Source organism: Somniosus microcephalus, unplaced genomic scaffold, assembly GCF_052327205.1.
Source record: "Somniosus microcephalus isolate GS21.2 unplaced genomic scaffold, FLI_Smic_1.0 unresolved_chr2, whole genome shotgun sequence".
Taxonomy (NCBI): domain Eukaryota; kingdom Metazoa; phylum Chordata; class Chondrichthyes; order Squaliformes; family Somniosidae; genus Somniosus; species Somniosus microcephalus.
Genome location: NW_028225180.1, coordinates 56,242,159 through 56,386,337, shown reverse-complemented (window position 1 = coordinate 56,386,337; position 144,179 = coordinate 56,242,159). Strand labels below are relative to the sequence as shown.

General features: G+C 47.3%; 2 protein-coding genes and 1 pseudogene across 3 annotated transcripts; 2 read left to right on the top strand and 1 right to left on the bottom strand.

Annotated features, from left to right (window-relative positions):
- The first annotated feature begins 58,277 nt into the window (after positions 1–58,277).
- LOC147092674 (up-regulator of cell proliferation-like) lies at positions 58,278–68,060 on the top strand. The gene has a single exon (XM_085975662.1). The coding sequence runs from the start codon at positions 58,278–58,280 to the stop codon at positions 63,246–63,248; it is 4,971 nt and encodes a 1,656-aa protein (XP_085831788.1). The 3' UTR covers positions 63,249–68,060.
- Positions 68,061–75,361: 7,301 nt separating this feature from the next.
- LOC147092673 (NACHT, LRR and PYD domains-containing protein 3-like) lies at positions 75,362–96,890 on the bottom strand. Its single transcript, XM_085975661.1, has 5 exons — positions 96,831–96,890; positions 95,163–95,351; positions 86,441–86,612; positions 86,271–86,336; positions 75,362–77,231 (listed from the first exon to the last, which is right to left on the bottom strand). Exons 1-5 carry the CDS (start codon positions 96,888–96,890, stop codon positions 75,808–75,810), a joined length of 1,911 nt encoding a protein of 636 aa, XP_085831787.1. The 3' UTR covers positions 75,362–75,807.
- A 921-nt stretch (positions 96,891–97,811) lies between these two features.
- LOC147092672 (ribonuclease inhibitor-like) lies at positions 97,812–135,185 on the top strand (annotated as a pseudogene). Its single transcript, XR_015075005.1, has 4 exons — positions 97,812–97,898; positions 133,033–133,193; positions 133,319–133,486; positions 133,656–135,185. The product of XR_015075005.1 is annotated as a ribonuclease inhibitor-like (transcript).
- Positions 135,186–144,179: the final 8,994 nt, after the last annotated feature.

Here is a 144,179-nt window from a genome sequence, read left to right as displayed (position 1 = left end):
AGGGAGCGGCACTGAACACCATCCAGTCACATGAGAGAAGTGACCATGGAGAAATCATTTCCTCCCCATTCAAGGACACCTTCATTCAGCAGTTAAATGGTTAATGTGTTGGCCCTTCGAGCGGCTCGCCCTCCCCGCACTGAAACACCAGACACTGGCTCTGAGGCGTTGGTCTGAAAGTTCAAACATCAGGGAATCCGTGGAAGGGTTCATAAAGTCCCAGATAGAGGCGTTACAATTAATTCCCAGAGCTGGGTCTCTTTTATTGGGATATAATAATACTTCATAAAGAATTGTTTCTAACTAACTTTGTTCATAGTTAAACAAGTTGTCAAACCGCTGCGATTAGTATTTTGAAACAGCAGCTTCCAGTCAGAGGGCGGAGATTGGCTCAAATCTCAAATAACAAGGATCAGCTCCAATTACCAAACTCTGATTGGCAGGAAGAAAACCAGGAACAGCCGCCTGATTGGTGGCAATGTGTTTACGAAGACAGAACTGGCAGGCTGCACAGGGAAAGGGAGAATCTGCGGGTCCAGGTAAGGTTCATGTAGTTTGCAGCCTGTGTCTAGCTTTAATCTCCCTGTTTAAAGCCGGTGTCTCCCGGTGAGATGATGTTCCACGGGCCCTCTCCCCACGGCTCTAGCCATTCTCTCAGTGTGAGCTCGGACAGTGACCCAGGGCAGAGGCTCTGTTTAACAGCGAGGGTCCCGAGGACCAGCCCACTCCTGTTCTGCACCGCCCTTCTCAATCTTCAGAGGGATGGAGTGAGATGAATCAGAGTTACCCCATCCTCGGCAGCTGAGACTGCGGCGGGCCCTGGACCCCTCTTCCTCTCTGAGGATCTTCACCACCACACACACTGTTCACACACTGTCTTTTTTGGGGACGCTCTCAGGTTTGAAGGTGAAGGGGACCAGGTTGAGTAATTCTGGCGCTCGCCACTCACACAGTGGAGCCGCGCCCATCCCCTCACTCGGTCCTCAGCACCTCAGCTCATGAAAGTGCTTGATGTGCCTCAATTATTCCGAGACTCGAAGTTAGCAGAACAAAAGTAAGTCTTTTATTAACTCAGAACATAACACGTAAAATAGAGAGATGTCTACCTTCAGGAGGCTGATGCCCGACTGAAGTTAGATTACAAAGGAGCCAGGTATGGGCGGAGCCCTGCACACAACCAGTTCCAGCACATTCCAATACATAATACATGAGGACTGGGGGAAGGGAAAAGACACAGGAAGCAGGCAGTTACAAGACACAGAAAACAGGCAGTGATGAACGGAATATATTTCATCACATTCACCCCTTCTATAGATTTAGTCTGTTCGGGGGTTTGATAGTCCTCTGCGACCGACGTGGCTGTTGTGGTGCCTAACACCCCTTATCCTTAGACTGGGACCAGTGGTTCTGGACTCCCCGACCATCGGGCACATCCTTCCTGCATCTAGTCTGTCTAGTGCTGTTAGAATTTTATAAGTTTCAATGAGATCCCCTCTCATTCTTCTAAACTCCAGCGAGTACAAGCTCAATCGACCCAATCTCTCCTCATACGTCATTCCTGCCACCCCAGGTATCAGCCTGGTGAAGCTTCGCTGCACTCCTTCCATGGCAAGAACATCCTTCCTCAGATAAGGCGACCAAAATTGCACACAATACTCAAGATGTGGTCTTACCAAGGCCCTGTACAACTGCAGCAAGACATGCTTGTTCCTGTGCTCAAACCCTCTTGCTATGAAGGCCAACATACGATTTGCCTTCTTAACCGCCTGCTGCACCTGCATGCTTACATTCAGCGACTGGTGCACAAGGACGCCCAGGTCTTGTTGCACTTCCCCTTCTCCCAATCTATTGCCATTCATATAATAATCTGCCTTCTTGTTTTTGACACCAAAGTGGATAACCTCGCATTTATCCACGTTATATTGCATCTGCTATGCTTCTGCCCAATCACCCAACCTGTCCAAATCATACTGGAGTTTCTCGGCATGCTCCTCACAGCACACATGCCCACCCAGCTTTGTGTCATCTGCAAACTTGAAGATATTACATCTAGTTCCCTCGTCCAGATCATTAATATACATTGTGAATAGCTGGGGTCCAAGGACCGATCCCTGCGGTGCCCCACTAGTCACTGCCTGCCACTCAGAAAAAGAGCCGTTTATTCCAACTCTTTGCTTTCTGTCTGCCAGACAGTTCTCTATCCAAGTCAATACCTTGCCCCCAATCCCATGTGCCTTTATTTTACACGCTAATCTCTTATGCGGGACCTTATCGAAAGCCTTTTGAAAGTCCAAATACACCACATCCACTGGTTCTTCATTATCTATTTTACCAGTTACATTCTCAAAAAATTCCAGTAGATTAGTCAAGCACGATTTGCCTTTTGTAAATCCATGTTGACTTTGTCCGATCCGGTCACTGTTTTCCAAGTACTCTGCTATTACATCGTTTATAATGGAGTCTAGCATTTTCCCCACTACCAGTCTGTAATTCCCCGTTTTCTCTCTACCACCTTTTTTGAACAGTGGGGTAACATTAGCTACCCGCTAATCCATGGGTACTGTTCCAGAATCTATCTAATTTTGGAAGATGACCAGCAATGCATCTACTATTTCCAGGGCCACTTCCTTAAGTACCCTAGGATGTAGATTATCAGGCCCTGGGGATTTATCGGCCTTCAATCCCATCAATTTCTCTAACACCATTTCCCTACAAATACTGATTTCTATCAGTTCCTCCCTTTCATTAGACCCTATATTCCCCGACATCTCTGGGAGGTTATTTGTTTCCTCCTTTGTGAAGACAGAACCAAAGTATGTATTTAATTGGTCTTCCATTTCTTTGTTCCCCATTATAAGTTCCCCTGATTCTGACTGCAATGGACCTACGCATGACTTCAACAATCTTTTTCTTTTCACATATCTATAAAAGCTTTTACAGTCAGTTTTTATGCTCCCTTCAAGCTTACTCGCATACTCTATTTTCCCCCTCTTAATTTATCCCTTTGTCCTCCTTTGTTGAATCCTAAACTGCTTCCAATCCACAGTTTTACTGCTTTGTCTTGCCAATTTATATGTCCTCTCCTTGGACCTTACGCTATCTCTAATTTCCCTTGTTAACCACGGTTGAGTCACCTTTTTTGTTTTATTTTTATGCCAAACTGGGATGAACAAATTCTGTAGCTCATCTATGCGATCTTTGAATGTTTGCCATTGCCTATCCATCGTCAACCCTTTGAGTGACATTCCCCAATCAATCCTACCCAACTCGCACCTCAAACCATCATAGTTTCCTTTATTTAAATTCAGGACCCTAATCTCAGAGTCAACTACTTCAATCTCCATCTTAATGAAGAATTCGATCATATTATGATCGCTCCGACCCAAGGGACCTCGCACAACAAGATTGCTAATTAATCCTTTCTCATTACATAATACCAATGTCTAAGATGGCCTGATCTCAAGTTGGTTCTTCGACATATTGGTCCAGGAAACCATCCCGTATACACTCCAGGAATTCCTCCTCCACAGTATTGTTGCTAATTTGGTTAACCCAATCTATATGTAGATTAAAGTCACCCATGATAACTGCTGTGCCCTTATTGCAAGCTTCTCTAATTTACCTTTAAATGCCATCCCCGACCTCCGCTTTACTGTTTGGAGGTCTATATACCACTCCTACGAACGTTTTCTGCCCCCTTTTATTTCTCAGTTCTACCCATACAGATTCCACTTCATCAGAGCTAATATCCTTCCTTACAATTGTGTTAATCCCCTCTTACCAGCAATGCTACTGTAAGGGGTTTTCCTTGAGAGGTTTCCCGAGGTTTCTCTCTCTAGAGGCCTCTCTCTCTTGCACAGTAAAACTTTGAGTGGTTCGACCCACTCACCCCTTAGATTCTATAATCTGGACTTAGTTGCAGGAACTGCAATGCAGAGAAGACTCTTGTACACCAAGTTTGATGAATAAAAATGAAATTTTATTGCAAATGGAAAAATATCAAATCAAATGCAACAAAGACAAGAGTACGGTACATGGGAGGGAAAAACAAATACAAACAAATCATAACGACATTATACTAACTAAGGCAAATATAGGCATCTTATACTCTACAAAGATCATCATGAAATAAAGAAACACATGGAACATCGAGGGACAATAACTCATGTTAATTGTACCCTTAAATCCACCCCCTTATTAAACCCAACTATATCTGATTGTGAAGGGCCAGAAACATGCTCACCAATCCCACTAGGAAGTGCAAGGTTTTGAAAACGAGGCTGCTGGGGCTGCAACGACTGTCCGATTTTAAACGGTCCTTTTTCTCCGCTCTCTTTGTGACTGTCCGAGCTTGTTGATTCAAGCTTCCTCCAACGTCTTCTCCCAAGCTGTGTCTTCCTCCTCAAGCTGCGTTCCGGGGTGCTGCGTCCTGGTCCTGTGTCTCAACTCGTCCAAGCTGTCCCTGGGGTCGTTGCCCCTGTCGAGTCGTGTCCCACTGCCGGTCCTCCAAGCTGCTTGTTCAGCTTGCCTCGAGTGTCGCTTCCAACCCGGTGCTTCTGCTTGTCTCAACTGCTGAAAAGTCTCTTCAGTTATACCTTTCTTCCTGAGGCTTCACTTCCCCCCCAAAATCAGGTGAGTCTTTGTTTTAACTTTTGGTGGGCTTTGAGCACAGCGGGGCAGTTATTATATTTTAAATCATTTTAAGCGGCTGGTAACAGGCCCATCTCTGGTTTGAAATGGCTCTCATTGTTTTTAATTTCGTGCTAATCCTGTTACCGAGCCCTTGGTGTTGTCCTCATGAATAAGTTATTGTCTCTTTCATCTGGGTCAACATTTAGATGGCCTCTGTCTCCAGCCAGATCTTGAGTGGATCTGCATCTAATCCATATGCATGCCTGTGGGTCTGGCTTTGTCCTCTCAGAAACAGCTTCCAGAACTTGCTATGGGTTCAATCCACATAGTTGTCGGAGGTTGTGCAGGAACCATTTTAAAGTGTCCCAATAAGCTGGTCACATGATACGGCGGCCATTTTGTATGCCCCTTTTTCAACAGTCTTTAAAATCATGGCCTCTTCTGCCCATTGATCCTTATTAATATGAAATCCAATTTTGCGAATCCTACACTACCCCACCTCCTTTTCCCCTATCTTTCCTGAATTTTGAATACCCCTGGATGTTGATTTCCCAGCCTTGACCAACCTGGAGCCATGTTTCCGTAATACCAATCATATCACATTCATTTACCTCTATTTACGCAGCTAATTCATCCACCTTATTATGAATGCTCCTTGCATTAAGACACAAGGGTCTAGAAATTCAGTAAGGCCCCGCCAGCTCGCTTGCGCCCAAAAGTTAGCGCTGCGCTCGGAGCCAGTTGCGACCGTCAGAAATTCAGTTTTTGCGCCCCAAGTCGGAACCGGGCGCTATTCCAGGGTGTGCCCGCCCCCGCTTGGGGCGCTGAAACTGAATTTCAGCACTGTAGGTGCCGCTGCGCCACCCGCTGCGGAGCGGCAGGCTGCGGTACTGCAGGCCTCCTCCTTCTCAAGGGGGAGGTGCCTGCAACGGGGAGATCGCCGCTTGATAGTGCCGGCAAATGAGCCCGGCACCACGGAGAAGTGCCGGGCTCGCGGAAAGCAGCCGGCAATGCCGCGGGGGGGGGGTGGAGGAGGCCGGGGAAGGAGGTGCGGGCAGGCGGCCGCCGCCAAAAAAGTGGCCGGCCGCACCTCCGCCTTAACTAGTGCCACTAAGGCTGCAGGACGGCCACGGTTGCAGAACGTTGTTTGCGGCCGCTGCGGAAGAGGCGGCCGCAACTAATTATGGGGGTCGGGCCGGTATCGGGGCGGAACCGGGGCACTGCGCACACCGATGACGTCATCGCTGCCGGCGCAGCGCTACCGGCTACCGCCGCCATTACCGCTGCGCTGAATATCAGCGCAAACTCCTCTATTGGCGCAGAAGTCCTCTTTGGGCAGTAACTGGGCGCAAAGCTGGCGGGGCCTTACTGAATTTCTAGCCCAAGGCCTTCAGGCTTGTTTTTTTAACGCAATTAGATCTTTTAGAATTATTATTTACTGTGGCCATATTTGATTAAAATCCTTGATTTCTCTGACTGCCACTTTTGTTTTTCTCCTTCCTGTCTTTTGCTTTTATCCTCGTTTCCCTTTCCTCTGTCTCCCCGCTCAGGTTCCCAATCCCCTGCCATTTTAGTTTAAACCCTCCCCCACAGCACTAGCAAACACTCCCCCTAGGACATCAGTCCTGGCCCTGCCCAGGTGCAAACCGTCCGTTTTGTACTGGTCCCACCTCCCCCAGAACCGGTTCCAATGTCTTAGGAATTTGAATCCTCCCCCTTGCACCATTCCTCTAGCCACGTATTCATCTGAAATATCCTTCTATTTCTACTCTGACTAGCACGTGGCACTGGTAGCAATCCTGAGATTACTACCTTTGAGGTCCTATTTTTTAATTTACCTCCTAACTCCCTATATTCAGCCTTTAGGGCCTCATCCCAGTTTTTACCTATATCGTTGGTACCTATATGCACCACGACAACTGGCTGTGCACCCTCCCCTTCCAAAATGTTCTGCAGCCGCTCTGAGACATCCTTGACCCTTGCACCAGGGAGGCAACACACCATCCTGGAGTCTCGTTTGTGGCCGCAGAAATGCCTATCTCTTCACCTTACAATAGAATCCCCTATCACTATAGCTCTCCCACTCTTTTTCCTCCCGTCCTGTGCAGCAGAACCACCCCTGGTGCCAGGAAGTTGGCTGCTGCTGCCTTCACCTGGTAAGCCATCCCCCATCAGTATCCAAAGTGGTATATCTGTTTGAGAGGGGTTTGGCCACAGGGGACTCCTGCACTACCTGCCTGCACCTACTACTCTGCCTGTTGGTCACCCCTTCCCTTTCTGCCTGTGCAACCTTTGCCTGCGGTGTGACCAACTTCTTAAAACGTAATATCCACGACGTCCTCAGCATCGCGAATGGTCCAGTATGTATCCAATCGCAGCTCCAGCGCCGCAATGCGATCTGCCAGTAGCTGCAGCTGGATACACTTCATGCACACATGGTTGTCAGGGACACAGGAAGCGTCCCTGAGTTCCCACATAGCGCAGGAGGAGCATGCCATGGGGCCGAGCTCTCCTGTCATGACTTACCCTTTAATTCATTCAAAGTAAATTAAATCAAATCAATCCCACCAATTACACTACAGTTAAATGATATATTTAAGGGCCCTGGTTTACAAACAGTCCCTGCTACACCACAGAGAGCTTAGAAACTATAAACCACAGAGTTTAAGTTTAAAAAAAGAGAGAAATACTCACCAACCATTCACTTACCTGCTTTCTGGTGACGTCACACTTCAATTACTTTTTACTTCTCTCCCTCTCTCTGAGTTCTGAGATTGGAGATTGGTAAACCTACCTGAGCCTTGGGGCTCTGAGGCCTACCTGAGCCTCACCGCTGCTTTTAAACCTTGCCGCCTCGTTTCCTTCAGGTCCGCCGCCGCCGCCACTCAGACCTACCTGGTCCTCACTGCCTCTTTTAAACCTCGCTGGCGCTGCTTCATTTCCCGCAGGTCCGCTGCCGCCGCTGCTCTGAGGCCTACCTGGTCCTCGCCGCCTCTTTTAAACATTGCCGCCGCCGCCTTGCTTCCCACAGGTCCACCGCCGCCACCGCTCCCTCTCTCACACTGAAGCAGCACCTTTCTCAGATTGATCCGCACCCTCTTAGACTGAAACGACCCCTCTTTCTCAGGCTGAACCGCACCCCCCCCACCTCAGGCTGAACCGCGCCCCCCCCTCAGGCTGAACCGCGCCCCCCTCCTCAGGCTGAACCGCGCCCCCCCCCTCAGGCTGAACCGCGCCCCCCCCCCTCAGGCTGAACCGCGCCCCCCCCCCCTCAGGCTGAACCGCGCCCCCCCCCCCCTCAGGCTGAACCGCGCCCCCCCCCTCAGGCTGAACCGTGCCCCCCCTCAGGCTGAACCGCGCCCCCCCTCAGGCTGAACCGCGCCCCCCCTCAGGCTGAACCGCGCCCCCCCACCTCAGGCTGAACCGCGCCCCCCCCTCTCAGGCTGAAGTGCCCCCCCCTCTCAGGCTGAAGCGCCCCCCCCCTCTCAGGCTGAAGCGCCCCCCCTCTCAGGCTGAAGCCCCCCTCTCAGAAACAGAACCGCCCCCTCGCAGACTGAGCCGCCCGCTCTCTCAGACTGAATCGCCCCGATCTCAGACTGAACCGCCCCCTCTCTCAGACCGAAACCCCATCTCTCAGACCGAAACCCCATCTCTCAGACCGAACACCTCCATCTCTCAGACTGAACAACCCCGTCTCTCAGACTGAACTCCTCCACTCTCAGGCAGAACCCCCTCTCAGACTGAAATGCCCCTCTCTCAGACTGAACTGTCCCCTCTCGCAGACTGAATCCCTCCATCTCTCAGACTGAACCGCCCCCTCTCTCAGACTGAACCGCCCCCTCTCTCAGACTGAACCGTCCCCTCTCTCAGACTGAACCGTCCCCTCTCTCAGACTGAACCGTCCCCTCTCTCAGACTGAACCGTCCCCTCTCTCAGACTGAACCGTCCCCTCTCTCAGACTGAACCGTCCCCTCTCTCAGACTGAACCCCTCCATCTCAGACTGAACGGCACTGTCATTCAGACTGAACCCGCCTTCTCTCAGGCTGAACCTCCCTCACAGAATGAACCGCCCCCCTCTCAGACTGTATCGCCGCTCTCTCAGGCTGAACTTCCCCCTCTCTCAGACTGAACTCCCCTCTTAGACTGAACCCTCCTCTCTCAGATTGAACCGCCCCCTCTCTCAGACTGAACCGCCCTGTCTCTGACTAAACACCCCACTCTCAGATTGAACCGTCCCTCTCTCAGACTGAACCGCCCCTCTCTCAGACTGAAGCGCCCCCTCTCTCAGACTGAACCGCCCTGTCTCTGACTAAACACCCCACTCTCAGACTGAACCGTCCCTCTCTCAGACTGAACTGCCCCGGTTTTGGACTGATCTGTCCCCAGTCTAGGACTGAAACACCCTCTGTCTCTTCACTGTCTCAGAACAATACGAATTTATAGAACTCCTCTAATGTAGTAAAACTTCCCGAGCACCTTTACAGGTGCGTAATCTGAAAAAACTTAGACACCGAGTCACCTAAGGAGATATTAGGACAGGTAACCAAAAGCTTGTTGACGGAGGGAGGTTTTAAAGAGTGTCTTAAATGAGGAGAGAGAGGTGGAGAGGGAACTCCAGAGCTTAGGGCCTAGGCAGCTGAAGGCCAATGGAGGGATGAAGGAAATCGGGGATGTACAAGCGGCCAGAGTTGGAGGAGAGCAGAGATCTCGGAGGGTTGCAGGGCTGGAGGAGGTTACAGAGATAGGGAGGAGCGAGGCCATGGATGTGAACTTTAAAATCGAGGTGTTGCTGGACCGGGAGCCAATGTAGGTCAGTGAGCACAGGGGTGATGGGTGAACAGGGAGCGGCACTGAACACCATCCAGTCACATGAGAGAAGTGACCATGGAGAAATCATTTCCTCCCCATTCAAGGACACCTTCATTCAGCAGTTAAATGGTTAATGTGTTGGCCCTTCGAGCGGCTCGCCCTCCCCGCACTGAAACACCAGACACTGGCTCTGAGGCGTTGGTCTGAAAGTTCAAACATCAGGGAATCCGTGGAAGGGTTCATAAAGTCCCAGATAGAGGCGTTACAATTAATTCCCAGAGCTGGGTCTCTTTTATTGGGATATAATAATACTTCATAAAGAATTGTTTCTAACTAACTTTGTTCATAGTTAAACAAGTTGTCAAACCGCTGCGATTAGTATTTTGAAACAGCAGCTTCCAGTCAGAGGGCGGAGATTGGCTCAAATCTCAAATAACAAGGATCAGCTCCAATTACCAAACTGTGATTGGCAGGAAGAAAACCAGGAACAGCCGCCTGATTGGTGGCAATGTGTTTACGAAGACAGAACTGGCAGGCTGCACAGGGAAAGGGAGAATCTGCGGGTCCAGGTAAGGTTCATGTAGTTTGCAGCCTGTGTCTAGCTTTAATCTCCCTGTTTAAAGCCGGTGTCTCCCGGTGAGATGATGTTCCACGGGCCCTCTCCCCACGGCTCTAGCCATTCTCTCAGTGTGAGCTCGGACAGTGACCCAGGGCAGAGGCTCTGTTTAACAGCGAGGGTCCCGAGGACCAGCCCACTCCTGTTCTGCACCGCCCTTCTCAATCTTCAGAGGGATGGAGTGAGATGAATCAGAGTTACCCCATCCTCGGCAGCTGAGACTGCGGCGGGCCCTGGACCCCTCTTCCTCTCTGAGGATCTTCACCACCACACACACTGTTCACACACTGTCTTTTTTGGGGACGCTCTCAGGTTTGAAGGTGAAGGGGACCAGGTTGAGTAATTCTGGCGCTCGCCACTCACACAGTGGAGCCGCGCCCATCCCCTCACTCGGTCCTCAGCACCTCAGCTCATGAAAGTGCTTGATGTGCCTCAATTATTCCGAGACTCGAAGTTAGCAGAACAAAAGTAAGTCTTTTATTAACTCAGAACATAACACGTAAAATAGAGAGATGTCTACCTTCAGGAGGCTGATGCCCGACTGAAGTTAGATTACAAAGGAGCCAGGTATGGGCGGAGCCCTGCACACAACCAGTTCCAGCACATTCCAATACATAATACATGAGGACTGGGGGAAGGGAAAAGACACAGGAAGCAGGCAGTTACAAGACACAGAAAACAGGCAGTGATGAACGGAATATATTTCATCACATTCACCCCTTCTATAGATTTAGTCTGTTCGGGGGTTTGATAGTCCTCTGCGACCGACGTGGCTGTTGTGGTGCCTAACACCCCTTATCCTTAGACTGGGACCAGTGGTTCTGGACTCCCCGACCATCGGGCACATCCTTCCTGCATCTAGTCTGTCTAGTGCTGTTAGAATTTTATAAGTTTCAATGAGATCCCCTCTCATTCTTCTAAACTCCAGCGAGTACAAGCTCAATCGACCCAATCTCTCCTCATACGTCATTCCTGCCACCCCAGGTATCAGCCTGGTGAAGCTTCGCTGCACTCCTTCCATGGCAAGAACATCCTTCCTCAGATAAGGCGACCAAAATTGCACACAATACTCAAGATGTGGTCTTACCAAGGCCCTGTACAACTGCAGCAAGACATGCTTGTTCCTGTGCTCAAACCCTCTTGCTATGAAGGCCAACATACGATTTGCCTTCTTAACCGCCTGCTGCACCTGCATGCTTACATTCAGCGACTGGTGCACAAGGACGCCCAGGTCTTGTTGCACTTCCCCTTCTCCCAATCTATTGCCATTCATATAATAATCTGCCTTCTTGTTTTTGACACCAAAGTGGATAACCTCGCATTTATCCACGTTATATTGCATCTGCTATGCTTCTGCCCAATCACCCAACCTGTCCAAATCATACTGGAGTTTCTCGGCATGCTCCTCACAGCACACATGCCCACCCAGCTTTGTGTCATCTGCAAACTTGAAGATATTACATCTAGTTCCCTCGTCCAGATCATTAATATACATTGTGAATAGCTGGGGTCCAAGGACCGATCCCTGCGGTGCCCCACTAGTCACTGCCTGCCACTCAGAAAAAGAGCCGTTTATTCCAACTCTTTGCTTTCTGTCTGCCAGACAGTTCTCTATCCAAGTCAATACCTTGCCCCCAATCCCATGTGCCTTTATTTTACACGCTAATCTCTTATGCGGGACCTTATCGAAAGCCTTTTGAAAGTCCAAATACACCACATCCACTGGTTCTTCATTATCTATTTTACCAGTTACATTCTCAAAAAATTCCAGTAGATTAGTCAAGCACGATTTGCCTTTTGTAAATCCATGTTGACTTTGTCCGATCCGGTCACTGTTTTCCAAGTACTCTGCTATTACATCGTTTATAATGGAGTCTAGCATTTTCCCCACTACCAGTCTGTAATTCCCCGTTTTCTCTCTACCACCTTTTTTGAACAGTGGGGTAACATTAGCTACCCGCTAATCCATGGGTACTGTTCCAGAATCTATCTAATTTTGGAAGATGACCAGCAATGCATCTACTATTTCCAGGGCCACTTCCTTAAGTACCCTAGGATGTAGATTATCAGGCCCTGGGGATTTATCGGCCTTCAATCCCATCAATTTCTCTAACACCATTTCCCTACAAATACTGATTTCTATCAGTTCCTCCCTTTCATTAGACCCTATATTCCCCGACATCTCTGGGAGGTTATTTGTTTCCTCCTTTGTGAAGACAGAACCAAAGTATGTATTTAATTGGTCTTCCATTTCTTTGTTCCCCATTATAAGTTCCCCTGATTCTGACTGCAATGGACCTACGCATGACTTCAACAATCTTTTTCTTTTCACATATCTATAAAAGCTTTTACAGTCAGTTTTTATGCTCCCTTCAAGCTTACTCGCATACTCTATTTTCCCCCTCTTAATTTATCCCTTTGTCCTCCTTTGTTGAATCCTAAACTGCTTCCAATCCACAGTTTTACTGCTTTGTCTTGCCAATTTATATGTCCTCTCCTTGGACCTTACGCTATCTCTAATTTCCCTTGTTAACCACGGTTGAGTCACCTTTTTTGTTTTATTTTTATGCCAAACTGGGATGAACAAATTCTGTAGCTCATCTATGCGATCTTTGAATGTTTGCCATTGCCTATCCATCGTCAACCCTTTGAGTGACATTCCCCAATCAATCCTACCCAACTCGCACCTCAAACCATCATAGTTTCCTTTATTTAAATTCAGGACCCTAATCTCAGAGTCAACTACTTCAATCTCCATCTTAATGAAGAATTCGATCATATTATGATCGCTCCGACCCAAGGGACCTCGCACAACAAGATTGCTAATTAATCCTTTCTCATTACATAATACCAATGTCTAAGATGGCCTGATCTCAAGTTGGTTCTTCGACATATTGGTCCAGGAAACCATCCCGTATACACTCCAGGAATTCCTCCTCCACAGTATTGTTGCTAATTTGGTTAACCCAATCTATATGTAGATTAAAGTCACCCATGATAACTGCTGTGCCCTTATTGCAAGCTTCTCTAATTTACCTTTAAATGCCATCCCCGACCTCCGCTTTACTGTTTGGAGGTCTATATACCACTCCTACGAACGTTTTCTGCCCCCTTTTATTTCTCAGTTCTACCCATACAGATTCCACTTCATCAGAGCTAATATCCTTCCTTACAATTGTGTTAATCCCCTCTTACCAGCAATGCTACTGTAAGGGGTTTTCCTTGAGAGGTTTCCCGAGGTTTCTCTCTCTAGAGGCCTCTCTCTCTTGCACAGTAAAACTTTGAGTGGTTCGACCCACTCACCCCTTAGATTCTATAATCTGGACTTAGTTGCAGGAACTGCAATGCAGAGAAGACTCTTGTACACCAAGTTTGATGAATAAAAATGAAATTTTATTGCAAATGGAAAAATATCAAATCAAATGCAACAAAGACAAGAGTACGGTACATGGGAGGGAAAAACAAATACAAACAAATCATAACGACATTATACTAACTAAGGCAAATATAGGCATCTTATACTCTACAAAGATCATCATGAAATAAAGAAACACATGGAACATCGAGGGACAATAACTCATGTTAATTGTACCCTTAAATCCACCCCCTTATTAAACCCAACTATATCTGATTGTGAAGGGCCAGAAACATGCTCACCAATCCCACTAGGAAGTGCAAGGTTTTGAAAACGAGGCTGCTGGGGCTGCAACGACTGTCCGATTTTAAACGGTCCTTTTTCTCCGCTCTCTTTGTGACTGTCCGAGCTTGTTGATTCAAGCTTCCTCCAACGTCTTCTCCCAAGCTGTGTCTTCCTCCTCAAGCTGCGTTCCGGGGTGCTGCGTCCTGGTCCTGTGTCTCAACTCGTCCAAGCTGTCCCTGGGGTCGTTGCCCCTGTCGAGTCGTGTCCCACTGCCGGTCCTCCAAGCTGCTTGTTCAGCTTGCCTCGAGTGTCGCTTCCAACCCGGTGCTTCTGCTTGCCTCAACAGGCTGCACAGGGAAAGGGAGAATCTGCGGGTCCAGGTAAGGTTCATGTAGTTTGCAGCCTGTGTCTAGCTTTAATCTCCCTGTTTAAAGCCGGTGTCTCCCGGTGAGATGATGTTCCACGGGCCCTCTCCCCGCGGCTCTAGCCATTCTCTCAGTGTGAGCTCGGACAGTGACCCAGGGCAGAGGCTCTGTTTAACAGCGAGGGTCCCGAGGACCAGCCCACTCCTGTTCTGCACCGCCCTTCTCAATCTTCAGAGGGATGGAGTGAGATGAATCAGAGTTACCCCATCCTCGGCAGCTGAGACTGCGGCGGGCCCTGGACCCCTCTTCCTCTCTGAGGATCTTCACCACCACACACACTGTTCACACACTGTCTTTTTTGGGGACGCTCTCAGGTTTGAAGGTGAAGGGGACCAGGTTGAATAATTCTGGCGCTCGCCACCCACACAGTGGAGCCGCGCCCATCCCCTCACTCGGTCCTCAGCACCTCAGCTCATGAAAGTGCTTGATGTGCCTCAATTATTCCGAGACTCGAAGTTAGCAGAACAAAAGTAAGGCTTTTATTAACTCAGAACATAACACGTAAAATAGAGAGATGTCTACCTTCAGGAGGCTGATGCCCGACTGAAGTTAGATTACAAAGGAGCCAGGTATGGGCGGAGCCCTGCACACAACCAGTTCCAGCACATTCCAATACATAATACATGAGGACTGGGGGAAGGGAAAAGACACAGGAAGCAGGCAGTTACAAGACACAGAAAACAGGCAGTGATGAACGGAATATATTTCATCACATTCACCCCTTCTATAGATTTAGTCTGTTCGGGGGTTTGATAGTCCTCTGCGACCGACGTGGCTGTTGTGGTGCCGCGGGTGTCGGCTGGGTGTCCCCGGTAGCCTCCTGGGTCTCTGCCGGGGGTGCCGCCGGGGTTGTTGAAGGGGTAGTTGGTGGGGGTGCCGTTGGTCGATGTTCTTCCGGGGGTGATGAAAGAATAGTGGGTGGGTAAGGGTTGCTGTGATCGTCGTCGCTGCTATTGCCGTGGTTGTCGTCGATGCCGGCTGGGGCGACGTCTTTTATGGACACGGTGTCCTCCCTTCTGTCGGCGTGCCGGACATATGCGTATTGGGGGTTGGCGTGGAGTAGGTGTACTGGCTCCACGAGAGGGTCCATCTTGTGGCCCCTCACATGCCTTCGCACGAGTACCGGACCTGGGGTGGAGAGCCATGACGGCATGGATACGCCTGAGGTGGATTTCCGAGGAAAGACAAACATTCGTTCATGAGGCGTGGCATTAGTGGCCGTACACAATAGCGACCGTATCGAATGGAGCACATCCGAGAGGACTTCCTGCCAGCGGGAGATAGGGAGGCCCTTGGTCCTTAGAGCTAGAGTGACTGCTTTTGACACTGTCCCGTTCTCTCGCTCCACCTGGCCGTTACCCCGGGGGTTGTAGCTGGTGGTACAGCTCGTGGCGATCCCCTTGGACAGCATGTACTGGCGTAGCTCTTCACTCATGAAGGACGCCCCCCTATCCGTGTGGATATAGCTCGGCATACCGAACAGGCAGAACAGGCTGTTGAGGCATTTAATGACCGTGGCGCTGGTCATGTCTGGGCAGGGGAAGGCGAATGGGAAACGGGAGTATTCGTCCACAATGTTCAGGAAGTAAACATTGCGGTCGACGGACGGGAGGGGGCCCTTGAAATCTAAGCTGAGCCACTCGAAGGGCCATGCAGCTTTGATTACGTGGGCTCTATCTGGGCGGTAGAACCAAGGCTTGCACTCAGCGCAAGTGCGGCAGTTCCTGGTCAGAGACCGAACTTCCTCAATCGAGTAGGGTAAGTTACGGGACTTTATGAAGTGGAACAGCCGCGTGACCCCTGGGTGGCAGAGGTCGTTGTGGAGGGTCTGTAGCCGATCCTCGGTGGCGCTGGCACACATCCCTCGTGAGAGGGCGTCAGGGGATTCGTTAAGGGCCCCTGGCCGGTAAATGATGTCGTACTCGAAAGTGGAGAGCTCGATCCGCCACCTAAGAATCTTATCATTTTTAATCTTCCCCCTCTGTTTATTGTTGAACATAAACGCTACCGATCGCTGGTCGGTAAGTAGGGTGAAGCGTTTGCCGGCTAGGTAGTGGCGCCAGTGGCGCACTGCCTCCACGATGGCTTGGGCCTCCTTTTCCACGGAGGAGTGTCTGATCTCGGGGCCTTGGAGGGTCCTCGAGAAGAAAGCTACGGGCCGCCCTGCCTGGTTGAGGGTGGCCGCCAAGGCGAAGTCGGACGCATCACTTTCCACTTGAAATGGAGTGTTCTCGTCCACTGCCTGTAGCGTGGCCCGCTCAATATCCTGCTTAATGCCTTTGAAGGCGGCGTGGGCCTCAGCAGAGAGCGGAAAAGAGGATGCTTTCAAGAGGGGGCGGGCTTTGTCGGAGTAGTTGGGGACCCATTGGGAATAGTAAGAAAATAACCCCAGGCACCTTTTCAGGGCTTTGGGAGTGTTGGGCAGGGGCAGCTCCCGTAGGGGGCGCAATCGGTCGGGGTCTGGTCCGATTTCCCCATTCTCCACCACGCTGCCCAGTATGCAGAGGCGCGTGGTGTTGAAAACGCACTTGTCCTCGTTATAGGTGAGGTTGAGTTTTTGTGCGGTTTTCAAGAAACTCTCGAGGTTCGAGTCGTGATCCTGCTGGTTGTGACCGCAGATGGTGACGTTGTCGAGGTAGGGGAAGGTTGCCTGCAAGTGGTGGTCATCGACCATGCGATCCATCTCCCTCTGAAAGACCGAGACCCCGTTCGTCACCCCAAAGGGGACTCTGAGGAATTGGTAGAGGCGTCCGTTCGCCTCGAAGGCGGTGTACGGGCGGTCCTCTGGTCTGATAGGGAGCTGGTGGTACGCTGACTTGAGGTCGATGGTGGAGAACACCCGGTATTGGGCGATTTGGTTCACCATTTCTGATATGCGGGGTAGCGGGTAGGCGTCTAGTAGGGTGTACCTGTTGATCGTTTGACTATAGTCGATCACCATCCGTTTCTTCTCGCTACCCCTTACCACTACCACTTGGGCGCGCCACGGGCTGTTGCTGTGTTCAATAATGCGCTCTTTCAGGAGCCTGTCTATCTCGGTCGCGATAAACCGCCTGTCCTCCCAGCTGTACCTCCTGCTTTTGGTCGCTATTGGCCGGCAGTTAGGGGTAAGGTTCGCGAATAGCGAAGGCGGCTTTACCTTCAGGGTAGCCAGACCGCACACTGTGAGGGGCGGCTGGGACCCACCGTACTTGAGCGTGATGCTTTGGTGGTTGCACTGGAAATCCAAACCCAAGATCACGTTCGCACATAGATTCTTCATGATTAATACTTTAAAATTATCATACACAGTTCCGTTAATGCACAATTGTACCGTGCAGTAACCCAGAATGGTCGATGTCTGGGTTTTATCGGCCATAGAGATGGTACCCTGAGCAGGGACCACCTTTAGGGAGAGTTGTTGTGCCAGTTCAGGGTGGATAAAACTCTCCGTGCTTCCACTGTCAATTAAGCATTTAACCCGGCACCCATTTACCTCGATGTCCACAATTGATTTGGATAGCGGATGCGGCCTGGTCTGGTCCACTGTGACCGATGCCACTGTAGGGCCCTGATCGAGACAAGATGGCGTCCACGCTGTCTGCTCATAAGATGGCGGACCCCACAAGGTCGGGCAAGATGGCGTCCAAGATGGCCGCTCCCACGGCCCACACGCGGCGGTGGCGGGTTTTCCGGCGGTTGGTTTTCCGGCGGGGTTCCCTCTGCACACCTTCCCGAAGTGCCCCTTCTTACCGCACTTAAAGCAGGTGGTGCCTTTCGCCGGGCACAGGTTTCTGGTGTGCTTTGGCTGCCCGCAGAAGTAGCAGTTGGGTCCTTGACGCGTCGCGGCTGTCGTAGGGCTTCTGGGGGGAGAGCTGGGCCCCGCCGGTGTCGGGCTGCCGGGCGGGGAAGATGCCTTCCAAGATGGCGGCGCCCTCGGCGCACACGTGGCGGCGTGGGCGGCGCGGGCTGAAGAGTAGGCGTCTGAGTTTCTCTGGGCCATCTCCAGGGACCGCGCGGTGTCCGCAGCCTGTTTCAGGTCCAACTCCGTTTTTTCCAGCAGTCTTTGCCGGATGTGAGTGGAGCTGAGGCCTGTGATAAAGGCATCGCGAACAAGCTCGTCGGTGTACACTGCGGCTTTTACATCTCGGCACTTACAGTCCTTGCCAAGCTTTTTCAGGATGCTTAGGAACTCCTCCACCGATTCCCCAGGTCGCTGTGCGCGAGTAGCGAGTAGATGCCTAGCATACACCTCATTCGTAGGCTGCTGGTAATGCGCCTTTAAGGTGTTGCAGGCGGCCAGGTACGTATCGGCGTCTTGGATGAGGGGGTAAACCCGGTGGCTTACCCAATTCCGTAGCATTCCGAGTCTCATCTTCGCAGTGTCTGTAGCGTCTTTGACGGCTGCGGAATTGTCCAGGAAGAATTCCATACAGTCAAACCAGTGTCCGAAGCGTGCTGATGCGTCCGGAGCATGTTGATCCAAATCCAAACGTTCGGGTTTCAGGAGTTGATCCATAGTGTTGAAAATTGAGTTAATAAAATTGATGTGCCTCAATTATTCCGAGACTCGAAGTTAGCAGAACAAAAGTAAGGCTTTTATTAACTCAGAACATAACACGTAAAATACAGAGATGTCTACCTTCAGGAGGCTGATGCCCGACTGAAGTTAGATTACAAAGGAGCCAGGTATGGGCGGAGCCCTGCACACAACCAGTTCCAGCACATTCCAATACATAATACATGAGGACTGGGGGAAGGGAAAAGACACAGGAAGCAGGCAGTTACAAGACACAGAAAACAGGCAGTGATGAATGGAATATATTTCATCACAGTGCTCTCGGGTGTTTGGCTCAATCTCCAAACATCAGGCGGTCGGTGGGACTTACCACAATGTCCCAGATGGAAATGGATTAATTGGTCTAACGCTGGGTCTGTTTTGCTGCACTGACTGAACAGAAGTGATAAAGAAATGTTTCTAACTCACTTTATCCACAGTTAACGGGGCGAGGACTTGTCAAACCGGCTCGATTTGTTTTTACCAGAAACTCCGTTCCTCTTTCTTAAAAATAGAAATTCTTCAGATGCGAAACAATCTCGGAGCAGAATCCACCTTTTCACCGGGCACAAATCTCAACAACAAGGATCAGCTCAAATGATCAAACTGTGACTCGCTCCATGAAAACCAGCCATTGGCTGCAGTGAATTACCACAGACGGAGTTTGCAGAGACGGAGAATCCCGGGGACCAAGGCAATGTGAATGGAGCTCTGAACCTGTATTCTGTCTCGCTCTGCATTGATTCTTTACTCATAGAGTCATAGAGTTTTACAGCACAGAAAGAGGCCCTTCGGCCCATCGTGTCTGCGCCGCCCATCCATCCCTGTCCAGTCTAATCCCATTTTCCAGCATTTGGTCTATAGCCTTGTATGCAATGGCATTTCAAGTGCTCATCCAAATGCTTCTTGAATGTTGTGAGGGTTCCTGCCTCTACCAGCCTTTCAGGCAGTGAGTTCCACATTCCAACCACCCTCTGGGTGAAAAAGTTCCTCCTCAAATCCCCTCTAAATCTCCTGCCCCTTACCCTGAATCTATGCCCCCTTGTTATTGACCCCGCTACTAAGGGGAAAAGTTCCTCTTTGTCTACCCTATCTATGCCCCTCATCATTTTGTACACCTCAATCAGGTCCCCCCTCAGCCTTCTTTGCTCCAAGGAAAACAACCCCAGCCTGTCCAGCCTCTCTTCATAGCTGAGGCGCTCCATCCCAGGTAACATCCTGGTGAATTTTCTCTGCACCCTCTCCAAAGCAATCACATCCTTCCTATAGTGAGGCGACCAGAACTGCACACAGTACTCCAGCTGTGGCCTCACCAGCGTTTTGTACAGTTCCATCATAACCTCCCTGCTCTTATATTCTATGCCTCGGCTAATGAAGGCAAGTATCCCATATGCCTTTTTAATCACCTTATCTACCTGTTCCGCTGCCTTCAGAGATCTATGTACATGTACACCAAGGTCCCTCTGACCCTCTGTACTTCCTAGGGTCCTACCACTCATTGTGTATTCCCTTGCCTTATTTGTCCGTCCAAAATGCATCACCTCGCACTTTTCAGGGTTAAATTCCATTTGCCACTTTTCCGCCCATCTGACCAACCCGTTTATATCGTCCTGTAGCCTGAGGCTTTCCTCCTCACAATTTACCACCCCACCAATTTTCGTGTCATCTGCGAAATTACTGATCATACCTTTTACATTCTCATCCAAATCATTTATGTAGATCACAAACAACAAGGGACCCAGCATCGATCCCTGAGGTACCCCACTGGACACAGGCTTCCAGTCACAAAAGCAACCTTCGACCATCACCCTCTGCCTCCTGCCACTCAGCCAGTTTAGGATCCAACGCGCCAAGGCACCCTGGATCCCATGGGCTCTTACCTTCTTGACCAGTCTCCTATGCGGGACTTTGTCAAAAGCTTTACTGAAGTCCATGTAAACCACATCCACAGCATTTCCCTCATCCACCCCCCTAGTCACCCCCTCGAAAAATTCAATCAGATTTGTCAGACATGATTTACCCTTGACAAAGCCATGCTGACTATCCCCGATTAATCCTTGCCTCTCCAAGTGGAGACTAATTTTGTCCCTCAGAATTTTTTCCAATAATTTCCCTACCACAGATGTTAGGCTCACTGGCCTGTAATTCCCTGGTTTATCCCTGCTACCCTTCTTGAATAATGGTACTACGTTAGCTGTTCTCCAGTCCTCTGGTACATCCCCTGTGGCCAGAGAGGTTCTGAAAATTTGTGTCAGAACCCCTGCAATCTCCTCCTTTGCCTCCCACAGCAGCCTGGGATACATCTCGTCTGGGCCTGGGGATTTATCCACTTTCTGGCCTGCTAAAACCGCGAGCACCTCCTCCCTCTCGATGCTAATATGTTCAAGTATGTCACAGCCCCCTTGCCCGATTTCTATGTCTGCATCGTCTTTCTCCATAGTGAACACAGATGCAAAAAATTCATTTAAAACCCCGCCTACATCATCTGGCTCTACACACAGATTGCCACTTTGGTCCCTAATGGGCCCTACCCTTTCCCTGGTTATCCTCTTGCCCTTAATATACTTATAAAACATCTTAGGATTTTCCTTTATTTTGCTCGCCAGTGTTATTTCATGGCCCCTCCTCGCCCTCCTAATTTCTTTTTTAAGTATGCCCCTGCATTTTTTATACTCCTCTAGGGCTTCTTCCGTCTTTAGTCTTTTGTAACTGCCAAAAGCCCCCCTTTTATTTCTAATGCATTTTTGTATATCCCTTGTCATCCAAGGTTCCCTTTGCTTGTTGGTCCCACCCTTGACCTTTACAGGAACATGTTAGCGTTGTACTCTCTCTATTTCCCTTCTGAAAGTCTCCCACTGTTTTGATGCGGATTTTCCTATAAGTAGCTGCTCCCAGTCCAATTTGGCCAGATCCTGCCTTATCATATTAAAATCGGCCTTCCCCCAATTTAGAACCCTTATTTCCGGGCCGTCTTTGTCTTTTTCCATGACCACCTTAAATCTCACCGAATTGTGGTCACTGTCGCCAAAATGCTCTCCTACTGACACTTCCACCACTTGCCCGGCTACATTCCCCAGAATTAGGTCCAGTACCGCCCCCTCTCTTGTAGGACTTTCTACATGTTGGCTCAAAAAGCTCTCCTGGATGCACTTTAAGAATTCTGCACCCACTAAGCCTTTCACACTCTGACTATCCGAATTTATATTGGGGAAGTTGAAATCCCCCACTATTATTACCCTATTATTTTCGCACTTTTCTGAGATTTGCCTACATATCTGTTCCTCTATCTCCCCCTGACTGTTTGGGGGCCTATAGTACACTCCCAGCAAAGTGCTTGCCCCCTTTTTGTTTTTAAGTTCTACCCATATGGCCTCATTAGAGGAACCCGCTAATATATCATCCCTCCTTACAGCAGTAATTGACTCCTTAATTAATATTGCAACACCCCCTCCCCTTTTACACCCCCCTCTGTCTCGCCTGAAGATTCTATACCCCGGAATATTGAGCTGCCAGTCCTGACCCTCCTTCAACCATGTCTCCGTGATAGCAACAATATCGTACTCCCATGTGTTCAACAACAACTTCAGTTCATCCACCTTATTTGCAAGACTCCTTGCATTAAAATAAATGCCTTCCAGCCCTGCCATATTCTCTTTTGCCTTCACATATTTGCTTTGCCTTCCCAGCTGACTTGTTTTTCCCTCTGTATTTGGCTGTAAATCACCCCCTACTATAGCTCCACTCTGTACCCCATCCCCCTGCCAAGTTAGTTTAAACCCCCCCCAGCAGTGCTAGCAAACCTCCCCGCAAGGATATTGGTTCCCCTCTGGTTCAGGTGTAAACCGTCCGACTTGTACAAGTCCCACCTTTCCCAGAAGCAGACCCAGTGATCCAGGAAACTAAAGCCCTCCCCCCTGCACCATCCCTTTAGCCACGCATTCATCTGTTCTATCTTCCTATTTCTATACTTACTAGCACGTGGCACTGGGAGTAATCCAGAGATTACAACCCTTGAGGTCCTGCTCTTTAATCCTTCACCTTTACTCTTCCCGTTTAAAGCCGGGCTCTCCCGGGAAGATTCTGTTCCACGGGCCGCTGTGGCTAATCCATTCCCGGGTGGTTATCGCCATTCTCAGTGTCCGCTCGCAGTGACCGAGAACGGTCTGTTCAACACTGGGGCCCTCGGCTCCACCTGCTCCCGTTCCCCACCATCCCCCTCATTAAGAGGTGTCGAGCGAGACTAACCAGGAACACGGACTCCACAGAGGTTGATGGTCGAAGGTTGTTTTTGTGACTGGAAGCCTGTGGCCAGTGGGGTACCACAGGGATCGGTGCTGGGTCCCTTGCTGTTTGTGGTCTACATTAATGACTTGGATATGAATGTAAAAGGTATGATCAGTAAGTTCGCGGATGATACAAAAATTGGTAGGGTGGTAAATAGCGAGGAGGGTAGCCTCAGTCTGCAGGGCGATATAGATGGGTTGGTCAGATGGGCGGAACAGTGGCAAATGGAATTTAACCCGGAAAAGTGCGAGGTGATGCACTTTGGGGGGACTAACAAGGCAAAGGAATATACAATGAATGGAAAGACCCTAGGCAAGACGGATGGTCAGAGGGATCTGGGTGTGCAAGTACACAGATCCCTGAAGGCAGCGGAACAGGTGGATAAGGTGGTAAAAAAGGCATATGGGATACTTGCCTTCATTAGCCGAGGCATTGAATATAAGAGCAAGGAGGTTATGATGGAGCTGTATAAAACACTGGTTAGGCCACAGCTGGAATATTGTGTGCAGTTCTGGTCGCCACACTACAGGAAGGATGTGATCGCGTTAGAGAGGGTGCAGAGGAGGTTCACCAGGATGTTACCAGGGCTGGAGCGCTTCAGCTATGAAGAGAGACTGGGCAGGTTGGGTTTGTTTTCCTTGGAGCTGAGGAGGCTGAGGGGGGACATGATTGAGGTGTACAAAATTATGAGGGGCATAGATAGGATGGATGCGGAGGAGCTTTTTCCCTTAGTAGAGGGGTCGATAACTAGGGGGCATAGATTCAAGGTAAAGGGCGGGAGGTTTAGAGGGGATTTGAGAAAGAACTTTTTCACCCAGAGGGTGGTTGGAGTCTGGAACTCACTGCCTGAAAGGGTTGTGGAGGCAGAAACCCTCACAACATTTAAGAAGCATTTGGATGTGCACTTGAAATGCCATAGCATACAAGGCTACGGGCCAAATGCTGGAATATGGGATTAGATTAGACAGGGCTTGATGGCCGGTGCGGACACGATGGGCCGAAGGGCCTCTATCCGTGCTGTATTACTCTATGACTCTATGACTCTATGACATTGTCCGCCAATCCTAGGCTGGTCAGGCAGACAGCGGTGGGATTGTGGAAGTAGTTTATTGTAACAATGTGGGACAATACACGCTGGATTGAAGAGTTACAGACTGGAATACCGCGTGAATAGGGAATAACTGGGAGAGGGCCACACAGCGTTCACTCTAGATGCAGAAATCACTAAACCTTGGATTCCAGCTCTAAACAATACTCGAGGTCACTGCAGTTGTTGAGTGAGCTGGAACTCCGGTGTGTTGAGCTTGGGATGGCTGTCCCAGGAAGGACAGATTGGTTCTGGAGGGAGTCCGGCTGGAATTGTTCAGGGTGAGAGCTGAGATGAAGGGACTGAGCTGTGATGAGACTAGGTTAACTTTAGTGATATTTCCAGGGATAAGTCGATGGTCTAATTTTAATACTCTTCCCCCTTGTTCTGATTTAGCCAGAGTGACAATTCTTCCTCCGTTATATCCTGTCAATTCCCTTCATCATTGTGATAAACTCGGGCTGGTAAAGAACCTTCACTCTGTTTGGGCAACCCAGGAAAAGGGGCCAGAATACTAAAATGAAAACAAATCCGTTTAAATGCCGATGATGAGACGTTGTTCCAGTTGTAAGGGATTGTGGAACTACAGCCCGCCCGGTGATAAATGATGGATTAATTGTGGTGTTACAACAGGGGAATTGTTGGTCCAGGAGTACAAGGCGAGGGAGAGACCAGTTCAGCAAAGACCATTGTAACTGTAACTTTAAATGGAATTGGATAAACAGTTGAAGATACAGATCGATGGGGGAAGTGTGTGACGGTGAGATTAGTTTAGCTTTGTTCTGGTAAAGAGCCGGTGCTGACACAGTCGGCTGATGCTTGCATTCTGTGCTGAAAACATCCATGTCAGTAAAAGGGGAATTTATATCTCGGGCGCTGCAGGAATGGGCCGACAACGGCAGGGGCGCTATTGCCCACTGGCAGCCTGTGATTTTTCCCCAGTGAAATGAGTGAAGAGAACATTGTGGGCTGACATAGCGCAGTTCCCGACAGGAGATCCCGGCCATCGTCAGGAGGAGCCAACTCAAGGTTCCTAGAATGAGTTATTATTGTGGATGATTACCGACATCATGGCCTTGACTGAGGCCCGGCTGAGGGGTGATTACACCTTTCCCCTCAATGAAGCTTCCCTGCCTGATGATACCTTCCACCATTCGCTCCGCTCAATCCGCCACAGTGGTGGTGTAACCCTTATCTCTAAATCCCACCTTGGGTGCGTTCTCTGCTCCTCTGGCAACCTGTCCTCCATTGAGCATCTGGCCCTATTCCAGCCCTCTTGCCTCTCATTCCTGCCCTGCACCAGTATCCCCATGGATCTATCCTGGGCTCCCTCCAATTTCTCAGCTGCATGCTTTAATACGTCAGGTTCCACATGTACACTGATGACATCCAGCTCTACCGAACCACTACCCTCTCCCTCGAACCAGTGCATCCGCGTTACCAGACTTCCTCCGCGTTACCAGACTTCCTCCGCGTTACCAGACTGCTTGTCAAGCATTTAATCTTGGATGAGACACAATTTCCTCCAATTAATCATTGGGGAAAACCAAACCATTGTCTTCACCCCCTCTGCCACTCACTCCATACCCTCGTCGTAGATTCCAGCCCCACCCTAGCCTCTGTCTCAGGCTGAACATCCTCCATGACTGAGCTGAGATTTCCACCCCACATCCTCTCCATCACCAAGATAGCCTAGTTCCACCTCCATAATATCGCCCGTCTCTGCCTCAGCTATTTTGCTGCTGAAACCATCACCAGTCTTTTGTTACCTCCAGTCTTGACGGTTCCAATATTCTCCTGGCCAGATTCCCATCTTCCACTCTCCATAAACAGAAGCTCATCCAAGACTCTGCTGGCTGTATCATAACCCACACCTGTCAGGGCGAGGCTAGTTCTGGACCCAAGTGCAGACAGACGAGGCGAGAAGTGGGTATGCAGTCTTAAATAAAAGTACTTTAGAATCACACAGGTAAACAGTTACAAACATAGGAGCTCAAGACAAGCTACCACTAGGCGAATGGCTTGTCAAACTGAGCACAGAGGGAAGAAACCACAGAACTTAAATACAAGCAAAAACAGGTGGAACCAATAAACCTGATGAAAGGCAGTTAAGTAGTAAACACAGGAGTAACTAGTAACAATTAGCAAAGGGGAAAAAAATAAGTGAAGGTGCCATCTAGGGGTTACTGAGGGAACTAACCGGCACCCTCACAGGACCCCCTCCCCTAGGAATGGCTCCTGACATTCCTCCTGGACGACCAGGGTGGTGACGGCGAAAATCCTTGATGAGTTCAGGATCCAAAATGTCCCGGGCCGGAACCCAGGAACGCTCTTCAGGACCATAACCCTCCCAGCCGACCAGGTATTGAATGCTCCTCCTAACCCGGTGACTATCAAGGAGGCGACGGACAGTGTAGGCTTGCTGACCGTCAATCATGCGGGGCGGGGGTGGGGGGATGTTTGGAAGCAGGAACTAAGGGACTGGTAAGCACCGGCTTGAGGTGAGAGATGTGGGATGTATCTTCATCGACCGAGGAAGGGGGAGCCGGTAGGCCACAGAGTTTACTTTTTCCAAAATCCTAAAAGGTCTGATGAACCGGGGAGCCAACTTGCGGGACTCCATATGGAGCAGAAGATTCCGGGTAGACAGCCAGACCTTCTGTCCAGTCCGGAACCGAGGAGCTGGGCGACGGTGTCGGTCAGCCTGCACTTTCTGCTGAGAAGAAGCGAGCTGCAAGGCGGATCGGACCCTCATCCAGGTACGGCGGCAGCATTGGACGAACCCCTGGGCAGCCGGGACTCCTACTTCCCTCTCCTGTTCAGGGAAGAGTGGCGGTTGGAAGCCATATTGACATTTGAAAGGTGAGAGGCCAGTGGAGGAGCTCTGAAGGGTATTGTGCATGTACTCTGCCCAGACCAGATACTTGCTCCAGGTGGAAGGATTGGAGGACACAAAGCTTCTTAGCACCCTCTCCAAATCTTGGTTGGTTCTTTCAGTCTGGCTGTTAGACTGTGGGTGGAACCCAGTGGAGAGACTGATGGAAGCGCCCAGGAGGGAACTAAAAGCCTTCCAGAACCTGGATGAGAACTGGGGACCACGGTCAGAAATGACATCCAGGGGCAAGCCATGGAGGCGGAAGACATGCTGGACAGCCAGCTGGCCAGTCTCTCTGGCAGAGGGAAGCTTGACAAGAGGGACGAAGTGAGCAGCCTTGGAAAAGCGATCGACCACAGCTAGGATGGTAGAGAATCCCTCAGATGGAGGTAGCCCGGTGATAAAATCCAGGGTGATATGAGACCAGGGACGGCTGGGGATGGGCAAGGGATGCAGGAGACCAAGTGGAGGTTGTTGGGATGTCTTGTTCTGGGCACACATGGGACAAGCGGAGACAAAGGCCTGGGTGTCAGCTTCAAGAGAGGGCCACCAGAACCTCCTCTTAAGGAACTCGAGAGTCCGACGGATCCCAGGATGACCAGTCAATCGAGAAGAGTGCCCCCATTGAAGGACCTGGGCACGCACCTGACTGGGAACATAAAGGCTATTAGGAGGGCCTCCTTACATTGGGCCCCTCGCACCACAGTCTCTGAAATAAAGAATAGATTTGCCTTTCTAATCTAGGCTTTATTAACTTAAAAATCCTGTAGCACATCGTCAACACCCAGTCCCAACTAAAGGCTGGAAAGAACTGAATTTAAGATGGCCACCACAAATCACATAACATCAACTACCAATGAGATTACAGCATATATCCCATGGCCGGAAACAAACAACCAATCACAATACTTCTTACTAAACATAGAGAATAATCACCACAGTCTCAATCTCCCATGCGACGGGAGCAATGATGCAGGAACTGGGGATGATAGCTTCCGGGGTCCGGTCCTTTTCCGAGGGGTCAAACTGGCGAGAAACGGCATCCGGTTTGAGGTTCTTAGACCCTGGGCGGTAAGACAGGAGAAAGTTGAACCGGTTAAAGAAGAGAGACCACCTGGCCGGCCGAGGATTGAGGTGCTTGGCGTCCTGGATATATGTCAGATTTTTATGGTCAGTCCAGACGACAAAAGGATGCTCTGCTCCCTCCAACCAGTGTCTCCACTCCTCCAAGGCCAACTTAACTGCCAAGAGCTCCCGGTTGCCGACATCGTAGTTACACTCTGCTGGCTTCAGGTGACGGGAAAAGAAGGCACAGGGATGTAGCTTTTGGTCCTTAGGGGAGCACTGGGCAGGACAGCCCTGACTCCAATATCCGAGGCAATCACCTCTATGATAAAGGGCAGTGTGGGGTCAGGGTGTACCAGAATGGTAGCAAAGGTGAAGCGTTGTTTGAGCTCCTGGAAGGCCAATTCCGCTTCAGAAGACCAACTGAACCGTAAAGACGAGCCCTTGCTCAATGCGGAGAGGGAGGCGGCAAGGAAGCTGAAGTTGCGGATGAAGCATCTGTAAAAGTTGGCGAATCCCAAGAACCGCTTAACCGACGTGGGATGCGGCCAGTTCAAAACGGCTTGAACCTTGCTAGGATCCATCTGGACGCTTCCACAGGAGATGACGTAGCCCAGGAAGGTGACCTTAGAGACGTGGAATTCACATTTCTCGGATTTGACAGACTGTTCTCCCAAGAGCCTCTGCAGAACCCATCTGACGTGTTGGACATGCTGCTGGGGGGACTTTGAGAAGATGAGACTGTCATCCAAATAAACAAACATGAACTGGTTCAGCAGGTCCCGGAGCACGTCATTGACCAGAGCTTGGAAGACAGCAGGAGCGTTAGTGAGACCAAAGGGCATGACGAGGTATTCCCAGTGACTGCTAGGGGTGATAAAGGCAGTCTTCCATTCATCCCCCTCCCTAATGCGGACCAGGTTGTACGCATTGCGGAGGTCAAGTTTGGAGAAGATGGTGGCTCCCTGCAGCTGCTCAAACACTGAAGACATCAAAGGGAGAGGATAGAGGCTCTTGATGGTAATTTTGTTAAGCCCCCGAAAGTCTATGCAAGGCCTGAGACCACCATCCTTCTTTAAAAAAAAAGAAGCCAGCACCCGCTGGGGAGGTGGAAGGGCGAATGAAACCTGTAGCGAGGGCTTCCTTGATGTATTCTTCCATGGAAACATTCTCAGGGCCAGAGAGAGAGTAGAGCTGACCCCGAGGGGGGCTAGTGCCAGGCAGGAGATCAATGACACAGTCGTAGGATCGGTGTGGGGGGAGTGTAGTGGACTGACTCTTACTAAACACAGCATGGAGGTCCGAATATTCAAGGGGCACCGGAGCAAGGTCCAGCTGATCAGCTGGCTCTGAAGGACTGGGCAGACTAGGGAAGACCTTAAGACAGTTGGCTAGACATAAAGGACCCCACTCCAGCACAGTCCCGGTAGACCAGTCAATGTGAGGGTTGTGAAGAGAGCCACGGACGTCCAAGAACGAGAGGGAGCTCGGGTGAATCGATAAAGTGAAACTGCAGCAACTCTTGATGTCTTTCCCCTACTTGGACATGTAATACTCCGGTGATATGATGAATACGCCCAGAACCAAGGGGCCTGCCGTTGAGGGCGGTGACTTGTCAAGGCGGGAGAAAGGAATTTTCAGGCTGCGCACAAGGGTGGTATTGATAAAACAGCCAGCGGCCCCGGAGTCAACAAATGCCTGGAGGTTGTACTGTTGTCCCTCCAAGAGAGACGAGCGGGAAGCAGGGTTTGGAAGACAGAAGGGGTAGGAGAAGGGATTTGGTCTATCAGTATTTTCCCAATCCTCCTGGCTTTTTCCTGACGCTCAGGGCATATGGCTCTGAGATGGCCAGACAGACCACAATAAAGACAACGCCCCTCTCTCAATCTCCTCTGTCTCTCAAACTGGGAGAGCAGAGTTCTGCCGAGTTGCATAGGTTCCTCTTCGGCGCTAACAGGTGGACTCGGGGGTACTTGGAAACTTTTGGTCAGATTCGAAACACCGGAAGATCTCGCCTCTCTCTACCATGCTCCCGGAGGCGGTTATCCACTCTGATGGCAAGGGAGATGAGCGTGTCAAGGTCCTCCGGAACCTCTCTGGATGCCAGTTCATCTTTGACAGATTCGGAGAGGCAATGAAGAAATGTAGAGAGAAGGGCCTCCGTGTTCCAGCGGCTTTCCGCAGCTAGTGTGCGGAACTCAATGGCGAAGTCGGCTACGCTGCAGTTGCCCTGGCGGAGATTCAAAAGTCTCTTAGCTGCCTCCTGTCCACTCACAGGATGGTCAAAGACTTTGCTCATCTCTTCGGCGAAAAGGAGAATGTCTGAGCAGACGAAAGATTGCTGCTCCCAGATAGCGGTAGCCCAGGTGAGAGCTTTTCCCAAGAGTAGTGATATGATGAACGCTACCTTAGAGTGGGGTGATAGGAACATGGAGGTTTGGAGTTCAAAAACTAGGAAGCACTGGGTCAAGAAGCCGCGACATTTGCCCGGATGCCCGTCATAGCCCTCTGGCGTGGGTAGGCGAGGCTCTCGGTGAGTCTGGAGATCGGCCACCGGTGGGGTAGCACCCAAAGGAACTGACTGAGGAGGAACATCTTGAGCAGAAGCCACAGTGGCTGGGTGTTGAATGGTCGGAGTCCACGTATCTACCTTGTCCGAAATGCTTTGGAGAAGTTGCTCAAGGCGGCTGAGGAAAGCACCTTGATGGGCGAGAATAGAACGAAATTCCTCCATCGCTGCTGGGTCCATACTGGCTCAGTCTTGCTGTCAGGGCGAGGCTGGTTCTGGACCCAAGTGCAGACAGATGAGGTGAGAAGCGGGTATGAAGTCTTAAATAAAAGTACTTTACTGGAATCTCGCAGGTAAACAGTTACAAACATAGGAGCTCAAGACAAGCTACCACTAGGCAAACGGCTTGTGAAGACTGAGCACAGAGGGAAGAAACCACAACTTGAATACAAGCAAAAACAGGTGGAACCAATAAACCTGATGAAAGGCAGTTAAGTAGTAAACACAGGAGAAACTAGTAACAATTAGCAAAGGGAAAAAAACAAGTGAAGGTGCCATCTCTAGGCGTTACTGACGGAACTAACCGACACCCTCACAGCACCAAGATTGGGCCACCTGCCCCACTGAGATAAATACTCATTAGCCTTTTTAATTGTTTTTTGTATCTGTGTATTGGCTTTTAATCACTAATGTATTTGGACTCTCGCATCTCTTTGCTCCTCCAACAGTTCCTACTTTCACACCATTTAGAAAATACTCTGATTTATCTTTGGGTCCAAAGTGGGTGACCTAAGCCTTGTCCACGTTTCACTCCATTTGCCGCAGTGTTTCCACTCAATGTCCCTTTACCGCCGTGTGCTGCAGTCCGCACTACTTACTTTCCCCTGCACAGAGGGTCATCCATGAGTTTGGATATAAAACTCTTTATTCCTTCATCCCAGACATTAATAAATATGGTGAAAATTTGAGTCCCCAGAACTGAGCCCAGGGAACATCACTTGTCACTTCAATGGTAATACACATTGGGAGTGATGTAAAACGGGCCGCCGACTCGCTATCACCTGTTTTACACAATCGCATAAAGTCAAGATCTACCCCCTTAAATAAAAGTAAATGAGCAACAAAAACATCGCCCAGGGTGTAAAATCGGTGCCAATTCACTACCTCCTGTTTTTCACCAGGTAAAGTTTTCCTACAGTACAACAGTGACTACACTTCAAAAGTACTTCATCGGCTGTAAAGCGCTTTGCAACGCCATGGGGTCCTGAAAGGCGTTATAGAAATGCAATTATTTCTTTCTAAAATTACCCCCATGTCTAACATTGATGTAAAAAAAGTCTGCTGATGACATTAACAATGTTTCGCATTTCACCAACACCATGTTCTGAATGTACTGAGCCGATTTTTGCTGAAACCTCTCAAAATCAGAGACCCTTCAGTATCAATTCATCAACTGAAATGTCCACGACTATTTAAAACTTCTATTCACAGCTCCAATCATTGAGATGCTTCAAATGTGGGATGATAACCAGCTCTACAAAATGGGGAAATTCTCCCGGGACAAACTGGCACAAGTGATGAAGGGTTGGACGGTGTCATGGTTGGGTTAATCTAAGAGGAAGAAGTTAGTGGATTACAACATCGGCTAAGTGGCAAAAATACTGATTGAGTTTGTTTGGTTTCAGTATCACAAAAGCAGCAGGAAGCTGCAGCCCAGAAATTGCTGATGATGTTGGAGGATAAACAAATCACACTTTACTGTGAGATTCCTCTAGGAGCTATTTTAGCTCAAGATTTATTCATTTCAAATAAGAAAATTCCAGAGCAAGGTGATCTGAATGTGCCAAATGTTCATCCGCAAATATCGCCAGTGGCAATTGCTGCCTTGTGGTTTAACCCATCACCTGCCCTGAAATACTTTAAATCTGATCAACTGTTAAACATGTTGGGGTTCACGTTCGAGGGATGATTTCCAAATTGTGAATCGGGTGAGGGGCTGGGCCAGAGATATATGGGGGTAGGGCTGGGTCAGTGGGGTGTGGGGCTGGGTTAAGGTGGAAGGGCTGAGTCAGTGGCTTGTTGAAGGTCTAGGTCATTGGGTTTGGGATTGGGTGTGCGGGGCTCAGTGCGGTGTGTGGAGCTCAGTCTGGTGTGTGGGGCTCAGTGCGGGGTGGGGCCTCGGCGCGGCTGAGTGCGGGGTGCATGGGGTGGGCTGAGTGTGGGGGGGGGAGGGCGGGGTGCGTGAGGCTCAGTTCGGTGTGTGGGGCAGGCTCAGTGCGGCATGTGGAGCCCCCTGTGGTGTGTGGGGCTGGCTCCCTGTGGCGTGTGGGGCTGGCTCAGTGTGGCATGTGGGGCTCAGTGCGGCATGGGGCGGGCTCCCTGTGGCGAGTGGGGCGGGCGCCCTGTGGCGTGTGGGGCGGGCTCAGTGCGGCGTGTGGGGCTGTGGCGGGCTCAGTGCGGTGTGTGGAGCGGGTTCAGTGTGGTGGTGTGGGGCTCCCTGCGGCGTGTGGGGCTCCCTGCGGCGTGTGGGGCTCTGTGTGGGGCGGGCTCAGTGCGGTATGTGGGGCATCTCTGTGGTGTGTGGGGCTGGCTCAGTGCGGTGGGCGGGGCTCAGCGCGGGGCTGGCTCAGTGTGGTCTGTGGGGCTGGCTCAATGTGGAGCTGGCTCAGTGTGGCGTGTGGGGCTCAGTGTGCTGTGTGGGGCTGGCTCAGTGTGGTGCGGTGGTTAGTCACTGGGATGTGGGGTTGGGTGAGTGGGGTGCCGGTGCGGGCCTGTCAGTCACATTCAGTGGATTATCCTTCAACATTTCCACCGCCTCCATTGTGATGTCACCACCAAAATATCTTTCCCCTCCCCTTTCAGCATTATGAAGTGACCATTCCCTCCGTGGCACCCTGGTGCACTCTTCAATTACCCCCACCAACCCCTCCCCTTCCCATGGCTCCTTCCCTGCATGTGCAGGAGCTGCAACACCTGCCGTTTTATCTCCTCCCTTCCCACCGTCCAGGGCCCCAAACACTCCTACCAGGTGCAACAGCGATTTACCTTTACATCTTTAAATTTATTATACAGTATTCGCTGCTCACGATGCGGCCTCCTCTACGTTGGGAAGACCAAACGCAGAGTGTGTGATCGCTTTGCAGAATGCCCCCCGTTCAGTCCGCAAGCTTGACCCTAAGCATCTAGTCGCATGTCTTTTTAATTCTCTGCCCCACTCCCGCGCTGACCTCTCTGTCCTCGACCTCCTACAGTGTTCTAATGAATCTCAATGGAAGCTCGAGGAACAGCACCTCATCTTTCGATTGGGTACTTTACAGCCTGCCGGACTCAACATTGTGTTCAACAATTTCAGATCATGACCACCGCTCCCATTTTTCGGACAGCAGCTGTTGGTAATGAATCTGATTTTGTCATTTACATTTGCTCAGGCACATCTTTTGGTTTTTTTCATGGCCCATTACCACCCCCTTTTTGCTTTACACCATCATCTGCTTAGTCGTTATTTCACTCCTACCTTCCACACTATCACATTCTTCTCTTTTGTTCCTTCCTCCCTGCCCCTTCCCCAGCCTCTGTGCTTGCTTTCACTGTTACATTGCTAACTTTTGCCTGCTCTGACGAAAGGTCATCGACCTGCAACGTTAACTCTGTTTCTCTCTCCAGAGAGGCTGCCTGACCTGCTGAGTACCTCCAGCATTTTCTGTTTTTATTTCAGATTTCCATTATGATCATTGTATTGTGTTTGGATTGATGCTCAGGGATAGCTTAATTCGGCGGTTAACTGGTTAATGGACTCATGTGCACTCCCTCAGCTTACTGACAAGACACTGGCCAGCGGAACCAGGGCTCAAAGCGCAAACACCAGGAAATATGATCGGAATTTCAGTGAGCAATGCCCCAGATGGACAATTTATTTCTCACCATTTCGCCTTTTACTGAACGTCCCTAGAACAAGTAGAGCTAAAATAAAATGCTTGTATTACTAAATTTGTTGCATTTAACTTTACAGCGAATTGCCAAACCAGTTCGATTTGATTTCACCAGAAAGGCAGCGTCCTGTTCTGAGCAACTGAGAAATGTTTGCGGTGAATATCCTGAGGGCGGACGGCAGCTTTACACAGAGGGCAGAGCTGTGACTCTCACACAACCAGGAATAGTTTAAAATTCCCAATTTGTGACTTGCTAAACTGAAACAAGGAACTTCTACCTGATTGGATGTAATGAAATAACAAGTTTATAACTTGCATAATCAACACGGAAATAAAGAGACAGAAAATCCTTGAGGGATCAAGGTAAGGTTAGTGTAGCTATAGGATTCATTTATGTGTTTTATTCTTTCATTTTCCCTTTATTCTTCCTCTCTAAAGCCTATTACCTGCAGTTTGATATGTTTCCCAGTGCAGGGGTTGCAGCTATTCTGTGAGTGTGAGTGGGGGAGGTCCATTTTACACTGGGGATTTCAGGGTTAAACACACTCCTGGTCTCCACGAGTCTCCCCACAGACACAGTTTAAAGCAGTTGTGGGACTGAAAGCAGGAACACGAACTCTGGGAATTTACCCCCTTGTGGTCCAGCGACGCCTCCTCCCAATTGTAGAATTTGCAGTTCAGACAGACAGATCTGGAAACCTGCGGTGCTCTAACTGTGTAGGAATGTTTTATTGGATCTCTCACTGCAGCTTTATTGGCCAGTACATTTCTCTTGAACTGGTCAAAGGCGGGATTAGAAGTTAAGATGGAACGCACATAGTTCAACTCAGTAATGGGTTAACAAATTGGCACTGCCCGATTATCGTTCACGGTCCAGCACCGGGAAAATCAGCCTCTGGTTATCTGAGGCTGGACTGAACTCGATCCAGTCCCAGGAACGGAGGACTTTCAGAGATAAAACTTGACCCCGGATTAATTATAATAATGCAATGCTGTATAACCAAGAAATGTCAGTTTAACTCAGTCAGGAGTGGATGTGAATTAGGGGGAGAATAGAGCAGGGACTTCTGCATTTGCTGGAAAAAAAAATTCCTGTTAATGAGGCGATTATTATCAGACTGGCTGATTAGAACATCCGAGAGACCCGCTCCCTTTAGAAACAGGTTAGGCGGAAAGCACTTTCAGGGATGAAACCACCTGTCTCACAAATAGGTGGAAACGTATTACAAATCCTTTTATAATCAACTCAAATTACCGACAGGCAGCAGGGCCCCGGGACTTTAAATAAATTCGCCTGTTTTACTGCACTTACTGGGAATAAGAGATGGAGAAAATTTATAAACTACTTTGTTCACTGTTGAAGTGGCAGCGAATTGTTAAACCGCTTCTATTCAAGTTCACCGGAAAGGCCTCCCCATGTTCTGAAGAAACTGAGGAATATTTTATTTGAAATCAATCCTGAGGCCAGGCAGCAGCTTCCGCACAATGGGCTGGGTCAGTGGGATATGGGGCTGGGTCAGTGGGTTGTTGTTGTGGGGCTGGGCCAGTGAGGTGTCAATGCGGGGCTGGGTCAGTGGGGTGTCAATGTGGGGCTGGGTCAGTGCGGTGTCGGTGTGGGGCTGGGTCAGTGAGGTGCGGGGCTGGGTCAGTGGGGTACCAGGGCTGGGTCAGTGGGTTGTTGATGTGGGGCTGGGTCAGTGGGGTACCAGGGCTGGGTCAGTGGGTTGTTGATGTGGGACCGGGTCAGTGGGGTGCGGGGCTGGGTCAGTGGGGTGTTGTTGTGGGACCGGGTCAGTGGGGTGCGGGACTGGGTCAATGAGGTGTCATTCTGGGGCTGGGTCAGTGGGGTGCGGGGCTGGGTCAGTGGGTTGCGGGGCGTATCGGGCTGGGTACGTAGGGTGTGCTGCTGTGTCGGTAGTGTGCGGGGCTTGGTCAGTGGGGTGTTGCCGTGGGGCTGGGTCAGTGGGGTGCGCGGTTGGGTCAATGAGGTGGGTTGCAGGGCTTGGTCAGTGGGGTATTGGGCTGGGTAAGTGGGTTGTGTTGCTGTGTCAATGGGGTGTGGGGCTGGCTCAGTGGAGTATTGGTGTAGGGCTGGGTCAGGGGGGAAGGGCTGGGTCAGTGGCTTGTTGGTGAAGGTCAGAGTCATTGGGTGTGGGGCCAGGTCAGTGAAGTAATGGAGTGGTGCTGGTTCAGTCGGAATGGCTGGTTGCGGTTGATGTGTAAGCCTGGGTCAGTGGAATGTCTGTGCAGGGCTGGGTCATTGGGGTATGGGCCTGCGTCATTTGGGTGTCGGTTTGTGTCTTTGTCGGTGGAGTGTGTGGCTGGGTCAGTGCAGTTTTGGTGTAGGGTTGGGTCATTGGGTTGTGGGGCTGGATCAGTTGGGTGTTGGTGTAGGGCTGGATCAGTGAGGTGTGGGGCTGGATCACTGGGATGTTGGCGTAGGGCTCAGAGTTGAGATTTTTTGTAGGACTGGCTGGTTGCGGTTTCTGTGTAGGACTGACTGAGTGGATTGTCCGTGTAGGAGTATGTCACTGGGGATTCAATGTAGGGTGGGCCAGTGGGTTGTTTGGACTGTGTCAGTGGGGTGTCTCTCTAGTGATGGATCAGTGGGATATCGTTGTTTGCCAGGTTCAGTGGGATATCGTTGTTGGTCTGGGTCAGTGGGATATCGTTGTTGGTTTGAGTCAGTGGGATATCGTTAGTCTGAGTCAGTGGGTTTTCGGTGCACTACGGGATAAGCAGTGTGTCATTATGGTGCTGGTTCAGCGGGATGTCAGAGTTGTACTACTAGTGCTGGATCAGTGTGGTGTTGTTTTGGCACTGGGTCAGTTTTTTTTGGCTGTGATAGTGTGGAATAGGGCTGGGTCAGTGGGGTGTTTGGTATGTGGCTTGGGTAGAGCACCGGTTCAGTGGTGTCAGCGGGATATCAGTTTGGGGATAAGGTCAGTGTGGGGCTGGCGACCTGTTTTTTAATTTAATGGATGTCGACGTCGATGGCATAGCCAGCATTTATTGCCATCCCTAATTGCCCTCCAGAAGTTGATGGTTAGCAGCCTTCTTAAATACAACCGAGTGGCTTGCTGGTCGTTTGAGGGCAGTTAAGCATCAACAAAATTGCTGTGCGTCTGGAGTCACATCGGCCAGAGCAGGTAAGGGCAGCAGATTTCCTTCTCTAAAGGACATTAGTGAACCAGATGGTCTTTTAAGACAACCCGGTAATTTTATAGTCACAATTACTGATACTAGCTTTTAATTCCAGATTTATTTAATCATCTAGAAATGTCAATTCCCCAGCTGCAGTGGTGGGATTTAAACGACTGGAAAATTAATCCAGGCCTCTGGGTTACTAGTCCAGTAACATAACCACTATGCTGCCGTTCCCATAACCACAATGCTACCATCAGTGGGGTGTGCGGTTAGGTCAGTGGGGTTTCAGTTGTGGACTGGCTCTGTGGGGTGTGGGGTGTCGGTGGTGGACTGGGTCAGTGTGGGGCTGTCTGGGTGTCGGTGGTGGACTGGGTCAGTGTGGTGTCAGTGTGGGGCTGTCAATGGGGTGTCGGTGGTGGACTGGGTCAGTGTGGGGCTGTCGGTGTCGGGGTGGGGCTGGGTCTGTGTGGTGACAGTGTGGGGCTGTCGGGGTGTCGGTGTGGGGCTGGCTCAGTGTGCTGTCAGTGTCTGGGTGTCGGTGTGGGGCTGGCTAAGTGTGGGGCTGTCGGAGTGTGGGTGTTGGGCTGGGTCTGTGTGGTGTCAGTGTGGGGCTATCAGTGGGGTGTGGGGCTGTCAAGTGGAGTGTCGGTGTATGGCTGGGTCAGTGGGGTGTGGGTGCGGGGCTGGGTCAGTGGGGTGTGGTTGTGGGGCTGGGTCTGTGGTGTCCGTATCGGGCTGGATCAGTGGGTTGTCGGAGGTGGACTGTGTCTGTGGGGTGTCGGTGTGGGACTGTCAGTGGGGTGTGGGGCTGGCAGTGTGGTGTGGGGCTGGGAGTGTGGGGCTGGGTCAGGTGGGTGTGGGGCTGGGTCAGTGGGGTGTCGGTGTGTGGCTGGGTCGGTGTGGGGCTGAGTCTGTGGGGTGTGGATGTGGGGCTGGGTCAGGTGGGTGTGGGGCTGGGTCAGTGGGGTGGCGGTGTGGAGCTGGGTCAGTGGGGTGGCTCAGTGGGGTGTGGGTGTGGGGCTGGGTCTGTGTGGTTTCAGTGTGGGGTTGGTCTGTGGTGTCTGAGGTGGACTGGGTCTGTGGGGTGTCAATGTGGGGCTGTCAGTGGGGTGTGGGGCTGTCCGTGTGGTGTGGGGCTGTCAGTGCAGTGTTGGTGTGGGGCTGGATCAGTGGGGTGTCGGTGCGGGGCTGGGTCTCTGTGGTTTCAGTGGGGTGTCGGTGCGGGGTAGGTCTGAGTGGTGTCGGTGGTGGACTGGGTCTGTGGCGTGTCAGTGTAGGACTGGCTAAGTTGTGTTTTTGGCTGCGTCACTGCACGTCGGTTTATTAATGGGTCATGGCTACATCGATCTGCAGTTGCTTAGTGTAAGTCAAGGGCAGAACGTGTCGATGTAGGTTTGAGCCAGGGTCCTGTTGTTGAAGGGCTGGGTTTGTGGCGAGTTGGACTAGGTCTGGGTTGGTGGGGTGTGGGAGTGGGGCTGTGTCAGTGGGGTGTGGGGCTGGGTCAGTGGGCTGTGGGCTGGGTCAGTGGGCTGTGGGCTGGGTCAGTGGGGTGTGGGGCTGGGTCAGTGGGCTGTGGGCTGGGTCAGTGGGGTGGGGGGCCAGTGACCCAGCCGTACACTACACTGACGCAGCCCCACTACCCAGTGACCCAACACCACACCCACCTGACTCATTCTCACAAGCCACAGACCCAGCCCCACTACCTAACTGACCCAGCCCGACACCCAACTGACCCTGCACTATCCCCACTGGCCCAGCCCCAAACCAACAGCCCACTGAAACAGCCCCAGAACCCAATTAGCCAGCCACATACCGAAACACCACCGACACAAATTGACACCCCTTTAATCCAGCCCCACAGAGACCCCAGTAACGCAACCCCACACCGATACCCCACTGTCCCAGCCCCAAACACAACTGAAAAATGCCCTGCACCGACTCCCCACTGAGCCACACCTACATCCAACTGACACAGCCCATACTGACACCCCAGTGTCGCAGCCCCACACATCACTGACCCAGCCCCAACCATCACTGACACAGCAGCACACTCCACCGACCCAGTCACCAAACCAACACCACACAGACCCAGCCCCACACCGAAACCCCACTGAACCAGCCCCCACCCCACTGACCCGGTCCCCAAACCGACACCACCCACTGGCCCAGCCCCGCACCCCACTGGCCCAGCCCCGCACCTCACTGACCCAGCTCCGCACCAATTTTCCAGCCAAAATCCAAGTAAAAAGCCCTGCACCAACTCACCACTGGCCCCGCCCCACACCCCGTTGACCTATCCCCACAACCCAATACCCAGCCCCACACTGACACAGGCCCATACCCCAATGACTCAGCCCCACGACAACTCCGACACCCCTATGGCCCAGCCCCAGAACCCACTAACCCAGCCCAGCACTCCGCTAACTCTGCCCCAAAACGACGCTGCACTTACCCAGCCCCACATGGACACCCCACTTACCCGAGTCCCACACCCACTGAACCAGCCCCGTACCCCACTGACCAATCCCCACACCCCACTAACGAAGCCCCACAATGGCACCCCACTTAACCAGACCCACACCCACTCCCCATTGACCAGGCCCCAAACTCAAATCCCACTGACTCAGGCCAACAAATCAGTGACCCAATCCAACACCGACACCCCACTAATCCAGCCACACACCAAACTGAACAAGCACAAAATCCCACTGACCCAGCCCCACGATGACCTCCCCCTGACCCAGACCTACACCCCACTGACCCAGCCCCACTGACATAGCCCAACACACACCCACCACTGCCCCAGCCTTACATTCACAGCCCTACACTGACCCACCACTGACACACACACACACACACACACCCACAGCCAACCGACATAGTCCCACACCCACACCCTTGACCCAGGTCCCCACTCATATATATCCCACTGACCCAGTCCCATGGTGAAATCCCACTGAAAAAGCAATACCCCTACTGACACAGCCCGACACCGATACCCCACTGACCCAGCCGTACACGACACACCCATGATCCATCCCCAAACCGACACCCCAGTGACAGCCCCGCACCCCACTGGCCCTGCACCACACTCATTGACCCAGCCCGACGACCCACTGACCCAGCCCCACTCCCCACTGTCCCAGCCCCACTCCCCACTGTCCCAAATTCACATACCACTTTCCCAGCCCCACACCCCACTCACCCAGCCCGACAATGACAACCCACTGAACCAGGTCAACACAAACATCACACTGATCCAGCCACAAGTTGATACCCCACTGAACCAGCACCACACCCAGCCACAGACCCCACTGACGCAGCCCCACACTGAAACTCCCCTGAACCAGCCCATCAATGATTCAGACCCATACCCAAATCCCACTGACCCAGGCCAACAACTCAGTGGCCTAACTCAACACAGACACCCCAGTGACCCAGCCCCAGATTGAAACTCAATTGATCCAGCCTCACTCTCCACTGACTCAGCCACAAGCTGACATTCCCCTGAATCAGCACCACACCCCACTGACCCGGCCCCAGCACCACACCCCACTGACCCGGCCCCAGCACCACACCCCACTGACCCGGCCCCAGCACCACACCCCACTGACCCGGCCCCAGCACCACACCCCACTGACCCGGCCCCAGCCACTGACCCCACTGACCCATCCCAGCCCCACACCCCACTGACCCGGCCCCAGCACCACACCTCACTGACCCGGCCCCAGCACCACACCCCACTGACCCGGCCCCAGCCACTGACCCGGCCCCACAATTATTGTTGACCCAACACTTTTCCTGTCATAGTCACTTCCTGTTACATATCTGACATCAACGTTCTAGAGCAACGTTCCACTCGCCGGTTCTAGTTTTTGCTGGGACCAATGTCCTGATGAATAGAATAACTAATGCATTAGATAGGGCTTTAATGAAGGAAGTGGGGTGGGAGAATTCAGGAAAAGGTCAATTCAAAAACAGTAAGAGACATATCAAGGCTGTACAGAAGAGTTGCGATTTGGTTAAAAATAAGCAGAGCGGGTCAGGAAGGGACCGGGAGCTTAACAAAGATATTGAGCATTAATGACAAAGGTGACCTCGGGAAAATAGAAAAAAGTTAAAGCAAAAGGCATACCTGAATGAGGGAAGGATTCACAACAAACTAGAACAATTAAAAGCACAGATTGAAATAAATTGGTTTGATCGAATAGTATTGTGGAGACCTGGATGCAGAATGACGGAGGTTGGGAATTACATATACCAGGTACTTGAATTTTAGAAGAGGCAGGCAAAACAGAAATGTGCGCAGCCCCAGTAATGGGTGGGATAACAACAGTAGAGATAAAGGATTATTGCTTGGAAAAGTAAGGTGTAGAATCACTTTTGGTGGAGCTAAGAAACAGCAAGGGTTAAACAACACTGGTGGGTTTAACTAATAGGCCACCTAACAGTAGTTGTAATGTCAGGCACAGTATAAATCAGTAACTTAGAGGTGCGTGTAACAAGGGTAATGATTGGGGACTTTAATTTTCATATAAACTGGAAAAAACACATTTGCAGTAATAGTGCGGAAAACAGATTCATGAAATGCTTTCAAGGTAGTTTTCCAGATCAGTATGTGGATGAACCAACTAGGGAACAGGCTATTTTAGAAATGGTGTTGTGCAATAAGACAGGGTTAATTAATAACCATGTATTTAAGGAAACTCAGGGAATAGTGATCACAATATGATAGCATTTTAAATTGAGTTTCAGAGTGATTTAGTTAAGGCCAAAACTAGATTCTTAAACCTGATTAAGGCAAACTACGTAGGGCTGAGGGATGTGTTAGCTAAGGTAGATTAGGAAACAGGATTGAAATATATAATATTACATCACCAATGGTAAACATGTGAAGAAATAATTCATAACGAATATACTTTACCTTAAGATAAAAAAAAACCACGAGTGCATTGCTCCAACCATTGATAAAAGTGGAGTTAAAATAGTATTAATTAAAGGAAGAGGTTTACAATGTTGCCAAAAATTGGAGTAAGCCTGAGGATTGGGAAGATTTAGAATTCGGCAAAGGTGGACCAAGCAATTAAAATCGAGGGTAAAGACAGTGGCCTAGAAATTCGCTATCGCCGCGCCAGGTCTTTAGCGCCCGAAATTTGGCGCTCGCCCGGATTCCCGGAGCGCCCGCCTGAAATTCAGTTGCGGCGCCCCAAGACGGAGGCGGGCACTATTGCAGGGTTTGGCCGCCTTGCTTGGGGCGATGAAAGTCAATTTCAGGCGTCCAGCTGCCGCTGCGGCACCCGATGCGGTGCGGCAGGCTGGGGTACTGCAGGCCTCCTCCTTCTCTTAAGGAGGAGCTGCCTGCAGCCGTGAGATCGCCGCTGGATTCCCCCGGCAAATGAGCCCGGCACCACGGAGAAGTGCCGGGCTCGCGGGAGTCAGACACCAATGCCGCGGGGGGGTGGTGCAGGAGTCCGGGGAGGGAGGTGCGGCCAGGCGGCCGCCGGGAAAGCGGCCGGCCGCCCCTCCACCTTTATGCGCCGGCCTCTCGGAGCTGCAAGGCCCCGTTTTTCAAACGCTGTTTGCGGCCGCTACGGGCGAGGTGGTCGCAACTGAATTTGGCCGTCGGCACGGAATCGCGTTGGAACCGGGGCGCTGCGCACACCGATGACTTCATCGGTGCCGGCGCAGCGCTACCGGCTAACGCCGATTTTAGGGACCAACTGAATTTCGGGCACTAAAAAACCTCCGGCGCAAACCACTCTTTAGCCAATAAGTGGGCGCAAACGCGACTGAATTTCTAGGCCTATGAGTGTAAACTAGGAAATGACTTAAAACAGATTGTAAAAATTTCTATTGAAATGTAAAAAGGAAGAGATTAGCGAAAGTAAAGGTGGTCCCTCAGTCACAGACAGGATAAATGATCATGGGGAATACGGAAATGGAAGAGACATTAAACAAATACTTTGAATCTGTCTTTAAGTAAAAAGACAAATAAAACATACTGGAATTATCCAACGGTCAATAAAAATGAGGAGCTTAAAGGACTTGGTATAATTTAAAGAAATAGTACTGAATAAATTAATGAGACTAAAAGGGTTTTAAAAAAAAGTCGCTACAGTGAGTTTTGATATTTCTGAATCCTCTAGATTCTGGAATGGTCCTCGTGGAGAGGAAGGTAGCACATGTAACCCACTATTAAAGAAAGGAGGGAGAGAGAATATAGGGAACTATAGACCAGTTAGCCTGACATTGACAGTAGGGAAATGCTAAAATATATTAATGGGGATGCTGTAACAGGTCACTTAGAAAATCAGAATATGATTGAGAAGAGCCAACAAGAAATTATGAAAGGGAAGTCTTGTTTGATAAATCTTAGATTTTTTGAGGTTTTAACTAACAGGGTAGATAAGGGAAACCAGTGGATGTAGTGTATTTGGATTTTCAAAAAGCATTCGATCAGGTGACACACAAGAGGTTGTTACACAACAGTAGGGTTCATGCGATTGGGGGTAATATATTAGCATGGATAGAGGTTTGGTTGACGGACAGAAAACAGAGAGTAGGAATAAACGGCTCATTTTCGGCTTGGCAGGCTGTAACTAGTGGGGTGCCACAAGGATCAGTGGTTGGTCCTCAGCTATTCTAAATCTATATTAATCAACTCGATTAGGGGACCGAGTACAATTTATCCAAGTTTAACGTTACAAAGCTAGGTGGGGAAAGTAAGTCGTGAGGAGAACGCAAAGAGGCTGCAAAGGGATATATACAGGTTAAGTGAGAGGGCAGGATGATGACAAATTGAATGTGAAAAACGTGATGTTTTCCACTTTGGTAGGAGAAACAGAAAAGCAGATTAATTTATGAATAGTCAGATTGAAAAATGTTGATATTCAGAGGGGCCTGGGTGCAAGAATGAGAATGTTATCATGCAGGTACAGCAAGCAACCAGGAAAGCAATTGGTATGTTAATCATTATTACAATGGGATTAGCCTATAAGAGTAAAAGAGTCTTACTGCAATTATACAGGGCCTTGGTGAAACCACACCTGGATTACTGTGTACAGTTTTGATCTCCTTATGTGAGGAAGGATACATTTGCCTTGGAGGGAGTGCAACGCAGGTTCACGAGAGGGATTCCTGGAATTAGGTGATTGTCCTATGAGGAGAGATCGAGTAGACTAGGCTTATATTCATAAGAATTTAGAAGAATGAAATGTGATCTCATTCAAAAGTGTCTAATTCCTAAGGGACTTGACAAGGTAAATGCTGCGGGGACATTTCCACTGCCTGGGGAGTCTAGAACTAGGAGACCAGCCTCAGAATAAATGGTCGGCCATTTAGATTTGAGCTGAGAAGAAATTTCTTCATTCAAAGGATTGTGAATTTTTGGAATTCACTACCCCAGAGGGTTGAGGATATTTTTTTTATTTGTTAATGGGATGTGGGCGCCGCTGGCAAGGCCAACATTTATTGCCCATCCATAAAAGCCCTTGAGAAGGTAGTGGTGAGCCGCCACCTTGAACCACTGCAGTTTATATGGTGATGGTAATCTCACAGTGCTGTTAGGTAGGGAGGTCAAGGACTTTGACCCCAGCGACAATGAAGGATCGGCGATGTACTTCTAAGTCAGGATGGTGTGTGACTTGGAGGGGAACTTGGAGGTGGTGGTGTTCCCATGCGCCTGCTGCCCTTCTCCTTCGACATGGAAGAGGTCACGGGATTGGGAGGTGCTGCCGAAGAAGCCTTGGCGAGTTGATGCAGTGCATCTTGTGGATGGTACAAACTGCAGCCACGGTATGCTGGTGGTGGAGGGAGTGAATCTTTAAGATGGCTCATGTAATGCGAAACATAGAAACATAGAAGATAGGAGCAGGAGTAGGCCATTCGGCCCCTCGAGCCTGCTCCGCCATTCAATGAGATCATGGCTGATCATCCAAATTCAGTACCCTGTTCCTGCCTTCTCCCCATATTCCTTGATCCCCTTAGCCTTAAGAAATATATCCAACTCCTTCTTGAATATATTTAATGAATTGGCCTCTACTGCCTTCTTTGGCAGAGAATTCCACTGGTTCACCACTCTCTGGGTGAAGAAATTCCTCCTCATCTCAGTCCTAAATGGCTTACCCCTTATCCTTAGACTGTGACCCCTGGTTCTGAACTCCACGACCATCGGGGACATCCTTCCTGCATCTAGTCTGTCCAGTCCTGTCAGAATTTTATAACCTTCGATGAGATCCCCTCTCATTCTTCTAAACTCCAGCGAGTACAAGCCCAATCGACCCAATCGCTCCTCATACGTCATTCCTGCCATCCCAGGTATCAGCCTGGTGAATCTTCGCTGCACTCCTTCCATGGCAAGTACATCCTTCCTCGGATAAGGCGACCAAAACTGCACACAATACTCAAGATGTGGCCTCAACAAGGCCCTGTACAACTGCAGCAAGACATCCTTGTTCCTGTACTCGAACCCCCTCGCTACGAAGGCCAACATACCATTTGCCTTCTTAACCACCTGCTGCACCTGCCTGCTTACTTTCAGTGACTGGTGCACAAGGATGCCCAGGTCTCATTGCACTTCCCTTCTCCCAATCTATTGCCATTCAGATAATAATCTGCCGCCTTGTTTTTGACACCAAAGTGGATAACCTCGCACTTATCCACGTTATATTGCATCTGCCATGCTTCTGCCCAATCACTCAACCTGTCCAAATCATACTGGAGTTTCTCAGCATCCTCCTCACAGCACACACGCCCACCCAGTTTTGTGTCGTCTGCAAACTTGGAGATATTACATCTAGTTCCCTCGTCCAGGTCATTAATATATACTGTGAATAGCTGGGGTACAAGGACCGATCCCTGCGGTACCCCACTAGTCACTGCCTGCCACTTGGAAAAAGAGTTGTTTATTCCAACTCTGCTTTCTGTCTGCCAACCAGTTCTCTATCCAAGTCAATACCTTGCCCCCAATCCCATGTGCCTTAATTTTACATGAAATAGCGGGCTGCTTTGTCTTGAATGGTGTTGAGCTTGTTGAGTGTTGTTGGAGTTGCACTCATCTAGGCAAGTGGAGAGTATTCCAACACACTCCAGCTATGTTCACAATAGTCAGTGGAAAGGTATTTGGGAGTCAGGAGGTTGGTCACTCGCCTCAGCATCTCATCTACTCCTGTAGATACATTATTAAATGTGGCTGTTCCAATTAAGTTTCTGGTCAAAGGTGAACCGCAGGATATTGGTGAGGCCAATTACCGCCCCATCAGTCTACTCTCAATCATCAGCAAACTGATGGAAGGTGTCATTGATAGTGCTATCAAGCGGCACTTACTCACCAATAACCTGCTCACTGTTGCCCAGTTTGTGTTCATCAAAAAGGATGATGATTATGGTGGTTGGAGGCCAATTATCTCACTCCCACGAAATCGCTGCTGGAGTTCCTCAGTGCAGTTTCCTAGACCTTCCCTCCAATATAAGGTCAGAAATGTGGATGTTCGCTGATGACTTAACAGTGTTCAGTGCCATTCACAACTCCTCAGATAATGGAAGCAGTCCATGCGTGCATGCAACAAGACCTGGACAACTTTCATTCTTGGGCCAATAAGTGTCAGGTAACATTCACGCCACAGAAGGTAATGACTATTTCCAACAAGCGAGAGTTTAACCACCACCCCTTGACATTCAATGGCATTACCATGGCCAAATCCCACACCATCAAAATTCTGGGGGTCACCATTGACCAGACACTTAACTGGACCAGCCACATAAATACTGTGGCAACAAGAGCAGTCCAGAGGCTAGGTATTCTGTGGCGAATGTCTCACCTCCTGACTCCCCAAAGCCTTTCTACCATCCACATGGCACAAGTAAGGAGTGTGATGGAATACTCGCCACTTGCCTGGATGAGTGCAGCTACAACATCACTCAAGAAGCTTGACACCATATAGGACAAAGCAGCCCGCTTGATTGGCACCCCATCCACCACCTTAGATATTCACTCCCTCCACCACCCACGTACCGTGGCTGCAGTGTGTACCATCTACAGGATGCACTGCAGCAACTCGCCAAGGCATCTTCGGCACCACCTCCCAAACCCGCGACCTCTTCCACCTAGAAGGACAAAAGCAGCAGGCACATGGGAACAGCACCACCTCCAAGTTACCCTCCAAGCCACACACCATCCTGAATTAGAAATATCAAGAAGGCGGCTCGCCACCACCTTAGGGCAATTAGGGATGTGCAATAATTGCTGGTCTTGCCACCGACGCCCACATCCCACAAGCAAATAAAATAACTGGCGATGGTAATGCTGTTGAATGTCAAGGGGCAGTCATTAAACTCTAACTTGTTGGAGATAGTCATTGTGTGGACCTTGTGTGCCGCAAATGTTACTTGCCACTTATCAGCCCAAACGTGAATATTGTTCAGGTCTTTCTGCATGCGGGCATGGACTGCTTTGCTAACTGAGGGGTTGCTAATGGAACCGAACACTGTGCAATCATCAGCGAATGTCCCCACTTCTGACCATATGATGCTGGGATGGTCATTGATGAAGCAGCTGAAAATGGTTGGGCCTGGGACACTTTTCTGAGGAACTCCGGCAGCGATTTTGTGGGAGTGAGATAATTGGCCTCCAACCACCATAATCATCTTCCATTTTGATGGTTATGACACCAGCCGATTCCATTGACTTCAACTTTACCAGGGCTCCTTGAAGCCACACTCTGTCAAATATTGCATAACTGCAAGGACAATTACTTTCACCTCTGGAATTCTGCACTTTTGACCATGTTTGGACAAAGGCTTGACTGAGTTCTGGTGCTGTGAGGTCCGGCCGAATCCCAAACTGAGTAACTTCTCTGGACTAGTAGTATTCAGGTCTCTGGATTACTAGTCCAGTAACATAATCACTATGTTAACATGCCCATACGTATCTGTTTTCATTCCATCCATTTCCTCTGTCCTTCAGGGTGGCAGGTCATGTATGGTTTGACATTAGGAACTATCATATGCTTCCCCAGTGGTAGGATTTCAGGGGGAAATGTCCAATACATAGAAAAGAAAAACATAGAAGTTATTACATCACATAGGGTTTAGTTGGGCCAAATGGCCTGTCATCTTTTGATCTCCATATGTGCAAATACTACTAATCGCATTTACCCGCCCTGTGGCCAGGCCATTTTTTTTCATCCAATCTAATTTTGGCATAAAAACAGAAAATGTTGGAAATACTCAGCAGGTCAGGCAGCATCTGTGGACAGAACTGGAAAAATGCTGGAGATTGAATAGGTTTTTAAGCAAGTGCAGGGGCAGGGAAAGGGGGGAGGGGAGGAAAGAACAAAAGGGAAAATCTGTGTTAGGATGGAAGGCAGGAAATACTAAGGGGCAGAAAACATTAGTACAGACCTCCAAACAGTAATGCTGAGGCAGGGGATGGCATTAAATGGGAAATTAGAGATGCGAGCAATAAAGGCACCACAGTTATCATGGGCGACTTTAATCTACATAGAGATTGGGCTAACCAAATTATTAATAATACTGTGGAGGAGGAATTCCTACAGTGTATACGGGATGGTTTCCTGGACCAATATGTCGAGGAATCAACTAGAGATCAGGCCATCTTAGACTGGATATTATGTAATGAGAAATGATTAATTAGCAAACTTGTTGTGTGAGGCCCCTTGGGGAGGAGCGATCATAATATGATAGAATTCTTCACTAAGATGGAGAGTGAAGTAGTTGACTCAGAGACTAGGGTCCGGAATTTAAATAAAGCAAACTACGATGGTATGAGGTCCGAGTTGGCTAGGATGGATTGGAGATTGTTTCTTAAAGGGTTGACGGTGGATAGGCAATGGCAAACATTTAAAGATTGCATGGATGATCTACAGAATTTGTTCATCCCTGTTTGGCATAACCATAAAACAAAAAAGTGACTGAACCGTGGCTAACAAGGGAAATTAGGATAGCTTAAGATCCAAGGAGAGGACATAAAATTGGCTAGAAAAAGCAGCAAAGCTGAGGATTGTGAGCAGATTAGGATTCTGCAAAGGAGGACACAGGGATTAATTAAGAGGGGGGAAATAGAATAATGGAGTAAGCTTGCTGGGAACATAAAAACTGACTGTAAATGCTTCTATAGATATGAAGAGAAAAGGATTGGTGAAGTCAAGTGTAGAATCAGTGAGAATCGGGGGAAATTATAATGGGGAACAAAGAAATGGCAAATCAATTAAATACACACTTTGGTTCTGTCTTCATAAGGGTGGACAGAAATAACCTCCCAGAGATGTCGGGTAACATAGGGTTTAAAGAGAGGGAGGAATTGAATGAAATTAGTATTTGTAGGGAAATGGTGTTAGCGAAATTGATGGGATTGATGCCCGATAAATCCCCAGGGCCTGAAAATCTACATGCTAGGGTACTTAAGGAAGTGGCCCTAGAAATAGTAGATGCATTGTTGGTCATCTTCCAAAATTCTATAGACTCTGAAACAGTTCCCATGGATTGGAGGGTAGCTAATGTTACCCCACTATTTACAGAAGGTGGTAGAGAGAAAATGGGGAATGATATAGCCTGACATTGGTAGTAGGGAAAATGCTAGAGTTTGTTATAAAAGACATAATAGCAGAGCACTTGGAAAACAGCGACAGGATCGGACAAAGTCAACATGGATTTACAAAAGGTAAATCATGCCTGAATATTCTACTGGAATTTTTTGAGGATGTAACTGATAGGATATCAGTGGATGTGGTGTATTTGGACTTTCAGAAGGCTTTCAATAAGGTCCCGCATAAGAGGATAGTGTGCAAAGATAAAGCACATGAGATTCGGGCTAAAGTACTGACTTGGATAGAGAACTGGTTGGCAGACAGGAAGCAAAGAGTTTGAATAAGCGGGCCTTTTTCCGAGTGGCAGGCAGTAAGTACTGGGTACCACAGGGATCGGTGCTAGGACCCCAGCTATTCACAATATATATTAATGATCTAGACGACGGATCTAGATGTAATATCTCCAAGTTTGCAGATGACACAAAGCTGGGTGGGCGTGTGTGCTGTGAGGAGGATGCTGAAAAACTCCAGTATGATTTGGACAGGTTGGGTGATTGGGCAGATGCATGTATACTGTGGATCAATGCGAGGTTATCCACTTTGATGGCAAAAACAGGAAGACGGATTATTATCTGAATGGCAATAGATTAGGAAAAGGTGAAGAGCAACGATACCTGGGTGTCCTTGTGCACCAGTTGCTGAAGGTAAGCATGCAGGTGCAGCAGGCAGTTAAGAAGGCTAATGGTATTTTGGCCTTCATAGTGAGAGGATTTGAGTACAGGATCAAGGATATCTTGCTGCAGTTGTACAGAGCCTTGGTAAGACCACACCTTGAGTAGTGTGTGCTGTTTTGGTCGCCTTATCTGAGGAAGGATGTACTTGCCATGGAGGGAGTGCAGCGACGATTCACCAGACTGATGCCTAGGATGGCAGGAATGACGTATGAAGAGAGATTGGGTCGATTAGGCTTCTATTCACTAGTCTTCAGAAGAATGAGAGGGAATCTCATTGAAACTTATAAAATTCTAACAGGACTAGACAGACTAGATGCAGGAAGGATGTTCCCGATGGTGGGGGAGTCCAGAACCAGGGGTCACAGTCTAAGGATAAGGAGTAAGCCATTTAGGACTGAGATGAGGAGGAATTTCTTCACCCAGAGAGTGGTGAACCATGGAATTCGCTACCACAGAAGGCAGTTGAGGCCAATTCATTAAATATATTCAAGAAGGAGTTAGATATATTTCTTAAGGCTAAAAGGATCAAGGGATATGGGGAGAAAGCAGGGACAGGGTACTGAATTTGGATGATCAGCCATGATCTCATTAAATGGTGGAACAGGCTCGAGGGGCCGAATGGCCTATTCCTGCTCCTATCTCCTATGAGAGAATAAGAGAGATTAAGAGATGGTTCAAGTCAAAAGGAGATGGTAATGGGACAAGTTAAGGAACAAAGATGGCTCGAGATGAAGTGTAAATAGCACTGACAAAAGGAAAGACAGCTGCCATGTGAAAGAGACAAAAAAATTTAATGGAAAATAATGATGGGGCAGAGGGTATCGTCTAAAATTGTTGAACTCGATGTTGAGTCCAGAAGGCTGTAAAGTGCCTAATCGAAAGATGAGGTGCTGTTCCTCGAGCTTACGTTGAGCTTCAATGTTAGCATAGTTTCTGCCTCAACCACCATCACTGGGAGGCTGTGAATGAATTCCAGTCGCTGTGTGAAGAGGTTTCACCTGCCCTGTATTTTAAACCTCTTATATTTAATCGTTTATCTGTGGCCCCTCATTCTGATTCTTTCACTAACTGGAGATAGTTGCTTCTATCAACCATGTCCGACCCTTTCATACTTTTAAACTCCTCTATCATATCGTCCTTTAAATTGCGTTATTCTAATGAAGATGTGTGCATTCTTTAATGCTTTTTCGTATTTGTATTTCCTGATGGTATCCGAGTGATCAGTATTGTAACCTCTCTGAAGCCTCAATATCCTTCCTATAGTGTGCAGCCCAATACTGCACGCAGTACTCTGACTGAGGTGTTATTATGGTTTTATTTAAGATCATCCATTAGCTCTTGGCTTTGATATTATATATCACTTGTGATAAAGCTATTCACATTCCTTCGTCCAATTATATTTTTCCTTGCCCTGCCACTTTTCTACCATTTCCAGCACTACCCCTCACCGTACCACATCTTCAAGCCTTCTTACAAGTCGCTGTCTCCCATCGTTATGACTACTCCTTCCCCTTTGAACTGGCTGTTTAACCCCTGTATTACCACCATGCCCCTGCTCTGGAGTTACTCTCCTAACCCGTAACTCTCAATACAATCCCCCATTCCAAATCATTTTCCCCATGAGCAAGTGGGAAGAGGCCTGTCGTCCATTCAATCTCAACCGGTTTTCCTCATTCAGTTCCTCTCCTACAATCCATTCTGATCTGCTTGTCCCCATCACAGATGGATTTTTGGATTTCAATATTAAAATTATTGTTGAAAAAAATCAAAGAATGAGGAAATAACTGACTACCTGCCTCTGTCGATCACCTCTCTGATCCAAGTCATTGTCCCTTTCTCTCTCTTTCTCTTTGTCTCCCTCCTCATCAATTATGTAACCAAATTTATAGAAACATAGTACAGTTTTAGGCAATTCAGCCCTCAAGCCTGCTCTACTATTCAGTTAGATCATGGATGATCTGTACTGCAAATCCCTTTACCGACTTTTGCTGCATATCCCTTGATTCCTTTACCTAAATAAAATATATCGATCTCGATCTTGAAAGCTCTAATTTACCCCCAGAATGTCGACCCTTTTGAAGGAGAGAGTTCCAGAGCACCAGTTAAATTTTGAGATAAATATCGCCTGATTTCACACCTGAACATCCTAACTCTAATTTTAACGTTATGTTAACTTGTTCTGGATTCTCCCATCACAGGAATTACTTTCTATCTGTCTACAATATTTACTTTCGTGAACATTTTAAACACTTCGATCAGATCACCGCTCAACCTGCCAAATTCAAGGGATACAATCCTAGTCTACAACAACTTGCATTTATATAGCGGCTTTAACGTAGTAAAACATCCCAATGCGCTTCACAGGAACGTTATAAGACAACAAATTTGACGCCGAGCTGCATTTGGAGAAATGAGGGCAATGACCAAAAGTTTGGTCCCTGAGTTACGTTTTAAGGAGCATCTTAAAGGAGGAGAGAGGCAGAGAGGTTTAGGCAGGGAATTCCAGAGATTAGGAACTAGGCAACAGAAGGCATGGCCACCAATGGTTGAGTGATTCTAATCAGGGATGCTCACGAGGGCAGAATTAGTGGAGCACAGATATCTCGGGGCTCTGTGGGGCTGGAGGAGATTACAGAAATTGGGAGGGTGAGACCATAGAGGGATTTGAAAACAAGAATGAGAAATTTTGAAATCGAGGTGTTGCTTAACCGGGAGCCAATGTAGGTCAGCGAGCACAGGGCTGATGGGTGAACAGGACTTGTTGCGAGTTAGGAAACAGGCAGCCGAGTTTTGGATGACCACAAGTTTACGTAGGGTAGAATGTGGTAAGCCAGACAGGAGTGCGTTGGAATAGTCAAGTCTAGAGGTAACAAATGCATGGATGAGCCAATGCAACCTTCCCATATAATTTAACCCATTCAGCCTTGGTATAGCTCTGATGAATTTGAAACAGACGCTACAACCGTTGTGTAACCTATGACAACTGTATAATTTGAATATTTCAGTTTTCATCTCACACAGCGGGGCACAAACATCCTCACAGATATTCTGTGGTTTACCAATTAATGTACTAGAAGCTTTTGTGAATTTTAATCTGGTATTGTTTCAAATTATTTTGGGAAGAAATAGCACTGCAGCAATTGACACAGCTACCGAAACATCCTTCAATGCAGCTGATTCAATTGTAGTGGTGCATTCTGGGAAATGAGGACCACGATTGTGCACAGCCAGCACATTTCAAATTATGTCACACGTCTAGGAAATAAATATCAGCTGCTTAGAATCATGAGAAATTCGGTTGGTAGCGCCACCGATTAGCACCTAAAGAGGCCGAGAAGTGGGGTGCTAGCCAACTTCTGGGCGGGCGCAGGGCGCGTAACGCCTCACCCCATATTGAGCATGCATTTAGAGCCGGCGCTAAATTGCACCCGCTCATGGGCGCAGGCAGATTATGACGTCATTTGAGTGTGCAACGCATTTTGGGTGCCCCGGACTGGAAATTCAGTGGCGCCCCCCTCCATAGTGCCTGGTGCTAATAGTGACAGCTTACCTGGAACCTTACCAAGTTGCTCTCGGTCTGGAGGAGCGTTATTTAAAGGGGATGGTGTGGTTTAAAAGGGGCAGCCATTTTTGGAGCACATCTTCCTCAAGAGCTACAAAGAGTTGCTGAGCTGCACACTGAGAGCCATTTGAACACTGAGCCAGCGCAGGCAGATGAACTTCAGCCTTCTGACCATCACCTTGCTGTTGGTGAGCCTTAACAACGGGGACCCTTCCTGTGGGCACTTATTTTGGGGGCTGCATTGGAGGGGAACGTCCTGCTGCTGAATCATCTGGAAAGGGCACTGAGACGCTGAGAGAGGGGGGCGGGCATGGCCAGACGGAGGAGGGCCAACAGACGTCGCCACAGCAGACCTTACACTGGCAGGGTTTTCCGACAGCAGTTTTCCTACATTAACATGTCGGAGGAGCAGTGTGTCAGAAGGCTGCGATGTAGAAAGGAGGTGGTGACTGAGCTGTGCCAGCTGCTTCAGCCAGATCTGCAGCCTCAGATAAGGTGCAGGACATCTCTGTCGGTGGCTGAGAAGATGCCTGCTGGCCTGAATTTCTACGCGAGCGGCTCTTCTCAGGCTGTGCGTCAGAGGCTGATCAGAAGTAGCTTCAAGGCCCCTCTCACGGAATGCTTGCTGCCATTCCAAGAACAGGAATGGAACCGGTCTGATACCCACAAGCCTGTGAAGGGCAAGATGCATGTAAATAGCAGGCATGGCCATTGTAAATGAAGAAAGTGTTTCAATACACAAAATGTGGTTCCTTCGAACATGAGAAAGCTATGGCAACAGAAAGCAAAACTAATACATTGACACATAACTGCCTCTCACACCCGGGAGACTGTCCAAAACATAAATCACATTCCGAACATCTTCCTTGGCCTTGATTCCACTGCGCCAACCAAAGCATCCAATGCCCCATCAGTGAGGCGTTCCGCCCTCTGCCTCACCCTTTCCATGTCTTGCTAGGCTGGTGCGCCACAGTTAGGCTCCCACCGCTTTGAAGGCCTACAAGGCAGTGAGTGTGTCTGGTGATGCCAATTGACCTGCCCCTTTAAGAGCTGGCCGGCGCCAGTGTCTCAGGGAAAGTGATTATTGACAGCACCTGCGCTGCGCCCCGCCACGGCGAAATTGTGTTGCGTCGCCGGGTTAGCGCCTTAAGAATAGCGTGCAGCACCTGATTTAGTGCTGCAATCACCTTCAGGGGCGCTGCAACCCAATACCGCGCTAGGTGGCGCTAACTTGCGCCTGGCGCTAAACTTTGCGCTTCGCCAGCACTAGCGCCCCAAACGGGACGATACCGAATTTCTAGATGGAATCTTACAGCACAGAAAGGAGGCCATTTAGCTTGTCAGGCCTGTGCCTGCTCTTTGAATGAGCTGTCCAATTTAGTCACACGCAACAGCTTTTCCCCCATAAGCCTGCAAGTTAGTCCTCTGCAAGTCCATTTACAGTTGCCATTTGAATGTTCCTTTCAGGTAGTGCATTTCTGATCTTAAAAAACCCTGTTTGGAAAAAAAAGGTCTCCTCATTCCCCCTCTAGTTCTTTTGCCAATTATATTCAATCTGTTTTCCGACTCACTTACCAGAGGAAAGTTTATTCCCTATTTGATCTGTCAAATCACATTTATTTTGAATACCTCTAAGTTCTTTCCTTAACCTTCTCAGCTCTAAGGGGAACAATCCCAGCTTCTCCAATCTCTCCATATGATTGAAGCCCCTCATCCCTGATATAATCCTGAAAAATCGTGTCTATACCTTCTCCACGGCCTTCACATTCTTACCAAAATGTGGTTCTCAGATGGTACACAATATTCCAGCTGAGGCCTAACCATTGATTTGTAAAGATTTCGCATGACTTCCTTGTTTTTGAATTCAGTGCCCATATTTACAAAGCTAAGAATCTCATACGCTTTCTTAAACACCTTACCAACTTGTTCTGCTACTTTCAAATATATTTGAATAAGCACCCCCAGGTCCCTCTGCGCTTGCCACCTCCCCAAACTCAAAATAGTACCATTTAGATTATGCAGCCTCTCCATGTTGTTCTTCCCAAAGTGCATCACTTCACATTTATCAGCATTAAATTGTATTTGCTATGTGTCTGCCCAGTTCATCAGTCTGTCTATGTCATTTTGAAGTCTGCTATTAACCTCCTCACACAGTACAACGTTGCTAAGTTTTGTGTCAATCCACAAACTTGGAAAATGTACTCCCTATACCCAAGTGCATGTAATGTATATAAAGCAAGAAAAGCAATGGTCCTATACCGACTCTTGGGGGACCTCACTGCATAATTCTCTCCAGTAAGAAAAACATCACCACTACTCTTTTTCCTAGCCCTTAGCCAATCTCATACCAAAGTTACTAGCATCCCTCTAATACTATGCACTTCTGTTGTCCGACTAAGTCTGCTATATGGTACTTTAACAAAATACCATTTGAAAGTTCATATATACAACTTCAACTGCCTGACCTTCATCATCCATCTCTGTTACTTTTATCTAAGAACTCACGCAGGTTACTCAGACATGATTTGTCCTTAACACATTCATGCTGTCTGTCATTATTAACCCATGCTTCTCCAAGTCAGAATTAATTTTGTCCTTGACAGTGCTCTCCAGTTGTTTTTACACCACAGATGTTAGACTGATTGGCCTGTTTTTATCAGGTTCATCCCTCCTTTCTTGAACAGGGGTGTAGGATTTGCAATCCTCCAGTCCTTAGGAACTACTCCCACATTGAAGGAGGATTGAAAGATTGTGCTCAGGGCTTCTGATATCTCCGCCCTATTTCCCTCACCAACCTGGAATGCACGACATCTGGACGATGTAATTCGTTAACTTTGACTGATTCCAACATATTTAGTGCCTCCTTTGTATCTATTTTTATCCTATCCAATATCTGAAGACCCTCCTCCTCTACTGCAACATTAACTTCTCCCCCTTTTGCGAACACACTTGCAAAGTCCTCATTCAGTACCTCGGTCATGTCTCCTGCCTTCACAAGAAGATTTCCTTCTTTGTCCCTGTTTGGTCCCACCATTCCTTTAACTGTCCTTTTCATTTGTATGTGAAGATGCAAGATTTTTGTGTTCCTTTTTATGTTACCCAGTAATCTAGGTCATCACCTCACGCTCCATTCTTATATCATTTTTCAATTCCCCCCTGCACTCTCTGTATCCTGCCTGGTTTTCTACTGTATTCTGTACCTGACATTTCTCAAAAAATTCCATTTTCATTCTCTTTGAATTTCTATTTCCTTTGTCCTCCAGGGAGCTCTATGGATGCCCCATCTTTCCTTCTTATGGGATTATGGTACGAGGCTAGGATTTTGGGTGGTACAGAGGCCTTCAAGTAAAAATTTTAATGATAAAGTTAAAATCACAAACATTAATTGAAAAATATAATCATGTTACTGAGAAATATTTAAATTTCAGATTTTTAAAAAATGTTGTTTATATCCTTAATTTGGACATTAGAATTTTGTTACTGATGGATTTTCAGGAAGCATTTTGAGGTTATTGCGGGAGCTCGGTGGCCAGACTGCACGATTTAGGAACCACGTCATCAAATCAGAGTGGTAGTTTTACCTGGCGAAGCATATTATAAATCCGAAGATAGCAATGTATAATAGGAAAATGTTGACACAAAAATGACCACCAAAATTTGACAGCAGGAAGTAAGTTGCTATTATATAAGACTTTCATATAATATAGATATTTAAATTCATATATTTGTTGCATGTACTGTAATAGACTTTTATTTGTGTTCTACATTACAGCAGTGCCTAAACATCCGGAGTACTTAATTGATTGTAAAGTGTATCTTGATGACAAAATGTGATGAAAGGCGGTATGTAAATGAAAGGTTTTTCTTAATATTTCAGGAAATGGAAGAATCAATTCACAGTGAAATGATTTGCTCCATTCATTGTCGGAATTCGGATCAACGTGCGTGCAGCTCTGTGGAAAACACAGATGACGAAACATGTACCTGTCGTCGGTGTAAATTTTCACAGCTACTGACAGACCTGGGGCTGCAGGAATTTTATCCCAACAGACTGTCCCTTAACAAAGTTTTGGAGATTAATACGGATAAACTGGAAGATAAAGTACCAGCTGGTCCTACAGATATTCCCTGGCATTTCCTCAGGATGTTGATGGGGGTGAATTCCACCGCGAGGACCATCGATCTTCTGCCAACAGTGGAACTAACAGAAGATACCATGGATGAAAATGCTATTAACTTTTTCTCACAAAGTACAAAGACCACGGCAGCATCTTTCAACCCGTTAGACATTATTTCTGCTGTCTACGTTTGTGCAGATACCTTCCTGCAACAGGAGCTGGTTTTGAAAATGTCCTTGTGTCAGTTTGCGGTGCCAGTATTATTGCCCCATCTTGAATGGAGGCCAACTTTCTTGCTGCGGCCGATGCGTTCCATTGTGAGGAGCTACCGGCCTCAGTCAATGAGAAAGAAGCATGGATTCCTAGAGGAATGCATGGCAACGTCAGATATTCCAACCTTTGCTTTCGTTCGACTTGGTTGCTGCTCGTTGTCAAAATCAAAAATGTTAAATTACATTTTTAGCAACTCCCAACAGCAGCAGAATTATTTTGTCCATTCAGATATGACATCTGGTGATACACCTAGAATGGTTTCAGACGGACTGATCGAAATGTGCTGGTACTTGCCTTATGGCAGTGAAGATGTTGATGTCATTCAAGAAGCGCTGGGCATAATGAATCTCCGGGGTGATGCCAAATTGTTCCCTGAACAAATCCAGTTCCTGACAAAAGTTGCTACAGCTGTGTTCATTTTTACTGATCATTTAAACAAAGATACAGAAACATTTCTATCATCCTATTTCCAGGTTCCACAAAAACTGTTTCTTTTAGTCAATCCCAATTCTCGTCAAATGGAAATAACAAACCTCCATTTAAATAAGTTATGCAAATCAAAATTTATAGAAGTAGATCATATTTTATCAGCATGCCAAAAGAATGAAGCAGCTTTGGCAAAACTGTTTAGAACTAAAGTAGTAGATATCCTAAGAGTGAGGTCAGGATTACAGGAGAAAGCAGCGAGCTTGCAAGTGATGGCTTCAGTGGCCAGAGAACTAAACTTTCTGGTGGATGAAGACGAGATTGAGTTTTCGGAAGCTAGGAAAATATCAGAAGAAATTCTTCATTCGATTCTGAGTGAAAATATTGAACAGTTTAAAGAAACACATTTGTATTTCCAGGGGGTTGTTTGGAAAGAGATTTCGGATATAGAGAAGGAGCTATGTCGGCTGAGGCGCCTCAGAGGGCAAATTGTGGCAGATTATGTCGTTGATCTGAAAAAGCAGAGGCATGACCTTTGTAAACAGCTGGTAAATAGGGGAATGTCAGATGTGATGACGAAAATGATCGGAGTACTCCAGATCACGAGCAACAAAAGGAAACATTTCCTAAACTGTCTGAAATATGAATTGGATTCCAGGTCACGCACAGTACTCCATGATCTACATGAACAGTACAGGGAATTAAATCAAGAGTCTCAGAATCAAATCAAAAATCCAGATGTTCAGGATCAAAAAATCGAGCTCAATAAGAAGCTTATCAACAGCTCATTGGGTTTGGAGCATTTCCTCCGTGAAATGGGGCTCATTTATGAAGTGTTCCAGACATCGGTGACAATTACCCCAGATATCAAAACGTTTCCTTCCATAGCGGCTGATCTGATGTTGGACGGTTTCCCACTGGAGCTCATGGATGGAGATGTTTCAAACATACCCGTGGAGTGGGTCACCGCCGTGTTCAACGAACTTGAAAAGAAAGTTGGACCTTGCCGTATTTTTGTTCTATCGGTGCTGGGAGTACAGAGTTCAGGTAAGTCCACTCTTCTGAACACAATGTTTGGCTTGCAGTTTGCAGTAGGATGCGGACGGTGCACTCGCGGGGTCTACATGCAGCTCATTAAAACAACCGGAGCGATACAGAAGTGTGGCTGCGATTTCATCCTGATCCTCGACACAGAGGGTTTAGAAGCACAGGAACTAGCCCGTGTTGGTGGCGCACACGAACATGACAATGAATTGGCGACACTGGTGACTGGCTTAAGCGACTTAACATTGATAAACATGTCAACAGAGGGTGCTTCAGAAATGAAGGAGGTGCTACAAATTGTGGTCCATGCCTTTATTCGCATGAGTACAGTCGGGAAAAGACCCAATTGTCAATTTATCCACCACAATATCGGAGATGTGTCTGCACATCAGCAAAACGCGATAAATCGGAAACTCATGCAAGAGGAGCTAGACCAGATTGCCAGGATCGCGGCTGAAGCTGAGAAAGAAGATTGTCATTTTTCAAAGTTCTCAGATGTATTAGATTATGATCCTGAGAGAAACAACTGGTACATCCCTGGGCTGTGGTGTGGGACCCCACCGATGGCGGCAATTAATACTGGGTATAGCCAGAAGGTGAGAGAACTGAAGCAGAGCATTGTAAAGTGTTTTCTCAGCAGGAGACCTTCAACCATCACCGAGTTCATCAGTTGGATGAAAAGCACGTGGAATGCTGTGAAACATGAAAATTTCATTTTCAGTTTCAGGAACTCTCTAATTGCCAACGCGTATAACCAACTCTCCATGATGTACTCGGACTTGGAATGGAAAATGCGGAGTGAGGTAATTTCCTGGTTGGAGACAGCGCAAAACCGAATCACAAACTATAAAGGAAACCTTCAAGAACTAAGAGAAACTTTGAACAACGAACTTTTAAAAGTGATCAATGAAAAGAAAAGCCAAATGCTCAAAGAAATGGAAGAATACTTCAACAGTGACACTGACCAGGCGCATCTGATTGAGAATTTTACGGGGGAGATGAAGGTGAGTTTTGCATCAGTTTGTCTGAATCTTGAAGCACACACAAAGAGGAAATGTGGGGAAGCAGTGACCAGACAAGAAGGTCTAAATCAATTAAACCATATATTATGTGGCTACATGAATAAGATACAAGAGCAAGTCGATCAACTTTTACATGTCTTGAAACTGAAATCAATGGAACAAACTGACAGCGAACTGAGCGAAGCGTTTGGAAAGATGTGGACAGAAACAATGTCCTCAGTAGGTTACGAGCCCGTGGTAATCAATATCGACAGAGATATGGAAATTAGCTTGAGAGAAAATATGAGAACACATGGAAGCATACTTACCGAGAAACTCGCGTCTGGGAAAAGCCTCCTTGAGATGAGCAAAATGGAATGGAAAATTATTAAGCAGCATATTTATGTAAGCAAAACATCTTTGCTGAGAAGAATTGCAGAAAAAACATGTACAGTTTCTAGTCATGTTAAGGATGGGGTAAGTCATATGTTGTGGCAAAAGAATGGACACGTGGATAAATATGAAACTGAAGCATGGGCGGAAACCGAATGTTTAGCGGAAGCAGAGAGGAACGCTGGGACATTGATATCACAATGCAAGGAATATGTGCAAGAGATGGTGTGGAAAGCGAAAGAGTATAATCCGCTCCTTTGCACAGAACTTCTGAGAGAACTGGATGAAAAATTACAGAAACTCGATGGCGAAATATTCAAGGTCAATGAGCTGTTCAGGACAGATGTGAAAATCCACATCTGTGGCTTTGCTGTTCAGAGATTTCAGGAGATGCACGAACGCTTCTGTAATGAACATAATCCACGGAAGAAGCTCGAAGATGAAAGACGATATTACTTTGCGATGTTTAAATGTCTATACTCTGAAAAGGACCAGAGTGAGGCCTGTGCCAAACTCTTCTGTGAATCCTGCCTAACACCCGCCTTGATGGGTGATCTTGACCAGCGACTGGGTTGGGCGATTGTAGATCACATCAGGAGAGAAAGCAAAGCAGAACTTAAATCGCGCAGAAACCTTCAAGTGGGAATTATGCTAGATCTGAAAAAGCAGAACAGCTTCGCTGAGTATACTCGATACATTGAACTGACCGGAACCTTCGAACAAGATTGGGTGAAAAAACAAGTATTGAATCATTGCAAAATCTTAAAAAGCAAACAGCCTGTCCTTTACTGGATAGCTGTGGAAATTCTGCGAGGAAAAATCAAACGACTGCAACAAACTATTGAGGACATTATAAAGGGTTCTGCTGATGATGTTGAAACCTTTTTGGATGAATTCAAACGGAGAATTGGAGATCACATTGCATTTCCAAAGAACAAGCTGGAAAAAAGCGCTTTCAAAAATGCCCCGAGCTTCGTGACTAAATTGACCAATTCCATCCCCAATTTGGAAAAGCTTCTCCTGCAAAGAATTGGGCAATGGGATGTTGAACAGAAAGTGTTAGGTCTTCCTACAGATCCTTCCAAGGAGCTCTACCAGATGCTGTCTGGGTGCGGAAAGCATTGCCCATTCTGCCGAGTACCCTGTGACCTCACAAGCAATAAGCATGAGAAGCACTCAGCTACATATCACTGGCCGCAGGGGATTGGAGGCTGTCACTGGAGACGGAGTAAGGCACTAGTGACGGAAAGCTGCACAGCTACAGCTACCGAATTGTATTGGTATCGGACAGAAGGTGAAAATTTCTGGCAAAGAATTGTGCATAACTTTTGGGAACTAATTAGTCGCATGGCCTATATAGAAACCCAGAACAAACGATGTTATTCCTGGAAAATCCCCACAGTTCCGGAGGCTGAGATACCATCTTATTGGAAATGGGTGTTCTACACCTACAACACGGAGTTCGCAAAGAAATACAACCTGGAACCTGCAGCAAATATATTCGATTGGAACATCCCATGGAAGGAGATAAAGAGCGATCTAGAAACGGAATATGATGTGAAGATTGATGAATTCACTTTGTCTCCTCAACCTTAGACTAAAGTTATTTTGGTGTATATAATCCTCTCTGATAAACTGCTGATGAAAGTACAATTATTCACACAATTCCACTTAGGCCACATCAGTACAGATTGGCTGAGACTTGTTGCTCCTCCTCGGCCCTCTGTTTCCCATCAGACAACTACGAGCAGCCCACGATACTCTACCCCTCAAAGTTCCTGGACTCATTCCCTCTCCCCAGAGTCTGGTCATTGTTTCCAATGATTCCCGAAGCTGACTTCATCCTACCACAAAGGTTGAGACCTTAACATTCGAACTGCTCATATCAACTCCTCCCTGTCCTTAATGGGGAGTCTAGAACCAGGGGTTACAGTATCAGAATATGGGCTCGGCCATTTAGGACTGAGATGAGGAGAAATTTCTTCACTGAGGGTGGTGAATCTTTGGAATTCTCTGCCCCAGAGGACTGTGGAGGCTCAGTCGTTGAGCATATTCAAGACCGAGATCGATAGATTTGTGAATATTAAGGCAATCAAGGGATATGGGGACAGTGGAGGAAAGTGCAGATGAGGTAGAAAATCAGACATGATCTTATTGAATGGCAGAGCAGGCTCGAAGGGCGAAATAGCCTATTCCTTCTCCTATTTCTTATGTTCTTGTGTCCTCTGTTTATAACCAGAACATATCTCCCTTTAGTCTGCCACGCCGGTGTAACCCAAATTCCCACTGTGTCCACTGACGTGCATCTTTTCGCTGCTGCTCCCGACCTTAGCCCAATAGTTTAATCACAATTGTTTGCTCTCAGTCTCTCTCTCGTGTCCTTTCTTCCTGTGTGCCAGTCATCCCACTTTCATTTCTTCCTCTCGGGTACATTGCCCCATCCATCCATACCCAACCCATCACTGGTCCCCTGCCAATCCTAATACCCTGCCACTGTTCATGGCTTGAATCTCCCTTGGATAAGCCCACAGCTTCCCTCTGGGCCTCTCAGCATTTTCCGAGGGCTCCATCGAAGCGCTTGTCGCTCCTTAATTGTGAGCTGTAGAATAGAGCTTATCTGTATGATTTTATAATATTTTAAATGTAAGGCTTTTCTTAAGATTACAATGCAAGCTGGAAGCGTAAAACCTTTGTTGCAATATGTATAAACTTAGTTAAAAAGTCACAAGGCTGAGAAGCAAAGCATGATGGTAAAATTAAGTCAAAATTATGTTAACTGCGAGAATAATGCTAAAGTAGATAGAAGTTCTGTTATATTAAAAACAACAAACCAGTGAAGGGTAAAACATTAATTAAGTCTCAAAATAAGATAGAGGGTGTTCAACACCTAACCTCCCTTATCGCTGAAGTTTCAGGCCAGTATAGATAATAGGCTATGTGATAGGCAAAATACATCTTTTGAGATTATTGGGACGTCTGTTTATCTAAAAGTTCTCATAAAAATCTCATAGCAAAAAAAGGGAGGAAATCATCGGCTATACTAGTGAAGAGCAGAATGGTGAGATAGCCCAAGCAGCTGCAAGTTGTCAAGTATTTTGAGGGAAGAAATAAATATAAATGAACACTGGAGGCAGCGCGGAGCCAGAGAAAGAGAAACTTCAGTCAACAGAACGCAGCAAGACTGAGAAAAGAGACGATGCAGTAGTTACCCGGTGGGCACACTACTGGGGTTTCAAGGAACAGATTGTGACTATCATCTTGTTAAATATTACTTCTTTGTACTGGATGTAAGTGCTTAATAAATCTGTTGTACTTATACACAATATACCTGTGTTATAGTCATGGCCAATTCAAATATATATTATGGATTTTGTACTTATCACTAAACTTTCAATTGGGACTTGGCGACCACGAAAGAATGTTGACTATTAACTAAAACCAGGTATTATTGTGGTTAAGGAAGCAAACACTTAGGTTATCGTCTGGCCAACGGTGAATTCAGGTGGATTGTTAGTATTCTCAGACAGAGTCGCAATGGATTCTCTTCTTTTATTGTTATATGGAAGTTATCTTGTAAATTAATTGTAGCACCTCTGTCTCTAATGTTAAAACACCGTGGAAACCACCTAGCCTGGGAATCACTTGTTTCTGACATTGTAATTGATAAGGTAAATTGATAGAAATGAAATTGAACATTGACAAGACCTCTCAGTTGAACAATACTGCTGGTTGGATTTGGGATAGTTTTGAAATGACAAAAGGGACTCAGGCACCATATATTGGGTTACATTTGGGGAAATAAAAGATCCTCTAAAATAATAAATAAAATGTGTTAATAACTTGGACCAAGTGAGAACATTTGATATATGTTTTCAATCTTAATTATTGTACTGGACAGTAAAGTTCCTCCAGGGCTCATGAATGAGATATGACTGGTAATTCATAGGATGTGTAAAATGGAGAGAGGAAGTAACTGAGGGTGTGAGATGGAAACAGGAAAATTACACCACCAAATGGGAATTTTCCAAACTTTCTAGTGAAAGTCAGGAAAGTGTAGCTACAAATATTAAATTGATAGCTTTCTCTGGGGGACATTTGTGTCCCTGCCTATAACGGACCTTTTTAAGGAAACTGAATTTGACAGTCGGGCCACTACCTAAGACATAATTTTCCTGCAGAGGTAGATGAGGAAAGTTCACTGGATGACTAAAATCTTTTGACAGGATCACCTGAAAGCTCAAGAATGGCCTGTATCGGATGTCATGTGTGGCATGATATGGAGATACCCGTATGAGTGTGCAAATGTGTTTTGTTACGTATGAAGCAATTACCATCTGGAAATGCATGGAGAATTTTTACTGAAGAATGGGTCTCAGACATGCTCAGTTACTTGACAACAGCAAGTCATGAAATGGTTATTGTGGCTCAGGAGATTGAAACAACATTTACTGCATTGACACATAGTCCATCGCGAAACTATCTAATTAATGAAACAATCAGAATAGATTTAAACACACTGGTACTTGTTAGAGGAATTGAAATTGAAGTTGACGTGGAGAATTACACGGAATTTGGATTGGGACAATTGAGGCTAAGGAGAAATCATGTTTAGTAAGAATTATCCACAAGATGGATACGAGTAAGAGAAATCTGGAGAATCTTTTAAGTCCATGATTTGCTGATTCGATGTTAAACTGGAATGTCATGTGAAATGATTGTAAGACTGAATTATAACTTGTAGCTGTAATAATTGTGTTTTGTAGATAAAAGAGCATGGGAAAAACCAGTACAAATCCAGTATGAGGTGATTTTGGGGTGCCTCCTGTGTCACTACTACTGCAACTACCATGAATTATGGGTCTAACAGGACCTGTCCCATCATCCAGCACGTTTTACTCAGTATCACAACCTATGCTCCAGTAAAACTGACAGTAAATGAGATACTTAAGTATGAGCTGCGGAATTATGTGGCAAAATTCAGATACTACATTCCCATGTTGCCTGAGGGCCTCAGTGAGCTCGTGAAGCAACTGAACTTCTCCCTAAAGCATTTATGTTTTGGTGTAAGACAACTCAAGAATAGATATTGAAATTGACAGCATAGGGGAAAACTCACACTGGTGGGAAATTGGGCTTAATACATCAGCACACCCTTAGGTTTGTATTACTTCACACGCTCTGGTAGTTCACCAACTTGTAATGGCTGTGTATTTGATATATGTAACCCATGTAGTAAGACTTTGGTCTATGTAAGATCAGAAGTTTGATTATGATCTACACAGTCAAACATGAATGCCACAAGGTAGGGTGTCATAAATTGTTAGTAATAATACAAATTCCAAGTCTAAAGAATCGAACCAGATCTAACCCTCTGTTTAGAGTAGAACATATAGGATTGGCGAAAAGAAATTCCCCCTTGGATTAGAATAATTTCACACGTACTTTTCATCACCCAACTTATGTATTGTTGTGCTAACTATTCCACACCTGCTATTTAAGGCAAGTAATGCACAAGACAAGATCACAATTGGACATAATCACACCACAGGTCCTGTTGGAACTAAGCAAACGTGGAAGAGCAAACCCATATAATAGAGCTTATAAAATTGACGGGTCGGCAAAAATGCCTCGCCCTCAAGTTAGGGTAATTGTAGAATAGAGCTTATCTGTAAGATTTGATAATGTTTTTACTGTAATGCTTTTCTTAATATTACAATGATATATAATAATGCATGTTAGAAGCAAAAATCTTTGTTACAATATGTATAACATTAGTTAAAAAGACACAAGGCTGAGTGGCAAAGTATGATGGAAAAATTAAGCCAAAATTATGTTAACTGCGAGGATAGTGCTAAAATAGTTAGAAGTTCTGTTATATTGAAAACCAGAAGCCAGTGAGGGACAATACATTAATTAAGTCTCAAAGTATGATAGAGGGTTTCCAATACCCAACATCCTTTATCGCTGAAGTTTCAAACCAGTCTAGAAAATGGGCTATGTGAAAGGCAAAAGGCATCTGTCGTAATTTGTGGGAAGTTTGTTTATGCAAAAGTTCTCATAAAAAGCTCATAGCAGAAAAAGGCAGAAAATCATAGACCGTACTATTGAAGGTCAGAGTGGTGAGATATCCCAAGCAGCTGCAAGTTGCCATGTATTCTGAGGGGAGAAAACGGTATAAATGAACAGTTATTGAACACTGGGGGCAGCGCAAAACCGGAGGAAGAGAAACTTCAGTCAACAGAACACAGCAAGACTGAGAAAAGAGAGACCGCACCACAATCACTCAGTGCGAACGCTATTGGGGTTTCAAGGAACAGATTGCAACTATCATCTTGTTAATTATTACTTATTTGTACGGGATGTAATGTGCTTAATAAATCTGTTATACTTATACACAATATACCTGTACCAGGAGTAGGCTGTTATAGTCATGGACAATTGAAATATACATTACGGATTTTCTAAACATCACAAAACTTACAATTGGGACTTTGTAAATATTTGCATATATTATAGAGCAGATAAGTCAGCTTTCCCATTTTCCTGTCTTGCTGAACTTCCCACCCACCGCATGCTCTGGGGACTAAGCTCCCAACTTCCTTCCCCTCTTGCTCACCCAGTTTACCACTGACCCCTGCCACTCTGCCAGCAGATCAATGGTCACATAGAAACATAGAAGAAGATAGGAGCAGGAGTAGGCCATTCCGCCCCTTGAGCCTGCTCTGCCATTCAATGCAATCATGGCTGATCATCCAAATTCAGTACCCGGTCCCTGCTTTCTCCCCATACACCTTGATCCCTTTAGCCTTAAGAAATATATCCAACTCCTTCTTGAATATATTTAATGTATTGGCCTCTACTGCCTTCTGTGGTGGAGAATTCCACTGGTTCACCACTCTCTGGGTGAAGAAATTCCTCCTCATTTCTGTCCTAAATGGCCTACCCCTTATCATTAGACTGTGACCCCTGGTTCTGGAATCACCGACCATCGGGAACATCCTTCCTGCATCTAGACTGTCCAGTCCTGTCAGAATGTTATAAGTTTCAATGAGATCCCCTCTCATTCTTCTAAACTCCAGCGAGTACAAACCCAATCGACCCAATCTCTCCTCATACGTCATTCCTGCCATCCCAGGTATCAGCCTGGTGAATCTGCGCTGAACTCCTTCCATGGCAAGGACATCCTTTCTCAGATAAGGCGACCAAAACTGCACAGATTACTCAAGATGTGGTCTCACCAAGGCACTGTATAACTGCAGCAATACATCCTTGTTCCTGTACTCAAACCCTTTCGCTACTGTCAAAGTCTCGACTCCCGAGTAAGACTCTTTAAACACAAAGTATCGTCAAAGGAAAACTTTATTAGTTCTTGTATACAAGGGAAACAGACATGTAGACAATGGCTACGCTGACCACTTCTAAGATCATAGGCAAAAGGTAACATATTTATAGTTAAAGCAAGGCTTCAGAATCACATGATCGAAGTCTGAGATCATAATTAGTTACAAGAAAAATAAAGTGTTGGTAAAAATGTAATCCAGGACAAAAAGGGCTGGAACAAAAAGGAATGCCTATAGATAGGGTTATCTAATCTATAAGTCCTGTTCTTCTTTGACTCCCATTCCTGGTTTATTCATGACTCAAGGACTCTCTTCATCTAGCTATGTGAAAGAGATAGGGAGGCTTACAGTATGTAGCTCTGAAGGTCTTTGTTCTAATCAACAGATGAGGTCATCTGTTAATTTGGAGAGTTCTACTTTTTCAGCAGAACTGGTAATTACTAATCTATGGAAGCCATTTTGTGTTTTCTATTCTGTACCTTGTGAAGCCATTTTATAATATATTGTAATAAAGTACACTTCCTCATGAAGTGTGCTTTTATATTACAAAATGGCTTCACAAGGTACAGAATAGAAAACACAAAATGGCTTCCATAGATTAGTAATTACCAGTTCTGCTGAAAAAGCAGAACTCTCCAAATTAACAGATGACCTCATCTGTTAATTAGAACAAAGACCTTTAGATGTACATACTGTAAGCCTCCCTATCTCTTTCACATAGCTAGATGAAGAGAGTCCTTGAGTCATGAATAAACCAGGATAGGGAGTCAAAGAAGAACAGGACTTATAGATTAGATAACCCTATCTATAGGCATTCCTTTTTGTTCCAGCCCTTTTTGTCCTTGATTACATTTTTGCTAACACTATATTTTTCTTGTAACTAATTATGATCTCAGACTTCGATCATGTGATTCTGAAGGCTTGCTTTAACTATAAATATGTTACCCTTTGCCTATGATCTTAGAAGTGGTCAGCGTAGCCATTGTCTACATGTCCGCTTGCCTTGTATACAAGGACTAATAAAGTCGTCCTTTGACGATACTTTGTGTTTAAAGAGTCTTACTTGGGAGTCGACCCAATTTCTCCTCATATGTCATTCCTGCCATCCCAGGTATCAGCCTGGTGAATCTGCGCTGAACTCCTTCCATGGCAAGGACATACTTTCTCAGATAAGGCGACCAAAACTGCACACAATACTCAAGATGTGGTCTCAACAAGGCACTGTATAACTGCAGCAAGACATCCTTGTTCCTGTACTAAAACCCTCTCGCTATGAAGTCCAACATGCCATTTGCCTTCTTAACCACCTGCTGCACCTGCATGCTTAGCTTCAGTGACTGGTGCACAAGGACACCCGGATCTCGTTGCACTTCTCCTTCTCCCAATCTATTGCAATTCAGATAATAATCTGCCTTCCTGTTTGTGCCACCAAAGTGGATAACCTCACATTTATTCAAGTAATATTGCATCTGCCATGCTTCTGCCCAATCACCCAACCTGTCCAAATCATCCTGGAGTTTCTCAGCATCCTCCTCAGAGCACACACGCCCACCCAGCTTTGTGTCATCTGCAAATTTGGTGATATTACACATTGGTACACATTACCTTCACATGGGCAACTTTAACCCAGGGATTTATAACAATGATAATACAGTGTCTAAGTTAAAGATTGATAACCATACTTAGCGTACATAACATTTCCAGTGGGTATTACACTCCCCCCCCTACCAAATATAGGCATGTCCCCATGACTAATGAACTTTACACATAAGGGGTTGCATGCTTCCCAACCATGTATAAAGGGAGGTAACATATCAAACCGTAGGGGCTATCATTACACTTGGCACTCCTAGTGTACTGTATGTCAATCTTTCAGGAACCTTCTTAACTCGCTGTGAGCTCCTTATTTCGGATACCCGGTCTTCAGTTCCTTCAGCTACGTTGGAGGCGTTGGTTCCTTTGTTATCATGCCTTTCAGTCTCTTTTATCTCCTTCTCGGAAGCATCTGCTTCTTCCCAGACCATGTCCAAGTCTGAGCTAAATGGTTCAGACAATTCATCCAGATTCTGTCTTATGCGTCTTTCTGGGAGATCATACCATAGATCCCATTCTTCATCTTCCGACTCATCAGGTTCCTCATGATCCACACACTGTGTCATGGGTTTTCTGTCTTCTGGAACAAAGTTTTCCTGGTTTCTCGTTTTTTTCCTTCTTCTTCTCTGCAGGGTTCTCCTACTAGGTGTCGGCTCATTATCCGCTGGCGGATCCAGATGCACTTGCTGTCCCAATGGCAAGATATGATATTTTTTGCAGTATTTTTATGGGTCCATTCCCACCTGCAGGTTTTAGACGAAACACAGGTAGTTGTGACATTTGACTTTCAACAATGTAAGGTGTAGAAGCCCAGCGGTCTGCTAACTTATGTTTCCCTTGAAGTCCTAGGTTCCGTATGAGAACTCGGTCACCAGGCATGAGTTGGGAAAAACGGATCTTCTGGTCATACCTCTGCTTATTTCCTTTATTCTGTTTGGCAGAAACAGACTCGGCAAGTTCATAAGCAGCTTACAATTCCTTTCTCATGTCAGATACATACTTGAGGTAAGTTCTCTGTGATGTGCCATCACTGGATACTCCGAAACACAAATCCACCGGCATCCTCGCTTCACGTCCAAACATGAGGTAGTACGGTGAAAAACCAGTAGCGTCATTTCGGGTACAATTATAAGAATGAACAAGATGTCCAATGTGCCGACTCCACTTGTTCTTTCGCTTTGAATCCAGCGTTCCAAGCATGTCTAACAAAGTACGGTTAAACCGCTCAGGTTGAGGATCTCCCTGAGGATGGTATGGAGTTGTTCTTGACTTCTCAATCCCGAGCATGGACAACAACTCATGTATAATTCTACTTTCAAAGTCTCTACCTTGATCACTGTGTATTCGCTTTGGCAGTCCATAGTGGATGAAGCATTTCTCCCACAACACTTTGGCAACGGTGGATGCTTTCTGATCCTTTGTGGGAAAAGCTGGGGCATAGCGAGTATAATGATCTGTAATGACCAAGACATTTGCGGTATTGCTGGAATCGGGTTCGATGGACAGAAAATCCATACAGAAAAGGTCTAGAGGTCTATCACTTTGCATGTGAAACAGAGGAGCTATTCTTTTAGGTAAAGTCTTTCTCTGGCAACAACGTGCACAGGACTTGCAGAACTCCTCAACCGCAGACTTCATACGCGGCCAATAGAATCTGTCCTTGACCAACCCATAGGTCTTATCTACTCCCAGATGACCTGCATCATCATGCAAAGACTTCATCACTATTTCCCTGTACTTTTCAGGCAGGACCAACTGTGAGTGACATGGTTTAGTGGGTGGGTGAGTGATTCTACACAACACTCCCTCTTTAATTTCCAAGTGGTCCCATTCTCTTAGGAGCAGACGACAGTCAGGATGTTTTGATTTGTCGATCTGTGTAATATCACCCAGACGGAGAGCTGAAAACACCTCATGAATACAGGGATCCTCCTGTTGTGCTTTGGATATTTCAGATGAACACAACATGGGTAAGTTTTGTACATCCAAACTGGAAAGGTTGCAAAATGCCTGGGGAACAGCATGCATTGACGCTCACAAGTGGTCAATCTCTCGGGCATGAAATGAATTCTTTGGTCCAGATACCACGGACCTCTGACACATTACTTTCACATCTGCTGAAGCAACATCTTTCCACTCTGGTTTCTGGTAGTGTGGGCGACGAGACAGAGCATCTGCGTCAATGTTCTGGTTCCCAGGTCTGTACCAGAGACTAAAGTCATAAGCAGATAGTGCAGCAAGCCAGCGGTGGCCGGTGGCATCAAGTTTTGCCGAAGTCAACACATAGGTTAATGGATTATTGTCTGTCCTCACTTCAAACTTCGCTCCATACAGATAATCCTGCAGCTTATCCACCACCCCCCACTTCAACGCCAAGAATTCTAGCTTATGAGCTGGGTAGTTACGCTCTGATGGTGTAAGACTGCGACTGATGAATGCTACAGGTCTCAGTCCTGCTCCTTGGTCCTGATACAACACACCACCCAACCCTTCTTGACTGGCAGCCACGTGTAGCACATATGGCAGCTGTGGGTTTGCAAAAGCCAACACGGGGGCTTGAGTAAGACTTTGCTTTAAGGTGTGGAAGGCCTCTTCGCATTTCTCATCCCATCTAACACCAAAAGGCTCAGAGGGTTTGAAGTAGTCCTTGTTCTCTTTACCTTTAGCCTTTTTCTTCCTCTCGGCTGGTGGGAGGTAACCAGCCAGCATCTGATTCAGAGGATGGGCCACTTTGGAGTAATCATGCACAAAGCGCCTGTAATATCCGCAGAACCCAAGAAATGACCGCAAGGCAGTCACTGTGTTTGGTTTGGGCCATGTGGTAACAGCTTCGACCTTGGATGGATCTGTGGCTACTCCATCCTGTGATACAATATGCCCCACATAGGACACGGATGTTTGGCAAAACTGACACTTGTCCAATGATAGCTTGAGACCTTCACCCTCCAGGCGACCAAGCACTTTCAGCAACCGAGCTTCGTGTTCCTCAAGGGTTGCACCAAACACAATGATATCACCCAAGTATACCAATACTTCGAGCAAGTTCATGTCCCCAACTGTTTGTTCCATTATTCTTTGAAAAGTTGCTGGAGCGCCTGAAACTCCCTGTGGCATCCTTTCAAATTGGTAGAACCCAACTGGACATATAAAGGCTGTCTTTTCTTTGTCCGATTCACTCATCGGTATTTGGTAGTATCCACTTCTGAGATCCAACACACTGAAGTGCATCCTCAATTCTTGGAACGGTGTATTGGTCGGGAATAGTACGTCTGTTAAGCGTCCTAAAGTCCACACACATCCGAATCTTTCCGTTCTTTTTCCTCACCACCACTATAGGAGATGCATAAGGACTCATGGACTCGGTAATGATCTCAGCTTCTTTTAACTGCGGCAGGTGCTGTCTCACTGCTTCGATGTCAGCTGGTGCCAGCCGTCGAGACCTCTCCCGAAAGGGTTTATCCTCGGTAATTCTGATAGAATGGCGAGTACTCTTACTACAACCAACATCAAACTCATGAGTAGAGAAAACACCTCTCCGCTCCATCATCTTCCTGACTAATCGGTCCTTCCATTCTTTAGGAACGAATGAATCTCCAAAGTTGAAGGAGGAGGGTGTCAGATCTCCGGTTGAGTTAACTTTGGACTCTTCCTTCACAGGCTGGACATGGCGGAGGATGATCCGATGAACGTGGAGGCTGGTGGGCTGTAAGGTGAGGACAAGGGGAACCCTATCGTGGTTCGGGGAGGGAGGTGAAGGGGCGAGAGCAGAAGTGCGGGAAATAGAACGGACATGGTCAAGAGCCGTGTCAACCACGATAGAGGGGAATCCTCGGTTGAGGAACAAAGAAGACATGTCGGAAGCACTAGTATGGAAGGTTGCATCGTCAGAGCAGATGCAGCAGAGATGGAAAAACTGGGAGAATGGACCAGCGTCCTTACAGGAAGCGAGGTGGGAGGAATTGTATTCCAGGTAGCTGTGGGAGTCAGAGAGTTGTAGTGATTGTGTCAATAGCAACAATAGAGTTTATTCTGTCCCGTTACAAGTTTTAAGTGTCCCTGTGCTCCTAGTTTATAGGGGAGGGGAGTCTCTCTCTTTATTCCCCATTAAACTGGCACTACATTTATATCAGGTGTAACTGGCCCGACAGTTTTGGGGGAATTTTCGGAAGTTCCCTCCTCGAGCGGGGCCTCACACACAGGGGGCAGATTATGGGAAATTCCCAGGTTCACTACCCCCAGTTTACCCAGGAGCCGCCCGCTGTGTGCGAGGCCCCACCGCTGGCCGGTGTGTGTCTGTACTCCAGGGCTAATACCCCACAGCAGGTTAGATTGGAACCTTTTTACCGGCAGATTTAAGATCCTGAATAACAATCTTTACACAATGTTCAGGACTGTGAATAATTGTAAACATTTACAGCTGAAAGAATTCCCGATTCCGCAATATTCCCAATCCAGGAAACTTTCTCCTCGACAAGACACACCCTGCACGGTATTGGAGTAAATATCGAACTGTTAGTGATTTAAACTCGGGTTTCTCTCCTGTTTCTAGTTGAAATGGTGGATGTGGAAAACATTTTAAATTAATTTTATCTTTATTGCTGGATTATATTTTATGTTTACATTCTGCTGTCCAGCCTTATTAAATATGATTTATTGTAATTAAATTATCAGACTCTGTGACCTGTATTTGCTGATCTGTAAAATCCCCACTTGTTCACAAGGATCCATTTTAGATTCTCAAGTCCTTAGGGAATTACTGACCGATCCTCTTATTATTGGTCATATTTGTGTTGAATCTGCTTCTCTCTGGTTTAACTGAACTGTTTGTTTCTCTTCATTACGGAGCAAGAACACAATCCGTGACTGTTCTACAATTCGCCCAACAGTTAGAGACAAATAAACAGTTACCTCAGACTCTGGCATTTGTGCAGTATGGGTCCCAGCCACTGGAGTCATTCACACTGAATGGAACAGTACTCCAGATTGAGTTATTTTATTGTATCGCAGAATCCAATGACATGAGACAGGACCGCACAGTCAATCGGGGTCAATGTCAATCCACAAAATGTAAGTGTTTTCACGGATCCCACTGTTTTCTGAGCCAGTGCTTTATTCTGAGACTCAAACAGGTAGTGTAATGTTTTCAGGAGGTCCCTTTTACCAGTTTCACTCTCTGCGTTTCCAATCTGTCCTTCAACCTTCTCCTTCACCCAGTCAATCACTCAGCAGGTGGTTTGATGAAGAAATGGACCCAGAAACTCCTCCAGGGGCCAAGCTGCCTGTGGAGAGGAGAGACCAGCAACAAAACAGAGAAATCTCTCAAATCGCCCATCTTCCTTGCTGTGGGCTTCATTGAGGAGTTTCAGGATGTCCCCGGGATCTGGAGTCAGGAATTGTGCGAGTGCGGCTACAAACTCTTGGATGGTGAGGTGCGGGAATGTGTGCACCACGCTCTGGGCAGAATTATCTCTCTCCAAAAGTTCCATCATGAACCCAGACAGGAACTGGGAAGGTTGTAGATTGTACTTGATCAAATCTCCATTTCCAAACACAATCTTCTTCTCGGAGACTCCTGTGAAGGCCATCTCACCAAGCTTCAGTAACACATCACGGGGGCTTTCAATCTCTCGGCCATGGATTTTCAGAATGTTGTAAATATAGTAGGAATATAGTTGGGTGATGGTCTTGGGAACTCGCTGCTGAATCCTGTCTCTTTGTGTAAAGAAGGGACCCAGTGACAGACCGAGGATCCAGCAGTAGGAAGGGTTGTAGCACATGGTGTACAGGATCTCGTTCTCCTCCACATGTTTGAAAACAGCTGCTGCCACCGTCTGATCTTCAAAAAACTTGTTGAAATATTCCTTCTGTTCTTCACCAACAAATCCCAGGATTTCAGCCCAGACACTGATCTCAGCCTTTTCCAATAAATGTAATGCAGTGTGGCGGCTGGTCACTAGCACTGAACATCCTGGGAGCAGCTTGTGCTGTATTAAACTGTACACAATGTCAGACACTTCACACCAGTCTTCGGGATCTGTGCACATGTGCTGAGGTTCTGTATTTTTCCGATTGTCAGCAAAATCTATCGTGTCATTGAATTCGTCAAAACCATCGAATATAAACAGCAATACCTCTGGGTTCTTCCAGAGCTCTCCCAGAATATTCCCAAAGTAAGGATACAGATCCAGTATCAGATTCCTCAGGTTTATTCTACAGTTAATAGCATTCAAATCCCGGAATTTGAAGCTGAAAACAAATTGAAAGTGTGGGTATATTTTCCCAGTGGCCCAGTCATGAACAATCTTTTGTACCATTGTTGTTTTTCCAATCCCCGGGACTCCGCTCACTGCTCCTGAACTCCCAGATTTGGATTTTCTCCGGGAAAAACTGCTCTGCAACAATTGATCAGTTCGGATTTTTTCCAGCTCTCTCCGGAGATGTTTCTCTCTCCACTCTTCATGGTCTCGGCCTCTTGCCAGCAGTTCATGTTCTACAAGTGTCCGATCTCGAACAGTAGAAATGACCGTTCGCTCAGTGTATCGATCAACCAGCTGGAAAATCTTAACCTTCTCCTTTATTAGGATAGTGTTCACTCTCAGTGTTTCAGTTTGTACCCGGAGTGTTTCCTTGTGTTTCTGTTGAACGTCTTCAATTAGAACAGACAGAAAGTGGTTTCAATGTTAGTTATATTGACAAAGAAAGCTCCGATATACTGCTCTGCTTTTCAGTAATATGTAACACGAACTATTTCGAAATCTTAATCGTTGACAGTTAGAACACCAAAACAGTTCAAAACAGAACCTTGGTTGACTGAACACTTCTGAGAGAAGTTTCAAATCTAATGGGACACTAATACAGTATATACTTAACATGGCGAGCTGGGTGAAGGTGAAATGTACCCTCTGATGGTGAATACTATCTGTTGCACAATGTACTGCAGACATCTCATTACAAATCCACAGGTGATTCTGGTTACATGGCTGTAGTGGTTATAATGGATAAATGATTGAACCTCACACCCAGCAGAGCTGAGCTTTTGTACAAATAGCAAATCCGGAATTAGGCAGCAGGGAGAGGGACAGGCTCACAATGTACTGATTGGGCAGCGCTGAGAGAGGGACAGACTCACAATGTACTGATTGGGCAGCACTGAGAGAGGGACAGACTCACAATGTACTGATTGGGCAGCACTGAGAGAGGGACAGGCTCACAATGTACTTATTGGGCACACCTGAGAGAGGGACAGACTCACAATGTACTGATTGGGCAGCACTGAGAGAGGGACAGGCTCACAATGTACTGATTGGGCAGCACTGAGAGAGGGACAGGCTCACAATGTACTGATTGGGCAGCACTGAGAGGGGGACAGACTCACAATGTACTGATTGGGCAGCACTGAGAGAGGGACAGGCTCACAATGCCCTGATGTTCCCCAATTATTTGATCAGCTCTTGGGTGAGCTCGTGGGAAATTCTATATATTTCCGGTTAACATGTCAAAGGGAAATGTTAATGTTATTGTGAAGGTGAAAAGGGGATTTACAACAATAACTTGAGTTGATATAGCCCCTTTAACGTAGTAATAGCGTCCCAAGACGCTTTAATTGGAGTGTAATCAGATAAAATGAAACGCTGAGCCAAATAAAGAGATATTAGAACGGGTAACCAAAAGTTTAGTCGAAGAGGTATAATTTTAAGAGTGAACAGGCGATAAGTAGAGGTGGATAGGTTTAGAGGGAGAATTCCAGAGTTCAGGGTTGAGGCTGCTGAGAACACAGCCGGCAATAGTGGAGAGGTGACAATTAGGGATACGCAAAGTCCAAAATTGAGGAGTGCAGAGATCTCGGAGTGTTGTAGGTCTGGAGGAGATTCCAGAGATAGGGATGGGTAAGGTCATGGAGGGATTTGAAAGCAAGGATGATAATTTCAAAATCAAGACTTTGCCAGACCGGGAGCCAAAGTAGATCAGCGAGCACAGGGGTGATGGGTGAACGGGACTCGGTGCGAGTTCCGATAGGCACAGCAGAGTTTTGGATAAGCTCAAATTTACAGAGGAAGGAACGTTGGTGGTTGGCAAGCCACAGAGTGTTGGAATAACTGAGACTGGAGATAACAAAGGCATAGATGAGGATTTCAGCATTAGATAGGCTGAGGCAGGGGCACAGATAGCGAATGTTATGGAGTTGGAAGCAGGTTTTCTTGTTGATGGAGAGGGTATGGGAGTGAAAGGTCAGCTCAGGATCTAATAGGAAGCATTGGTTGCAAACAGTCTGGTTCAGACTCACACAGTTGCCAGGGAGAGGGATGGAGTCCGTGACTAGGGAACAGAGTTTGTGGCCACGACCAAAGGAAAGGCTTTGTTCTGCCCAATATTTAACAGGAGGAAGTGTTTGCTCAGCCAATACTGGATGTCGGACAAGCTGCGTGACGCATCAGAGACAGTGCAGAGCCTGAGAGATGGTGGTGAGGTAGAGCTGGTCTCGTCAGTGGAACATTGTGTTTTCGGATGATGTCGCCTAGGGGCAGCATGTAGATGATAAATAGGAGGGGACAAGGATACATCCTTGGGGGATACCAGAGGTAACAGAGCGGGAGCGGATAGAGAAGCCAGTGCAGGAGATTCGATTCTCTTGCTACGATTGGATGAATAGGAATGGAATGGAATTAAGAAAGATGATTAAGGGCATCGGGAAATTATGAGGAAAGGTCAAGGAAATTTGATTAGTTTCCTTTACTGAAGAAACTTCAGAGTCCTGAAATTGAAGTGATTCTGATTTTTAATGTAATTAACAGCATTGCTGCAGGAACTAGGCTCACGGAGAAGGGAATCAGGTGCTAACAGAAAGTTCCAATTAGGAGGTAAGGATTCAGATGGAATTGAGTTTCAATTATGTAGTGTATGTACTTTGCAGAAGGAACTTTATTCTGCAGCCCCTGTATACTGCAGTACCAGTAGTGTCCACCCCTGTATATAAGCCTGTGTAGTAACATTTGCATAGTAGTTCCAGGTTGCCTCCATTCAGTAAAGACCTGTTATAACCAACTCCTGCAGTCCGTGTCTCAATTATACACGGACATAATACTGGCGACGAGCAGATACGAACTTACCTACAGTCTGCACCACCTCATGGGGATCCATCCCTGAAGCGAAGTTATCAGAGGTCGAGGCCAGAAGGAAGAAAGAAACAGAAGAAACAGGCGTCGACCGTGGGCATCCGCCTCTGAGTCAGCGGAGTTGAAGATTTGCAGGAGAGGCTGTCGAGAGCGGGGCTTGGTTATCCTGTCGATGGTGCTTCAGCTAATCAGGCTGGTGGCAGGTAGTACACTGATCCTCCCTGGGCTGCGGCGGTCTAGAGCTCGAGCGGGTGGCTTTGCAACGGGGCCGAGCAGCATTGTCGGGAGGAGGAGAGAGAGAGAGAGAGGGTGGATCACACAGGGCGCGGCCGGTGCTACGAAGCCAGGCAGCGTACAGACCCGAGAAGAGGGAGGAGACCGCGGAGAGCGGCGTTAGCAGCAGCGCGGGGGGAAGTGCGCGAAGACCATAGGGCGTCGCCAGCAACAGTGCTAGCAACAGCGGAGAAGACAGAAAGCGCGGGAGGCGCCATCTTAATCCAGCGGGGAAGAAGGCAAAGCGTGGGAGGCGCCATCTTAGATTTCCAAGATGCCAAAGACCGGCAATATCACTGCCTTCGATAATGCAATAGAAGACTGGACCACGTATGTGGAAAGACTCGAGGTATATTGCGAGGCAAACGAAGTAGCCGATGAGAAAAAGGCATCGGTACTGCTAAACTTAATGGGCGCAAGAACGTACGGCCTATTGCAGGACCTGATTACTCCAGCCAAACCGAAGGCGAAGAGTTTTAACGAAATTGTTGCTATCCTACAGGAACACCTAAATCCTACACCGCTGCTGATAGCAGAAAGATTTAAATTCCACAGGAGAAATCAGCATAAAGATGAGAGCAATGCTGATTACCTTACGGAACTACGCAAGCTATCAAAGCACTGCCAGTTCGGAGCAGGACTGGCAGATACCTTACGGGACAAATTTGTCTGTGGACTCCTGAGTGAAGGAACCCAGAAGAGGTTACTCTCAGAGAAAGAGCTGACGCTAGATAAGGCTTTCAGCGTGGCAGTATCGTACGAAGCAGCAGCAAGGGGAGCTGCGGAAATACAGCAAAAGCCACAGGAATACGGCACCCACGAAATGACACGGGGATTTGCAAAATGTTATCGCTGCGGCAGAACAACCCATGACCAGAAGGACTGCTGGTCCAAGGACAAAATATGCAGGCAATGCGGAAAGATGGGACACATTGCACGAGTTTGCAGGTCTGGGAAGAAGACCAACGACAACAAAAAGGCTACTAAGGAACCGTACAGGAAAGTACAAGAGATGACGGACAGTAGTTCCGAAGACCAGATAAGCGATCGTGAATCCGGAAACAAGAGACTAAGCTGTCTCAAACTTCACAACGTAATCGCAAAAGAGGATCACCAAACCATTTGGGTCACCCTCACGATAGCAGGGTCCCAAGTCAAAATGGAATTGGATACAGGATTGATGTGCCTCAATGAATCTGAGACTCGACGTTAACGGAGCAAAGCAAGGCTTTTATTAACTCAGAAAGTAACACACATTGGAGAAGTGTCTCTCATCCAGAGATCTGCTGTACTGCTGTGAGACACGCTGGGGCTTGCTTAAGTAGGGGCCAGGTATGGGCGGAGCCCTACACACAATACAATACAGGTAAGGAAATGAAACTGAAACTAAACTAAACACAGGGAATACAGTGCCTGATGAATGGCATATTTCATCACAAGGATCAGCTCTAACCGTCATGAATCGACGAGACTACGAGCAGCTATTCTCACACATACCCTTGAAAGAGACATCCATTGTCTTGAAGACGTATACGGGGCAAAAAGTATACCCCAGAGGAAAAATAAGGGTGCCTGTCGAATACAACGGCAAGGAAAGACAGAAATTGTATCTGTACATACTGCAAGATGGTGGACCACCGTTATTGGGATATGAATGGATCAGAAAGATAAGTTTAGACTGGCACTCCATTCAGGCACTGACGGTGGCTGGTAAAAAGGATGACGACATCACTCCTGGATGATTGTCAACAATCTTAGCTAACGCCAAAGAGGTATTTCAACAAGAACTGGGAACTCTTAAAGGCGTAACCGCCTCAATAAAAATAGGAGAGAATGCAATTCCCAAGTTCTTCAAAGCAAGACCGGTACCATATGCAATTCGCCCAGCTGTCGAGGCAGAGCTGGAGAATCTAGAGAATGCAGGCGTGTTATCTAAGGTAGACTGGAGCGAGTGGACGACACCCATCGTTCCTGTCATGAAGAAAACGTTAAACAATAAGTCTGAGGAGCCAAGGAAGGTTCGCATCTATGGGGACTTCAAGGTGACGGTGAACCCAGTCCTTCACACAGTACAATATCCTCTTCCAAGGATAGAAGATATCTTCGCCTCACTATCTGGAGGGAAGCGTTTTACAAAAATTGGCCTAGCACAAGCATATTTGCAGATGGAGGTTGAAGAATCCTCTAGGAAGTGTCTCACGATAAACACTCACAAAGGTCTTTACCCGTATAATCGACTGGTATTCGGAGTAGCATCAGCTCCGGCGATATGGCAAAGAGCGATGGAACAAGTCCTGCAAGGAATTCCGGGGACTCAGTGTTACTTGGACAACATCCTAGTGACAGGTGACGATGACAGTGAACACCTTGCGAACCTAGAGCAGGTGCTCACTAGACTACGTGAACAGGGGCTACAGGCCAATCGCCCCAAGTGCGAATTTTTTAAGAAACAGATATCGTATTGTGGCCACGTGATTGATGAAGAGGGGTTACATAAGCCCCCTGACAAAATTTAAGTGGTAGTTAAGGCTCCAGTGCCTGAAAATGTGTCGCAACTGAGGTCATTCCTCGGATTGGTGAATTACTACCATAAGTTTTTGCCGAATTTGTCCACAATTCTGCACCCACTGAACGCCCTACTACAAACGGGAGTAGCATGGAAATGGAGCGATGAATGTAAGCGGGCCTTTCAGAAGAGTAAGGACCTAATCACTTCAAGAGAAGTATTGGCTCACTACAACCCATCACTACCGATAAGACTGGCGTGTGATGCGTCTCCCTACGGCATTGGGGCGGTACTGTCACATAAATTCGTTGATGGTTCAGAGAGGCCGATTGCTTTTGCGTCACGCTCGTTAACTTCAGCCGAGCGTAACTACGCCCAGATTGACAGAGAGGCCCTCAGCCTGCTGTGGGGGGGGGGGGGTGAAGAAGTTCAATCACTACCTGCACGGTCAGAAATTTACTCTACTTACTGATCATCAACCTCTTGTCTCCATTTTCAACCCTCAGAAGGGCGTACCGATAATGACAGCACAACGGCTACAGAGGTGGTCCCTTTTCCTAGGGGCACACCAATATGACATCGAGTACAAAGGAACTAAACGGCATGGGAATGCTGATGGATTGTCGCGCCTACCGTTGCCGACGGTGGAAGAAGAACTTGCAGTGGATCCAGTGGAGATATTCCACTCGACCATAGTCGAATGTCTCCCTGTGACGAATGCAAACATAGAAAAGGAAACACGAAATGACCCGACACTCTCCTGCGTCTATGATTTAACGGTGAAGGGATGGCCAGCACATGGCGAACCACTGCTGCCAGCATTCTCGCCGAGAAGAGAACAGCTGTCAGTGTGCCGAGAAACCTTGATGTGTGGATCCAGAGTAGTAATTCCACCCAAATTGAAGGATAGAGTGCTCAATGAGCTTCAGAGGGTCATCTGGGAGGGGTAAAAATGAAGAACTTAGCCAGAGCGTTTGTGTGGTGGCTGGGAATCGATAGAGAAATCAAAGAGATGACCAAGAGCTGTACAGGATGCCAGAAGGTCCAAAACGCCCCACCACTAGCCCCTCTACATCCATGGGAGTGGCCCTCATCTCCATGGCAAAGGGTGCACACTGATTTTGCTGGTCCATTTATGGACTCGATGTTTTTAATTGCGGTGGATGCACATTCAAAGTGGCCAGAGGTAATAAAAATGTCCTCAACCACGACAGAAAAAACTATCACAGTCTTACGAACCATATTCGCCAGGAATGGGCTGCCTGAACAGATTTGCTCCGACAATGGACCACAGTTTGTGTCTGAAGAGTTCCGGAGGTTCTTAAAGAACAATGGTGTTAAGCATTACACATCCGCCTCATATCATGAAGCCACTAATGGATTGGCCGAGAGGTTCGTTCAAACATTCAAGAAGGCTATCAAGGCAATGTGTAATGAAGATATACCCCTGCAGCACAAGGTGGATAACTTCTTGTTTGCCTACCGGAATGCGACACATGCGGTTACCAACCAAACTCCAGCCATGATGTTCTTCAATCGAAGACTACGATGCCGCTTGGATTTGGTTAAGCCAAACGTCAGAAGAGATGTGGAGAACAGGCAGTTTCAGAATATGAATGAAAGGCCGACCAGGAGTTTTAAGATAGGTCAACCAGTTTTGGCCCGGGACTTCCGCACAGAGAAATGGCAGCCAGGAATGATCTGTACATGGCAAGGACCTCAATGTATACCGTGGACGTTGGAGAGAGCATTGTAAGACGCCATGCTGACCAGATTCTAGAGTCACTGGGAGAAGTCAACTCCACACCACGATCTGATACACCTGGCGATGAAACCGACGTACCAATTGCATCTACCTCAGAATCGGTGATATTGGAAGCAGACGAACCAAACAACGACATTGATCCCGACTCAACGTTGCCAGAAGAACCTGATACCCCAAAGAGGCGTTATCCAGACAGAATCAGGGAGCCTCCTCAAAGACTGAACTTATAATTGCTTAACTTCAACTAATGTATCTAGCAACTGTAATTGTAAATATGTTATTTCATTGTTAATCGAATGTTATGTACTGTTTAGCTAAAAGGGGAGGAATTGTAGTGTATGTACTTTGCAGGAGGAACTATATTCTGCAGCCCCTGTATACTGCAGTACCAGTAGTGACCACCCCTGTATATAAGCCTGTGTAGTAACATTTGCATAGTAGTTCCAGGTTGCCTCAATTCAGTAAAGACCTGTTATAACCAACTCCTGCAGTCCGTGTCTGAATTATACATGGACATAATAAATTATTTCACCCAAAGTGTAATAGAATAGGGGATCAAGTTACCAGGGAAGGGAATTTGGGGCAGATAAATGGGACTGAGAGTTAATTAGATAAGTTTCTGTGGAGACACTGAACAGATGGACAGGTGAGATCTTCACTGTTACAGGAACAGACTTGTTTGGGTCAAGTGGATTTATTCTGCTTCTCATAATGTTCCTGCTGTAATTTTGTTTCAGAAAATACTAACACTGTTTGAGTGGTGTTGCACATACAGGCTGCATGGCCTAGAATTTGATCCGGCCTGGAATCGGGCGTGCAGTGAACGGAACGTGCACTGTAAATGCCTCTTAGCGTTGACTCAGGCAGCAGGTATTATTTGTTCTGATTGTAATGAGCCAGTGGTGCAGTTAGCGCTGCCCGTGCTATTCACTGACTATGCATAGCCTGTGTTTTCCTTTGGGTGGGGATGGGTGTTAGATATCGGGCCTCCCTGACGCCAATTAAAAGGCAACCAGCCCCTTGTAAAGGTACTCTCTGGGTACAGACAATAGGGAGACAATTGAGAATTGGTCAAATGGCTGCTGGAGCTACAGATCGTGCCCCTAGATTCACAAACGCTGCCCTGGAGGCCCTGGTAGAAGCAGTGGGCAGGACGAGGGACATTCTCTGTCCCCTAGTGGGCAAGAAACCCTCTAGTCATCAACTCCATCGACAGTGGGAAGAGGTGGATGAGCAATTCAATAAACCATCGAATTTTAAGGCACAGAAGGAGGCCATTTGGCCCATTGTGCCTACGCTGGCTGAAAAAGAGCTATCCAGCCTAATCCCACTTCCCAATTCTTGTTCCATAGCCCTGTAGTTTACAGCACTTCAAGTGAATATCCAAGTAGAGGGTCTCTGCCTCTACCACCCTTTCAGGCAGTTTGTAAAGACCCCCACCACCCTCTGGGTGAAAAAGGTTCTCCTCAACTCCCCTCTAATCCTTCTACCAATTACATTAATCTATGCCCCCGATTGTTGACCTCTCTGCTAGGGGAAACAGGTCCTTCCTATCCACTATCTAGGCCCCTCATAATTTTAGCAGCGCTGGAGGCTTAGCTCCCAGGACATGGCTCCAAATCCATAGTGACTCATCCAGGGAAGCCCCAATAAATTAATGTTCACTGCTGGTCAATTGCTGTATTAGACTGACTGACCACTGGGAGTTTGATGTTTTATCCCGGTCAGTGACGTGCACTGGCAGCAAAAGCCAGTCGCATGAGGAGCTGGATAAACTACTGGAGTAATGACAACATGTGCAAGTTTACAGATAATCCCAAGCCTGGTGTGAATTGTAACTTCATCCCACACATTTCAATGACACATTTCAGTATCAGTGACAAGTGAAAATGAAGTTGAATTCTGTTTGCCCAGCTCTTTAATTTTTCACCCCCAGATTTTGGACATCTCTAAACCAATGGTTAGAGTTAATGTCTCTGATAATCAGAACCGAAATAATCTGTTTGAAATCCTCAGCCCATCACCTACCTTTCAGCTGACTGGGAACTTCAGATAAACACTCTGTGGCTTTCATGTAATTAAATCGAAAGAAACCTGTTTAAATAAATTAGTTTTCATGAAAGCAAATCTGTGCACTACTTTAGTAAAATATGTAAATTTAGATGTGAAGTTGAATTCAGTGTGTGATTTTACCGTACCAAGTTCCTGTATTTCTTTCAGTATTTTGTCCAACTTTGGTACCCCATGGCGCATTTTCACAAAGGATTCCCACATCACCCTTCGGGCTCGAGAGCCTTTCTCCATCACCAGATTTAGGAGAAGTTTGGAACTGTCCGCCTGGTTTCCCTTCTCCGTGAGCTCAGTGATTTTCTGTAAAGAACAAGAATGAATATATTGATGAGTGGAGTGAAGGGACTGCAGCAATAATGAACTGGAAGAGATTTTCCTCTTATTGCGCTCGGGCAAGAGCAGGAAGAGGAAACCAGGGCGGCGTTGGTTTCCCGTTGGTAACAAAGCCTCCCTGCTTTCGGTCCCGTACACTCTCAATACTCTCCCTCTTCACCATTTCAAGCAGTCATAAGACCCAGATCATGTTCCCCTCATCTCTTTTTTCCTGTAAGTTGATAAATTCAGCTCTGAGACTGTGTTTTATAATGGAAGGTCCGCGGTCCGAGTATGATCCGTTCTGCCCTGCTCTGACCCCATTCCCCATTATTCGTTCATTCTGATGTTAGGGGCTCAATCCTGATGAGTCCATTGTGGCCTCAGCAATGTTCTGTGCAACTATTGGCCATGAATGGGAGTGTTTAACCTAATTAGGTAGGGGGACAGGAACCAGGATGAAGAATTCGAGAGGAGAAACAAGGTGTATGGAGCATTGCGAGAGACAAATAGCGCGAGAATATGGAAGAGCCCAGAGAGAGGAGGAATCAGGCAGGGGGGAAATGCAAAACAGACTAAGGCGAGTCTAGAATGTGTATACATCAATTCACGGTGCGTGACAAATAATGTTGGTAAGCTGCAGGATATGGGTTATGATATACTAGCAATATGGAGACCTGGCTCAAACAAGGGGAGGAATCAGAACTTAACATTCCTGGATACAAAGAGTTCAGGGGGAATAAGAAAGAAAAAACAGTGCAGTGGGGGAGAGTGACAGTAGACTGGGGAAACACAGAGTAAATGCCAAGGAGGGATGGAATTCCTGAAATGTTTAGATGAGAACATTCTTGATGAATACAGTTCCAGCCCAACAAGGAACGAAGCAGAGCTCGATCTAGTTATAGGCAGTGAAGTGGGAAAGTGGAGCACTTTTCAGTGGGACAGCATTTGGGGAACAGTGATCAAAATATCATTAGGGTTCGAGTAGTAATGGAAAGGGACAATGATCAATCTAACGTGAAGATGCTCAACCGAAATAGGGTTTACTTCAGTGAGCTGTAAACGGATCAGTTGAATTGGAAACAAAGATTGGCAGGTAAACAGTAAATGAGCAATGGGAGGTCTTCGAAGAGGAGATATCACAGGTACAGACCAGACGCGTTCCTATGAGGGTGAAGGAAGGGCATCCAAAGCTAGAGCTCCCTGGATGACTAAAGATATAGGGCTAGAAATTCGGTATCGCCCCGTTTGGGGCGCTAGTCCTAGCGAAGCACAAAGTTTAGCGCCACCTTGTGCAATATTGGGTTGCAGCGCCCCTGAAGGTGATTGCGGTGCTAAATCAGGCGCTGCACGATACTCTTAAGGCGCTAACCCGGCGGCGCAACCCAATTTCACCGCGGCGGGGCGCAGCGCAGGTGCTGTCAATAATCACTTTCCCCGAGACACACTGGCGCCGGCCAGCTCTTAAAGGGGCAGGTCAATTAGCATCACCAGACACACTCACTGCCTTGTAGGCCTTAAAATCAGTGCGAACCTACCTGTGGCGCTCCAGCCTAGCAAGACATGGAAAGGGTGAGGCAGAGGGCAGAGCGCTTCACTGATGAGGCATTGGATGTTCTGGTTGGCGCAGTGGAGCACCAGCGAGCTGTTCTGTACCCTGAGGATGGGAGGAGGCCTCCTCAAGCCGAATACCGCCGAGCTTGGAGGCAGGTTGCCACAAGAGTGTCCTCCAGCAGCGTGGTGCCCAGGACTCCTGTGCAATGCAGGAAGAAGTTCAACGACCTCACTCGGGTCGTTAGGGTGAGTGCCTTTTTCACAATCATCTTCATCCCTCCATCTGCACCTCACTTTATGGCCAGAGGGTGCGCGAGTCCCCAATGGCCGTCTGTCAGCCAGCACCCATGGCCCTTTCAGGAAACACACACGCACATGCAGCTCAGTGCATAATGTAAGGGCTATTCAACCATGGGGGGCATGTAATGTCAGCTCAATGCATGATGTAAGGGCTATTCAACCATGGGGGGCATGTAATGTCAGCTCAATGTATGATGTAAGGGCTATTCAACCATGGGGGGCATGTAATGTCAGCTCAGTGCATGATGGAAGGGCTATTCAACCATGGGGGTCATGTAATGTCAGCTCAGTGCATGATGTAAGGGCTATTCAACCATGGGGGGCATGTAATGTCAGCTCAATGCATGATGTAAGGGCTATTCAACCATGGGGGGCATGTAATGTCAGCTCAGTGCGCATGTTTCATCACTTCCTGTCCTTTCTCCTGCAGTCCAAGCTGGCGTGGAACCAGCGGGAACAACTTCGCACCGGAGGAGGCCGGCCTGACCTGCACACCCTGACGGAGCTGGAGGAAGGAATCCAGCTGATTCTGGGAAGCAGGATGAGTGGTCCTGTCGCCGCTGGAGCTGCCGACCCCAGTGTGCGCAGCGATGGTAAGGTTATCACCTTTTTGATCACTCTCCTTCCACTTGTTCCCCCCACCAGCATGATTTTTCACTGTCGAACCAGCGCAGTGCATTGCAGCACTCACTGCCACCCTGTCCTCATGCTAAAGCCACTCCTGTACCTCCCTGCTTTCAGGTGCTGATTTGCCAGGTGAGGAGGCGGGCCCTCAAGCTGCCACGGTGAGTGACTCTGGAGGCGACAAGCAGGAGGAAGCCGGACCATCCCAACCACCCTCAGGCGAGCCAGCCCAACGCCAGACTGGGGGGACGACAAGCTCTGAGGAGGAACCAACTCCAGGCACCAGTGGGCTGCAGCAACGCAAGGGGGGTAGGGAAGCTCGGGGACCGTCTCCCCGGAGGGCGAGTCAGGCTGCCAGTGCTGCTGCACAGAGCGCAGAGGAGGTGCGTGCCCTCGCAGAAATGAGCACCCAGGCTGGGCTGAGGTACACTGAGCTTATGGCTGAATTGGCAAGGTTGCCTGAATCCATCGAGATGCTGGCGAGGAGTGTCCAAGACTTCGGAGCAGCACAGGCTTGGAGTGCGCAGGACTTCAGGACAGCATTGGAAAAGAATGTCCAGGGCTTCAGCGAAGCAATGGAAAGGACTGTCCAGGGCTTCAGCGAAGCAATGGAAAGGACTGTCCAGGGCTTCGCCAAAGCACTGGCACCTGCCATGCAAGTGCTGAGTGCTGCCACGCAGTCACTCGCTGGTCTCATGCAGACGCAGATTGAGGCCACGCGAGCACTGACTGCTGCCACCCTCGATGGATCAGACAGGATTACCCGGGGCCCTCACAGCACCACAGCAGGCCAGCAATCTGTGGACCATCCGATTGCTGCGCAGGCTGCGGTGCTGCGCCGTCAGAGTGCCAGTATGTTGGCCAAACAGTGAGCTGCTGTCCGCTCTCAAGGTGACAGCATTCCTGATGCCACTGCTGGCACATCTCCACTGCAGCTGCCACCACCTGCAGGACAGACTGCTTCCACCTATGCACAGGTGGAGCAGTCAGCAGCCGGGCCCTCTAGGCCCAGAGGTCGTCCAGGCCACCCCTCAGGAGCATCTGCACTTTCGGACAGTCAGCAGGCCTCCCCCAGCCTTGCTGCAGCCATTGGGGTCACATTAAGGAGGAGCTGCAGGGAGGGAAGGGGCCAGTCTCGAAAGAGACCCAGATCACCATCAAGGGGGAAACAGTAGAAGGTGCTGATGAAGCATCTGTTGAGTAGGAATCAAGGCCAAGGAAGATGGTCGGAATGTGATTTATGTTTTGGACAGTCTCCCGGGTGTGAGAGCCAGTTATGTGTCAGAGTGTTAGTTTTGCTTTCTGTTGCCATTGCTTATTCATGTTGGAAGGAACAACATTTTGTGTAATAAAACACTTTTCATTTACAATGGCCATGTCTGCTATTTACATGCATCTTGCCCTTCACAGGCTTGGGGGTATCAGAGCGGTTCCATTCCTGTTGTTGGAATGGCAGCAAGCATTCCATGAGAGGGGCCTAGAAGCGACTTCTGATCAGCCTCTGACACGCAGCCTGAAAAGAGCCGCTCGCGTAGAAGTTCAGGGCAGCAGTCATCTTCTCAGCCACCGACAGAGATGACCGGCACCTTATCGGAGGCTGCAGATCTGGCTGAAGCAGCTGGCACAGCTCAGTCACCACCTCCTTTGTAAAGCGCTGCCTTCTGATACACTGCTCCTCCGACATGCTCATGTAGGAAAACTGCTGTCAGAAAACCCTGCCAGCGCAAGGTCTGGTGTGGCGACGTCTGTTGGCCCTCCTCCGTCTGGCCATGCCTGCCCCTCTCTCCATGCTTCTCTGTGCCCTTTCCCGATGATTCAGCAGCAGGACGTTCCCCTCCAATGCAGCCCCCATAATAAGTGCGCACAGGAAGTTTTCCCGTTGTCAATGCTCACCAACACCAAGATGATGGTCAGCGCTGGCTCAGTGGTGAAATGGCTCGCAGTGTGCAGCTCAGCAACTCTCTGTAATTCTCGAGGAAGTTGTGAGCCAAAAAGGCTGGCGCTTTCAAACCCCTTTAAATAGCGCCTCTCCAGCCCGAGAGCGACTGGGGAAGGCTCCAGGTAAGCTGTCCTTAATAGCGCCAGGCGGTGCGGAGGGGGGCGCCACTGAATTTCTGGTCCCGGGCGCCCAAAAGGTGTTTCACTCAAATGACATCATAATCTGCCTGCGCCCGTGAGCGGGCACTAAGATTTTGCGCCGCCGCTAAATGTCAGCTCAATATGGGGAGAGGCGCTGGCTTCGCTTCGCCCAGTCGGAAATTGGTTAGCGCCCCATTTCTCGGCCTCTTTAGGCGCTAAGCGGTGGTGCTACCAACCGAATTTCTCCCCCTATATATAGAGGTTAACATTAAACAGAAAAGGTTGGCTTATAATAAATGTCATATTCATAATACAATAGAGTTAATTAAGAAAAATACAGAAAGTGCAGAGGCGAACTAAAAACAGAAATACGAGGGCCTAAAACTTTTATGTGAAAATATCATTGGTTAACATAAAGGGGAACACTGTTGTCATTTATAAATATTATTATAAATAGTAAAAGGATAATCAAACGAAGGGTGGGGCCTATTAACGACCAAAAAGGAGGTTGTTTTGTGTAGGCAGAGGGCATGGCTGAGGTACTAAATTAATACTCTGCGTCTGTCTTCAAAAAGCAAGAGGGTGCTGCCAATGTCACAGTAAATGAAGAGATAATAGAGAAATTGGACAAGATGCAAATAGGTAAAGGGGAGGCACTTAAAATATTGGCAGCACTCAAAGTATAAAAGCCACCCTGTCCGGATGAAATCCATCCGAAATTGTCACTGTTCTAGCTACAATCTTCCAATCCTCCTTGGACATGTGAGTGGTGCCAGAGGACTGGAGAGTTGCCACTGTCACACCCCTGTTCAAAAAAGTGGAGAGGTATAGCACCTACAGGCCAGTCGGCCCCCCCAGCTAGTATAATCTATATATATATAAAGCGGTCGATCTGTCTGTCTGTCTGTCCTTCTGTCCTTGGGTGTGCGTCTGTCCGGCTATGCGCTCGAAAGCTACGCGCGCGTTACCTCCGAAGAAAGCTTACGTTTCCGGGATACTGGTAAGCTTATTTACTTTTCGGTCGGACGAAAATTGTTCGCGCCTTATGCAAAAAACCTTCAAAATTAAACTCATTATCTGCTTGCATTGATTGACTGACGTCAAGGTTCGACCAATCCTGTGCCGTCACGATTGACCAATCCTACAGTACGGTCCCCTGATGGTTGGCCAATCGGGGTGTGTGTGTGTGTGTGTGTGTGTGTGTGTGTGTGTGTGTGGGGGGGGGGGGGGGCGGACTAATCGTTTTCATCTCGGGGATCTGGCAGCCATTGTTTCAGTGCTTGCAGCTTCCAGCTCAAACTACTTTGAAAGTTAGTATCTCAATAACAAGATTTACCAAAAACGTTTTATAAGTACTTTCACGGTATTAAGTGTGTGTGTGGGTGGGACTAATTGTTTTCATCTCAGGGAAGTGCCAGCCATTCTTTCACTGGTTGCAGCTCAAGCTACTCTCCTTATCCAGCTTTGAAAAAGTTAGTTTCTCTTTTAAAAATAACATAAGATTTACCAAAAACGTTTTATAAGTACTTTCACTTTCATCTTTCAAGGTATTAAAAAGGTAGAAATGTTGCCCGGCAGCACATTCACAAAGGGACACAGAGAGGGCCCTGAAGCCTGGGACTCGATTTAAAATGTTGCCCAGCACCAGATTCACAAAGGGACACAGACAGGGCCCCAAAGCCTGGCACTCGATTTAAACCGCCCGCCCCAAAACAGCCCTGGCAACGCCAGGCTCCCCCCAGCTAGTATATCTATATATATAAATTGATACATCTGTCTGTCTGTCTGTCTTTGCCTGTGCGTCTGTCGGGCTATGCGCTCGAAAGTTACAGGGCGTACCTACGCGCGCGTTACCTCCAAAGAAAGCTTACGCTTCCGAGACGGTTTAAAGCATATTTACGTTTCGGCCGGGCTAAAATCGCGCCCGCGGTATCCGAAAAACCTTGAACGTTCCGCTCATTAGCATCTCATTATCCGCTCATTAGCGACAGAGTGACCTTGAGGCCGACCAATCGTACAGCGGGTTGCTGGCGTGTGCCGCCGGGCCAATTGGTGCGTGTGTGGCCGGGCCTTATCGTTCTGAACCGAGGTGAGTCGCCGCCATCTTGATTCCAAACTTTTTCTTTTTCCCGCGTCTTAAAAAAAAACGTTGCTTTTAAAACACATATTGTTTTTTAAAAAAATGATTTAGAAAGTAATTAACTTATCTAATCTCATTAATTTTCCTACCTTTCCCCATTTTTCCAGGTAGGCCTAGAAGCCTCGGCGTCTCCTCCGCACCCATGCCCGAGCGTCACCCTGGCAACCGGGCCCGCCGGCCGTCTCGCACAGCCGCAGTCGGTGGTCTTCACCTCGGGGGGGGGGCCGCGCGCGCAGCAGGAGCAGCTGAGACGCGGCGTCTCTCTCTCTGGCTCGGCCGGGGGGCAGGGCTTGGTCAGCGTCACGGCTACCCTGCCAACCGGGCCCTCCGGCCGTCTCGCACAGCCGCAATGTTGAAGCCAGCTCGGGAGGCTGGTGCTCGGAAGATCGCGCCTCCGGAGTTCAGTGCTTAGTTGCTGGGGGGGGGGGGGCGAGCCTCGGGGGTGGGGGTGCGAGTCTCGGGGGGGCCAACCTCTGGAGTTCGGGGGGAGGATCAGGGGGGACGGGGATCAGGGGGGAGGAGGAGGAGGAGGAGTCTCTCTCTCTCTCCTTCCCCACCTCTCTCCTTCCCACACAGACAGACAAACTCATTTATATATATAAAAATTATTTCTACTTTTTTCATATTAACATGCCCTCAAAAAACCCTCGGCGCTGCCGGGCACTCCAGCTACAGCCAGCACCAGGGATGAGGGACTTCAGTTACATGGATGGGATGGAACTGTCTGTTTAACACCCCTGATCTAGATGTTTAAATTGAGGCACTTTCAGTAATTCTTTGGTATCCCGTGCTGAGAACTATCTGGATTGGTTAGTATTCAGACTCCAAGGTTTCCTACTACTAGCTTGGAAAAGTCAGGAACTTTCCCCTTGGAACAAAGGTGACCTAATAGGGGTTTTTAAAGATGATGAGAGGTTTTGATAGATTTGAGAAAGAAAAAACTATTCCCTCTGGTGAGTAGTTCAATAACCAGAGGTCATGGATTTAAAATAATTGAAAAAGATCTAGAGAGAGGATGAGGACAATTGCTTCCACTCAGAGTTGTCAGGATTAGGAACGTTCTACCTGAAAAGATGGTGAAAGCTGATTCCATAAATAATTTTAAAGGGAGTTGGACAGGTACTGGAGGATGAGGAACTTACAGGGTTTTGGACAAACAGTTGGAATTTGACACTAAGCAGGACTGTTCTTTCAAAGAGTCTGCAGAGAGATGACGCGTCAAATGGCCTCCTTCTGTGCTGTAAGTTTCTGTGATTATACTATAGCTGTATAATTTGCTTGAACATCCTGAGGATCTTCATAGAACCAACAAGTTGATTTAGCTCTGGATCTGAATCAATATAAATTGGATCATTCTATTCGGTTGATCCAACACTCCCCACAGGTATTTTTTTTGGATTGTTTGTTCTGTTTGGGTCCAATACTTGTTCACTGGTTTAGCATTTTCTAACAAATAAGTTTCCTTTAGCAGGCACATGGTTATCATCTCACAGTTCCTCAATTTACTTTAAGTAGTTTATAGGTCACTCAACTCATGAACTTCCTTCCAAATCCCGTCAGTTGTTTCCTAGTGCTAATAACATTCTTGGTTCCTTTTGATTTTAGCCCACAAAGGGTTATATCGGACCTGGTACCCTGTCCTTTCTTTGTACAGATACGGACGGATCTGCTGGGTATTTTCACAATTGTGTTGTTGTTTCAGATTTACAACAGTTTTAATCCATTTCTTTCCTGTTTGGCGTGTTCCTCTTCTGTAACAATCTGTGATTCTAAGATCTGACATCCTGTTAGTTTTGTGATGTTTTAATAATCCAAACTCATTCTGTGTCCCTCCCACTTACCTGATGTTCTTGTCCACTGAAATGCCTCTCGTATGTTAACAACGAGCCGACACCGTCCACCCCTCCTTCAATCGCCTGTTCCAGTCTGTCCCAGTAGAATTTCGTCAACTGGAACAGCTGGTAATCGTCGCACTTTGTCAAGACCTCAGTGATTGTAGAATTCGGGTCTGTGAACACAAATGGAGAAAACTAAACACATTATCCACTTTACATACAAGCTGCAACATTTTCTCTTACACCAGACGGCTGAAGCCTCCAGTGAGCTAGATCGAACACCTTGTGGAAAAACCACATTCAACGCAATTGCTACATCCTGTCGATCTACATAGTCAGTCAATTCTTTAAAAAAAGTGCTTACATTTCTCAAACACGACTTGTCTACAGCTAATCAGTTCCAGCCTCCCCTGTATCTCAACATTCACTAATTCAGCATTAAATTACAAATTCGAGGAGTTGGCGCATGACTGCCATAGACTAACTGTTCTAGATACCCGATCTTTCCTCTCTCTCCTCCATAGTTGAACAGAGGCGTTACTTGGGCTCCTTCAGCAATCAATTATATTGTTTATATCTAAAGAGGATTGAAAAATTGTGGAGTCTCTCTCCTATCTCCTCGGTGTGACTTCCTTTAACATCCTGGAGTGCATTTTCTCGGGGATCAGTGAATTATCCACATTGCAATTTTTCTAAAATCCAAATCCTTCTCTACAGTTATCTCAAACTATGGTCCCACATCATCCTCTATTACATCTACATTCACAGTACCAAAATCATGTTTAGAATGTAAAGAAAATATATGGTATCTCCTCAAAACTTCATCCTCCACAACTAGATTCCCCCTTTGTCCCGAGCCCTAAAGCCTTGAATTATTATTTCACTTCATATAAACCCTGACTTTTTATATTATCCGTTGGTCTTATCCCATATACCATTTTACCCAGCCCCACCCTATCTCCCTTTTCACCTTGCTACTACATGTTCTACATTCCTCATGATTTCCTGCAGTATTGAGTGCTCTAGTCTGATATTGGGCCGATACAAACCAGCTATTTATACAGCCACCCACAACAATGTTCTCTCGCTGCTGAAAATGTTCTAACCAGAAGCATTTCTCTCCTAGTCCTGTACAAACGTTGCATAGATACTGGACCCCATCAGTCTTGCTTTTAGCTTTCACATGTTTGGAACGATTTTTACATTCACACACGTAACATTCAGTCAATGTTCTTTTCAATGCTCATCCTCGTTTTTATTTATTTTTTCAAAAGGGAAACAATGACTTTATCGCTCATTACTTCAAAATCTCCCTCCTTTTTCCTGATAATATTTTTACACTTTCATAAATCTGCTGATCCTGCTCCAAAAAAGTTATATTAATGATACTCCCTATTCTCAGATCTGGATTTCCCCAAACTCTGGTCATATCAACTGATTCTCTTCTGCCTGCTGCAGCCACCTTTTCTGAAAACCATTATTAATGGTCTTTTCAGATCACGGCCATCCCGTCCCTTTTCCCCGAACTCACTCTAATGTCCCAACAACGTGAACCCTTCCCTGCTGTTCCAGCACTGCAGTCACACATTGACCTGCCTCCTCAAGCAGCCCAGTGCAAAAAATTCCAGAGATCACCAGCCTTGTTTTTCAATCTATTATCTGACTTTCAATTACCTCAATATATTCCTCAAACCAGGGCAGCATACTAGCCGCAACTATCTCAAGCTGATTCATCTTCGCTCCATCATAAGGTCAGAGGTGGGGCTGCTCATTGATGATTGCAGTGTGTTTGCCTCTGTTGGCAATTCCTCAGATAATGAAACAGTCCATGCCCGCATGCAGCATAACTCGGATAACATTGAGGTTTGGGCTGATAACTGGCAAATAATATTCGAACCACACAAGTGTCAGGACCTGTACATTTTTTCTTCATTCCTGGGATGTGGGTGTCGCTGGCAAGGCCAGCAGTTATTGCCCATCCCTAATTGACCTGGATGTGGTGAGCCACCTTCTTGAACCGCTGCAGACCCTGTGGTGAAGGTACTCTCTGTGCTGTTAATGACGGACTTCCATGATTTTGACCCAGCGATGAAGGAATTTTCAAGTCAGGATGGTGTTTGATTGGGGGGAAGTAGGTGAAAGTGTTCCTGTGCGCCGGCTGCCATTTTCCTTCTAGGTGGTAGAGGTCGTGAGTTTGGGAGGTGCTGCCGAAGAAGCATTGGCGAGTTGCTGCAGTGCATCTTGTAGATGGTACACACTGCATCCAGGGTGCGCTGATGGTGGAGGGACTGTCGAGCTTTGTTCTGATCTGTTGGTTGTGGAATCGATTAGTTATGTCTATAGCATGCTGTTTCTGCTGTTTAGAATGCACGTAGTCCTGTGTTGCAGCATCCCCAGTTTGACAGCTCATGTTTAGGTACTCATGCTGCTGCTCCTGGCATGCTCTTCTGCACTCTTCATTGAACCAGGTTTGGTCCCCTGGCTTGATGGTAACGGTAGAGTGAGGGATATGCCGGGCCATGACGTTACAGATTGTGGTGGAATACAATTCTGCTGCTGCTGATGGCCCACAGAGCCTCATGGATACCCATTTTTAGCTGCTAGATCCGTTCTCAATCGATCCCATTTAGCACATTGGAAGTACCACACGACACGATGGAGGGTGTCCTCAGTGTGAAGACGGGACGTCGTTTCCACAATGACTGTTACCAATGTGGTCATGGACAGCTGCATCTGCGACAGGTAGATTGGTGAGGCCGAATTCCAGTAGGTTTTTCCCTCATGTTGGTTCTCTCACCACCTGTCCACAGGCCCAGCCTGGAAATTATGTCCTTCAGGACTCGCCCAGCAATGGTGCTACCGAGCTACTCTTGGTGATGGATATTGAACTGCCCCACCCAGAGTACATTCTGTGCCCTTGGTAATCTCAGTGCTTCTTCCAAGTGTTGTTCAACATGGATAAGTAATGATTCATCAGCTGAGGGAGGGCGATATGTGGTAATTGGCAGGAGGTTTCCTTGCCCATGCTTGACCTGTGCAATGAGACTTCGTGTGGTCTGGAGTTAATCTTCAAAACTCCCCGGACCACTACCTCCTGACTGTATACCACTCTGCCGCCTCATCTGGTGATGATGGTGGATTCTGGGACATTGGCTGAAAGGTATGATTCTGTGAGCATGACTATATCAGGCTGTTGCTTGCCTAGTCTGTGGGACAGCTCTCCAAATTTTGACACACTTCCCTAGATGTTAATGAGGTGGACTTTGCACGGCTGACTGGGCTCGGTGTGCCTTTTTCGTGTCCAAAGCCGATGCCGAGGTCGATGCCGGGTGGTCTGCCCGGTTTTATTCTTTTTATTGTTTTATGTAGCAGCTTGGCACAGCTGAGTGGCTTGTTAGGGCAGTTAAGAGTCACGTATAGGCCAGACCAGGTATGGGCGACAGAGTTCCTTCCCTAAAGGTAGTTAGTCAACAATCCGGTAGTTTCATGGTCACCATTACTGATCGTAGCTTTTTAGTCCAGATTTATTTAATTAGCTGCAGATGACTCGTCCAGTAACATAACCATTATGCTACCTTTCCCTTGTTATCTCCATCTCCTCAACCACATTCCCATGAGAGTCAGTGACATTACCATCGCCAAGTCCCCCACATCATCCAATAATTGTACTGGATCAGCCACATAAAAAGCGTATCTACTGTAGCAGGTCAGAGGCTGGGTATTCTGTGGTGAGTGGCTCACTTCCTCATCCCCAAAATTCTTTCCCCCGCCAACTTGACACGTCAGGAAGTGATGGAATACTCTCCATTTGTCTGGACGAGTGCAGCTGCAACAACAGTCATGAAGCTCGACACAATTCAACACAAAGCATTCTGCTCGATCAGCACCCCATCTATTGTGGCAAATATTCACACCCTCCACCATTGGCGTACCGAGGCTACAGTGGGCTGTCTACAGGATGCACTCACGTAACTCGCCAAGCCATCGTCGACAGCACCACCCAAACCCACGACATTTACCACTAGAAGGACGAGGGAAGCAGGTGCAAGGGAACACCATCACCTCCAAGTTCCCCATAAAATGACACAACATCCTAACTTGGATATGTATCACTGCTCCTTCATTGTCGCTGGATCTCAACCGCGGAACTCCCTACCTAAAAACACTGAAGGAGCACCTTCACCATGTGGACTGCAGAGATTCAAGAAGACAGCCTACCATCACCTATTCAAGGGCAACCAGGAATGGGCAATAAATGCTGTGCTTGCCAGTGACACTCGCAACTTGAACATTATTTTAAAACATGGATTTCTAGTTGTGTTATTGGCTTTGACCAGAAGTATTTTCTGCTCTCCTTGCCTTTCCAGAAAAGGTCACACCCATTGTAACATTTTATTCCCTCTGGCACCAGAAGTTGTCTATTCCCCAAACTGTCGAATCAGACACTTCTATCGCTCTCCTGTTCCTTTGGGTAAACTGCTGTCAACCTCTTGCCCCCCAACACTCGAGGTGACTCCCTGATATCGCACTGTCGCTCAGGAAGACCGTCCTCTGAGTCACTGTCTCTATCCACCTTATAGACCCCAATACCAGGCATCAATTTGACAGTTCCAGTGCTCAGGGGCTCCCTCCACCTGTGACTGCAGTGCCCCTCTAGATGGTCACTCACTTCCTGCTTTGTACTCAGCCCCTGCCCAGGTGATTTCATTGAAACATAAAATTCTTAAGGAGCTTGACAGGGTAGTTACTGGGAGGATGTTTCCACTGCCTGGCGAGTCTAGTACAAGGGGTCAGAGTCTTAGAATGAGGGGGTCAGACATTTAGGACTAAAGTGAGGAAAATATCTTCACTCAAAGGGTTGTGAATCTTTGGAATTCTCTACCACAGAGGCTGTGGATGCTCAGTCATTGAATATATTGAAGACAAAGATCGATAGATTGTTGGATACTAATTGCAGAGCAGGCTCGAAGGGTCGAATGGCGTACTCCTATTTCTTATAATAAGTTTCCTCTTCCTGTGTGAGCTCAGGTTGTTGCACGAGATCAGGAGCATTTGTCAGGATAGAAATTACATTTAAAGAATTTTGTGAACCCACCTGTGTCCATTCTCATTCTTGTTGAAGATGTTGGATCTTCTCCCTTGTTTGGACCTTCAGCCATGGTGGTGACAGGCGTTCCCAGGCTCTGATGCTCTGTAATAAGTATATTAAAAGAAATGTTAGATGGAAATAATAAAATGAGAAGGAGAACGTTGCCTTGTTAAACGTGATATCAAGTCCCTCCTCCCCCATCAGTACACCAGCTGTTAGCTCTGGGATCGAGTATTTCCCGAGTGTTACGATCAACTCTCCACATCAGGTGTGACACAGACAGCTGCCCAGTGAAATCCAGTGAGTCCCGCTGATCTCCACAACCCAGTTCCAGACGGGCTCCCGTCGGCCGAGACTCAGCACTGGGAGCGCCCATTGGTGAGATTTACTCCCACAGTGGAGGCCAAAACCAGCCTTACACCCAAGATAGAGAATATTCTGCAGGGAAATGTGGAGCGAGTGGTCACTGATGAATTCAATGATCCACCACTCGGATTAGCACAGTCTGGCACTATTAGATTATTTTTATTCACAGATGTGTGTTTAATATTTTTGATTTGTTGAGCTTTCATATTAAATTCTGGTAGTTTATGAATATGATTTCTATCCACACACACAATATATAGCCGAGTGTGATCGCTCTGGTCTCTATGTGCAGTGACATTGTCCGTGTGTTCATGGAGACGTGTCCTGGTTGGTGTTTCTATTTGAATATATTGACCATATCTCTCATGGTGTCAGCACCTGACTAATGAGCACTGTGGGAGGTGAGGACACTTACCGCTGTTCCACTAATAGCAACACTAATGTGTAATGTTGTGAATCATGTCACTTTAAATAGTGAGTCGAGGCATAGTACTGATTTGTGGAATATTTTCACAGGTCTTTGCAATCTCAGAAATGGCCATAAATAAATAAGTGGTAGATTTGCCTGCTGTTTTACAATCACAATTCTCCACGTGTCTCGCTGTGTGTGTTGTAGCGGTTCGTGTGGATCGCCACTAAATAAGAGAGTTTGACTTCGACGAACTATTAACAAGTTGTTTATTTACAGGAACAGACTAATTACATCAGGTAAGATGGCTGACTGTAGGAGCACCGTGGTATAGGTCTTGTCCCAGCGGGGACTCCACGAGGACTGAGTTCGCAGTCCTGTGGGGAGCGTGATGACGTCATCGCGTTTGTGTTGTGACGTCATCACGTTGTTCGCGTTTCCTGCGCTTAGGGTGTCACGTGATGCGCGTCGTTGCCCGTTGAGGCCGAAGTCGCGAGGCCAGGCTGTGCCGGTGCTTGCCGTGGGAGATCGCGTCGCTCCCGTCGGCCGGCCGTTGAGGCCGAAGTCGCGAGGCCGGGCTGTGCCGGCGGCCACCGCACGCACGTGACGTCAGCGCGCGTCTTAAAGGGGCAATGGCCCCAGCAGGTAAGTTAAAGGGGCAACGGCCCCAAAAGGCAAGTTAAAGGGAATTATGTATATCTTTATGTAAGGTACAATCGGTGGTACCGCCGCAGTGTGTGTCCACACATGTACGTCCAATCAAAGTCTCAGTCAGTCAGCGTCCTTTCCTTTCCCCACTGGGGAAATGTAAAAGTGATTCAGTCTTGGCTCAGTAATTTCTCCAAACTATCGTTTAACTTATTCTCCGGCATTAAATTATAACCAATTTTGAGACCTTGTAAATTCAGTTATCTGCTGTGGCACTCACGCTGACACTAGAATAATAAACACACAGCAACTGTAACATTTGCATATTGATTTATCATTGGGCTGCAGGCATCTGTAAGGAATACCTATTATATTCACATGTGATCACATGCTGAGTTGTCATTGGCCTGCAGGCATCTGTAAGGACTGCTATTGTTTTGGAGGACCCAGGGTCCCGACTCCATTTTGTCCACACGGTGCTGCTGTGAGAAAGCTTACAGACCTGATGCTTCATTAAAGAGTTTAAACTGTAATACTCCGTTGTCCTGCAATTTATTAGTTTTGTACAAAGTGTGCAAAACAAGACATGGTGTCAGAACAGGGATTTGAAATGGACATCGTTGGAGCTCCCTTACCTCGAATGAATTGGGAATCTTTGAACTTACATAGAGAATGGAGCAAGTTCAAGCAACACGTGGAGTTGATGTTCTCGGGTCCGTTGAAAAGAAGAGGAAGAAAAATGCAGCTACCTACTCCTATGGATCGAAGAAAAAGGGAGAGACATTTTTAACACATGGTCTCTCACCGCAGATGAAGCAAAGGTACTGAAAAGTTATTTTGACCATTTTGAAGCATGTGTGATGCCCAAGACAAATACGATATTCGCTAGGTACAAATTTCAGGAGAAAGTACAAGGAGCTGGTGAGTCGTTTGAAAGTTCGTGACTGAGTTAAAACTGCTGGTAAAAGACTGTGTATGCAGATAAAGACGAGATGGTCAGAGACCGCATCGTGTTTGGAATACATTCAGCTAAAGTGAGAGAGAGAAACTTTTGAATGTTGGGTCCGGGCTAACGCTGGACAAAGCTATAGACATAGCTAGATTGCACGAGATAGCCCAAGCACAGTTGAAAACCATAACTGGCGCCACGAGCAGCTCGAGTGAAGAGACAGTACTAGGCATGGTTAACTACTTAGCCAAGTTTGCCTCGAGCCTCTCCGAAATCAACGCACCCATGCGTCAGTTGCTCAAGCAATCCAATGAGTTCCTGTGGGACAAACAACATGACACAGCATTTCAGAAAATGAAAGACCTAATCACCAGGGAACCAGGACCAGTTCTTGCCTACTTCGACCCCAACAAAGCACAGACTACAAGTGGACGAGTCAAAGTACGGACTAGGCGCAGTATTACTGCAAGAAGGAAAGCCCATCGGCTACGCTTCCAGATCTCTCCCAGACAGTGAAATCAACTATGCTCAAATAGAGAAAGAGCTATATGCAATTCTGTTCGGATGTAAGCGTTTCCACCAGTATGTCTATGGCCGACAGGTCATTGTGGAATCCGACCACAAGCCCCTTGAGTCAATCATGAGGAAACCACTAGCCGCAGCCCCACCAAGGCCACAGAGAATGATCCTTCAAGCTACAGAAGTATGACTTCACAATCATTCACCGTCCAGGCAAAGACATTCCTGTCGCAGACACGCTCTCCAGAAAGTCTCTTAGCTACCAGGACAACAGCCTCAGTGAAGGCATGGATGTGCAGGTGCACAACAGCTTACCTGTGAGCGACTCAAAACTGAAGGAGATCAAAGCAGCAACAGAGAAAGATGCACAATTCACACCGCTGAGCAAAGTCATACATGAAGGATGGCCTGAGGAAAGGAGGAAATGCCCTCAGAGCATTTCTGAATTCTGGAACCACAGAGACAAACTGTCACAAATCAACAGAATCGTCTTCAAAGGGGAGAAAATCATCATTCCTACCAGTCTCAGAGAAGAGATGTTGACAAAAATTCATGCTGGACATATGGGCATGGAAAAGTGCAAACAAAGGACACGTGACATTATGTTTTGGCCCGGAATGTGCAAACACATTGAGGACATTGTCGGAAAATGTTCCATTTGTCTAGAACGCCGCCCGTCAAATGTCAAAGAGCCCATGATACCTCAACGTATCCCAGACAGGCCCTGGCAGGTCGCGGCAACGGATCTGTTCACATGGAACAATGAGGACTATAGTGACTGTTGATTACTACAGCAGATTTTTTGAATTGGACAAGCTTCACAGCACCACATCTGCAGCTGTGATCCACCAGCTAAAGGCAGCCTTTGCCAGGCATGGCATTGTAGAGACTTTAGTCTCAGACAATGGCCACCAATACAAATCGAAAGAGTTTGAGTCATTTGCCAAGGCATGGGATTTCAAACATGTCACATCAAGCCCACATTACCCTCAAAGTAATGGCCTTGCTGAAAAAACTGTCCAGTTGCAAAGACACTCATGGACAAAGCCAAAGCGGACAAAATAGACCCCTACATCAGTCTCCTTGAGTACCGCAACACTCCGGTTGACAACTTCAAGTCACCAGCACAGCTGTTGATGAGCCGCAGACTTCGCTCAATCCTTCCAAGCACCAACCAGCAGCTGCAGCCAGAGGTCGTCGGCTGCAAGCAAGTGCATGCAAAACGTGTACAGAGACAGCAATACCAAAAGAGATACTATGACAGGTCAGCTAGACTACTGCCACCGCAGCACAATGGAGAATCTGTCAGAATCCAGGAGCATGACTACTGGAAGCCAGCAGTCGTCATCCAGCCAGCCGATACTGAGTGATCGTATCACGTCCGCACCCCAGAAGGACAGGTGTACCGTCGCAATCGCAGGCACCTCCTGAACACCAAGAAACAACACCGTCATTCCAACGAGAGGTCAAGCCTAGAGTTATCCTTGACTTGAGAACTGTCAAAGGGTATAGGCGGATCGCTGCCCTAAAATAAACCTGTACATCGTTATTGAAACATTGAGATGTTTTCAGTGCTAGTTAAATGTTGAGTTTACTTATATGTTAATGCTATTGAGAACATTATGTAGAAGAAAGGTTCAAAAGAAATGCATAACATTTTTCTTTTAAAAGGGGCTGTAACATTTGCTTATTCATTTATCATTGGCCCGCAGGCATCTGTAAGGAATACCTATTATATTCACATGTGATCACATGCTGAGTTGTCATTGGCCTGCAGGCATCTGTAAGGACTGCTATTGTTTTGGAGGACTCCATGTTGTCCACACGGTGCTGCTGTGAGAAAGCTTATAGACCTGATGCTTCATTAAAGAGTTTAAACTGTAATACTCCGTTGTCCTGCAATTTATTAGTTTTGTACAAAGTGTGCAAAACAAGACAGCAACAACTTGCATTTCCATCGAAACACATCGCAAGGTGCTTCACAGAAGCCAAGTGCGACAATAGATGGGCTCAGACGAAAGGCGGTAGAAGGAGGCATGGTCAGAATGCCGGCCACAGCAGTGAGTTTCGGAGGGTTCTAAAGGAGGAGGGAGCTGGAGAGGATCGGTGGGAAATTGATGAGCATTGAGCCAGGAGAGCCAAAGGCACAGCCGCCATTGATGGGGGGAGGAGAGGGTGAAATGACACAAGAGGCCAGAGTCACAGGAATAGAGAGATCTTGGTGGTGGGGATTGTAGGGCTGGCTGAGCTTACAGAGACAGGAAGGGACATGGCCATGAAGGAATTTAAACGACGATAGGAATAATAATTTGGATATGCTGGGGGAACCGAGAGCCAATGTACGTATATAAGGACAGGGATGATCGGTGAGCAGGGCTTTGATGCCCAGCCCCGCACCCCCCTCCCACACCGACCCAGCCCCGCACCCCCCTCCCACACCGACCCAGCCCCGCACCCCCCTCCCACACCGACCCAGCCCCGCACACCGACCCAGCCCCGCACCCCCCTCCCACACCGACCCAGCCCCCATACCGACCCAGCTCCGCACCCCCCTCCCACACCGACCCAGCACCCCCCCACACACCGACCCAGCCCCCCCCACTGACCCGGCCCCGCCCCCCCCACTGACCCGGCCCCGGACCCCCCCCACTGACCCAGCCCCCCCCAGCCCCGCCCCCCCCACTGACCCAGCCCCGCCCCCCCTTGACCCAGCCCCGCCCCCCCACTGACCCAGCCCCGCCCCCCCCACTGACCCAGCCCCCCCAACTGACACAGCCCCGCCCCCCCCACTGAACCAGCCCCGCCCCCCCCCCACTGACCCAGCCCCACATCGGAATCAGAATTTGGAAATCTTCCCTCGAACGTGAACCCCAATGTGTTTAACAGTTGATCAGAGTTAAAGTCTTTCAGGGCAGGTGGTGGGACAAACCACGAGGCAGCAATTGCCACTGGCGATATCCGCGGATGAGCATTTCACACATTCCGATCACCTTGCTCTGGAATTTTCTTATTTGAAGGGGATAAACCTTGAGCTAAAGTAACTCCTAGAGGGGTCTCACAGTAATGTGTGATGTGTTTATCCTCCAACATCATTATCAGCAATGTCAGGGCTTCAGCTTCCTGCTGATTGTGTGATTCTGATACCAACCAAACTCACTCTGTGTTTCTGCCACTTACCCGATGTTGTAATCCACTGAGTTCTTCCTCTTAAATTAACCCCACCATGACACCGTCCAGCCCTTCTTCATCCCGGGAGAATGTCACCAGTTTCTAGAGCTGGTCATCATCCCACATTCGGAGCATCTCAATGATTGTGGCATTTGGAGCTGTGAATAGAAGTTGTAAATAATCGTGGACGGTTCACTTCATGAACTGATACTGAATGGTCTCTAATTTTGAGGAGAGGTTACAGCAAAAATAGGCTCAGTACAGTCACAGCATGGTGTTGGTGAAATGTGAAACATTGATTAATAAAATCTGCTGAGGACATTAACAATGTTAGACATGTTGGTAATTTTAGAAAGAAAGAATACAGGTTCAGAGCTCCATTCACATTACCTTGGTCCCCGGGATTCTCCGTCTCTCTGCAAACTCCATCTGTGGAAATTCACTGCAGCCAATGGCTGGTTTTCATGAAGCGAGTCACAGTTTGATCATTTGAGCTGATCCTTGTTGTTGAGATTTGTGCCCGAATTTCACCCTCTGGTGAAAAGGTGGATTCTGCTCCGAGATTGTTTCGCATCTGAAGAATTTCTATTTTTAGAAAGAGGAGCGGAGTTTCTGGTAAAAACCAATCGAGCCGGTTTGACAAATCCTCACTCCGTTTAACTGTGGATAAAGTGAGTTAGAAACATTTCTTTATCACTTCCTGTTCAGTCAGTGCAGCAAAACAGACCCAGCGTTAGACACCAATTGTTCCATTATCTGGGACATTGTGGAAAGTCCCACCGATCGCCTGATGTTTGGAGATTGAGCCAAACACCTGAGAGCGCTTTCATGAGCTGAGGTGCTGAGGACCGAGTGAGGGGATGGGCGCTGTGTGAGTGGCGAGCGCCAGAGTTCCTCAACCTGGTCCCCTTCACCTTCAAACCTGAGAGCATCCCCAAAAGAGGCAGTGTGTGAACACAGTGTGTGGTGGTGAAGATCCTCAGAGAGGAAGAGGGGTCCAGGGCCCGCCGCAGGCTCAGCTGCCGAGGATGAGGTAACTCTCTGATTCATCTCACTCCTTCACTCTGAAGATTGAGAAGGGCAGTGCAGAACAGGAGTGGGCTGGTCCCTAGGACCCTCGCTGTTAAACAGAGCCTCTGCCCTGGGTCACTGTCCGAGCGCACATTGAGAGAATGGCTAGAGCCACGGGGAGAGGGCCCGTGGAACATCATCTTACCAGGAGACACCGGCTTTAAACAGGGAGATTAAAGTTAGACACAGGCTGCAAACTATATGAACCTTACCTGGACCCGCAGATTCTCTCTTTCTGTGTGGAGCCTGCCAGTTCTGTCTTTGTAAACTCATTGCCACCAATCAGGAGGCTGTTCCTGGTTTTCTTCCTGCCAATCACAGTTTGGTAATTGGAGCTGATCCTTGTTATTTGAGATTTGAGCCAATCTCCGCCCTCTGACTGGAAGCTACTCTTTCAAAATACTAATCGAACCAGTTTGACAACTTGTTTAATTATGAACAAAGTTAGTTAGAAACAATTATTTGTGAAGTATTATCCCAATAAAAGAGACACAGCTCTGGGAATTAGTTGTAACGCCTCTATCTGGGACTTTATGAACCATTCCACGGATTCCCTGATGTTTGAACTTTCAGACCAACACCTCAGAGCCAGTGTCTGGTGTTTCAGTGCGGGGAGGGCGAGCCGCTCGAAGGGCCAACTCATTAACCATTTAACTGCTGAATGAAGGTGTCCTTGAATGGGGAGGAAATGATGTCTCCATGGTCACTTCTCTCATGTGACAGGATGGTGTTCAGTGCCGCTCCCTGTTCACCCATCACCCCTGTGCTCACTGACCGACATTGACTCCCGGTCCAGCAACGCCTCGATTTTAAAGTTCTCATCCATAGCCTCACTCCTCCCTATCTCTGTAACCTCCTCCAGCCCTACAGTCCTCCGAGATCTCTGCACTCCTCCAAATCGGTCCTCCTGTACATCCCCAATTTCCCTCAACCCTCCATTGGCCTTCAGCTGCCGAGGCCCTAAGCTCAGGAATACACTGTCTCTCCTCCTTTAACACTCTCTTTAAAACCTACCTCTGCAACCAAGCTTTATGGTGTGGAGTTGCCGGAGTTGGACTGGGGTGGACAAATGTAAGAAATCACACAACACCAGGTTATAGTCCAACAGCTTTATTTGAAATCACAAGCTTTCGGAGCGCTGCTCCTTCTTCAGGTGAAGTGGAGAAATGCATAAAGACACAGCTTATATAGTCAGAGAATCATGTCGGATGTTTACAGGTAACCTTTCCAACTGCCATTTGTCACACCTCGGCAGAGAGATAATCACAGCAGTCAAAGGTGTGAATGGTGTCCAAACAGGTCAGTCAGGGAAACATTACATTAAAGAACAATGAGGTGGGGTCACAAGGGGTCAAATATTGCAGATGCTGGGGTCTGTATGAAAAACAAAAAATAAGACAAAAAACATTTTTTTTGGCTGGAAATCACAGCAGGTCCGGCCGCATCTGTGTAGAGAGAACAAGCCAATGTCGACTCGAGTCTGGATGACCCTGCATCAGGTGGGGTTACATGTAGCGTGACATGAACCCAAGATCTCGGTTAAGGCCGTCCTCATGGGTGCGGAACTTGGCTATCAGTTTCTGCTCGACGATTTTGCGTTGTCGTGTGTCTCGAAGGCCACCTTGGAGAATGCTTACCCGAAGGTCGGAGGCTGAATGTCCTTGACTGCTGAAGTGTTCCCCGACTGGGAGGGAACACTCCTGCCTGGTGATTGTTGCGCGGTGTCCGTTCATCCGTTGTCACAGTGTCTGCATGGTCTCGCCGATGTACCATGCTCCGGGGCATCCTTTCCTGCAACGTATGAGGTAGACAACGTTGGCCGAGTCACATGAGTATGTACCATGTACCTGGTGGGTGGTGTCCTCACGTGTGATGATGGTATCTGTGTTGATGATCTGGCATGTCTTGCAGAGGTTGCTGTGGCAGGGTTGTGTGGTGTCGTGGTCGCTGTTCTCCTGGAAGCTGGGTAATTTGCTGCGAACGATGGTCTGTTTGAGGTTAGGCGGCTGTTTGAAAGCGAGTAGTGGAGGCGTGGGGATGGCCTTAGCGAGGTGTTCGTCATCATCGATGACATGTTGAAGGCTGCGAAGAACATGGCGTAGTTTCTCCGCTCCGGGGAAGTACTGGACGATGAAGGGTACTCTGTTGGTTGTGTCCCATGTTTGTCTTCTGAGGAGGTCTATGCGATTTTTCGCTGTGGCCCGTCCGAACTGTCGATCGACGAGTCGAGCGTCATATCCCATTCTTACAAGGGCGTCTTTCAGTGTCTGTAGGTGTCCATTGCGTTCCTCCTCGTCTGAGCAGATCCTGTGTCCTCGCTAAGGCCATCCCCACGCCTCCACTACTCGCTTTCAAACAGCCGCCTAACCTCAAACAGACCATCGTTCGCAGCAAATTACCCAGCTTCCAGGAGAACAGCGACCACGACACCACACAACCCTGCCACAGCAACCTCTGCAAGACATGCCAGATCATCAACACAGATACCATCATCACACGTGAGGACACCACCCACCAGGTACATGGTACATACTCATGTGACTCGGCCAACGTTGTCTACCTCATACGTTGCAGGAAAGGATGCCCCGGAGCATGGTACATCGGCGAGACCATGCAGACACTGTGACAATGGATGAAAGGACACCGCGCAACAATCACCAGGCAGGAGTGTTCCCTCCCAGTCGGGGAACACTTCAGCAGTCAAGGACATTCAGCCTCCGATCTTCGAGTAAGCATTCTCCAAGGTGGCCTTCGAGACACACGACAACGCAAAATCGTCGAGCAGAAACTGATAGCCAAGTTCCGCACCCATGAGGACGGCCTTAACCGAGATCTTGGATTCATGTCACGCTACATGTAACCCCACCTGATGCAGGGTCATCCAGACTCGAGTCGACATTGGCTTGTTCTCTCTACACAGATGCGGCCGGACCTGCTGTGATTTCCAGCCAAAAAAAATGTTTTTTGTCTGTTTTTTTGTTTTTCATACAGACCCCAGCATCTGCAATATTTGACCCCTTGTGACCCCACCTCATTGTTCTTTGATGTAATGTTTCCCTGACTGACCTGTTTGGACACCATTCACACCTTTGACTGCTGTGATTATCTCTCTGCCGAGGTGTGACAAATGGCAGTTGGAAAGGTTACCTGTAAACATCCGACATGATTCTCTGACTATATAAGCTGTGTCTTTATGCATTTCTCCACTTCACCTGAAGAAGGAGCAGCGCTCCGAAAGCTTGTGATTTCAAATAAAGCTGTTGGACTATAACCTGGTGTTGTGTGATTTCTTACATTTGACCAAGCTTTATGTCACCTGTCCTAATATCTCCATAGGTGATTTGGTCTCAATGATTTTTCAGAATACGCTCCTGTAAAGGAGCTCGGAAGTTTTACTTCGTTAAAGGAGCTGCAGAAAATCGTCTTGTTGTTCAGAGTCAGTGAAGAGAAAGGGGCCAGATCAGTCCGAGACAAGGGACGGTTCAGTCTGAGGGGGCGGTTCAGTCCGAGAGGGGCGGCTCAATCTGAGAGAGGGGACGGTTCAGTCTGAGAGAGAGAATGGTTCAGTCCTAGAGGGGGCGGCTCAGTCTGAGAGAGGGGCCAGTTCAGCTTGAGAGAGGGGTATTTAGTGTCTGAGAGAGGCAGCAGTTCAGTCTGAGAGAGCGGGCGGTTCAGTCTGAGGGAGGGTGGTTCAGTCTGAGAGGGGGGTTCATTCTGAGAGAAGGTGGTTCAGTCTGAGAGAGTGGGCGTTTCAGTCTGAGGGAGGGGGCGGTTCAGTCTGTGAGAGTGGGCGGTTCAGTCTGAGAGAGGGGCGGTTCAGTCTGAGAGAGGGGGCGGTTCAGTCTGAGGGAGGGGGCGGTTCAGTCTGTGAGAGGGGGCGGTTCAGTCTGAGAGAGTGGACAGTTCAGTGTGAGAGAGGGGGCGGTTCAGTCTGATAGAGGGTGGTTCAGTCTGAGAGAGGGGATGCTTCAGTCTGAGAGAGGGGGCAGTTTCAGTTTGAGCGAGGGGGAGGTTCAGTCTGAGAGAGGGAGCGGTTCAGTCAGAGAGGGGGTGGTTCAGTCAGTGAGGGGGCGGTTCAGTCTGAGAGAGGGGTGTTCAGTCTGAGAGAGGGGGCAGTTCAGACTGAGAGAGGAGCAGTTCAGTCTGAGAGAGGGGGCAGTTCAGACTGAGAGAGAGTGGTCCAGTCTGAGAGAGGGGGTGGGTTCAGTCAGAGAGAGGTGCGGTTCAGTCTGAGAGAGGGGTTCAGTCCGAGAGACGGGATGTCAGTCTGAGAGATGGGGGTTCAGTCTGAGAGAGGGGGGTTCAGTCAGACAGAGGGTGGTTCAGTCTGAGAGAGTGGCTGTTCAGTCTGAGAGAGGATGGGTTCAGTCTGAGAGAGGGGGGGTTCAGTCTGAGATGGGGAGGTTCAGTCTGAGGAGGGGTTCAGTCTGAGAGAGGGGGTTCAGTCTGAGAGATGGGGTTCAGTCTGAGAGAGGGCCCGGTTTAGTCTGAGAGAGACAACGGTTCAGTCTGAGAGAGGGGGCGGATCAGTCTTGTTGTACGAGGCCCCTTGGATTGGAGCGATCATAATATGATAGAATTCTTCATTATGATGGAGAGCGATGTATTTGACTCAGAGACTAGCATCCAGAATTTAAATAAAGGAAACTATGATGGTATGAGGCGAGAGTTGGGTAGGATTGATTGGGGAATGTCACTCAAAGGGTTGACAGTGGATAGGCAATGGCAAACTACAGAATTTGTTCATCCCAGTTTGGCATAAAAATAAAACAAAAAAGGTGGCTCAACCGTGGCTAACAAGGGAAATTAGGGACAGCATAAGATCCAAGGAGAGGACATATAAATTGGCCAGAAAAAGCAGTAAACCTGAGGATTGGGGGCAGTTTAGGATTCAACAAAGGAGGACAAAGGGATTAATTAAGAAGGGGAAAATAGAATATGAGAGTAAGCTTGCTGAGAACATAAAAACTGACTGTAAAAGCTTTTATAGATGTGTGAAGAGAAAAAGATTGGTGAAGTCATGCATAGGTCCCTTGCAGTCAGAATCAGGGGAGTTTATAATGGGGAACAAAGAAATGGCAGACCAATTAAATATATTTTTTGGTTCTGTCTTCACAAAGGAGGACACAAATAACCTCCCAGAGATGTCGGGGAACATAGGGTCTGATGAAAGGGAGGAACTGAAAGAAATCAGTATTGGTAGGGAAATGGTGTTAGGGAAATTGATGGGATTGAAGGCCGATAAATCCCCAGGGCCTGATAATCTACATCCTAGGATACTTAAGGAAGTGGCCCTAGAAATAGTGGAGGCATTGCTGATGATCTTCCAGCATTCGATGGAATCTGGAACAGTGCCCATGGATTGGAGGGTAGCTAATGTTACCCCACTATTCAAAAAAGGTGGTAGAGAGAAAACGGAGAATTACAGACCGGTAAGCCTGACATCAGCAGTGGGGAAAATGCTAGAGTCCATTATAAAAGATGTAATAGCAGAGCACTTGGAAAGCAGTGACAGGATCGGACAAAGTCAACATGGATTTACAAAAGGTAAATCATGCTTGACTAATCTACTGGAATTTTTTGATGATGTAACTGGTAAAATAGATAAGGGAGAACCAGTGGATGTGGTGTATTTGGACTTTCAGAAGGCTTTCAATAAGGTCCCGCATAAGAGATTAGCGTGTAAAGTTAAGGCACATGGGATTGGGGGCAAGGTATTGACTTGGATAGAGAACTGGTTGGCAGACAGAAAGCAAAGAGTTGGAATAAACAGGTCTTTTTCTGAGTGGCAGGCAGTGACTAGTGGGATACCGCCAGGATCGGTCCTTGGACCCCAGCTATTCACAATATATATTAATGATCTAGACAAGGGAACTAGATGTAATATCTCCAAATTTGCAGATGACACAAAGCTGGGTGGGTGTGTGGACTGTGAGGAGGATACCGAGAATCCCCAGGATGATTTGGACAGGTTGGGTGGTTGAGCAGAAGCATGGCAGTTGCAATATAACGTGGATAAATGTGAGGTTATCCACTTTGGTGGCAAAAACAGGAAGGCAAATTATTTTCTGAATGGCAATAGATTGGGAGAAGGGGAAGTGTAATGAGACCTGGGTGTCCTTGTGTACCAGTCGCTGAAGGTAAGCATGCAAGTGCAGTAGGCAGTTAAGAAGGCAAATGGTATGTTGGCCTTCGTAGCGAGATGGTTTGAGTACAGGAACAAGGATGTCTTGCTGCAGTTGTACAGGGCCTTGGTGAGACCACATCTTGAGTGTTGTGTGCAGTTTTGGTCGCCTTATCTGAGGAAGGATGTTCTTGCCATGGAAGGAGTTCAGCGAAGATTCACCAGGCTGATACCTGGGATGGCAGGAATGACATATGAGGAGAGATTGGGTCGATTGGGCTTATACTCGCTGGAGTTTAGAAGAATGAGAGGGGATCTCATTGAAACATAAAATTCTGACAGGACTGGGCAGACTAGATGCAGGAAGGATGTTCCCGATGGTCGGGGAGTCCAGAACCAGGGCTCACAGTCTAAGGATAAGTTCAGTCTGAGAGAGGGGGCGGTTCATTCTGAGAGAGGGGGCGGTTTAGTCTGAGAGAAGGGGCGGTTCAGTCTGAGAGAGGGAGTGGCTCAGTCTGAGAGATGATGGGTTCAGTCTGAGAGAGGGTTGGTTCGGCCTGAGAGAGAGTTGGATCGGTCTGAGAGAGGAGGGTTCAGTCTGAGAGAGGGGACGGTTCACTCACTCACAGACAGAGTGAGTGTCTCTCTCTCTCTCTCTCTCCCCAGTGGTGCTCTCTGACCTGCTGAGTATTTGCAGCATTTTCTGTTTTCAGTCACAATCGACGTGGGCGGGGCTCTGACGTCACACAGAACCGCTGCCCGGCTCGCGCGGTGCCGGTTTAATTGCCGGTCGGTTCAAACGCCGTGGCCGGAGCTCTATGGCGCCTCGGACTCCTAATGGTCGGCAGACATGTCAATCTAGTGTGTGCAGCCAATAGAAGGGGCGTGCTCAGGAGAATCATTAATTTATGCAGCGAACGCGCGCTCCAGCCGCCGTTTTGAAGAAGGGTCCAACCCGAAACGTCAACTCAAATTTCTCTCCACGGATGTTGCTTGACCTGCTGAGTTTTTCCAGCATTTTCTGTTGTTATTTCGCAGTGCACATGCTCGGTGCTGCCGCCACCCGGATGACGCGTATGATCCTGTAAAATTCGATAGAAGAGAAAATAAAGTGGCCGAGTGACGGATGGCTGCTGGAACTGGGTTGTGGAGATCAGCGGGACTCACTGGATTTCACTGGGCAGCTGTCTGTGTCACACCTGATTGGAGAGTTGATCGTAACACTCGGGAAATGCTCGATCCCAGAGCTAACAGCTGTTGTACTGATGGGGGAGAAGGGACTCGATATCATGTTTAACAAGGCAACGTTCTCTTACTCATTTTAATATTTCTGTCTAACCCTCCTATATCTACTACAGAGCATCAGAATCTGGGAACGCCTGTCACCACCATGGCTGAAGGTCCAAACGGGAGAAGATCCAATATCTTCAACAGGAATGAGAATGGACACAAGTTGGTTCACAGAATACTTTCAAATATAATTTTTGTCCTGACAAAGGGCCCAGATCTCGTGCAAGAACCTGCAGCTCTCACAGGTCGAGGTCGAGGGGACAGGACAGGGAATGAGTAGAAAGAGGGGAGTGAGTGACTACCTAGAGAGGCATCACAGTCAGAGGTGGAGGGAGCCCCCGAGTACTGGAACTGTCCAATAGATGGAGACTATTGAAAGGTGGATAGACAGTGACTCAGAGAAGGGTCTTCCTGAGCAACAGTATGACTCCAGATAGCCTACCCGAGTGTGGTGGGGGTGAGAGCAGGTGGGGCACAGGAATAGGAGGCCGATAATCGTGGGAGATTCTATAGTCAGCTTAATGGACAGAGTCGTCTGCAGCCCTGCGGAGGTCCTGAATGGTAAGAGGCATCCCTGGTGCCAGAGAGAACATCCAGGAACAGGTGGCACCATCTATGGTAAAGAAAGGAGAGCAGAAAATCGCCAGGGTCTGTACCAGCAGCAGCGATTGAAACACGTTTATAGAAGGAATATTACGACTAAGGCTCTAGACCAAAAAACAAGGCCTCAATGTGGTGATCTCTGGATTGCTTTGCACTGACCCACTTATGGAGGGTGTAAAGTCTGTGGGTTGTGCAGTTAATAACGACACAGACTTCAGGAGTAACAAACAAACAGGACTTTACTATTCGAAGGTCAGGGCGAATCTGCCCTATAAATCATGCCACAGCACTTATATACAGGTGTGGTCACCGTCGGTATTACCGTATACAGAAGCCAAACAAGTAGTGCCACACCTAAAATAGTTCTCTTAAAGGTGAACGGTTACATACAATAGTCTCTTAAAGGTAGACGGTTACATACACTACAATCCTCCCTTTTTAGCTTACAACATACGTATTCCCCATTAAACATAACATATATTCAACTTCATGTAAAACAATTTACAGATATAGTCTCTGCGGAAAACAGTTCACAGGTTCAGTCTCTGTGGGAACAGTTCACAGATTCAGTCTCTGGTCTTGACTCGGTCCGAACAACATCTCTGTGGTGTAGCCGGTTCACATTGCTAGCGTGACTCATCCAATAGCCTTTCCCTTGACGTAACAGCTTGAATTTCCGTCCTGCTGAACCAGCAGTGCTGACTTTTACAAACAGCTGGACTGCCTTAGTAATTTTTCCCTACTTTCCCATTAGAAGTGATAATGATTTAGATGGTTATCATCTTCGGCTTCGGCTTTTCCTTTTTTTGCTTCTTGGAGACTCTCGGGGCTCCCTTCTCAGCTGCCAGCTGTAGCGCCACCATCTCCCTATGTTCCTTAGATTTAAGTGCTTCATCCTGATTTCTGCACTTGGGGAGTTTTCATCACAAGCTGGGCAGACCAACTCCTCGTAATATTCCGTGTCACTCAACAGGTCATGGTAATATTCGGTGTCATCCTGAGCTAGTCTAGCGAGAGGGCCTGCTACTTCTTCCTTACCCAACTGGACGTTAGCCGACTGTTGTTCCCTCCCTAGACATCTTTCCTGAAGGGACTTCTTCATGCGTTCATAGTCATCCCGCTCTTCCTGGGTTTCCTGCAAATCCTTCACTAAGGACCTCATTTGTGATTCCAATACTACCCCTTCCATCGGGGATTGATTGATCGGGCTATTCAATCCTTCTACTGGAGCAGCTGTTTCAACATTCTGTTGTTCACATAGACGTGATTCAGCGTACTTTTGGCATCCCAGTAAAATCTGTGTTGCAAACTCAGCTATTTCCATAACTTTTGAGAGCTCCGAACTCCTTCCCTCTGAAGATTGAAGCTCGTGTTCAGATTGTTCCCATTGCAGAGTCTTTTCCCTCAGCATATGAAGGAGTTGGCTGACCATTAACTCTTCCACGGGAACACTGTGGATCAGAGTCTTCTCCATTTCATCCACCTTTTCCTCCAATGCTTTCACCTTCTTTTCCTCTTGTACTTTGGCTTTCAGCGCTCGGAGAAGTTGCGCCTTGATGCTCTCTAACTCATGTTCAGGGGCCATTCTTACAGTCTCTGTGTTTCTTACAGTTTCCTTTTCTTCCACTGAAAGGATTCCCAGTTGAATCTGTTCTTCAAGTTGTTGAACCTCGGTCATTGCCGCCTCATATTTGTCTTGGGTTTCCTTCAATATTTTTCTGAGTTCTTGGACATCTTGTCTTTCATGTTCTGCCATGTCTTTCACCTCTAATTTCTCATCTATGGATGGAACTTCTACCGATGAGTCTGTCTTGGCCTTGAGCTCATCAAGAATTTCCTGCAGCCTTTGGACTTCTTGCTCATGTTCAACCTTTAGTTGCTCATATGCTTCTACTGAAACTAGCTTTTTGGAGGTTGCCGAGTTAACCCCCTCCAGAATTATAGCCTGGGCCTGTTCATACTGTTCTTTCAACTTCTCACACTCTGCTTGTAAGGAGTCGTAGAGAAGAACTGGAATCAAATCCTGGCTTCCTGAAGATTCCTCTTCATTTGCTTCTTTCGCAATTTTCTGTTGGAGTTCAGCCAAGGCTGCTATGCTATCTGCCTCTCGAAGTCTCACTGCCATCAAATCTTCTTTATTCTTGCAGTCTATCTCAGCCATTTTCCCTTTACTTTCATTTAACTGAGTGAGAAGTCCCTTATTCTGGGCTGAGAGATATTGCACCTTCTCCTGTAGACCATTGCACTCCTTCTCTGCTCGACATAGCTGGTTACTGCTGATTTGGTTCTGTGTTTCAAGTTCCAACATCCTTTGCTTAGCTTCTTTCAGTTTTGCCCCTATAAGCTCCTCTTGCAACATGGCCACATTATTCTCATCAGGTAAAGAAGCGTTTCTCTTTTCTATGTCCAAGATTTTTTTCTGCATCTCTTTAAGTGCACATTGCGATTCAGCATCTCTTAACCTTGCCTGCGCTAGCTCCGTCTCCAATTGCAGGACAAAATCCTCAGTGTAGCGTGGTTTGCCTTTATGCTGTATCTCTAGATCATGCAAATATTCTAACTCCTGAACATCATAAGGGAGATGTGATCGGTAATTGGTCATGATGGCTCTATGGTCGCTCTCTGCTTGAGCCAGCAGGTTCTGTTGTCTTTCCAGACTCTCCCATTCGGTGTCATAGAACTTTTTCATTGTTTTCATCTCTTGTACGAGACGGTAACTCAATTGTTCTAATTGTTGTCGTACTTTGAGATAACGTTGAGTTCGAGCCCGGTGTTCCTCCGTAGTGCATACGTCTGTAACTTGAACAGACTCAGAATTCTCTGTCTTTATACACGCCATCGTTTTTCCAACCTTAGTCAGTGAGCTCATGTTAACCTTGTTTTTCATACTTGGGCTGGACTTATCGTCTTCCGGTTCAGAGTCTGAGCTGCTTGTCTGCACCGAGTCCTCACTCATCATTGCTTGTAGGTAGTGCCATTCCATGTCTATTTTCTTGATCCACTCCCATCCTAGAAGTGGTGGACCTCCCTCAGGTAGTACGTATAAGTTCATTCTTGGGTGTTCTTTACCCCTATCTCTCACCTTGACTCTTATCTTTCCCATGGGGTATACTTTATGCCCCGTGTATGTCTGCAATACGAACTTGGTATCTCTTAAGGGTATATGTGAGAATAGCCTGTGGTAATCCCTTCGATTTATGACTGATACAGCTGATCCAGTGTCCAACTCCATTTTCACTTGGACTCCAGCTATTTTTAGCATGACCCAGATAGGTTGTAGGTCAGCTTCCTTACTCACATTATGAATTCTCAGACTACCCAGCTCCTGGCCGTTTGGGTCTGAGTCTGAATTCTTCTCAGCCACCTTGTGTACCTTGTTGTACTTTTCCTGTGATGGCTTCCTTTGGTTGTTGGTCTTCTTCCCTGACCGGCATACCTTAGCGATGTGACCCAGTTTGCCACATTTCCTACATTCCTGGTTCTTAAACCAGCATTGGTTCTGATCGTGTGTTGTCTTCCCACAGAGATAGCATTTTGTTATACTCGAGGTAATTTGGTCCACACCGAGTGCCGCTGCCTTTAGCTGCATTTCCGCAGTTCCTTTCGCTGCGGCTTCGTTTGATGCTGCGATAAGGACAGCCTTATCCAGTGGAAGATCGTTCTCTTCGAGTAGTCGCTTTTGCGTCCCTTCCTTGGACAATCCGCATACGAACTTGTCTCGCAGTGCCTCTGTCAGATTCCCTCCGAACTGGCACTGTTTCGCTAGCCTACGCAGTTCGACCAAGTATTCCGCGTTGCTTTCGTCTTTCCATTGCGTTCTTGCATAGAATTTGAATCGTTCAGCCAACATCAACAGTGCGGGGTTCAAGTGATCCTTCAGCACTGCTACAATATCATCAAAAGTCTGATCCACCGGTTTAGCTGGTGAGAGAAGATGCTTCAACAACCCGAATGTTTTCGCACCCATTATGTTAAATAAGGTTAAAGCTTTTTCATCCTTTGCTATTTTATTAGCCTTACAATGTATCTCAATACGTTCCACGTACGTGGTCCAGTCTTCTATCTCAGAATTAAAATCGTTGATGTCCCCACGCTCAGGCATCTTCCTTTCCTTGGGAACAACACAAGTATTTCTTTAAATTATTATTATTTTTTTTTCCTAAGATGGCGGCTTTTCCCGCTAAAATTGCGGTTTCCCGCTCTTTCCTTCTCTCCCCGCCCCTTCACTGGCGGTTTCCCGCGTCTGTCATCTTCTCCGCCTAGTGGCGGCTTCCCGCGTTTCTTCCCTGGTGGGAGGGGTACGCTTTCCCCACAGCGGACAGGTTCAGCCGCTGGGCTGGCTCTCGCACAGTTCCCCTTACTCGGCTCTGTCTCTCTCTCCCACTCGCAAGGCTCTACCGGCTCTGGGTACACCCCATTGACGGAGAACAGTTCAGCCGCTGCACTGGCTCTCGCGCAGTCTCTCTCCCCTTGCTCGGCTCTGTCTCTCTCTCTCCCGCCCGCTCGGTTCTACCGGCGCTGTGTACTCCCGTTGGCGGAGAACAGTTCAGCCGCTGGACTGGCTCTCGCGCAGTCTCCCTTGGTCAGCTCTGTTTCTCCCGCATGCTCGGTTCCCATTCGCCTCCCAGCCCTCTCGCAGTCCGGTGCTTCCCTCCCCGGCTGCGGCTGAGTTTCTCTCTTCCCGCACCTACGCTCCCGGTCTCAGCGCTTCGTGGCTTCGGTCGCTGCCCGGCTTTCCCGCCGATCGCGGTCTGGCTGTCTCACGACGCCGTTGGACCCGACTTTCCGTCCGGCTCCTTTCCCCCTCGACCGTGGTCGAGTGCACAGCCCTTATCCTCCGGATATTCTTTACACTTTCCCTTACTCACAGTCTCCGTGGCCGCCTTGCTTCCTGCTGATCGGCTCACTCCGCACCATGGCAGAAGGGACAGTCAGTGCCTGTTGCTGATCGAAGCTTTTGTTGCTAAAGTCTTCCTCCTTTCTATTGCTGCAGCCTCGTGTTTTCTCCCAGCAGAACGACGAGGGCGGTTGCCTCTCTTCGACGCTCTTTAGTTGCTTTGGTAGTCTTGCCGCAGGGTACGATTGGACTCGTCGCCACTGTAAGGTCTGTGGGTTGTGCAGTTAATAACGACACAGACTTCAGGAGTAACAAACAAACAGGACTTTACTATTCGAAGGTCAGGGCGAATCTGCCCTATAAATCATGCCACAGCACTTATATACCGGTGTGGTCACCGTCGGTATTACCGTATACAGAAGCCAAACAAGTAGTGCCACACCTAAAATAGTTCTCTTAAAGGTGAACGGTTACATACAATAGTCTCTTAAAGGTAGACGGTTACATACACTACAGAGGGAATTATGAGGCAGGTCAATGTGCGGCTGCAGGGCTGGAGCAGGAGGGACGGGTTCACGTTCTTGGGGCAGTAGGTTTGAGTTCAGGGAGAAGGGAAGGGACGGCTGCGATCTGTACCGACCTACAACAATGGTTTTACACAAAAGGTGAATGGAGCAGTTGACATGTATCAGCGGATATGAATGGACGGTGAGAAATATATCAGGATCTGAGATGAGAGCGTAATTAAAAAGATTTATGAAACAGTGAAACGTTATTACCTGTAGCAGAAAAAAAGAAAGCGATATTGCAGTAGTGAGAGATGGTCACTTGGTTTAAGAGAAAAACAAAACGGTTCAATGTTCCAAAAAATTGGAGTTGGCATCGAGTGTTATTTAAGTAGAACAATTACCAGAGGCAACATGAGGGAACATGTAATCTGGAATGCACTGCCTGAAAGAGTGGTGGAAACAGATTCAATAATAACATTCAAAAGGTACTTGGGTAAATACTTAATGGAAAGAAATACAGGACTATGGGGGAAGAGCAGGGGAGTGGGATTAATTAAAGGGTTCTATGACAATGCTAGAACCACAATAAACTTGCATTTATATAGTGCCTTTAAAGTAGTAAAACATCGCAAGATGCTTCAGAGGACCGTTCTCAAACAAAATTTGACACAAAGCCGTATAAGGCGATATCAGGAAGGTGACGAAAAGCTTAGTCAAAGATGTGGGTTTTAAGGTGTGTCTTTAAGGAGGAGAGAGGTGGAAAGGTTTAGAACACAATGATGTTACAGGGAGCTATGTTAAGATAGAATCCATTTGTACACACTTCAGCAATAGGAAGGGTGAAGAAAGAGTTTCCAGTCTCTGGGCCTGTGGCAAGGCCGTAATAATTCGGGCCCAGTGTGACACTCTCTTTCAATGTCTTCAGTCTGAATTAATAAAACAGCTGGCGATGTTATCACCATTTTCCTCGTACATCAGACTCGGAGCGTTATAATCATGGCTCTGTGCTTCTCTGACTGAAAGATAGGCCTAGTCTGGGCACCCACATCCTTTGAGATACCGCTGACTACTTGTGAAAGTGTTGGCGAGGAGGAACGAGGGGGGCTGGCTTTGTCACTAAAGGATTAATGGCGATGAGGTCGGTTGGGTAAAGTTGCTCAGGGCCCTGTTTATTTCTCCATTTCTCTCATCCGCAAGTCGCATTGAGTTTAAGCAGACTGGTAAGTGGCAGAAAAAGTCTTTTAAGTGCATTTACTGAATTTTAGTGAGTAAAAAAGTGAATTATTTGAAGTAAGTTTAATTTTTTAGAGTAAATTAAGCTGTTGGGGAGTTTAAACCGGCAGTAGAATCCGGGTATAAAAAGGGGCGGGCTTAGTGCGGTAGCGCTGAGTGCGGTCGCATTGAGTGTAAGTAGAGTTTGGTAAGTGGGAGAGTTCGGGCAAGTGGGAGGTGAGGGGGTGCTTTTTGCTCTGTTTTGCTTCCCACTTTCAGGCTAATCCAACACTGCGGAAGCGGAGCAGCGAGACAATTCAACCGGTCAGGTCCCCAGACAGCATTCACGAGGGAGGTTGGTGATCAGCTGGTTGGTAGGTCCTCTTCCTTCTCTTCTATACCTTTAAAGTTGGTAAGTCCTATTAAATAGTGGTGTAATATTATCATCTATATCGGGGCAGAGGGTCTTCATAACTAATAATAAGAAATTTAATTAATTACACAGATATGGGTGAACAGGTGATGTGTCACTGTTGCGAAATGTGGGAGCTGATGGGCTCCATTGAGGCTCATGGTGATTACATTTGCGATAAGTGTTTGCTGCTAGAGGAACTCAAGCTCCATGTTAAAGAGCTTGAAACCGAGCTTCAGACACTGCGACACATCAGGGAGGGGGAGAAGTTCCTGGACTCTATGTTTCAGGAGGTGTTCACACCTATGAAATTAATTAATGCAGATGTAGTCTGTGGTCAGGGACAGGACGGTGTGGCTACGAGTGAGGCAGGTACAGGGATCCAGGATGTAGTGTTGAAGGAACCGCAGCCCTTGCTCTTGTCAAGCAGGATCGAGGTTCTTACTCCCTGTGAGGGCGGGAGCGGGGACTGCAGGGAGGATGAGCAACCTGGCCACAGCACCGTGGTACAGGGGGCCATTCAAGTGGAGGGAGTAAATAGAAATGTTGTAGTGGTAGGGGATAGTATCATTAGGGGGATAGATAGGGTTCTCTGCAGTCAAGAGCGGGAGTCCCGAAGGCTGTGTTGCCTGCCCGGTGCCAGGGTTAAGGACATCTCTTCTGGGCTGGAAAGAAACTTGGAGTGGGAGGGGGAGGATCCAGTTGTCGTGGTCCATGTTGGTACAAACGACGTAGATAGGACAAGGAAGAAGGTTCTGTTAAAGGAGTATGAGCAGCCAGGGGTCAAATTAAAAAACAGAACCTCAAGGGTAATAATCTCTGGATTATTACCTGAGCCACGAGCGAATTTGGCCAGGACAAATAAAATTAGAGAGTTAAATGCATGGCTCAAAGACTGGTGTGGGAGAAATGGGTTTTGCTTCTTGGGACACTGGCACCAGTACTGGGACAGGAGGGAGCTGTTCCGTTGGGACAGACTCCACTTGGCCAGTGCTGGGACTAGAGTCCTGGCGAATCATATAACTAGGGCTGTAGAGAGGGCTTTAAACTAATTAGTGGGTGGAGGTTTCTAGAGAGCAAATAACAGAAATGACAACGGAGAAGGCCATAGACTTAGGTAGCAGTGGGGAAATTAAAAAACAGAACGTGTCAGGAAGGGACAGAAGATATGGAGTAAAAGGTAAAGTAGTAAAAGGGGGAAAAACAGGAACTAAGTGTCACAAAACATATTTGAAAGTTCTTTATCTGAATGCACGTAGCATTCGTAACAAAATGAATGAGTTAACGGCACAACTAACTACATATGGGTATGATCTAGTGACCATTACAGAAACATGGCTGCAGGGTGACCATGACTGGGAATTAAACATACCAGGTTATTTAACAATCAGGAAGGACAGGCAGGAAGGGAGGGGAGTGGGGTGGCTATGTTAATAAAGGAAGGAATCACGATAATAGAGAAATGATATTGGGTCAAAGGAGCAGGATAGTGAAACAATTTGGGTGGAGATAAGGAATAATAAGGGGAAAAAAACACTAGTGGGCGTAGTCTATAGGCCTCCGAACAGTTGCAACTCTGTTGGACGGAGTATTAATCAGGAAATAGTTGAGGCTTGTAATAAGGGAACAGCTATAATTATGGGGGATTTTAACTATCATATTAACTGGACAAATCGAATTGGGCAGAGCAGCCTTGAGGATGAGTTCATTGAGTGTATTAGGGATGGGTTTCTTGAGCAGTATATAACTGAACCGACCAGGGGGCAAGCAACCTTAGATTTGGTCCTGTGTAATGAGACAGGATTAATTAAAAATGTCCTAGTAAAGGATCCCCTTGGAATGAGTGACCATAACATGGTTGAATTCCATTTTCAATTAGAGGGTGAGAAGCTTGGATCTCAAACAAGCGTGCTGAGCTTGAATAAAGGAGACTATGAAGGTATGAGAGCGGAATTGATTAGAGTGGACTGGGAAAATAGATTAAAGGGTAAGACGGTACATGATCAGTGGTGTACATTTAAGGAGTTATTTTACAACTTCCAAAAAATCTATATTCCACTGAGGAAAAATGGGTGCAAAAGAAAAGATAGCCATCCGTGGCTAAGTAAAGTAATTAAGGATAGTATCCGACCAAAAACAAGGGCATATAAGGTAGCCAAATCTAGTGGGAGGATAGAAGATTGGGAAGTCTTTAAAAGACAGCAAAAAATAACTAAAATATTGATTAAGAAAGGGAAGATAGATTATGAAAGTAAATTAGCAAAAAATATAAAAACAGATAGCAAAAGTTTCTATAGTTATATAAAAAGCAAAAGGGTGGCTAAAGTAAATGTTGGTCCCTTAGAGGATGAGACCGGGAAATTAATGGTGGGAAACATGGAGATGGCAAAAACGCTGAACAAATATTTTGTATCAGTCTTTACGGTAGAGGACACTAAGAATATCCCAACACTGGAAAAACGGGGGGCTCTAGGGGGAGAGGAGCTAAATACGATTAAAATCACTAAGGAAGTGGTACTTGGTAAAATAATAGGACTCAAGCCGGATAAATCCCCTGGACCTGATGGCTTACATCCAAGGGTCTTGAGGGGAGTGGCGGTAGGGATTGTGGATGCATTGGTAATAATTTTCCAAAACTCCCTGGACTCAGCAAAGGTCCTGGCAGATTGGAAAACTGCTAATGTAACACCCTTATTTAAAAAGGGTAGTAGGCAGAAGGCTGGAAACTATAGACCTGTTAGCCTAACATCTGTGGTTGGTAAAATGTTAGAGTCCATTATTAAGGAGACAGTAACAGGACATTTGGATAAACATAATTTAATAGTACAAACTCAGCATGGTTTCATGAAGGGGAAGTCACATTTGACAAATTTGCTTGTGTTCTTTGAGGAAGTAACATACAGGGTGGATAAAGGCGAAGCAGTGGACGTAGTGTATTTAGACTTTCAAAAGGCATTTGACAAGGTGCCACACAAAAGATTATTGCTCAAGATAAAAAATCACGGGATTGGGGGTAATATTCTGGCGTGGGTGGAGGATTGGCTCCCTAACAGAAAGCAGAGAGTTGGGATAAATGGTTCATTCTCAGACTGGCAGTCAGTAACTAGTGGTGTTCCGCAGGGGTCAGTGCTGGTTCCCCAACTCTTTACAATCTATATTAACGATTTGGAGGAGGGGACCGAGTGTAACATATCAATGTTTGCAGATGATACAAAGATGGGAGGGAAAGTAGTGAGTGAGGAGGACATAAAAACCTGCAAAGTGACATAGACAGGCTAAGTAAGTGGGCAGAGATTTGGCAGATGGAATACAATACTGGAAAGTGTGAGGTAATGCACTTTGGCAGGAAAAATCATTGAGCAAGTTATTATCTTAATGGCAAGAAACTGGAAAGTACTGTAGTACAAAGGGATCTGGGGGTCTTGGTGCACAAAACTCAAAAAGTTAGTATGCAGGTGCAGCAAGTGATCAAGAAGGCCAATGGAAGTTGGCTTTTATTGCTAGGGGGATAGAATATAAAAACAGGGAGGTATTGCTTCAGTTGTACAAGGTATTGGTGAGACTGCACCTGGAATACTGCAGACAGTTTTGGTGTCCATACTTAAGAAAAGACATACTTGCTCTCGAGTCAGTACAAAGAAGGTTCACTCGGTTAATCCTGGGGATGAGGGGGTGGTCATATGAGGAGAGGATGAGTAGATTGGGACTCTACTCATTGGAGTTCAGAAGAATGAGAGGCGATCTTATTGAAACATATAAGATTGTGAAGGGGCTTGATCGGGTGGATGCGGTGAGGATGTTCCCAATGATGGGTGAAACTAGAACTAGGGGGCATAATCTTAGAATAAGGGGCTGCTCTTTCAAAACTGAGATGAGGAGAAACTTCTTCACTCAGAGGGTGGTAGGTTTGTGGAATTTGCTGCCCCAGAAAGCTGTGGAAGCTACATCATTAAATAAATTTAAAACAGAAATAGATAGTTTCCTAGAAGTAAAGGGAATTAAGGGTTATGGGGAGCGGGCAGGAAATTGGACATGAATCTAGGTTCGGAATGGTCATGGCCCTGTGGGTAGTGGAGCGGGCCCAGGGGCCGTGTAGCCTGGTTCTGCTCCTACTTCTTGTGTTCTAATTCTGTGTTAGATTTCAGGAGATGGTTTTATTCCTGTTCCTGGCTGGGGTGGAGATCGCCTTTACAGAAGGTAAGTACTGTAGAAAATATAGGGACAGAGTGATCTCCTGGACGAGTTTCGATCGCCTAGATGGGTCGGAGAGGAATTTCCCAGATTTTTTTCTCCCAAATTGGCCATTGGGTTTTTTATCTGGTTTTTCGCCTCTCCCGGGAGATCACATGGGTTCGGGTGGGATGGAGAGTGATAGAAGATTTGAGGTTAGGATCAGATCAGCCATGATCTTATTAAATGGTGGAGCAGGCTCGAGGGGCCGATTGGCCTACTCCTGCTCCTATTTCTTATGTTCTTATGCCATTAATGCTGCTGTTAATTCAAGTCGCTGACTTTCATCGCCGTGTTGAAGTTTTCCCTCACTTAAGAATCATCCCTTACCTGCCATTTCAGTTCAGATTCGCAGCTGTGTTTATTTCTCTTCAAATCAAAGTGTGACAGCAGGAAGTAAGTGTGAGAAACAAGTGTATCATATTGTCAATCAGGAATCTGATGTCATGTTGGACACTGAAGGACAGAGAAAACAAATTTCATTAAAACTACTGCAGATTGTTAGTTATTCCTCGCTCTCCCAGACAATATTTCTGATTTTCTATTTTAGTTTCATGTCATTTATTTGCCGTTAATAGTGAATCAAGATGTTTTGCAGAATATTCAGCCCCTGTTCAGAAAGGATCGTTACCCGGCCCAGTGATTGCTTTCTGTGCTCAAAACAACTGAGAGATCCCATCCCTGAGCAGATCCTTTCCTTCTCATTCGCACTGCTTGTCTTTCACTCTGCTCCTCAATATATTCATTATTGTTCTTTACAGAAAGTCACTGAGCTCGCGGAGAAGGGAAACCAGGCAGTCAGTTCCAAAATTCTCCTAAATGTGGTGATGGAGAAAGGCTCAAAGGGTGATGTGGGAATCCTTTGTGAAAATGCGCCATAGCTGGACAAAAGACTGAAAGAAATGCAGGAACTTGGTACGGTAAAATCACACTGAATTCAAATTCAGAATTTATTATAATATTACACAGATCTGATTTAATGAAAGCTAATTGATTTAAACAGGTTCTGATCCATTTGATTACATGAACATCACATGGGGTTTATCCGATGTACCCAGTCACCTGAAAGGCAAGTGATGACATGGAGATTTCAAACCATTTATTTCACTCCTGAGAATCGGAATGTTTGACTGTAGCCGTTTGTTTAGAGATTGTCAGAATCTGGGAATCAGAATTTCAAAGGCTGGGAAAACAGAATAACATTTTATTTGGATTTGTCAATCTTCAAATGTTCTGCATAAATTGCAGTTACAATTTGCTCAGATTTCTGAATTATTTGTAAATTTGCAGATTTTTGTTACTCCAGTTAATCCAGGTGCAGCTCGCTATCAGTGCTGAAACTCCATCGACAACTGGGAGGATCCTGATAAACTGTGAAACCCCATATACACCTGGCAGGATCCTGATACACTGTGAAACCCCATACACACCTGGCAGGACCCTGATACACTGTGAAACCCCATACACACCTGGCAGGATTCTGATACATTGTGAAACCCCATACACACCTGGCAGGATCACGATACACTGTGAAACCCCATACACACCTGGCAGGATCCCGATACACTGTGAAACCCCATACACACCTGGCAAGGTCCCGATACACTGTGAAACCCCATACACACCTGGCAGGATCCCGATACACTCTGAAACCCCATACACACCTGGCAGGATCCCGATACACTCTGAAGCGCCATAGACACCTGGCAGGACCCTGATACACTGTGAACTCGCATACACACCTCGCAGGATCCTGCTACACTGTGAAACCCCATACACACCTGGCAGGATTTTTTTTTCATTCCTGGGATGTGAGCGTTGCTGCAAGACCAACATTTATTGCCCATCACTTATTGTCCTTGAGAAGGTGGTGGTGAGCAGCTTTCTTGAACCGCAGCAGCCCGTGTGGTGAAGGAACTCCAATAGTGCTGTTTGGTAGGGAGTTCTAGGAATTTGACCCAGCGACGATGAAGGAACGGCAATCTATTTCCAGGTCCGTTGTCGTGTCAGAAACCGTGGCCGAGTTCGCTGCCGGATGATCTGTCTGGTATTCTAAAGTCTCTTCTTCCAAACAAAAGAAATCCAACGCCTGCACCCTTTCCTCTGCCTTAATTCCTGACATGTGATCATCTTATTTCTCTCTGTTTCCCTCATTGCAATAACATTCTTGCTGTGATTAGCTGATTAGATGTGCAGATAATGCATGCCCAGGACTTGACACACTATCGGTGGAACTTCTGTACATTCACAGTCTGTCCCTCTCCCAGTGTGCACACTACCCCAGATAACTTGCCAAGGACCTGACACACTGTAAGGATTCCGGGGGCTTCTTTTAAACTGGTTTAAGGTAATCTACCTGGCCAGCAGTCTTTTTGCTGCTGCACTCTAAACCAATTTGCAAACAGTGGTTTCGAATCGCTACCCCTCCTTTAGTTCTGAGTGGAGGAACTTATAATTAATGATATTAAAACGGAACAAGTGGTTTGGATGAGAGAAAAAATTCAGGCTTTATTAACTAAAAGAAACTATAATCACAATATCAAACTATCCCACACGAACACAGTGAAATTGTAAAACTATATAACGGGGGGGTTGCAGACAGCGAAAACGAGGGATACAATGGCTACAATGTTATTTAAACAATCTTAGCAATTCCCTTAAATCACCATCCCCCCTTAACTCCTGCTAGGTTGCCTTGTTGAGGAGTCAGAAACTCTGCTCACATGTGTTCCAGCGAAGAGAGAGAGAGATAGAGAGAGAGAGCTCACCTATGGTCCCAGGAAGTCAAGAGAGCGAGCTGGCTTCAGCATCTATCTTTATACCTGGTGAGCTCCCCTGCCGTTCTGCCTTGCAAGGGCTGTGTGCAAAATTCCCCACCCAAAAAGGGTCCAATAACAAAAGGGAGATACAGCTGCTCTATTGTCCAGCGCTGGGTGATTTAAAACCCATTTCAAATCTTGAACAATTCCCATTCAAGGTGCAAAAGTCTCTTCTGCAGTTTCCTTTGTATCCACTCGATATACAAACAAATGCTAATAGCATTCAGTTGCTTTGTAAACAAAGCATTGTCCTTTGTCTTCATTGAACCTACTTCCAGACACAGAAAGCTACATCCCAAGCCTCTTTTATCATTCGGCCATGTGGTGCGACTACCATTTTTATCCCTGGAAATTTAAAAGCACATTGCCCAGGGATACTTTAATCAAAAAAATGAATCTTCAGAACTGTAAATTATTGCGAATTCTTACACACACTAACGGTGGAACTTCTGTCCATTCACAGTCTGTCCCTCTCCCAGTGCCCACACTACCCCAGATAACCTGCCCAGGACCTGACACACTAACGGTGGAACTTCTGTACATTCACAGTCTGTCCCTCTCCCAGTGCCCACACGAACTCAGAAAACATGCTCAAGGCCTGATACAGTAACAGTGAATCTTCTGCACATTGTCCCTCTTGGTGAGCAATCAATCCCATTCTCCGACGGATTCAAAGATTGATCCACTAGAACCTCTACTGTTGTATAACCAGAATATTGTGTGGATTTGTAATGAGATGTCTGTAGTACAGGGCAGGCCGGATAGTATTAACCATCAGAGGGAAAATATCACCTTTACAGAAATCTCCATGTTCATGGAATATTAGAATCAAGTCAGGATTTGAAACTTTTCTCAGCCAATGTTCACTTTCAAGCGAGGTTTCCATTAACTGAGTTTAATTTCTGCAAGCACCCCTATTGAAACTGAATTAATTCTTGCAATATTTTACTGAATACTAAAGTGGTATTGAGAAGTTTTTATGTCCATGCAACTAATGTTGACAACCATTTGCTGTCTGATCTAATTGAAGATGTTCAACAGAAATGCAAGGAAACACTCCGGGTACAAGCTGAAACACTGAGAGTGAACACTATCCTAATAAAGGAGACGGTTAAGGTTTTCCAGCTGGTTGATCGATACGCTGAGCTAACGGTCATTTCTACTGTTGGAGGTCGGACACTTGTAGAACATGAACGTGCTGGCAAGAGGCAGAGACCATGAAGGGTGGATAGAGGAACATCTCCGGAGAGAGCTGGAAAAAATCCGAACTGATCAATTGTTCCAGAGCAGTTTTTCTGGCTCCATTTCTTCATCAAACCTCCTGCCGAGTGATTGACTGGGTGAAGGAGAAGTTTGAAGGACAGATTGGGAACATAGCGAGAGCAACTGATAAAAGGAACCTCCTGAACACATTCCACTACCTGATGGAGTCTCAGAATACAGCACTGGCTTGGAAAACAGTGAGATCTGTGGAAACACTTGGATTTAGTGGACTGCGACTAACCCCGATTGACGGTGCGGTCCTGCCTCATCATTCGACTCTGAGATACAATAAAACAGCTCGATCTCGTGAACTGCTCCATTCAGTGTGAAGGAGTCCAGCGGCTGGGACCCGTACTGCACAAATGCCGGGTGTTGAGGTAACTGTTTGTTTGTCTCTAACTGTTGGATGAATTGTGGAACAGTCACGGATTGTGTTGTTGCTTCGTAATGAAGGGATACTAACAGTTCAGTTAAACCAGAGAGAAGCAGATTCAACACAGATATGACCAATAATAAAAGGATCGGTCAGTAATTCCCTAAGGACTGGAGAACCTGGAATGGATCCTTGTGACCAAGTAGAATTTTACAATCTATGTCGAATCAACAAATGCAGGTCACTGAGAGTCTGATAATTTAACTACAATAAATATACAGCGGATATAATCCGGCAGTAAAGATAAAATTAATTTAAAATGTTTTCCACATCCAGCATTTCAACTAGAAACAGGACAGAATCCCAAGTTTAAATCACTAACAGTTCGATATTTACTCCAATACTGTGCAGGGTTTGTCTTGTCGAGGGGGAAGTTTCCTGGATTGGGAATATTGGGGAATCGGGTATTCTTTCAGCTGTAAATGTTAACAATTATTCACAGTCCTGAACATTGAGTAAAGATTGATATTCAGGATCTAAAATCTGCTGGTGAAAAGGTTCCAATCTAACGTGCTGTGGGGTATCAGCCCCGGAGTACAGGCACACACTGGCCAGTGGTGGGGCCTCGCACACAGCGGGCGGCTCCTGGGTAAACCGGGGCATTGAACCCGGAAATTCCCAATAATCCGCCCCCTGTGTGTGAGGCCCCGCTCGGGGAGGGAACTTCCGAAAATTCCCCAAAAACTGTCAGGCCAGTTACACTTGAAATAAATGTAGAGCCAGTTTAATGGGGAATAAAGTGAGGGACTCCCCTCCCCTATAAACTAGGGGCTCAGGGACATTTAAAATTTGCAACGGGACAGAATAAACTCTCCTTGTTGCATAAAATCCTGGGGGATGGATTTTTCATAGTTTGGTGGCGTTTCACAATATAACTCACCCCGAGATATTATACAGGTTAATATAATGCACAGAGTATAAAGTGCATAGAATCACCACTTTATCATTTTATTCCATCTACATTGTTGCCCGGGACGCCAGGATTGGCCTCACCATGGCCAGATTTACTTCACTTGAAGCTGCACAACCTGGCTGCAAGCTGATGTGCCAGGTTGACACCAACACAATATCCCTACAATGCCCAAACCATTCCTTTCACACTCATCGGCATTCCGGGGGATACCGTTATGTCTCACCATTCAGTGCAACTCACTAAGCCACTTCACATGAACATTGGCTAAAACACCCAAGTGCCTTCCCTTGTGTGGTGTTAGTTGGTATGATTGGACTAGGATGAGGCTGAGTGTGAGTGGTGGCTAATGAGATGGGGAAGTGACAATGCAGATAGAGAGGGATGGGTGGAGGTGCAAGGTAAGTTGGTGTGAATAAGGAGGTGCAGGAGTAGGGTAGGAAAGGCAGAGTGATGGGAATGTGATGAGTGGCACAGCAGGATGAGTTTGAGTGTGGCTTTGCAGTAACGTTTCATGAAAGGTTTGAACCACTGCAGCCTGGTCCTCCTGACGACATCCCTGCTTGTGTCTTCCGGTGCAATGTGCAACCAGGCTGTGTTGATCTCCTGGTGAGGTCTCTTCCGCCCTTTGGATGGGAAGAGAACCATAAGCACATGGAGGGAATCATGGGAGAGCCTGTGTGTAGCCATGCACCTCTGTGCAGAGGTTCTCCGTGTTTGCAGCACCTCAATGCTGCAGAACACTGACAGCACAAATGTCAAGCTAAATTTACGCATGGCCCCTTTAAGGAGAGCGGTTGCTGACGCGTCATCAAGTGACGTCACCAGACCCGCTTCCTCTAATTGGCCGGGAAACACGCTGGGCGAGGATTAACAAGACAATCAAGGGCAAGTCCATCTGCAGAGCGGGGCTGCGACCCGTCACCGACCCCGGCCGCACCTGACTCACCCAGGTGGGATGTCGTGGTGGGAAACCGGGTTATTTATTTCCTGAAGTACTCTCAGTGATTTCTAGAATATCCGAGAGAGCAAATTATATCGGAGCCGGGGTTTGTTTCAGTTTGTTTGTCAATCTCTGTTTGTGTTTAGACAGAGTTACAATAAACTGGGAGATTCAGGAGTGAAACTGGTGTCTGCGTCTCTGAGGAACCCGGACTGTAAAATACAGAAACTGCAGTAAGTACCAGACTGTTTGAGATTGTGTTTATAATAACTGGATGTCCAACACTGGACATTATTATTGGTATTATTAATAATCTGGGGATTTACTCTGATTCCTGTTATTTCTCTCTGATCCCCAGGCTATGGGATGTCGGGGTCTCGGATTCTTGTACCGAGGATCTCGCCTCCGCTCTCAGTGCAATCCGGTCATTGACGGATCTGAACCTTGGATTTAGCTCCTTCACAGACTGATCTGTCCCCGCTCTCCGCCGCCTTCTACTGACTTGCAGGAGTCTGGAGCGGATCTGGTGAGTGATGTGTAAATGAGTAATGTAATAATTAAAGACTAAAAGGGATTCAGTCACTTTTATGGATAGTATTTTTTGTAATTATTGTTGAACTATTAACCCTAGTCTCCCTGTTATTTACACTGTTGTGCAATTGTTTATTTCCTCTTTAATCTTTAATTTGTTTCAGGCTGGAGGAGAATCAATTCAGTTCAAATGGAAAGAGACACCTGGAGTCGTTGTGGGAATCAAGACCCGGACTGAGAGTGTTTGTATGAACATTTCAATTATGACTATTATCGGCCGTTTAAGGGTTTCCAGCTCGAGCTGAGTGAGCGTCATCTCCCATTGTGAGGTCAGAGGCCCAGCCACAGGGTCCCGAGACTCAGCTGCCCGGCCCCACAGTGCTGCTTCTGCAGGATATCCGGGGCTGAATGTTCCCCAATGGGGCACTGGGGAAATGAACAGACAGGAAGGGCCCAGGGTGGGGCTCAGTCTGGGCTGCAGGGGGACACTGACAATTGCACTGAGTATTCCTGGGTGTCTCTCCCAAAGAGGAGTCGATTTGTGTAACAAGTGTCCCTGTGTACAGTGTGTCTCTCCCAGTGAGGAGTCAGACTATGTAACAAATGTCATAGTCATAATGACACAGAAGGAGGCCATTCGGCCCATTGATTCCGTGCCAGCTCTCTGTAGAGCAATCCGTCAGTCCCATTCCCCTGCTCTATCCCCATAACACTTCACGTTTATTTCACTCACGTGCCTATCCAGTCTCCCCTTGAAAACATTGAATATCTCTTCATCCACCACTTCCGTCGGCAGCGAGTTCTAGGTCCTCGCCACTCGCTGCGTAAAAAGTTTTTCCTCACCTCCCCTCTGTATCTCTTGCCCAAATCTGTGTTCCTAGTCCTTGTACTGTCAACTAGCGGGAACAGCCCTTCCCCGTCTAGCCTATCCATACCCGTCATAATCTTGTATACCTCTATCAAAACACCCCTCAAACTCCTTTGCTCTAATGAAAACAAATCCAGCTTCTCCAACCTGTCCTTGTAGCTAAGATTCCCCCATCCCCGGACCCATTCTAGTAAATCCTCTGCACCCTCTCGAGGGCCTTCACATCCTTCCTAAAATGTGGTGACCAGAAGTGTCCCTGTGTACAGTGTGTGTCTCTCCCAGTGAGGAGTCAGACTCTGTAACAAGTGTCCCTGTGTACAGTGTGTGTCTCTCCCAGTGAGGAGTCAGACTCTGTAACAAGTGTCCCTGTGTACAGTGTGTGTCTCTCCCAGTGAGGAGTCAGACTCTGTAACAAGTGTCCTTGTGTACAGTGTGTGTCTCTCCCAGTGAGGAGTCCCACTCTGTAACAAGTGTCCCTGTGTACAGTGTGTGTCTTTCCCAGTGAGGAGTCCCACTCTGTAACAAGTATCCCTACAACCCTTCGAGATCTCTCCGCTCCACATTGTTGTCATGACTTCAGCTGCCAAGGCCCTAAACTCTGGAATTCCCTCCCTAAATCACTTCACAGCTCTACCTCTCTTTCCCCCTCCTTTAAATGCTTCTTAAAACCTACCAGTTTCACCGAGCTTTGGGTCATCTGTCCTAAAATCTCTTTTTGTGGGACAGTGTCAAATTTTGTCTGATAATTGCCTTGTGACATTTCATTACATTAAATCCACTATATAAATGCAAGTTATCGTTGTTGTCTCTGTGTTGTGTTAATAAAACTCCACCGCTTACTTCAGCTCGCGCCTGGTCATCTCGTTATTTACATAATATCTGGCTTCATTGTTTTAATATTAAATAAAGATTCCTCAATTGTACATCCCACCTTCTCCAAATGATACAGTAGACGCGACCTGTCAGTCTATTGAAGCGGGTGGTCTTACTCGGGAGGCTGGATATACAATTTACACAAGAGTGTCAGCAAAAGAGCGCAGCTGGGACTCTAAAAATGGTGCCCCACAGGCAACGGGAAATGGCCGCCATGAACCTGTCGCAAAATGGTCAACATCACCCTGCAGCAAAATGGCCCCCATCAATCTGCATCAAATCATAATCATTTAGCCCATTCGGCTCATCCTGTCTGTGCCAGCTCTTTGAAAGCGCGATCCAATTAGTCCCTCTCTCTCCCCGTAACCCTGCAAACTGTTTCTTTACAAGTATACAAGTACAATCTGCCTCAGTCGTGAATAGTGGTGGACCATTAAGCAACTAACGGGAGGAGGAGCCTCCATGAATATCCCCATCAATGATGGTGGAGCCCAGCATGTGAGTGCAAAAGACAAGGCTGAAGCGTTTGCAACATCCTCAGCTAGAAGTGCCGAGTGGATGATCCACATTGGCCAACTCCCGAGTCCCCATCATCACAGAAGCCAGTCTTCAGGCAATTCGATTCACTCCACGTGCTCTCAAGAAAGGGCTGAGTGCACTAGATACAGCAAAGGCTATGGCCCTGACAACATCCTGGCGATGGTGCTGAAGACGTGCTCCAGAACAAGCCGCGCCTCTTGCCAAGCTGTTCCAGTACAGCTGCAACACTGGCATCTATCCGACAATGTGGAAAATTGCTCAGGTTATGCCCTTTACACAAAAAAAAGCAGGACAAATCCAACCTGCCCAAATACCACCCTCAGTCTACTCTCAAGCATCAGCAAAGTGATGGAAGGTGTCATCGACAGTGCTATCAAGTGGCACTTACCAATAACCTGCTCGCTGATGCCCAGTTTGGGTTCCACCAAGACCACTCGACTCCCAACCTCATTACAGCCTTGTTCCAAACATGGACAAAGGAGCTGAATACCAGAGGTGAGATGAGAGTGAGTGCCTTTGCCATCAAGGCAGCATTTGACCGAGTGTGGCATCAATGATCCCTAGTAAAACTGAAGTCAATGGGAATCGGGGGGAAAAACGCTCCACTGGCTGGAGTCATACCTAGCACAAAGGAAGCTGGTGGTGGTGATTGAAGGTCAATCATCACAGCCCCAGGGCATCACTGCAGGAGTTCCTCAGGGCAGTGTCCTAGGCCCAACCATCTTCAGCTGCTTCATCAATGACCTTCCCTCCAACATAAGGTCAGAAATGGGGATGTTCACTGGTGACTGCACTGTGTTCAGCGCCATTCACAACTCCTTAGATGACGACGCTGTCCATGCCCACATGCAACAAGACTTGGGCTGATAAGTGGCAGATAATGTTCGCCCGTCAGGCAATGACCGTCTCCAACAAGCGAGAGTCTAACCACCTCCCCTTGACATTCAACGGCATTACCATCGCCGAATCCCCCACCATCAGCATCCTGGGGGTCAACATTGACCAGACTCATAACTGAACCAGCCAGATAAATACTGTGGCAACAAGAGCAGGTCGGAGACTGGGCATTCTGCAGCGAATGTCTCACCTCCTGACTCCCCAAAGCCCTCCCACCATCTACAATGCACAAGTCAGGAGTGTGATGGAATACTCTCCACTTGCCTGGATGAGTGCAGCTGCAACAACACTCAAGAAGCTCGACACCATCCAGGATAAAGCAGCCCGTTTGATTGGCAGCACATCCATCACCTTAAACTTTCACTCCCTCGACCACCGGTGTACTGTGGCTGTAGTGTGTACCATCTACAAGATACACTGCAGCAACTCGCCATGGCTTCTTCGAGAGCACCATGGAAACCCGCGACTTCTTCCACGTGGAAGGACACGGGCAGCAGGTGCATGGGACCACCACCACCTCCAAGTTCCCCTCCAAGTCACACACAGTCCTGACTTAGAAGTATATCGCCGATCCTTCATCGTCGCTGGGTCACAATCCTGGAACTCACTACCTACTAGCACTGTCGGAGTACCTTCACCACACGGACTGCAGCGGTTCAAGAAGGAGGCACACCACCACCTTCTCGAGCAATTAGGGATGTGCAATAAATGCTGGTTTTGCCAGCGACGCCCACATCCCATAAGCGAATTTAAAAAAAAGCACCCTTTCAGGCAGTGCATTCCAGATCGGAACAACTCACTGCATGAAAAGCCCCCCTCATCTCTGCTCTGGTTCTTTTGCCAATTATTTTAAACCTGTGTCCTTTGGTTACCCAGTCTCCTGCAACTGGAAATAGTTTCTCCTTGTTTACTCTATCAAATCCCCTCAAATTGCCTCCATGACCCCTCAAAGTTGTCACAACGCTCTGAAATACCAGCATTATATTGAGATGTCCATTCCCGGGTTCACGTTTCCGACTTTACTTCAGTCTCAGTCCCTGATCATCACGCTCCGAGTTAACATTTTTGTAACATTGCAGGCAGTGCTACTTTAACCCCAGGCTTCAACCTCTTCAAAACACAAGGGCCACAATCGAACAGGAACCTGTTAATCCGAAGCAACAAAACCAGGGCACAGAGAGGAAATTTAAACCCGGGAAATAAACAGACAGAATTCACGTGTGCCCCTTTGAATACAACCTATGGAGGATGCCGCGTTCAGTCTCACCTGGAGGAGGTTTCGATCAGTCTCCCCTGAAGGAGGTTTTGGGCAGTCTCCTCTGGAGGAGGCATCGGTCAGTTCGCTGTGGAGGAGGTCTCGGTCAACCTTCTGGAGATGGTATTGGTCAGTCCCGTCTGGAGGAGGTCTCGGTCATCCCCTCCGGAGAAGGTATCGGTCAGTCCCGTCTGGAGGATGTCTTGGTCATTCCCCACTGGAGGAGCTATAGGTCAATCTCATCTGGAGGATGTCTCAGTCAGTCCTCTCAGGAGGAGGAAACATGAGTCCCCTCTGGAGGAGGTCTCGGTCAGACTCCTCTGGTGGTAGTTTTGGCCAGTCCCCTCTGGAGGAGGTCATGGTCAGTCTCCTATTGAGCAGGTCTCGGTCAGTCTCCTCTGGAGGCGGTCTCGGTCAGTCTGCTCTCCAGCGGATGTCTTGGTCAGTCTCCTCTGGAGGCGGTCTCGGTCAGTCTGCTCTCCAGCGGATGTCTCGGTCAGTCTCCTCTGGAGGAGGTCTCCCTTGGCCCCCCGTGGAGGAGGTCTCGGTCAGTCTCCTCTGGACAAGGTATCGGTCATCCCCTCTGGAGGAGGTCACACTCAGTCTCCTCTGGAGGATGGCTCGGTCAATCCCTTCTGGAGGAGGTCACACTCAGTCTCCTCTGGAGGAGGTCTCGGTCAGTCCCTTCTGGAGGAGGGCTCATCAAACGTGGTTGCCACAGCCAGGAAGAGAATTCATCAAATTCGACACTCCAAGACTGCACCCCTTTAAAATGGATGTGTGTGAGAGAGTGAATGTGAGTGTGAATTTCTTTAAATTGCAGAGTCTGTGTGAGTGTGTCTGTATGTACGTGCGTGTCTGTGTTTCTGCAAATTGCAGACTCTATGTGAGTCTGTGTGTCATGTCACTCTAAATGTTAGTTCAATGTGGGTGGGAGGGAGAGTGTGAGTGAGAGACAGACAGACAGAGAGCCAGTGAGAGAGGGAGACATGAAATCAAAAGGCAAGATGTAGAATAGAAAGCCTGTTTCTGTAGGCCACAAAGTGGAAAGATAAGGTACTGAAAGTTGTCATTTTGGTTTTAAATTTCCAACATGGCAGTCATCCCTCTGCAGGATGGCCAGGGCGTGTGTGAGAGAGAGAGGGAGAACAAATGCTGGTGTTTGACTGAGATGTGGCCTGCTGTTTTATTACCTGCTGTTGTTATATTGGATTTCATTCTGGCCTGTTCCACATTTAATGCTGCTGTGTTCCACTTTATTGCACTTTATTTCACTTCATTCACTTAAAGAAAGACAGTTACTCGGTGAGATACCGAAAAATGTATTTGTCGAGTAGCTGAATGTAAAAGATGCTCTGGGTTTTTTGCATTCTTTTTATTCCACTCCACTGAAATCAAAACAAGGCAGGCAGGCAGTGAGAGAGACACATGAAATTAAGAAAACATGCAGAATAGAAATCAAAACATAAAATGCTGGAAATACTCAGCAGGTCCGGCAGCATCTGTGGAGAGAGAGGAACAGAGTAAATGTTTCAGGTCAATTAACTTTCGTCATAATCTTGACAGAATCTGACGAAAGGTCATCAAGCTGAAATGTTAACTCTGTTTCTCTCCCTATCTCTCTTTCCACAGTTGCTGCCTGACCTGCTGAGTATTTCCAGCTTTTATGTTTTTATTTCCTGCATCTGCAGTATTTTGTTTTTGATGCAGAATGGAATGCCTGTTTCTGTAGGCCGCAAAATGAAAAGATAAGTTACGGAAATATGTCTTTTAGCTTTTAAACTGTCAAACACAGCAGAGCAATGAGATAAATCAACATTCTGACATTGCTGACAGTGTTGTGTGGCAATTTTGCAGCTGGCCTGTGTGTGTGTGTGTGAGAGAGAGAGACAGCAAAAGCTGGTGTGTATGCAGGGATTGTCTGTGTTCAAGTTAGCTGCCGTGTGCATTGGTACTGCACCTCATGTCTGACAAAAAAAAATTAAACACCATTAGATGATACTGATTTCATCCCATGCTGTGGGATCTTACTTTGACTTTCTGTTAAGACTTTTATAAAAATCAAAGCTGCATTTTTTCATCAAGTCATTTGATTTTTTTCTGAACTCGACTTTATCGGGGAATGTTTGTGGTATGTTTCAGAGCTGTTGGATCTTACTCTCACTATAATTCCCAAACCCGCCCAAACCACGACATGACTTTTGAAAAAACAATGTATATATATTATTTTTAATAATAAATCCATTTGTTTTTTTCCTGCTTTGGACTGCATTGCGGAATGTGCTTGGTGTGTTTCACAGCAAAAGCTGCTGTGGGATCCTTCCATTCATTTTATTGCACTCCACTCGAATCACAGACAAACATTTAGTTAACAAAAGTAAAGTATCTTTATATTATTTATTCTTGATTGTATTTACTTCTGTTCACCCTCCCTGCCAATCTCCAATCACTCACATCCTACATTCCTGTTCACCCCCTCCAATCCTTCAATCCCCCACCCCCTTGAGGTCCTGAGCTCCACACTCACTCACTCATACAGGAGCTGAGCTGCAGCCGCCATTCCTTCCTTCCTCTCTTCTTGCACCACTTGCTGCCTGCCTGCCTCGGTGTGTCTGTGAGCAGCAACATAGCCTTTCAGCGGCTCCAGCCAATGACCACACACAGCAACCGGGCGGTGGGGCATGTCCCGGTTTTCTGTAACATAAGCTGCGTGCCCATTTAAAGTCACAGTCCACCGCAAAGCACGATTATATTGCCAAGCGATGTTACATTGTGAAGGACTATTATATTGAAAAAGTGATATTCCATTGCAAAGGATTATTATATTTTAAAGTGATATTCCATTGCAAAATACAATTCCATTGCAAAGGACTACTATATTACAAAATGCTATTCCATTGCAAAGGAACTTTCCTTTGCAAAGCGCTATTATATTGCAAAGTGAATTTCAATTGCAATGGTCTATTATATTGCAAAGTGCTATTCCATTAGAGTCATAGAGTTATACAGCACAGAAAGAGGCCCTTCGGCCCATCGCGTCCACGCTGGCCATCAGGCCCTGTCTAATCTAATCCCATTTTCCAGCATTTGGCCCGTAGCCTTGTATGCTATGGCATTTCAAGTGCTCATCCAAATGCTTCTTCAATGTTGTGAGGGTTCCTGCCTCTACCACCCTTTCAGGCAGTGAGTTCCAGATTCCAACCACCCTCTGGGTGAAAAAGTTTTTCCTCAAATCCCCTCTAAACCTCCTGCCCCTTACCTTGAATCTATGCCCCCTTGTTATTGACCCCTCTACTAAGGGGAAAAGTTCCTTTCTATCCACCCTATCTATGCCCCTCACAATTTTGTATACCTCAATCAGGTCCCCCCTCAGCCTTCTCTGCTCCAAAGAAAACAACCCCAGCCTGTCCAGTCTTTCTTCATACCTGAAGCGCTCCAGCCCAGGTAACATCCTGGTAAAACTCCTCTGCACCCTCTCCAAAGCAATCACATCCTTCCTATAGTGTGGCGACCAGAACTGCACACAGTACTCCAGCTGTGGCCTTACCAGCGTTTTGTACAGCTCCATCATAACCTCCCTGCTCTTATATTCTATGCCTCAGCTAATGAAGGCAAGTATCCCATGTGCCTTTTTAACCACCTTATCCACCTGTTCTGCTGCCTTCAGGGATCTATGTACATGCACACCAAGGACCCTCTGATCCTCTGTCTTTCCTAGGGTCTTACCATTCATTGTGTATTCCCTTGCCTTGTTAGTCCGTCCAAAATGCATCACCTCACACTTTTCAGGGTTAAATTCCATTTGCCACTGTTCCGCCCATCTGACCAACCCATCTATATTGTCCTGTAGCCTGAGGCTTCCCGCCTCGCTATTTACCACCCCTCCAATTTTTGTGTCATCTACATTCACATCCAAATTATTAATGTAGACCACAAACAGCAAGGGACCCAGCACCGATCCCTCCGGTACCCCACTGGACACAGGCTTCCAGTCACAAAAACAACCTTCCACCATCACCCTCTGCCTTCTGCCACTAAGCCAGTTTTGGATCCAATGTGCCAAGGCACCCTAGATCCCATGGGCTCTTACCTTCCTGACCAGTCTCCTATGCGGGACTTTATCAAAAGCCTTACTGAAATCCATGTAAACCACATCCACTGCACTACCCTCATCCACACACCTAGTCACCCCCTCGAAAAATTCAATCAAATTGGTCAGACATGATCTTCCCTTGACAAAGCCATGCTGGCTATCCCGAATTGATCCCTGCCTCTCCAAGTGGAGACCAATTCTGTCCCTCAGAATTTTTTCCAATAATTTCCCTACCACTGATGTTAGGCTCACTGGCCTGTAATTCCCTGGTTTATCCCTACTACCCTTCTTGAATAATGGTACTACGTTAGCTGTTCTCCAGTCCTCTGGCACATCCCCTGTGGCCAGAGAGGTTCTGAAAATTTGTGTCAGAGCCCCAGCAATCTCCTCCTTTGCCTCACATAGTAGCCTGGGATACATCACATCCGGGCCTGGGGATTTATCCACTTTTAAGCCTGCTAAAACCGCTAGTACCTCCTCCCTCTCGATGCTAATATGTTCAAGTATATCACAGTCCCCCTGCCCGATTTCTATGTCCACATCGTCCTTCTCCATAGTGAACACAGATGCAAAAAATTCATTTAAAACCCCACCTACATCTTCTGGCTCTTCACACAGCTTGCCACTTTGGTCCCTAATGGGCCCTACTCTTTCCCTAGTTATCCTCTTGCCCTTAATATACTTATAAAACACCTTAGGATTTTCCTTTATTTTGCTCGCCAGTGTTATTTCATGGCCCCTCCTCGCTCTCCTAATTTCTTTTTTAAGTATTCCCCTGCACTTTTTATACTCCTCTAGGGCTTTATCTGTCTTTAGCCCTTTTGTATCTGCCAAAAGCCCCCCTTCTTTTCCTAATCCATTCTCGTATATCCCTTGACATCCAAGGTTCCCTGGGCTTGTTGGTCCCACCCTTGACCTTTACGGGAACATGTTGCCATTGTACTCTCTCTATTTGCCATTGCAAAGGACAATTATACAATCATAGAAATGTATGGCACAGAAGGAGGCCATTCGGACTGTTGAGCCCGTGCCGGCTTTCTGCAACAGCACGTCAGCTCATCCCACTCCACCGCCCTTTCCAGGTAGCCCTGCTTTATTTGTCCTTCAGGTACTTATCCAATTCCCTTTTGAAAGCCATGATCTGCCCCCCCCACCACTTCAAGCAGTGCCTTCCAGATCATAAGTGCTCACTGCGTAACAACTTTTTCCTCATGCCGCCTTTGGTTCTTCTGACAATCAGCTTCTCTGAGCCCTCACATCCTTCCTAAAGCGTGGTGCCCAGAATTCGATACAGTACTCCAGTTGAGGCTGAGTCGGTGTTATAAAGGTTCATTGAAACTTCCTTGCTTTTGAACTCTATGCCTCTATTTATGAAGCCCAGTATCCCATATGCATTTTTAACCATTTTCTCAAACTGCCCTGTCGCCTTCAGCGATGCGTGCACATACGACCCAGGTGTCTCTGTACATGCACCCCATTTAGAATTGTACCCATTTGTTTATGTTGCCTCTCCTCGTTCTTCCTAGAAAAATGTAATACTTTGAACTTTTCAGCATTAAATATCATCTGCCATGTGTCCGCCCATTACACCAGCCTGTCTATGTCCTCTTGAAGTCTATCACTATTCTCCTCACTGTTCACTATACTTCCAAGTTTTTTGTCATCTACAAATTTTAAAAATGTGCTCCGTACACCCACATCCAAGTCATTAATATATATCAAGAAAAGCAGTGGTCCTATTATCGACCGCTGGGGAGCACCACTGTGTACCTTCCTCCAGTCCGAAAAGCAACTGTTCACCACTACACTTTGTTTCCTGTCACTCAGTCAATTTCATGAGAATATAAGAAATAGGAGCAGGAGTAGGCCATTTCGCCCTTCGATGCCTGCTCTGCCATGCAATATGACCAAAGCTGATCTTCTGCCTCATCTGCACTTTCCTGCACTCTCCCATATCCCTTGATCCCTTAATATTCATAAACCTATCAATCTCAATCTTGAATATACTCAACGACTGAGCCTCCACGGCCCTCTGGGCTAGAGAATTCCAAAGGTTCACCACCCTCTGAGTGAAGAAATTTCTCCTCCTCCCAGTCCTAAATGGTCTACCCTTTCTTCTGAGGGTGTGACCCCTGGTTCTAAACTCCCCAGCCAGGGGAAAC

Bases quoted from the DNA above. Each gene is read 5' to 3' on its own strand.
- LOC147092674 (XM_085975662.1), top strand. From the start codon at position 58,278: ATGGAAGAATCAATTCACAGTGAAATGATTTGCTCCATTCATTGTCGG.
- LOC147092673 (XM_085975661.1), bottom strand. From the start codon at position 96,890: ATGAATCAGCTTGAGATAGTTGCGGCTAGTATGCTGCCCTGGTTTGAG. The intron at 86,613-95,162 runs GTAAGTGGGAGG...TGTTCTTTACAG, and splicing joins TCAGTGGACAAGAACATCAG to AAAATCACTGAGCTCACGGA. The intron at 86,337-86,440 runs GTACGGTAAAAT...TTATTTAAACAG, and splicing joins GAAAGAAATACAGGAACTTG to GTTTCTTTCGATTTAATTAC.